At 38.5% G+C, this 144,179-nt stretch overlaps 11 protein-coding genes across 11 annotated transcripts in view; 5 read left to right on the forward strand and 6 right to left on the reverse strand.

Annotated features, from left to right (window-relative positions):
* Nucleotides 1-503, reverse strand: part of LOC134674386 (fatty acid synthase-like) — a 25,424-nt gene extending 24,921 nt beyond the window's left edge. The window contains exon 1 of the mRNA XM_063532456.1: nucleotides 338-503. Within this exon, the coding sequence (XP_063388526.1) occupies nucleotides 338-481 (144 nt within the window). The 5' untranslated portion in view covers nucleotides 482-503. The remainder of the gene's footprint in view (nucleotides 1-337) is intronic.
* A 5,168-nt stretch (nucleotides 504-5,671) lies between these two features.
* Nucleotides 5,672-27,749, reverse strand: LOC134674855 (fatty acid synthase-like). Its single transcript, XM_063533010.1, has 31 exons — nucleotides 27,591-27,749; nucleotides 24,725-24,917; nucleotides 23,842-23,953; nucleotides 22,853-23,056; nucleotides 22,013-22,129; nucleotides 21,214-21,392; nucleotides 20,051-20,193; nucleotides 19,446-19,649; nucleotides 18,905-19,091; nucleotides 18,047-18,209; nucleotides 17,491-17,660; nucleotides 17,258-17,409; nucleotides 16,794-16,980; nucleotides 16,558-16,706; nucleotides 16,262-16,446; nucleotides 15,411-15,530; nucleotides 15,070-15,179; nucleotides 13,951-14,141; nucleotides 13,721-13,869; nucleotides 13,171-13,288; nucleotides 11,740-11,849; nucleotides 11,413-11,563; nucleotides 10,875-11,046; nucleotides 10,686-10,798; nucleotides 10,446-10,610; nucleotides 10,000-10,184; nucleotides 7,251-7,395; nucleotides 6,727-6,903; nucleotides 6,339-6,441; nucleotides 5,772-5,869; nucleotides 5,672-5,734 (listed from the first exon to the last, which is right to left on the reverse strand). Exons 1-31 carry the CDS (start codon nucleotides 27,747-27,749, stop codon nucleotides 5,672-5,674), a joined length of 4,674 nt encoding a protein of 1,557 aa, XP_063389080.1.
* Nucleotides 27,750-30,726: 2,977 nt separating this feature from the next.
* Nucleotides 30,727-31,970, reverse strand: LOC134674376 (uncharacterized). The gene is made up of 3 exons (XM_063532441.1): nucleotides 31,803-31,970; nucleotides 31,613-31,672; nucleotides 30,727-31,289 (listed from the first exon to the last, which is right to left on the reverse strand). The coding sequence occupies exons 1-3, from the start codon at nucleotides 31,836-31,838 to the stop codon at nucleotides 30,780-30,782; spliced, it is 606 nt and encodes a 201-aa protein (XP_063388511.1). The 5' UTR covers nucleotides 31,839-31,970; the 3' UTR covers nucleotides 30,727-30,779.
* Nucleotides 31,971-34,883: 2,913 nt separating this feature from the next.
* LOC134674947 (RNA-binding protein 12-like) lies at nucleotides 34,884-36,792 on the reverse strand. The gene is made up of 2 exons (XM_063533105.1): nucleotides 36,632-36,792; nucleotides 34,884-35,569 (listed from the first exon to the last, which is right to left on the reverse strand). Exons 1-2 carry the CDS (start codon nucleotides 36,722-36,724, stop codon nucleotides 34,919-34,921), a joined length of 744 nt encoding a protein of 247 aa, XP_063389175.1. The 5' UTR covers nucleotides 36,725-36,792; the 3' UTR covers nucleotides 34,884-34,918.
* Nucleotides 36,793-41,042: 4,250 nt separating this feature from the next.
* Nucleotides 41,043-42,893, forward strand: LOC134674363 (uncharacterized). The gene is made up of 4 exons (XM_063532419.1): nucleotides 41,043-41,185; nucleotides 41,585-41,634; nucleotides 41,724-41,742; nucleotides 41,976-42,893. Exons 1-4 carry the CDS (start codon nucleotides 41,093-41,095, stop codon nucleotides 42,831-42,833), a joined length of 1,020 nt encoding a protein of 339 aa, XP_063388489.1. The 5' UTR covers nucleotides 41,043-41,092; the 3' UTR covers nucleotides 42,834-42,893.
* Nucleotides 42,894-43,407: 514 nt separating this feature from the next.
* Nucleotides 43,408-54,219, forward strand: LOC134674856 (uncharacterized). The gene is made up of 10 exons (XM_063533011.1): nucleotides 43,408-43,613; nucleotides 46,129-46,271; nucleotides 46,541-46,676; nucleotides 47,279-47,469; nucleotides 48,035-48,168; nucleotides 48,928-49,089; nucleotides 49,694-49,884; nucleotides 50,772-50,986; nucleotides 53,144-53,356; nucleotides 53,935-54,219. Exons 1-10 carry the CDS (start codon nucleotides 43,532-43,534, stop codon nucleotides 54,217-54,219), a joined length of 1,752 nt encoding a protein of 583 aa, XP_063389081.1. The 5' UTR covers nucleotides 43,408-43,531.
* A 1,094-nt stretch (nucleotides 54,220-55,313) lies between these two features.
* On the forward strand, nucleotides 55,314-57,133 carry LOC134674857 (uncharacterized). Its single transcript, XM_063533012.1, has 3 exons — nucleotides 55,314-55,471; nucleotides 56,229-56,277; nucleotides 56,352-57,133. Exons 1-3 carry the CDS (start codon nucleotides 55,388-55,390, stop codon nucleotides 57,131-57,133), a joined length of 915 nt encoding a protein of 304 aa, XP_063389082.1. The 5' UTR covers nucleotides 55,314-55,387.
* Nucleotides 57,134-59,228: 2,095 nt separating this feature from the next.
* LOC134674357 (uncharacterized) lies at nucleotides 59,229-60,990 on the forward strand. Its single transcript, XM_063532411.1, has 2 exons — nucleotides 59,229-59,347; nucleotides 59,776-60,990. The coding sequence occupies exons 1-2, from the start codon at nucleotides 59,309-59,311 to the stop codon at nucleotides 60,931-60,933; spliced, it is 1,197 nt and encodes a 398-aa protein (XP_063388481.1). The 5' UTR covers nucleotides 59,229-59,308; the 3' UTR covers nucleotides 60,934-60,990.
* Nucleotides 60,991-62,368: 1,378 nt separating this feature from the next.
* On the reverse strand, nucleotides 62,369-118,046 carry LOC134674405 (T-box transcription factor TBX1-like). Its single transcript, XM_063532474.1, has 10 exons — nucleotides 117,824-118,046; nucleotides 80,081-80,190; nucleotides 78,735-78,845; nucleotides 77,929-78,084; nucleotides 76,473-76,567; nucleotides 75,752-75,908; nucleotides 74,633-74,785; nucleotides 74,081-74,148; nucleotides 63,722-63,859; nucleotides 62,369-62,525 (listed from the first exon to the last, which is right to left on the reverse strand). Exons 1-10 carry the CDS (start codon nucleotides 117,870-117,872, stop codon nucleotides 62,468-62,470), a joined length of 1,095 nt encoding a protein of 364 aa, XP_063388544.1. The 5' UTR covers nucleotides 117,873-118,046; the 3' UTR covers nucleotides 62,369-62,467.
* A 9,874-nt stretch (nucleotides 118,047-127,920) lies between these two features.
* On the reverse strand, nucleotides 127,921-129,123 carry LOC134674814 (uncharacterized). Its single transcript, XM_063532965.1, has one exon. It carries the CDS (start codon nucleotides 129,121-129,123, stop codon nucleotides 127,921-127,923), a length of 1,203 nt encoding a protein of 400 aa, XP_063389035.1.
* Nucleotides 129,124-134,193: 5,070 nt separating this feature from the next.
* The window catches only part of LOC134674776 (SH2B adapter protein 1), a 15,798-nt gene continuing 5,812 nt past the window's right edge, over nucleotides 134,194-144,179 (forward strand). The window contains exons 1-4 of the mRNA XM_063532907.1: nucleotides 134,194-134,966; nucleotides 137,551-137,782; nucleotides 139,126-139,313; nucleotides 141,487-141,675. Coding sequence (XP_063388977.1) covers nucleotides 134,274-134,966; nucleotides 137,551-137,782; nucleotides 139,126-139,313; nucleotides 141,487-141,675 — 1,302 coding nt within the window. The 5' untranslated portion in view covers nucleotides 134,194-134,273. The remainder of the gene's footprint in view (nucleotides 134,967-137,550; nucleotides 137,783-139,125; nucleotides 139,314-141,486; nucleotides 141,676-144,179) is intronic.

A 144,179-nucleotide genomic window follows, 5' to 3' on the forward strand; every position in this document is an offset into this window, starting at 1 on the left:
TAAAATATATACTAACTGCCAAACAGACCTCAATTTTGAAAATATGACTACCTAACTACCTATTCTTATATGTATTGGGAATTATTGGATACAACAAAAAATATTCGTTGTAAAATATTTAATGTGTTGGTATATGTATACGTTTGACGTTTGGCAAATTTAGGAAGGCTACATAGAACTAACATAACATAGTAGTAGAACGCGGCGAATCGGATCACAGGGCAAATCAGATCAGACTAAAAGTCGCAATTCGAATTGATAACAATAACATCATTGTATAAGTCTGTTGAATATGTTGGATAATAATGGATATAGTATAAATCATGTATGTATTTACCTTTTTATAAAGTATGTTTGCTAGGTCTTTGATATGATGCGACTGTGGATAGAGGCCAGAGATACCAGATATTACGACCCTGTCCTTGTGCATTGTTGATCCCACAGCGGTTTCTGGCTTACGTTCTTGTGGAGAAGGAACCATATTATCTGTGTATAGATGTTTTAAAAGCACTTTTATATATTACTATAATATATAGCATAACAGCACTTATACTTTAGTATAAGAAAGCTAGCGATACATATAGTCGAGAGACGTAGTCACTGGCGAAAATTTAAAACAGCATTATATTTTCATTTTGAATTGATACCTATTGTAAATTACTCTGAAATACGATAACCCGAACGATATGGCCATCCGTCGCAAGTTTTGTTCTCTTCTAATTTTTTGGTTTTACGCCCCCTCTTAACTGAAGTTAACTGGTTCACGTCCATGGTATCACACATTATTTAGTTTAAAATTAGTTACTTTGTAATTGCAAGTGAAACACATCTTTTTTCGATCTTTTTCTTTCTGTCCTTATCGCACCCCCTTGTGCACGGTCGGCACAAAATGTTTTTCTTCCATTCTCTATCTTTCACACAATCCATCCATCGTTTTTTGGGTCTACCATCCGCTCTCCGTCCATCAACATTCACCCCTAACATTAGCGCATTCTTTTACCTATATAGCAATATTGCCTACAACATAATTTTTTTCGATTTAGGAATCAAATTAATATAATTATGTATAAATAAATATAAATCTTATAAAATTACATACCTCTTTCACTTCGGTATCGTATTCACACAAGATTGAAAGTAAACGATTTACACGTTCCTTCCTCTCTTTTATATTCACGCATTATGTCTGCTGATACTCGTATTATGATAATTTTATGCACTGTTGGTTTGTTGCAATCAGGAAGAATTGTATTTATTGTAGGAATAATATTTTAGCCTGTAATGTAATAGCTCTGTAGTGTAAAAGCTTGAATTGTGAATAGTTTAGTAGTGATTCGTCGAGAAAAGTGAGCTATTGTTAATTTCCCTACAAAAAATCATTGTAATTAATCAAAATACCTAATATTCAAACGCCCGGCATTTCCGTTGCCGCAGTTAGTTCAAAGAAATAAAAATATGCCTGGATATTTATTTATTTATTTATTTAAACTTTATTGCACAGTAAAAGTTGTACAAAAGGTGAACTTAATGCCAGAAGGCATTGTCTACCAGTTAACCCTTATATCATTATTTAATCAATTATCATTTTTGTCTTTTACCGCGTTTTTATTGCTAATTATAAAAGTATTTAAATCAAACCCATCGAATGCGATTTTTTACAAATATGTATAGTATACGTCATTATTTTATTGATTAGGAATCACAACACTTTGTGAAATGCTATATCAAACTGAATTAGCCAACTAAATATAGAAAATTATTATACTTTGATTGTTTACAAAATTTTATTTGTCTTATTACTTCCAATAATTTAATACTGAAGTCAAGTTAAATTCGCTGTATGGAATATGTTTTACAACAACTTTCTTTTTAACCGACTTCCATTTCATAGAAGGAGGAGGTTCTGTATTCGGTTGTGGCTATTTTTAGGGTTCCGTACCCAAAGGGTAAAACGGGACCCTATTACTAAGACTTCGCTGTCCGTCCGTCCGTCCGTCCGTCCGTCCGTCTGTCACCAGGCTGTATCTCACGAACCGTGATAGCTAGACAGTTGAAATTTTCACAGATGATGTATTTCTGTTGCCGCTATAACAACAAATACTAAAAACAGAATAAAATAAAGATTTAAATGGGGCTCCCATACAACAAACGTGATTTTTGACCAAAGTTAAGCAACGTCGGGAGTGGTCAGTACTTGGATGGGTGACCGTTTTTTTTTGTTTTTTTTTTGTTTTTTTTTTTTGCATTATGGTACGGAACCCTTCGTGCGCGAGTCCGACTCGCACTTGCCCGGTTTTTTTTTTCTATGTACGTTCACCGATTACTCCGACATCCGTTGTTCGATTTGAGTAATTCTTTTTTTGTTTGAAAGGAGCTACCTCCGAGTTGGTCCCATTTTAATTTGGTTCTGTTCTGATGATGGGATCCATGAGGAATTGAGGGAACTCCTCAATTTTTAAAGGCAGATGCGTGGTGATTTGGGTGTTTTCTTAAGCAACTCGAGCATTTTCTCCCGAAAACCACCACTTTGATGAAGTAGACCTGATGATGATGATTGTTTTGATGATAATGATGATGATTTTTTAAATGTAGTATGTTCAGCGATTACTCCGGCACCTGTGATCCGATTTGAGTAATTCTTTTTTTGTTTGGAAGGAGTTACCTCCAAGGTGTTTACGTATTATTTTTGGTTCTGGTCTGATGATGGAATCCATGAGGAATTGAGGGAACTCCTCAGTTTTGAAAGGCACGTGTAAAGTGATTTCGGTGTTTTCTAAAATAACTCGAGCATTTGCTTCCGAAAACCGCCAATTTGATGTAGTGCAAGTGTAGCCCTACCACGAGTTTGACATTGACATATTCGCTAAGTTAGCGACGCTAACGTCTTCGTAACTTAATTTTTATGCATCTCGCTCGCACTAATATGCCAGTACGAGCGAGATGCAAAGAAAGTAAGTTACACATACGCTAGCGAATAAATCAATGTCAAACTCTTGGTAAGCTGGTAAGGCTACTGATCGGGGGTTAGGGTTAGGAGTTATTAAGGGGTCAGGGAATGGCGGTTGAAGGGCTGCTGGTTCAGGGTCGAGGGGTTCATGGATCAGGGGTTGATGCGCTGTGAGGTAGAGTGATCGGGGGGTTGAGGGATTGGGTCAGTGGCGGGGCGGAGGATGGATTTAGTGTAGTGACAGGAATTATAATTTCCCAGACGGACTCGAGAAAATTCCTGATTACATATTTATTAAAGTAGGTACACGAATTTAGTGTTAATCATGATGTTGTTTTTCATTCATGCGTCGCTCTCTTAACAATGCGTTAAAACTAAAAATGGAAAAATAAAAAATTTTACAAAAAAAGAAAACCGACTTCAAAAAGGATGAAATAAAATATTATCCTTTTTAAGTCTATGCGTTACCAACTGATATGTTTGAAGTCGGTGCCAACCCAAGTAGTAACAATACCCGCCAAAAATAATCAGCTTTATGACTATAAATCCCATTAGAACTCTACTAATAACTATTATAAATGTGTAAGTAATTCTGTCTGCCTCTTTGTCGCCTTTTCATGGCTAAACAACTGAACCGCTTTAGGTCAAATTTGGCAAGAACGTAAATTCCTTGAATTGTTTTATATTTTGAAATGTATAGTCCTCTGAATAAGGGACGGGAAATAACTCAGTCCCGATCCCACGCTTAGGTGCCGACAAATATGGTACGGACTGTACCAACAATACTGGTATAGTCGACGTCAAATATATGTTTACACTTTTGCACCTTACTCCTTTGTAATAAGACAAAAAGTGTATTTTTAATGTCGACTGTACCTACAGAAAGTACGTTCATTGTCGTCGTGTAAAGCAATCCAACGTACATCCTTATCTAATCGCACCAAAATCATGGTATGCTTCAATAGTTGGCTTGGCACCGACTTCAAACATATCAGTTGGTAACGCATAGACTTAAAAAGGATAATATTTTATTTCATCCTTTTTGAAGTCGGTTTTCTTTTTTTTGTAAAAAGTTTTTTGTTAAGGTGAAGTCTCATGTATCAACACGTGAATTAAGGTAAGGCGGGGTACGACTAACATACTTAGTTTATTTTGCTTGGGGCAAGACACCGGCCGGATACCGGATAATAAAATTGCTTGATTTTGAAGTAAACTAATTGGATTTAAGAAACAATCTTGATCATAATCGTACTTGTTTATTATTTTAAAACAATTTAAACATTCCACTGACTTGCACGCGCGCTCATGCCGAACCTAGAAATGTGTCCGAGCGAACGTTCACTAGGAAACAGGTCAAACCTGCAGAATGCGCACCTGTAAAACCTATGTAGTGTGTAATGTAGGTATAGTCCCGCTGGCCGAATATTCGGCGGCCGGATACCGGATATTGGGCCGATGGTCAGGCCGGATATCATGTATCCGGTATCCGGCCAAACAACTATCCGTTGCATCTCTAATATTTTACACTTTCGCACTTTTTCATATTTGTTAGAACGTGACAGGCATGGTGACATATATTATAGGCGACCATCTTAGCCCTACAGAACTTAATTACTTTACTCTAAGAATTACTTTCTAGTACCTAGGTACTAAAGGTAGCCTAGAAGCTAGGCCACGAACAGACAGATGGACGGGCATCCGTTGTTGAGTAGGTAAAGGAACATAATTTTTTTTTGTCTTTTACCTAATACATACTACATCAATATTTAAAGAGCGCATACAAAGTTGAGTACCTATGGAAAAAGAACTTGCGTTTTATGTAATACATTAACGGTAGTCGGGTTACATTTAGGTCAGCGAATTAATTAGAATGCATTAATAGTTGTTGTTATATTGTCTCAAGGCATTTACTTCTTTTATGCATGAACGCTACTGCACGTGTAGAAATTATTTCTCTTTTGGTTGACCTATTTTTATTGCTAATCGAGTTTTATATTAGAGGGATTTAACTTTAACCCGTTTCACAGATTATATGTACCTACTCGTATAATAAGTTCTTCATTAGCGACTAGTAATTTAGATACCTATTAATATTGTCTTCTAAACTTAAATAGCTCAATTAAAATATTATTACGTACTTGCTAATTTAGTCTAGTTCTGTAGATATTGCAATATGTATAAAGTCATATTAATTATAAATAAAACACGACAAGGATATTATCAAAATTTATTTAACCTGTATCATCAGAAGGTACCTAAAATCCCCAATTATAAAAATCACAATACATTTTATCAATATAATAATTATAACAAAAACAATCATAAACATTATAAATTTCTAAACTGCTTGTGAAACGAACTTCATATTAAGGTGATCGTTTATCGTGTACGATTCGCAATGATTGCGGTTTTCGAACGCTTCCAAAGCGGCGGGGTCTAAATATTTGTTAATGACAGTACTGCACTGCAAATTCTTTGGAGCTAGAGAAAGACTACTTTGTATTTCATGAACAGAAATAGGTTGTGTTGAAAATCTTGCCATTGACTGTTGGTTAAAAGGACATCGCAGATCAGCTCGTAGAATAACAATTTTAGAACGCAACATATGTGGTCTAGCTCTATGATTTCTGGTCAACTCAATACGGTTGTACGCAGCTTTTAAATAGGTTCTTATGAACTGAGAAGTGTATGGAGCTTGACCACGACACGCTTTAACACACAGTTCTACTTTACTCTGCCAGGTTTTAGCCTCTTGTAATTGGTCTGTAAGTTCTGGAATGTGACGACCTGTCATTAGAGATGACAAATGTTCCAAAACGGTTACCTGTAGTTTATGGTCTGACATTCCTTTTAAATTGATTTCCAATGCGGTTTGAATGTCTTCGGGAGTTCCGCCAAGACAGTAGACTGTGCCCGATAAACCTGCAAGAATATTTATGTTATAATTTGTCAGTATTTTCTGTGTCCGACTGTCTGATCGTCTGTATCTCTATACCCTTAATCTTAATTCAGTCAATCCAGTTTTTCCTAGAAGTTTTGCATTTTTTTGCTACTTAGCATAACATGTTTTTCAGGATTGAATTATGCTTTCTTACCTACCACTAAACTGATGTTCAGGATTTGAATGTCTAAAATAAATTTACAAGGACAGCAAATTAACGTTACAATATGATTAGTAATGATTGTTATTATGGAAGTTTAAAAACGATTGAATTTTCGGAAGGTTGGAAGTAATTCAGAATGGCGGAGCCACACATTTATTCAGTATTAAGCCATGCAAAGACCGACTTGCGAAACCTATAGCTCACAGAGCCTATGTAGTTCAATGCTACACTATACACACGGAAAAATTTAATACAATGTTAATTGCGTAATGGTATTAAGTACTTACCATAGCTTTCTAATATAACTGCCATCTCCAATGCTACTAGTACTCCCATTTCATACCCTAATAAGTAGAAAGTTTCCTTGCTTTTCAATCTGTGCACCATTACCTAAAAATATAAAAGATTTTTAACACTCATTATCGGTCCAAAGAGATTAATTAGGAAATACATTTATTACCTACATCGTGAAGAATTATACCACCGTGAACAAAGCTTAAGTAATGAAAAAAAAAGTATCCGGTATGTTTTAGTTTATGCAGGATATTAATACTTTTGCTTGCTTACTGTTGTGTCTAAGAGTAATAATCTTCCATATACATCTGTTCGACCACCCAAATTACTCATAATTTACTAGAAATATTAGTAAATAACTAGGGGTAGACTTTTACTTACATTAACTAGTTTTTGTGCCAATTCTGGAATGTTAGTATACGTATCATCAATACTTGGATTAAGGACTGCCGCTGGCATTTTCAGTCTTTCGCACAATACATTAAACCTGCCATGGTAACCTTCGACACCTGGCACTATGCACAGGTAGGGATTGATAGTATCGATGTCACCTGGGCCCTGGAGAAAATAAAAGAAAAACAGTTCTGAAGTACAAATAATAAATACCTCCTTGCCTGCATAATAAAGCAGCGATGTCAGTTTTTTTAATATTTATTTAATATAATATATGTGGTAAATCGTATGATGTAAGCATAGCTAAAGTAGCCCAACTCAACAAAATAATTAACATGCATAATATCAATTTATCTTAAACAACGGATACCTGATTAAAAATGTTTATAGCATGGAAGTTAAAGGGTTAGGTAACCGACACATATGTCATAATGTCAGAAGCGAGCGTTGTGATATCTTGAATTGTTATTTTCTGTTGTATTCCTGAAATATCCACTCTAAATCTAACTTACCGGCCCTGGGCTCGGCAGAAGAGTGGTCATAAGCACAAATTCTGCTGATGTCACCAGTTCGTCCGCTTCAATTGCGTTGAAATATGCTCCTAGTCCAAGTTCTTCTTTGATGGTATCCGTAAAATGCTCCCGAAGGCTTATTAACCTAGGAATAGTAATCACAATGTAGTAGAGTTCTTTATTATTAGTCTCAAGAGAAATTTAGATTTTCTATTAGAATTCAAATTTTGGTCTTCATTGTAGAAGACCAAAATCTAAATTCTAATAGAAAATCTAAATTAGAATTTAGATTTTGGTCTTCTACAATGAAGACAAATAACTCCCAAATAAATACAGAAAAACTGGATTATTAATTATTTCTTATTTAAAAAGGTTATTTCCTTTGTGACACGCGTGGTTTGTATAAAGTATATCATCAAAACAAATATTACGTACTTTTTAATTGTCATTCCAGGAAGAGATTCCTTCGGTAAAACAATGTTAAATTTCTCTTCAAGTAAATGGCACAGTTCCTGTGCTCGTCCTTGGTCAAGGCCTACTTGCTCTAAAGTTGAGCGCTGATCCGTTGCACTTGTAATCCTGATACCTAAGAACCAAAGCGGGGGACTTATTTTAAGAAGAAGTATTTATTACCAACTGATAATAAATACTACTGATATAGCGTGTGTGAGACTGAGAATTAACTGTCAGGGTCTTATTAGATTGAGCTTGTCATTATCACGTTTGTCACTTGCATTTTTATAGATCAGTTCGCTTTGTAGAGGAAAGCGACTACGCACAGAGAACCCGCCGAGCGGGTTCCCTGCACGAAATGTGTTAAGGGTCCCACAGATTACCAGTTCGCCGGACGATATCAGCCTATCAGTTTTTCGGAACTGTCGCCTTTTGCGATTAACTTACAGGCTGGTATCGTCCGGCGAACTGGTAATCTGTGGGCCCCTTTAATAGATCTAATTATCTAGTTTAAAAAATTAGAAAACGTAAACTTTAAATAAGTTACCTGACCCTATATCTAGGAAAGGTTCGACTGAGTATGGTAACCAGTGTCATAACAGGTCATGGACTTTTTAACAAACATCTTTTTATAACAGGTGTCACAGACAGTCCCCTATGCCGTGGATGCATGGAGGAAGAAGAAACAGCCTCTCACGTGGTGTTGGAATGCAGCGGATTGGCCCCATACAGGGCAAAACATCTCGGATCCCCGAGTGACCTCCCCGAGGTCCTACTCAACATCAAAGGTTTGATAGGATTCCTCGAGGAGCTGGGCTGGCAAGACTAGCCCACCCCCTATCACGCAAAATAGGCGCAAGACGTCGAGTTGCGGAAAATCGCCCGAGCTACAATACAATACAATACAAGTTACCTGACCTGACATTACCTGGTAAAAGAGCTATTTCCTCGAGTAAAGCACGTTGTGGCCCAGTTTGTGCGCAACCAAAAACAACAGGATGTTTACTACATAGGGCTTTTTCAATTATTTCAACGGCAACTTGCAATTTTAGGTTTCGATTAGGTGCGATTTTGTGACTTGTGTGTCCAATTTCGTCAAACTGAAATGCAGAATAAATGATTTGAAACCAGTAATTATTGATCAGTAGGACACTGTTCTGTTCGTACGAAGAAATATTTACCTTATCTATATTTTGTAATTGTAATGAGAGTGATGGCAGGCCATAGAATGTTCGGTCTTCACATATTTCTCGTGCAAAGTGATGCTGTTCACTTATTACTGTAAAATGTCTATAAAAGTGTAACATTAATATAGATAGCTTACGAAAATCCGTCGATGTATTTACTATTTAGTAAGATACTTACCTCATAAAAGGAAATAGTTCTCTTGACACAGTATCTAAAGATTTAATAATAGATTTTTTCGTTGTTGATTGCTCACTGCGTGTTATGAAGAACAGAGATTCAACTGCCCCAATTTCGTTGCTGTCTTGCAAGAATTTAGTCAAATCCTCGTTTTTCCAAATATCATTAAATACGATGTCTACATGTATACCTTGTTCGCGCCATACACTGCGAAAATTGTTGAAATTGTAACTTATTTGTAGTTTTTACTTACTTGTGGTAGTTGTGGTTTTTAGTGTTTTTACTATAACACGACTGTAAATACAATCTGCACCCGCTTAATGAAACTTTCCACTAATTAGCTATAGAAAAAGTTTCGGAAAAATCCTATTATTTTGTAATGTAGTGTATTAAGTCGTAAAATTTAAGGTAAAATCAATCAGTGATGACTTGATGAGGGATAATAATATCTTCACTGTCAACTAGTGCTTACGTTTTTTTAAGATTTATGTAACCCGAGGGTCGCGGCAGATACAAGCGTAGCATTTTAGCTCCACGACTAATTAGTCTGTCCGCTACATGCAAGCCCAGCACGTCTTCGTCGCTTATTAGCAACTGCTGGTGGTCGTGTGAGCAAACAAGTCTGAAAGAGACGGTCGCCTGTTTAGTTGACTTTTTTATAGTATGTATTAAAACTACTCAATTACCCTTACAATACCCTCTTGAGACCCAGAAGAACTAATGTATACGCATACCAAGGGGGTTAAATTGATTGCTTAATCAAGTAGCATGTAGGTATAATAATATGATATTTTTTTTTCCCTTCCAAACCAGCTTTAATCTTGACCATTTGCTTTTTATAATCCATTTTATATATTTTTTACATTATCATTATTTTGCCCAACAGCGTTCCATATATTACAAATTTACAGTTACAAATATACAGTAATACCTAGGTTGCGCTAACGAAGTAACAGGAACATCCTTGTCAGCAATTCGAATCAGCACTCGGCCGCGATGATTGCTTGCCGCCACCAGTCTAAAGGCGCGTGATACTTCTTGAGGCGAACATGTCACGCGAGATAGCGGGCGCACGTATCCTTCCGATATGCCTTTGGCCACCAATAAATGCAGTTTCTTAAAAAAAGGTTACTCCTTAAAATCAAACTCAACCAGACTACAGATGTGGTGCATAATTGATTTCCATCGTATTTTCTCGGAAACATTCGTATTTGTCATGCTACTTTCAGTCAACCTCAATAATTTTTGTACCGAGACTGGCTGAAATAGCAAGACACGTTCGTACGTTTCATGAAAATACGATGGAAAATAATTATGTACTACATCTGTTACAGTTAAATTTATATAAGGCTTGGAAAGATGTGTTGTACCAGGTACCTTCAACTGTCCCATATTACGGCTTTCAAAGATTTCCATAACATCTACCGGCACGTATGACCTTGCTTTGGTCATATTAAACATCCCATAAGTGAAGTTATCTCGTGTGTGTATTTGAACAGTATCAAGAGTTGTCCCGAAAGAACTGCAGCAACTTAGAGATGCCTGTCGAATAATAAATTAAATTAATATAAATAAGGTATGTTTGTATGTTTCACGTTCTATTTTTAAGTTACATACATTTTTGAGTTGCCCTTTTAAATTGTTAATGACAATATGACATCCTCTTCCACCAGTTTCATTTAAAATCATATCAGAGAACGAACCATCTCGAGAATTCCCGATATTACTCGCTGAAAACCATTAACACATGACAATCGTCAAAAAAAGAATTAATCAAAAATTAATATAATTAGACATATATAATACCTTTGAGTTCTGGGAACAGTTGTTTCAAAAGCTTCTTTTTGCTAATATCACTTACGGTCGTGAAGACCTCACAACGTTTAGCTAAAGCTATGGAGATAGCTGCCTGTCCGAGTGCGCCTGCGCCGCCGTGTATCAATACCCGCATCCCTTCACGTATTTCCGTTTTCATAGTCTAATTCATACAAAAAATACGTTATTAGTACACATCGGTAACTCGTGGCATTTAGGTAGCACTTAAAAGATTAGTTTAATTAATTCCTTTTTTTTGTGGTTTCTTTTTCTCGACTCGTATAGGAATTAGTGTTGTTTATTAATATTGAACTTTATTTAATATTATTAACTAATTAAACCAAATAATAATTAACAATAAATCTTTTAAGTGCTACCTAAATGCCACGAGATACCGATGTGTAGTTATTAGAATGCACATGTGTCTTTGTATGCAATAAGTAATGCTATCCTTGCCATGACCATGCATGCTATCCTCATGGATCAGGTCATCCTGACTATAATAAATAAATAACATAAGAATACTCACAAGGCAATAAAAAGCTTGCAGATAAGGCAAGGGAACTGTAGCTGCGTCTTCTAAATCCCAATGATCGGGTACCGGCCATAATAATTCCAGCTGAGCGGTCACTTGATTGCACATAGATCCATCCCGCGCTATCCCAAACACACGTTCTCCCCTGAAATGTTAATCATCATCATCATCATCATATCAGCCAGCGGATGTCCACTGCTGGACTGCAAAGAGTGCCACAATGACCGATCTTGCTTGATTGGTCAAAATGTTAATAAAACGACATATTGATTTATTATGAACATTGATAAAGTTTATTTCTACTTTAAAAAACTCAAATACCTGTTTGTTATTCCACTGAAGTCAAGTCCATATCCATCATTTTCATTACTGAGAGGGATTTCTGCTCGAGCCCTTTTGGCATCATAAGTATTGACAGCTGCATAATACACCTATGTAGAAAGCAAAATAGTTTTATAAATATTTTTATTTAACAAATCATCATATGTATCAGTTTTGCATGTATGTATACCTTGACTGGAACTCCCTCGCTAACTTCAGGAACATCCACCCAATTTAGGAAATCCAGTTTGCCGATTTTTGTACTCCTTAATGCTACTGTGTGATTTGAAGTAACATTTACTGGCAAAGGAATGTAGTATTCTCCGCCCCACTGGCCCTTTAAAAAAATTAAAGGCGATATTGTGTGACTTGCTTGTAGTTATATCAAATCATTTTTGCTTACACTTATATTTAATCAATCAATTCTTTATTCGTTTATCACAGGTATATAAATAGGTGGTAACTTATTAAGTAACTTACGTGGTTTAAAATATTGTAGGTCAAGTCAAAGTTCGGCAAATTATCTAGCTCTGGATCGGATACTACCGTATCTTTATGGTTGACAATCGCAACATTGATATTGCGGTTGCAAAGTTTCTTCTGTTGTTTTATTATTTCTTTCATGCCTAATGGTGGAGGATTAGACGCAAGAACAAAGAGTTTATTTTGAGGTGGTAAGTGTGAGCATGTAGCTTGTAAGAAGTCAATTTCCGAAGAATTGCGGACGGTTAAAGCTGTACTTGAAGTGCTCTGTGATGGTCTCCAAAGAGCTAATTCTATTTTATTTTGTCCTTGGCCTCTCACACACACTGGTCTGTAGACGGCTGCTGGATAGAGATGCTCAGTCTCGACCCCAATGCTCACAATGAAGGTGTTTGCTGGTAGGCAGTGCAACAGGACTTCAAATATCTTGAAATAATAAGAATAAAATCGTTATTTATTTATTTCTAAATTTCTGTTTTAAACTTAAGGTTCATGTTTGACATTTAAAGTGGTGAACGCATTATTAAGATCTTTAGTTCGACTTCGCTGATCGAGTTCTTAGTGATATTGACTTGATGTTTCATGTATCAACAACAACAAAAGTAATGTTTTACTTACTTGTTTATCCGAAAGAAGATCGTTTACTATTAGAACATCGGGTTTTTGACTAAATTGTTTTGCTGATAATATTTCAGTTCTCTGAATTCGCGTTAATTCATGTTTTATTTCCGGAGGACCGATTAGCAAATCTTGAATAGTATCAATTATTGATGGTTTATTCCAAACAATATCCAATATGTTTATAGTCTTATCATGCAAATTTTCCTTGATAATTTGCATGAAAATATATAATGTTGTCATGATCTGGAAAACCATAATAAGTAGGTAAATTTAATACATGTAAGGTGATATTAAAAATTAATATATCTTTGTAAATTGAAATCTTACATCAGCATCTTCTTGCAGAAAGAATGGAAAGAATTGTAATGCTTTAAGGTCAGAAGCCTGCCGCATGATGTATGGTTTATCCATGTACGTAATTTTTTCCATTACGATGCCGTCACACCTGCAAATCCACATATTTGGTTGATAAAGAAATAGTTGTATAAAAGTAGCAGTTCAGTTATTCTATTTCTTATAAAGAAATATTCTTACCGCGTTACTTCTTGCAACTTATAGATTTTCACATCGATGCAATTTGGTTCATCAAAAGATCGAGATTTTTGAAGAGATTTTATGTGTGGGCTTATATTTAAAGTTTTTATACGTGTTGGTTGAGAAATGGCAGAATGTGACCGTCTGAGTGCATTTAATTGGAAAAGGCCATCGATAAGAGTTACCCAGTTATTGTTCCAAATCAGTTCGGCTTGTTCAAATGATAAGTCTGTTTTAACTATGCTTCGGAATTCCCCTCTGAAATAAAAACATGATTCCTTAATGGTCTTTAATATGGAAACGCACAAATATATCTCTTAATAAAATTAATGTAGGTACTTACTTGTAGTCATATCCTTTTTCGTGAAGTAACTTATAAACGTCATGTGATGTTAATGTCAAAGAATCTTTTTCAGTTAATTCTAAATCAATGACTGTATGGGCAAGAGCAACGATATACCCTTCTGCAATCAAACCGTATTCATAAAATACCTGAAAATATAATACTTTGTGTGAAGATCTGACAAATAACAAAATTTGGTACCAATTTGGTTTTACAACAGATAGACGTACCTCAAAGCGTCCAGTGCCTTTCTGCAAAGCCACAGTTAAATGAAGCGCTTCTACATCTGTTACACACGGTTGTACGTGTAAATGTATGCTGCTTAGCTTCACTGAAAGGGAACGTCGTGGCTTGGACAAGGACATTGATAAAGTGTCCCAAACTAACACCAGAGCTGCCGCAAACGGGAATGTTCTTGTTCCTAGAACAGTTTAAGTATAAATGTTTCCCGTTTCCAACAAGGTTCTACAACCACTTTTGGGCTCTGTCTTCTTTAACTTCTTTTATTATCACAAGTCTCAATTTGTAACACAATGATTTTGACCAATAAACGATTTTTTTTATACATATACAGAACGTTCCAAGACTATGGGACATCAAGGGAAAGTACCTTAAATATCGTAGATAGGATATTTTGCTGAAAGAAGATTGATTGATTGATTGATTTTAATTTTGATCCAATATTAATCAATTTAATTTATCAAATGCTCAAAACGATTCCCATTCTGTTGAATACAAAGTCGCACTCTTTTGATTATTTCGCTAAATTTCAGATCAAATGTTAAAATTCATGGTCTTCCTTTTATTTCTGACACTATGTTATTTAGCAAAAAATAATCATGAAGCCTTTGCCATGAAGTATGTTAAAACTACATGGTGATTTTTTTTCTCGTGTAGCGGATTCGATTCCCGGTTCAACCATGTAATTATTTAAAAATCTATGAATGCAGTTTAAATTGTTTTATAAATTAAAATAATGTCTTCTTTCAGCAAAATATCCTATCTACGATATTTAAGCATGATTTAGCATGTAATTATTGTGTTTTGATGATGATTTAGCATGTAATTATTGTAATGTAATGGGTTCATACCTAAATAAATAACATTTTTATTTATTTATTTTTTATTTAAGGTACTTTCCCTTGATGTCCCATAGTCTTGGGACACCCTGTATATCGTTGTCTGAGTAGGTACCCACAACACAAGAGCCTTCTTGAGCTTACCGCGGGCTTGCCGTGGGGCTTAGTCGATTTGTGTCCTATAATATTTATTTATTATTTCATTTTTTTTTCATTTATTATCTCTATACATGTATGCTTATTATTGATTAATGGGTATTGGGTACATACCTTCAATAACATGTCCGGCTAAATAGGTATATTCATCGTCATGAGTCGTGATTATAGGTTTATATACTGATGAATATGCACGATCCACAGGAACAAAAAGACACAATTTCCTTAAAAAATACAATGGCGTAAGTACTTAAGGAATTAATAACTTGTTTATTTAATTACGCATGCGTAGGTTTCACTTTTGGACATTTTTATGGCTAAAAGTTAATCAAGTTAATAAACATGCAAGATTTTAAAAACAAAAATGAACTAGGTATAGGTATTTATAATATTTAGTATAGGTATTTATAATATTTTAATTTGCCTATTTAATAAAACGTAATGTATTTATTTACCAGTGATCAGCATATACCCATTCTATCAAATGAGATAGAGAGGGAGTTTCTGTAGACACCGGAAATTCTACTTGAGGATATAAAGCCGCAATGTTGGCGTTATAACCATTCATATACAAACTGAAAATAATAAGCATTTTTATCATACGAATATTAAGTTATGTTAGGGGTGCTAAGAATCTCCGGCAAAGATCCGGCTACCCGCCCCGACGACGGCTCCGAAACGTGGTCTTTCACTATCGGCCTTATCTCAAAATTCAAAGTCGCTCAACGAGCTATGGAGATGGCTATGCTCGGAGTTTCTCTGCGTGATCGAATCAGAAATGAGGAGATCCCTAGACGAACTAAAGTCACCGACATAGCCCACCGGATTAGCAAGCTGAAGTGGCAATGGGCAGGCCACATTGCGCGCAGAGAAGATGGCCGATGGGGTCGAAAAGTGCTCGAGTGGAGACCACGGACTAGCAAGCGCAGCGTAGGACGTCCACCCACAAGATGGACGGACGACCTTGTTAAGGCCGCCGGAAGACGCTGGATGCGGATCGCTTCCAACCGGTACGAATGGAGGTCCAAGGGGGAGGCCTATGTTCAGCAGTGGACGTCTTATGGCTGAGATGATGATGATGAATATTAAGTTATGTACTTACAGAATCTGTAGTTTTATATTACTTTGTGCATATAATTTTCCATCGTATTTTCTCGGAAACGTTCGTATTTGTCATGCCACTTCAGTCAACGTCAGTACTTTTTGTACCGAGACTGACTGAAATATCAAGACACGTTTGCGTGAAAAAACGATGGAAAATAGTTATGCACTACATCTGTAACAATGTTTAAAAAACAAAACATACTTTCCGATAGCTTCAAGAAGAAACACAATGTTATCTGAGTGTCCTCGTTGCGCCAGAGGTATATGTTTACAGCTGACCGGTAAAGATCTCTTGAGGATTGCTTGTAGAAGTCCATGAGGAGCAATTTCCACCACCACAGCATTGCTTGGTATTAAGCGAGCGGTCTCTTCAAACAACACTGGACTCTGCAAAATATTGCAACATTCAATTATCGTGTTAGCATAATTGTTAACATACCAATCTTAGAAATAAGACGGCAAAATTAAATCTTAGAAATTTAATTTCTCCATTCGCACCAGTAAGTTGTTCGTGTGATATTCTGCTGAAGAATACTTGGCGGCATCCTCATGCCATCTGTTTTGTGGTACCGACGTGGAAACCCAACGTTCACTTCGGAGTTTGGGGGTTTTTATGGTCTCATTCAGGTAATGTAAAAGCCCAGGACCTGAAATTACGAGCATATTAATTTATTACATGCGAAGCATTTAAAGAATACATTGTACTATGAATGATATGAGTAGGTAGTAAGTACCTGCTTTAGCAATGTATCGTGAATGATACGCGATGTTAGAACATGGAACTTCCTTCGCGAAGATTCCTTTGGCTGTCAATTGAGCAACGAATTCGCGCATTACAATGGCGGGTCCTGAGATGGTACTGGATTCGGGTCCATTGTGGCACGCCACTTCGATCTCGGGTGGTAACATATTAGTTAAAATCTAAAAGACAACAAGTGTTAGGGAAATATACATAAATATCGTTTAATATAAGTCTTTAGTAAAGATATCACTATTACAGGTCTGGGGAAATTTAGTACAAAATCACTTTCTACTCAATCAGCTTAGCCTAAGCTAGAAAGTGATTTTGTACTTAAGCTGCTTAGGAATGGCCTGATTTGCAGTAAGTGTGACCGCTTATTTACTTAGTAATTAAGATATTTAGACGCCTTAGAACTCATTAATGAATTTCACTAGTAGTAGTATCCGTTCAGTTTACCTTTTCATAACCAAGACCAACAGCAGCCATAGAGCCCGCGATAAAAGGCGTTTCCAGAGACACACGTCCTCTACTATACGCGGCTAAAATCATCTCTTCAGCTGTTAGACAACCGTCGGCGTAGGCACACCCTAATTCTCCGACACTGTGCCCTAGAAATACATATTTACGATTATAAACATTCGTTCTCTAATGTTGCGTTTATTTAATAAAGCCACAGCATAGTTACTTACCTATTATTTTATCAGGAACAATACCAATCGAAGTTAAAACATCAGTAAGGCCTATTTGAACGGCAGCAATCCCAACGAAGGAATGCAGGATGTTATCATAGATGTCTTCTTCTGGAGACGTCAGTATACGGATGAGATCAACGCCTTTAGGTTCGAGAACTTTTCGGCAGCTGAAAATAACATATACAACAAACTATACACTTTTGGAATTTATAGGAAATGCTTTGTTGATGATAATATATCTCCAGTAACGGAGAAAATGAGGAGTGCTAGGTTATCGTGGTATGGGCATGTGATGAGGAGGGATGAATGTCATATAGGCAAAAGAATGTTAGGGATGAATGTTGATGGACGGAGAGCGTATGGTAGACCCAAAAAACGATCGATGGATTGTGTGAAACCATATGAGAAAGAAAGGAGTGAGTGCTGAGGACACGAAAGACAGAGGAGAATGGAAGAGAAAAACATGTTGTGCCGACCCCACATGACGTGGGATAAGGGCAGGGGAAAGAAGAAGCTTTGTTGATGATAATAATAGTAACTATGAGTTGCTGACCGTTCGATAGCAGCTGCGAAGACCGGTATGCGCATAAGCTGCGCGCCCATGCCGACCCACTGAGAGCCCATACCGCTGTAGACGAACCACAGAGGCCGCTGCGCGTCGTCATAGTAGTCTGCTTTTTCACGGAGCGCTATTGTCTCCTTTTCTGCATTTGTTGCTGTAATTAATTAGGTTTTCGATTTATGTTCCACCACAACGTGGAAGGCGGCGGCGCGTTTTCACGAATCTGGTCGAAATGCACGAAGGCTGATATTGGACTGTCGGCGCGCGGGTCAGTTGGCGGTCAAAGGGTCAAGCAGATTTTGGCGTACTAATTACGCCTTTTTAACTTTCAGTATATATTGCAAGTTTCTATAATGAGCTACTTAAAAATCACCCAGTGAATGAAAACGTTTATTGTTTGAAAATATACCTCTTTGTCTATTTTTGAGGTACTTACAAATTGTTTCGTTGTAATGAATGCTGGAAATTTAAAAATTATACGTCGAGCGTTATACATACATATAATAATTTTAACCCGAGAGCGTTAAGGGGCCTACTGATTAACAGTCCGCCGGACGGTATCGGCCTGTCAGTTGTTCGTAACTGTCAAAATTTTGTTCTAAATGACAGGCCGTTACCGTCCGGCGGACTGTTAATCAGTGGGCCCCTTTAATTTTAACGACTTTCAATGTGCAATCAGTCGACAGCAAAGTTAGCTAAACAACGCTTCGAGTATTTATACTATTCGAGTATTTAGATTATAATCTTACAATGAAGCCCACTCCTCGTGCGACAGTTTGTAATTTAGGTTTAGAGTTTATTTATATAAATTGACATAATTTAGGGTAAAGGAGAAAATAAAATACTTACAAAATATTCCGAATCCTCGTGCCAAGTGTCCATTGATACGGTATTTGTGAATATTGTGAAACAAAGCAATTTCCTCAGCATCAATTTTATGTGATTTGAAATTATCAATTAACTTTTGTACAGCAGATTCTATGCGACCCGACATAGTAACCAAGTATGGTATCTCCGATTGATAACGCGATAGATCCTGGAGTAGTAAAATACAAAAGGAAGTTTACTTATAAAAATAATGTTAATGATGAAAAATTCCAAGACCTGATTTGTCTTTAGTAACTTTCAAAAAGGAAAAAATAACGGTGCCACTGGTACCGTATAAAAATACCATTATACAGTCCTCTCGAGCTACTACGCCCGAAATGGGCTACTTCGATGGAAAATAACGACTATAACTAATTGCATGTTTAAAAAAATAATTGTTACTAAACTTTAGTTGAATTCAAAATTGGTAATACCATCGCCCACACTCGTAACTATTCTTCGGTGGACCTTGTGCCTTTTGTAAGCTCCACCGTTGTACAGTTAGGACTGTTGCTGTTTATACCTTGGGTCTGTAATGTCCTGCAAGCAGGACATGTCCATTGACCCCTGTGACTGACAGACCGTTGACGGCGGCGTAGGTCCGGCGGAACCGCTGATGTTCAGCCGGTATGCGTATGCGACCGTCTTTTATCGCCTCTATGTCTTGTCGCGGAGACTCACAATGCAAGTTTGCAGCTAACTCGCCTCTTTGATATGCCAGTAGTATCTGCAAATAAAACTTTTATTGCGAACCGTCGTCTAAAAACCGGCTTATTACTGATAATCAAACAGGGTCATAATGACATGGGTTTTGGGTGCGGGAACGTTCTAAACTAGCCAAAAAACAGGTATAAACAAAAACTGCATTAATTTTAACATTTCTAAGCACGGTTAGAGCTTACTAACTATTTTTAATTCATAGTTTAGTAACTATTTTACAATAATCATAGTTATAAATCCACGAAATCATTCCCGCACCCAAAACGACCGATGTAGGTATGCTGATAATTTATTATTATGCTACGAACAATTAAAATGATGCCCGAATAATATAAAAAGTCTTCATCATTGAATCTAGATTTTTATAAGCCATACCGTTAGTATGCATATATCAGATTGTGTTCTTACTTTTAATATAGCTGACGATCCAGACGCGGCTTCTGTATAACCAATATTCGACATGACACTGCCCAACAGCAAGGGGTTTGAGCGATCCTTACAAAATACTTCTTCTATTGCCTGTAATTCCGATTTGTCAGCTTCCGGCACGGCTGAAAGAAGTTACTCGTACAAATAATCATGTTCAAAGGATGTAGGATGTAAAGCTTAACAAAGTTAGCTTAGGCGTGGTTTCGATAGCTGCATGCAGTGGCGGGCGAATGACATAGACATAGAAAAACTTTATTTAACATCACATTAATGGTACATTAGAACATAAAATCTTAAAAACTTTTAAAACAAATTAAATTTATGTTAACATAAACAAAACAGCGCGATGTTAAAAAGGGGCTCGACTCAGCATGATGTTGCAGTAAAATTAACTGCAACGCTGGTTTTCAGTCGGACCCTAATACAATAATAAAGAACCTAAAGTAAATAAGGAAAATAAAATATGTGACGGAACGGAGCTCGGAGTGCAAGTTATAAAAATATATGTGTACCTACTGTGTATTCTATGCGTGTATTTTAGTTTGTGTACAGTATCATATTAAAAAAAGGAACGTTTTGTGTATATAATGAGGTCCTCGCTTTTTATTACCTTGGGAATACCTTGGGCCTCGTAGATGTGGTTTCGCCCACGACAAGATTAGTGCACGCTACGCCACTGGATGGAATCACCGAAGGGGCCCTATGGAAGACCAGTGCTGATTGCCAAGCTGGCATTATGCTCACCTGGGTCCATTTCGTGATGCACACTTAATTTTTATTTACCGAGGTGAGTTGTGACAGAGGAGAGTTGTGACATTGTCGATTTTTTGGAATCTATTAACTAGGTACTATACCCTAGGTGGTAGGCCTATGTTCAGCAGTGGACGTCTTATGGCTGAGATGATGAACTAGGTACTAGGTCGCATTAGCGCGCGTTTGTTAGTTCAAGTTACGAGCTAACAAACGCACACTGTTGCGATCTAGTTTCTAGTTAATAAATTCCAAAAAATCGACGATGTCACAACTCTCCTCTGTCATGACTCACCTCGGTCTCCCCTACCTCTGCCTTTTGCTGTCGGTACATGTTTCTGAATGTTACGAATAAATGTTTCTTATTTATTCTTAAGCTATAAAAGGTTTACCTGCGCCGAATCCTTCCACATATTCTACTAAAGATGGGGGAATCCCAGCTTCGGTGTAAAAATCTCGAAGAAACTTTGCAAGGCATTTGGGATCTCTTTCGAAGCCGTATTTATTCATATATTCCTTGTTCTCCACTACACCATATTGAGTTTTTGCATAACAAAGCGAAGCGTAAACTCTAGAATGAAAAATATATATAGGTATAGGTAGTAGGACCTCATGGAAATCCTTACAAAATTGTTTGTATGTTGTTTATATCTCTCATCTACAGGGTGATTCAGGAGACATGAGCAGGACTAACACTGCGTATTTCTTAAATTATAAGCAACTGTTTCGTATCAGTATTAGTGAGGTTAACGTTAATTTTCTAGGCGTGTTGAAAAAAAAAGTAATTAATTTATTTACGACATGCATGGTCACCCTACAATTAGAATACTAAACTACCGATATTCTGTGTCAAACACTGTGAAAACTCGTATCTCACTCAAGTATGACAGTTTATTTTCTTCGTAATCATAATGCTGTCATTACGGTTAAAGAGGTTTTACGTTTATTAATTAGGTCTTGTGGGGTGACCATGATTGTACAGAATTGAATTTGCCCTCGCCAAAAAGATAAAAAATAGGAAAAAGTGTGGTTGTTTCACCTAAATACGACGGTGATCGATCAATTATCAGTTACTGAGTGTGCAGGATTAGTCCTGCTCACGTCTCATGAATCACCCTGTATATAGCTTTATTTTCGTTTGGAATATCTATTAATCAAGTTGTGTATTATAATAATGTTATATCCGCTAACCTTTTGCTGTCTTTATACTTCTGTAAAATGAAAACATTTATAGCTTCAGAGCATGACTGTCCATCCGCATTGTCGCCATAACATTTCATTTTCCCGTCTTTGTTGTAGGGTACCATTCTGTAATGTATTTACAGTACTTATCACCTTTATTATTTATTTTTTAAACATTATTATCAGAAATCATCCAAAATTATCAGAACAAGATCATTACATTAAAAACTCGGATTAATACCCATAATGATACCCAAGGAGAGTAAATAAAAATTACACGCTTTACCCAACAGCGCGACGCAAAGGAGGGTAATGTGTTTATCAATGTATATTTATTTGTGACAATCTATAAACCAAACGCCTTTAATGATTTTGCGACACGTTTTAAGGGGATTTGGAAAATAGAAATTATTTTTTTTAACTTAGGATCTACGAGTATAACGATCTAGAGTTAACTAACCACTATTTCTAACTTAAATAATTTTATTCGCTGTCGGAATTTATTTATACTTAATTTATAAAATTTTGAATTCTTGATTGATTATTTACTGTTTGGAATGTCTTCAAAAATCTTTTATTATGAGATAATTAATCAAAATGATATATTAAATATCTTAAGAACGGGTCACTCACGTATTTTAAGGCGACGCTCGACATGTTTCACTCGCAGTCTGCGCCGGTCCGTCACCGTAAACGCAAGATCCTGATAATGATAACACTCCTCGGTACGGAGTGAAACATGTCGAGCGTTTTTCGACTTAAAATACGTGAGTGACCCGTTCTTAAGATATTTAATATGTCTGTGTCTCACGGAAGTTTTGTTATTAAAATCAAAATGATTCAACTAACCTTTGATAGTGGATTAAAGCGTGAGGATGCAACAATACTTTGCTGGCCCCGACGACAGCCGCGTCACACACGCCCGTAGCTATGTCATTGTAGGCCTTCTCGAACACCGACAGTGAACTGCAGCAAGATGCGTCCACTACTATCGACGGCCCTTTCCCATTCAGCCAGTATGATACACGGTTGGCTATCATTGCACGATTGCATCTGTTAAGGCAAAAAGACACGACACTTTCTTTAAAACTATATTTGAAGGCAAAATCGAAGCTAGGAGAGGAAGAGGAAAACCACGAGCAAGCTATACACAACAACTAAAAGCAAAAGCAAATGTCGTGTCTTACAGGGACCTAAAGAACCTGGCCGAGGAACGCGAAAACTGGCGCATACTCCACCGACAAGAGCCATGCTCTTAAATTATGATGATGATCTGTTAAGGAACATCAGTTATTATTATTGAATTATTTGAAGCAAACCCTATGTTTTAGGTAAACAAGTATCGGCCTTAGACTACAAGAGGAACTTAGGTTTTTAGGGTTTCGTACACATAGGGTAAAAACGGGACCCTATTACTAAGACTCCACTGTCCGTCTGTCTGTCACCAGGTTGTATCTCATGAACCGTGATAGCAAGGCAATTGAAATTTTCACAGATGATGTCTTTTTGTTGCCTCTATATCAACAAATACTAAAAACAGAATAAAATAAATATTTAGGTGGGGCCCATACAGTAAACGTGATTTATTGCAGCTTTTTGCGTAAATGGTATACGGAACCCTTCGTGCGCGAGTCCGACTCGCACTTGGCCGGTTTTTATTGATCTATAATGAGATCAATATTTTTTAGATTAAGAATAAAAATACGGAAGTAAGTACGTACGTCCATCAATTCGAGTCTCGAAAATGCTAGGGAGACTTATACAGGAGTGTAGGCATTACAAGCTGAAATAAGCTGAGCAAGCTGAGTATCAACACTATCAACTGGGTAAATACTTACCCTAAAATTCCTAAGCCAATTTCACCGTATGCGCAGCCTTTCTCTGATTCGGTAGCGCCGACACCGATATACACTCCCACGCGTTGTGAACTCAATTCTGCTGGACTTATTCCTGAAGTAAATTAAATAATAGTTATTTGTTTTCAAAGGGGGCAAAGTTGTTGTTTAACCGCTCGTGCTAATATTGATACGCGAGCAAGCGAAAGATACCAAAATTGAGCCACGAGCGTAGCGAGTGGTTCGAAAAATGGAATCTTGAGCGTTGCAAGGGTTTCAAAGCACGAGGGTTAAACAAAATTTGCCCCCGAGTGAAACACAAAATTTTTCACCACACCAACCCGAAGCAAATATTAAATGTAAAATATCAAACAAAACCAAACCAAATCAAATCCAAATGAATGTTATTAAATATTTATCACCCAAAATTATCATTTAAAAGTCAATTCTACCAGCAAACATAAGAAGACATCTCAATATTTGCATTTGATTACTTTGCCTCACATGTGAATAAAATGCAACTTTGCTATCAGTTTTTGAAGTGCAAAGTAAGCCTTTCCGAGCTGGTGTGGTGAAAACATTATTTGTTATTAGGGAACTAAGGGCCCATGGAGAAACAACATAGAACCAGTGCCGTCTTTACCATAAGGTCACATGGGGCCCGTGCCCAGGGCCCCCATCCTCAGGGGGCCCCGAAGGACAGACAGTAACAGTATATTTGATTATTACCAATAATAAATAATTCTAATTCGCTTTCTTTACTATCGAAAAGGGACTTCCATGGGCGACGAAGACCGCTACCCATCAGGCGGCGCGTCTGCTCGTTTGCTGACTATCACATAAAAAAATGCAGAATTCCATTTTTCTGGGCACACAGCCTACTCACCAGCATCAAAAATGGCCTGGTAGGTGTTCTCGAGCACTTTCCTCGCCATGGCGTCAAGCGTGTTGCCCAAGCGGTAGTGCACCATGAAGAACTGCGCATCGAACCGGTCCAGGCCCGGGATGCGGCCGTAATATTCGTGCAACTCGGGGTGATCGAAATGCCATCGAGGTTCGTACTTTTTCACCAGGTTCTCCTATATAATCAAAATTAAAATTACACTGATAGTACAGAAACCGTCTAAAGTCAGAATTAGTTAACTAAGAAAATCAGTTGAAACATTGCCTGCTCAATTTTAATGTGTTTAAAGGGGTCAAACAGAAAACTGTGTTACGTCTTTCCTGTAGACATACACAAGAGTTAAGGGCTATCCCAAGTAGCACAGATAGCTCTATAACTACTCACTTTTAGTTCTATTTAACGCTCTGTGCGTATTAAGACTCTTATAAGAGCACACTCGTGGTCCTACAGCTGTATAATAGATCTCAGTGATATTTATATAGCTTAGGGCTGATTAAACGCTGCATTACGGCTCTGAAAACTACCATTAATACGCAAAGAGTGATATAAAGGTATATTTGCTACGACTTTATACAGCTTTAAGGGTTATCAAATGCTTTAACCGTTATAAGGTCTGTTTAGTGGATAAAATTACGCCATGTGCTGTATAAGGAGGTAATTGTGGACTTTTATTACGTTGACTTATTAAGGGAGCACAAGTGAACTATTATGAAGCTAATAGACGTATAATGGAACACATGTGGCACATAATACAGCTTGTCGCATAACATGTTTACCGCTAAGCAGCTTTTATTACGCTGACCTTTAAGGGAGCACGAGTGAACTAATATGAAACCAATAGACGTATAAATGGAACACATGTGGCGCATAATACAGCTTATAGCTGAACATATTTACTGCTAAGCAGCTTTTATTATTCTGACTTTTTAAGGAAGCACGAATGAACTATTATGAAGCCAATAGACGTATAATGGAACACATGGGGCGCATAATACAGCTTATCGCTGAACATGTTTACCGCTAAGCAGCTTTTATTACGCTGACCTTTAAGGGAGCACGAGTGAACTAATATGAAACCAATAGACGTATAAATGGAACACATGTGGCGCATAATACAGCTTATAGCTGAACATGTTTACCGCTAAGCAGCTTTTATTTCACTGACTTATTATAAGGGAGAACGAGTGAACTATTATGAAACCAATAGAAGTATAATCGAACACATGTGGCGCATAATACGGCTTAGCGCTGAACATGTTTACCGCTAAGCAGCCTATTATACTACCATTGAGACTGTCTGCATAGCGGCTGTTTAAACGTTCACAAGATGCCTTATAACTGTTTAGAGGTTCACTAGTGTATCGAAATAACGACTTGGACTTTATAGTGGTTCACTTAAGTATCTTTATCAGATATATAACAGTCTTATGCTGCATATTAGAATTTTAATGGTTCACGTTGTTTTTTAACATTGATCGCCATTTTATTGTAGATAACCTACAAAATTGAAATTACTTTTCCAACTTTTAAGGGTAACAAAAAGGTTTTGTGCATGAGTTCTTAACCTAAATCATTAGTTTAGTACTTCCTATAACGTATTATTAACTTTTTATCTCATAATTCTGCCCAAACCACTGAAATAGTTTTTACACATAGCTTATTTATATCATTAAATTAAATAAATACTGATTATTTTCGTGGCGCACTGAAATTTTCTTAGATAATGTATATATATAATGTCAATAAACTTGCATTCCCAAACATCTTTCTCGCGTAAATATATAAAAGATCATGTACTAACATTCAACTAAACACTTTAACAAAATGACTTATGGCGTCGTTGCGCTTAACGTTTTTACTTCAATATAAATATGTTCACCTCTGCGTTCATCGTCAGTGTCACTATACTAAATAATAGCTGCTTTTTAAGGCAGAGGTGTAAAAGTATGTTATTAATTATCTTTTATTCAGCCCAACGTCAATCTTTCCCGGTATTAGGGTGCACATGTGACATATTAGCTGAATAAAGGGTAACTGGTGGTCTCTTACCCAGTCAATATACACCTCTTATAACTCCTGTTGCCACTTATAATTCCGTTAAATTGCTGCTACAGCGCTCTTAAGTAGCTATGTGAACTTAAGGCTGAATAATTTGTGCCCATTTAAGAGTAATAAAAGCTGAAAAGACGCTTATACAGCTCTTATGCAGCTTTTTATTCCAGCTTCAAGCGTATTCTTACTTCATTATGCGGCTGCTATACAGCAAATCTGTGCTACATAAAGGTTAATTTTCTTATTTAACCCTTATCCACGTGAAAAGGTCCTCCTTTTATTTAGAGAACTGTGATAAAATCATTACTTACATTACATGCCCACAAGCTGTTAACTATTGCACACAGGAGAGAAAAATGTACAGTTAACGCGAACACACTAGTTTTCTCTAAATTAACCTTTATAGCCCTTAACTCTTGTGTATGTCCAAAGGAAAGACGTAACACAGTTTTCTGTTTGACCCAAAAGTACTTTTACAGTACATATGGTGCTACGTATATATTACATACCGCGGGATTAAGGACAATACGTGCCGACGCCAAAAAGTTAAAGGGCCATTGTACTGTAAAACGTACAATACGTGTAGGTACACGTGGGGAAAGGTAATTCGCAACTCGTGTCGATTTAAAACACTCCTTTCGGTCGTGTTTCAATTTATCGCCACCCCTTGTGAATTTCCTAGTTTTCGCACTTGTATCGTAATGTTCTATAAGTTATTTGGCGGTGAATGGATCTATGATATTTTTTGACCACTGACCGATACCCTGGAGTCAACACGGGATGGAGGCTATTATACCTTATTGTACAGTTTCTCTGCAAATTCCTGGACATTGAGGCAGCCGGGCAGCAGGCCCGACATGCCGGTGATGACCACGGCATCTGGTGCCGGCGGAGCGTCGCCCGGGCCCGGCGCTGCCACCAGCTCGATTGTGGGTTCTTGCGGAACGGGCGCCATTGTCTGTCAGTTGAGTCTATTAGGGCCAATTTGCACTGTTAAGCTTATGATAAATTTAATAGTAGACAAGAGTTGAGAAGAAAATTTTGTTAAAAATTACTAGAGTGTTTTTAGAAAGTCTTTGTTAATTATGTAATGACGTTCTCATAAGTTCTGGCACATAATCATTGAGTTTTTTTATTTGAACGTGGATTTTAAATTTATTTGCATTAAAAATAAAAAAAATAAACTCGAAAGTTATGATATTTGTATTTATATTATTTATTTATTTAAACTATTGCACAAAGTATATACAAAAATGTACAAATGGGGGACTTAATGCCAAATGGCATTCTCTACCAGTCAACCATAGGGCCAAACAGACATCTACAATTGGTGCAGAGAGAGAAATATACTTATTCAGTGAATTAAAAAAAACGCAAACTATACTACTATATGTACTTAAAAGAAATAAATACTAATATACAAAGGGTTATGTATAGATTGCATGATATGATGATACTTAAATAAGCTAGGAACATATTAAACTGTACATTATATGTACTAAACTAACACTGTTCAGACTTTCAGACTTATGTACACGTAGATATGAGCGCCGATAGGCATTTTGCCGGCGGCGGCACGCCGGTCAAAATCGGTCGGCGGCGGCGGCGAATCGGCGGCGTGGCCTTGAAACACTTTTGACCTATACAAAAGCAATTCAAACCAAAATTTTACCGAAAAAACATGTTTTTAGGGTTCCGTACCCAAAGGGTAAAACGGGACCCAATAGGGTAATAACAGGGTAATAACAATAGGGTAGGGTAGGGTAGTAAGTTAGTAATAACTAAGACTCTGCTGTCCGTCCGTCCGTCTGTCACCAGGCTGTATCTCACGAACCGTGATAGCTAGACAGTTGAAATTTTCACAGATGATGTATTTCTGTTGCCGCTATAACAACAAATACTAAAAACAGAATAAAATAGGGATTTAAGTGGGGCTCATACCCCATACAACAAACGTGATTTTGGACCGAAGTTAAGCAACGTCGGGCGGGATCAGTACTTGGATGGGTGACCGTTTTTTTTTGCCTTTTTTTGCATAATGGTACGGAACCCTTCGGGCGCGAGTCCGACTCGCACTTGCCCGGTTTTTTTTTGCCATAATCACGCTACAAACTAAGTTCATTTTTAAATTTCAAGGATAATTCGAATACTTGCATGAAAAAAGTTTCATATCGCATAATAAACTGTAGATAAGCAGCAAAGCCAAGGCATCAGAGATGGTCTTAATCTCGGTGAGGCCTTTTATCCAGTCTTTTGTGCTAAGTCAAAAATAGCTGATAGACTATATCAGGGAAACGTCTTGTCGACAGTCGAAAAAGGAGCCGGAGCGAGGAAAATCGAGCTCAGTCATTGTCATAACCAATATCGACTCAATAAAACCGATGTCAAAAAACGATGCCCAAAGTCGAGCTCCACCTAACACTGAAGACCCGATTCCGATTCCGACGCCTCCTCATGCGAGGCCATAGGCCGAGGTGCAGGCAAGCAGACAGCTTAGAATAGAACGCAAAGTGTGAGCTAGGCTGAACTCTGCAAAGATGGGGTCGGCGGCCTTGAGCGAAAATTTACCAGACAGAAAAGTTTTCATTTACCATCGATATTTTTGAGTTATATGAACCTAAAATACCTTTTGAATGCCTATAAACTATTCAGAGTGGCGCAGTTAAAGATCTAAACTGGACAAAATATATATTATCTGATTCTGAAAGTAGTAGTATCTAACAAGGTCACGCCGATGCCACGCCGATAGCGCAGCGTCGGCGGCGGTGGCGCGAAAATTTTGTCGGCGGCGGCGGCGCGCCGGCGCGGCGCTCATATCTAATGTACAGTCAGCTGCAGAAGAAAAGGTAGTACCTGCATAGAAGTTTTTGTATATAAAGGTGCTAAGAGAATTGTATTGCTGACTGTAGGTAAGGTATCAACTTGAAAAAATCTATAGAAACGAAATCCACAAATTCCTTTGAAGTTGCATTAAATCATCATCATCATCGTTTCAGCCTATGTACGTCCCACTGCTGAGCACAGGCCTCCTCTCATGCGCGAGAGGAGTTAGCCCAATGCGGATTTGGGGACTTCACATACACCTATGAATTTCTTTGCAGATGTATGCAGGTTTCCTCACGATGTTTTCCTTCACCGAAAAGCTAGTGGTAAATATCAAATGATATTTCGTACATAAGTTCCGAAAAACTCATTGGTACGAGCCAGGATTTGAACCCGCGTCCCCCGGATTGAAAGTCAGATGTCATTATCCACTCGGCTACCACTGCTTCTTAAATAATTAATAAAAACATTGTTGTTGCATTAAATAATTAATAAAAACTTACCGAACCGAGGTGATCGTTTCCAGGAAATGCTGTGAATGAACTCTAAAGCGCAACAACGCTCCATATTGTTTTTTATATCGAAATTTATAATGAGATCCGTGTATGGTTCAGAGTGCAAATAATGAATTTTCGGTGAATTGTATGTTAATAAGTAATTAACGGTAATTGTGAAAGTTATTTATTAATTTATCTTAACTAGCTTTTCACCCGACTGATAACACTGATGTGGAGCAGTTTCTTCATTGAGTAAAAATTTTGAAACTTTTTTTTACAATTTATTCAAATGTCGGTGTTTACCTTTTAATAGTGACTGTTTTTCTAGTTTTGCATTAAAATCACTGAAATATAAAAAAACACTAAAAAATAACATACCTACCTACCTACTCACATATTAGTAGGTTATAGGTTTTCTATAGCCATAAAACAATAACAAAAAATTAAATCAACAAATAAATAAAAATCTGCCTAATTAGAATTTACCTTTGAAGGGTGTTCATAAATAAAATAGATAATTATTAACTATCTTCCTCTGTACTACGAGAGGAACCTGATACTTACAGAAAGTTTTGGGATAGATAAACAAGGTAAATAAAACAAACAACGAAATTATAGCGTATAAAAATAGAAAAGTTTTAATAAATTAATTTTATAAAATGGAACTATTCTGCAAACGTTTTCGATAGCTTCTCTATTACGATCTTAGTCCTTTCCGTCAAATACTGGTCGACTTGCCCAAGGATTTTCACGAAATGCAACATTTTCTGGACACCTTTCTTAAACTGCTCCATCTTTTCTGCGCTCGTTGGTTCTTCGTAAGAATCCCTGTATGTTTTGAAGATCATCGGTGATCCTAACACTGGTGGTTTTATCGGCTTATGTGCTAAGTCTAGTCGTGGAACTTTTATCGCCGGGATTCTTAGTTTTGGTTTGTTGATTCTGGACAAACCTAGCTTTGGTATGTAGCCCTTAGGCGGGGCTATGGCTATGGGCGATTGTGTATCACCATATCCTTCTTGGTCCATGTCATCTTGATCTGCCACGACGAATCTGCCGTCTTGTACTGCCTTTGGGATGGCATTGTGGATGAGGTCGCAGAATGAGTTGACGTCAAAAGTTCCCTTGTTCTGAGCTGATTTAGTTCTTGAGATAGAACGGAGGATCGATGAATCCTGGAATTATTAAAAAAACTTATGACTCTTTTTGTATTTTTTGGGAAGGACGCTTAGATATTTCTGAGGAGAAAAACACCTAGTATAGTAAAGTAAGCGATAACATCTCATAAAGTAAGTTTTCTTTTTATCGTCACTAAATAGTGACTAATTTGTACTGAAGTTTAAATAACCGTCAGTACAAATTACTGTCATCAAAACAGGATATAAATTAATAACGATATGTCGGTAAGTCTTTTTCCTAGGTACGATTACCAGTCGGAAACCCGTTCAGTATTTATTTGTTTTAGTTTGAAATAATAACATGTATGTATTTTACTTACGCTTTCATGTGATCCACAATTAATGGTAACCCGCAGAGGCGACGGCGCTCCACCTATCACCTGAAACACCCAACAACACGTATTACAAATACTGCAACTAAACATTATTTATCACAAAAGGCAAAATGTCGACGAAGCAGTTCGCTATTTTCTACCTACAGCTCGATAAATAAACAAAACATATATTAACCTCGAATAAAGCAATAACAACCGCTATTCGATACATTTCCAAACCTACACTCGGTTCATGTTAGTCTGACGGATGGCACGTTTTCACATCTCGACGCATCGTCAGCAAATCGGAGGCTGTTCTTACGCGACCCACTTCTTGTACTCGCACAAGGTCAATTACACAACTGACGGAATCATTACAAATCATTACATTTATATCTCCTGTGTCTTATCGACTTTACGTGTCTCCTTTCCAAGTGGTCCTCGTTAAATGTGTAGTAGATTTGTCGACGATGCAGTGGATAACGCGGAGTTGTTATGCCGGTAGTCTTTTGTTTTATTTGATTGCCAAGTTTTACTTTGAGAATGAACTTAGGAAGGCATCCCCTTGTGAAGCTGGTGGTGTTCGTCGCGCTCGTTGCGACTGTGACAGAGGTTGGTACCTGCCGTTATTTAATTCATTTTGATTAGGTACATGAAATTTGTAAGCCATTTGGAACAGTAGAATACACGTCATGAAATGGGGGACTACTCATATGGTACGTATAGTAATTAACGAATATTAAAAAGGGTCTATCCCTGAAATCTCACATTTCGGCAGGTTAAAGCTTGAAAGTTATACGATGACTATTAATACAATTTATATATACTTTACATGATACCTATTTTAATCGTGACATATTTCAATTGTATTTTTAATTTAATGAACATAATTAAATGATTATTGTAATTTTAATTCTACACACATTTTTTATTATTCTCAATAATGTGATGATAATATGTATTTTATTTTCTGATGTTGACATGTAATATTTTAAGAATATTATGAATAAATGAGTATGAGTATCTATTTATACTGCTCGAGTATAAATATATATAAATTGTATTATAAATAGATATAGACCTAAAAAGTAAAATATTATAAATTATAAATAGTAAAAAATTTACATTATTTATACCTATTACACATTTGCATGATACATTTGATTTATAGCTACTTACGTATACTAATTTATGTATTATGATTAAATACTAAATCGAAATATTTATCCAAATTCTATTCTCTCTGAAAATATATTATGGAATCGCATCATAGACGGCCTCCTAGCCTAATAGTCGGTAGTAACCCTGCATATAGGCAGGAGGTCTCGGGTTCGAATCCCGGTCAGGATATTTATTTGTGTGTTTATCACGAATATTTGTTCCTTAGTTACGGATGTATTCTATGCATCGAAGTATATACCTACATAATTATGTTTTTATCTATTTAAGTATGTATATCGTCGCCAAGTGCCCAAAGTTCAAGATTTGCTTCGTTTTGTTAGGGCTAGATTGTTCTGTGCAAGATTTTTTTTGAGAATAGCCTATTCATAATCATATAATGCCTTTTTTCAGGGCAGTCGTCTAGTACGAGCTTCGCTGCTTAAGCCAGAGACCTGGGATTGCTTTACCAGCAGGGCCGAAGATCGGCCCTTCGCCTATCCGCTCATCGCGCAACTGGTGAAGATCAAAGACATGGCAGTGCGCGGGTTTAAGAGTATCATGGACTTCGCTAAGGACTACAAACTCGAGTGAAAGACTTGCTAACTGCAAACACCAGAACCCCTAGTGTACATTTAATTCGATAGCGTGACGTGACTTACGCGTTTGCGTTAAGACTTATCTTGTATGGGATTTTAAACAGCGCGCCAAGCGGGACGTTATGGAAGCTCAAAATGCTGATTTTAAGTGAAAACTGAGATGAGTAAAGTCAACATACTAGGGCAGTGTCTTTTGAGCACCGGTGTTTAGTCAGCGCTATGGAAAATAGCGTCGCTGCACAGTTGCGCCAACGTTGCGTCGAACAGCAGCTATAGAGTTAGCTAGACGCCGAAGCCCGGGAGACGCTAGTGTGTAGGGAATGCTCCCGGTACTGAGATTGTATGGTGAGAACCGGGAATTCCCGGTTCCGGTATTGTATTTGTGTAGAAAAGTATAAGTGTGGGGTGTTCCTTAAGGTGTTTTCAGGGACCGGTAGTGGTGTCAAACCACTGGTAAAGAATGATTTTTTATGGGAATATTTTCGACCTCTGCATATTGTAGTGATATTCAGAATTAGGGGAAACTGATATCATTTTGAAATCTTTTGTGGATCAAGCATGTCTCGTGAAAATGTAAACGAGTATAATACGAGTGTAACGAGTATGTGTTTTGCAATGGATTTTTACTACAACTATTAAGTTGTAGTGTAGTACTAAGACGAATGCTAGCTTCGAACTAAGATTAATTAGTTCGAAGCTAGCATTCGTCTTAGCGTTATACATAGTATGAAAGGCAAACATTGATTTGTAATAGGGCGTGGGTATAAGTAATTGTGTTGATATTAATTTATACTTTTTATACCCTTGGCAACAACGATGTATACGTAATGATGCACGCTTTATTCAAATGTACTTTTTAGGTATAGGTAAACGACTGAAATGCTGTACTAACAAAATAAATAAAACAATGATATATTATCGTAGTTACCTAATAACGAAAGAGTCGTGTGTATTGAATATAAAAAGTACTTAGTACCTACATTATTCTTTTGAAAACATAATATATGTTTCGTTTAATTAAGGTACATTAAATTTGCTGTTAATTGGACACGTTATGCGCCGATATTATAATAAAGTTATTATGTTAGTTTTAGGTTAACATTGATCCTTTTGTTATTTAATTTTAAATATTATTATAAAATTAAATTAAAAGAAAAAGGCGAAACAATTTATTGCACCATCCATCCTTATATTTATTCTTATAATGGTTTATGAAACATTATACGATATTCGTTATCACGAGTAAAACATTAAATAGGAATTAAATAGGTATTCTAAATTAAGTATACAATTATTACTGGTCATCCTGAAACTTGGTCTATAATCTTAATTTTTTTATGCTATAGGCCACTTCCATATAATCCATAATTTTACTACATATAATTGTAGGCTTGGTCCACAAATCCGCAATAGTCGCTTTTCATCTCATATCGCTGTTCCCATATCCCAAGTAAACACATTACAACAAACTAAAAGGCCGCCGCAGAATAGTCTTACGTCGGAACATCCCTGCAAAAATAATTATATTAATCTAACCTCGTTCAAAACTACCTACTTAAATAAGTAATAGTTTCTTAAATCTATAGTATTCAGGAGTTGTCAAGGAACCTTTAATTTTTAGATCTAGAAGGTCTTTAGAAATTTTTCTTCTTATTCCTTTATCTGTTAGCGGAAGTTTCACTGTACCTAATGTTTTCTCCAGTGGAGATTTCCCGAGAATCGGTAATTTAAGCGGGTGAAATGGTGACAATGTTGGCAACTTCGGAGCTCTGAGCAATGGAGGTGGCAGGAATGGTAATAAAGTAGGAATAGGCAGAATAGGTGGTATAACAGGAAGGAGTGGGGAACGGGGAATCACGGGTGGTATCAAATGAGGTAGCAAAAGTGGTGGAAAACCAGGCAGTCGAGGAAGCGAGGGTATTAATGGAGATCTTTTCAATTTAGAGGTCTTTAAAAGTTTAGGCGGAGGTTTTGCTGGTAACTTTGGAAAGGGTTTTGGAGGTAAAGATGCTAAACAAGGAAGTTTTGGTGATTTTGGCACAGGATTTGGCAAGGTTGCTATACCAGGAAGTTTTGATAATCCGGGATTAACATTAATGATGACTGGCGAGTGATGTGATACTTTTCGAACTACCAAGGGCCCAGGTCCAGACCTCTTTAAGTCACCAGCGATAAGACCAAGATTGATGCCATCTGATGTTTGAATCTGAAAAAATAATTAGAGAAAGTATAAGAGATGGAACCAAGCACTTTTAAGTACTGGCCCCGATGCAGTGGAGTTTATCCACTGAAAAACAAATATTTCATTTATTACCTATTATATTTTTTATAAGTAAACAAATTAAACAACTCAGTACTGGGACTCATAGTAGTAACGTTTAATCTCGTTTATATCGATCGTACTATAGATGGTCAAGCAAATCTTGTCAGTAGAAAAAGGCGCGAAATTCAAATTTTCTATGAGACGATATCCCTTCGCGCCTACATTTTTCAAATTTGCCGCCTTTTTCTACTGACAAGATCTGCTTGACCAAGTAATTATATATTATAAAATCACATGAGACTTTAAATTAAAAAAAAAAAAAAACTTAAAAAAAAATGCAGAAGTGACGCATCATTCAAATCATATTGTTAGCGTCACTTCTGCATGCAAGGGCCCATAAAAATTGCCAATACATAGGCAGAGCAGTGTTACTGCACCTAGTAATAGTTATGTCTACAACTCTACATGTGTTAAATTCCTACCCGAAATCATTTGAAAAAGAAATTTTTTTTTTCAATTCGTATAATTGGTTTTTTTTGTAACATTTAAATGTTGTTATTGTAGGATATTTCCATTTAAATTTAACTACAGTAGTATGAAACTTAAACATTATTGATTTTTTATGTAAAACGTTATTTTTGTACAAAGGGAAGTTGAACCTCAGAAAATACTCTAACTAAACGAGAACATAATTTATTATGCAACGGGACTAGTAGTAATGTGGTCGAGGTACATCTTTTCAAATATTATGAAGATAATAATAATGTGACGTCCCACGGGTAAAGGTACCTTATGGCGGTTGGCGCTTACGCTATTATTAACGCCGCTCCAATATTATTGTTGCGGCGCTAGGCGACGTAAGCGCCAACCGCCATAAGGAACCTTTTGCCGTGGAACGTCACTAGAGCTTTGCAATATAAAACTTCCGCGTTTTGAACACATGTTACCCGTCTATAAATGTGAGTTAATATAGAGCTTGTTATAATTAAACAAACTAATACTTACGAACATAAATAATGTGCTCAGTAGTATTAATAATTTACAAATCCTTCTTGCGTGAAGTCTGGTAACCTCCATTTCTGTATATGACAAAAACATACCGGACTCGATTGCTTTATAAATTATAATTTTCTTTTCAAAAGATTACGTTTGTTTATTATCAGATCTGTTTTCGATAAAACACGTTACACAACAACAAAGCAGTATATTGTGCAAACGTATTCATTGGCATATTGTATTTTCGGCGTCATCCCATTGTTAAGAAAGTACTTTATATTATTAAATTCCGATTTTTATTGACCATGAATTCTGTTTTTATTTTACATATTTGACTGCCCAACTTCGATCGAAAAAGTGACGAACCCGCCGCCCAAAAACCGCTCCGATACAATAGAACTTACGCCGGTATTCGAACAATGAAATAGGTCAAACAGTATAGATATTGAAACGATATGGATTAGATATGTCAGTGTCAAACAAGTGTCAAAAGTGACGTATTTGTTTGAAGAAACGTCAATTTTGACACTTGTTTGACACTGACATATCTAATCCATATCTTTTCTAGGTCTATTAACTGACGTATCTTTAAGTTGGAATCGGGCCGTTACGCTCTCATTTTAAAACGACATGAAATGCATGAATATTAACGCAACATAAATCTTTGTGTGATACTGATACCAGTTTTCGTTGCTAAAAATTTTTAAGTATACAAATAACAAAAGAGCGAGTAGAAAGTTTGTACTATGTAGAAATAGAAATAGAAATAGAAAATATTTATTTGGCGTAAAATAACATACATTTGGTAGGTACAACATAAAGATTATAAAAGAAACATACACCAAACAGGATACCGCTCAGCATATGCAGTGTCTGTAAGATACTGCCCTGGTTTTCAGGGCACCCAAAATTAAAAACTAAAACTTAAAACTAATAAACAGGAACAGAACACGTGTAAGAAAGAAAGAGAGCGAGAGAGAGAGAGAGAGAGAGATCACAAATATTTCTTATGTAAAACTTCTACTGCCTCTAATTTCTTGGTATGTATTACAATTTTGGCGGCGGCTATGGTTCGTTTTTTTTAGCATTAGAAAGAACTTGAAAGAAGGTAAGCGATCTTAACATATCTTTTAATTAAAAACGCTTTTTAAATATCAATAACTATTACTTATGAAAGCAGAAGAATATAAATGATCGTATTAGATTCATAATTTTGTTACATATTTGCCGTAGCTTATTTTTAAAATGTGTTTTTCAATTAAAATACACATCAAGATTGTTTAAGGTTTACTCGGGTAATTCCGAATGTCGAAAACTGACGGATAATTCCGAAAAGAGACTTTTATTATGTTATGATGGAATTAAGGGTGATTTTCATCTGAATTTCGGAATTATCCGACATTCGGTATTACCCGAATACACCTTACCTTATTTCTAACGTTAAAAAAACGGACTATAGGTTCATGCCATGTGATTCTGAGCCCCCATTCGCACGACAGCTTTTTCAACGCGCGTTAAAAAAGCGCTTGTATCTGTCCACACTCTCTAAATTCGATTTAACGATTTAAGGCTTAAAGTCGAAAATCCAACAACGCTTGATAAAAAGCGCCACCGCTGTCGTGTGAATAAATACACATGTATCCATTTGTGTCATTCAAACGCTTTCTTAACGCGCGTTGAAAAAGCTGCCGTGCGAATGGGGCCTTAGGGCCATTTGCACCATCGCACCATCCCACTAACCCGGGGCTAACCATCCCATCGTCATAATATGGGCGTACTAAACTAATAGGCAGGTCAAGACAGAATAGCCGAAAGAAGCATAATTCAGGAAGAATAGACGTATTCTAATATCATCTCTATATTTCGAAACTATTTATCAACAAACCTCTGTAACTCGAAGAAAATAATAAGGCCGTACTTTATACGTTATATTTACCTCCCTAATACGAATTTTTCATTCATTTTACCTCTGTAACTCGAAACTTCTTTAAGACGAATAAAAAGCTATAAGAACCTCTCTAAGTCGGTAACACGAACTTTTTGACGTTTCCCTTCAGATCGAGATTCCACTGTACAGTCAGCAGCAGATATACCTGAGCGGGCAAGGTGTCCAAGAAAACATATACACTTCAATCGTCACAAAAATAAGGACATCTAAGATGTCATTTTCACGTAGGCTTTCAGTTCGTCACAAATACCTTAACTTCTGAGTTTTTCTTTAATACATACACCCTTATTTAATCACAATGACAATAACGGTTAAAAAGTCAGTGGTAACTAAGCAATCAAATTCAAGCTGCTGTCATTAATACCTACACGCACTGCCAATCACGTACGTCAGCAGCCAGGGTGCCACCAGTTGCTAAGCAGTTGTTATTTCAATGGTAACTAAGCATCAACATTTTATCTGTTTAACTTTAAAATAAATACTGTAGCACTACGAATTGACACCTCCTTTCTTAAAGAAGTATTTTATCGTTAAGTGTCAAACTTATTCAATAAATAAGTAGGTTCTACTAGAATGATCGGTTTTTTTATTTTAACTGTCATATGCGGCTGTTCTTCCAAACCGTTGATCATATTATATACCTATGTTAATATATTTATTTAGCCCACTTATTGTACTAAAATAGACTATACAGGGTGGCCCATTTAGATCGGCCAGTATGGGAAAATCTGATACTATAAGATATACACCGATCTCTTCTTAGGAATCATGTCATCGATTTTAGTAACACGAAAAACTGCATTCATACATTAAAAAAAATGTGTACTCAGCTCGGGAATCGAACCCCGAACGTTTTGAAAAATAAAACTAAGACTATTTCTATTTAGATATCGATTGTGTAGGTCTTAAGCAATAAATGTTACTATGAAACATGATGTCTGAAATTAATAAAATGCATTGTTTTCATATCCTTTAATTTAATTTAGTCAGTTTTCGAAGAGACCAGCATTTTTAGGGTTCCGTACCCAAAGGGTAAAACGGGACCCTATTACTAAGACTCTGTTGTCCGTCCGTCTGTCCATCCATCCGTCCGTCCGTTCGTCTGTCACCAGGCTGTATCTCAGGAACCGTGATAGCTAGACAGTTGAAATTCTCACAAATTATGTACTTCTGTTGCCGCTATAATAAGTAACAAGAAATACTAAAAACAGAATAAAATTAAGATTTAAGTGGGGCTCCCATACAACAAACGTGATTTTTGAGTAGTAAATATCAAATGGCATTCCGCACAGGAGTAATCTAAGTAACGCCCACTGCGGGTTCAAACCTACAACGTCCTGATAGAAAGTCGTACATACCTACGCTACATGTGACATTATCTTCAAAAATTATATAAACTAATGCGAAATTAACATAAAACCAGAAGACACAAATTAATAATAGAAATGAAACCCAAAAAAAAAACAAAAAGCTGTATAATCTCTAGGTGCGTACGACTGAGATTTGAACCCGCGGTCTCTGCTTTGAAAAGCAAACGCCTGTTACTGAGACCACGACGTGCCTTGACAATTGGCTCTAAATTCGGCTTCAGTTAGCTTTTGCTATGTGTCATTCGTCTTGACGATTCTGTTAAAAGAAATAGTTTGCAGTAAGTTGACCGAGAGGCTCCTGTCAAATGGTTGAAGGGCAAAACGTGAGATAGATGTATGTGATGACAAGACTGTACTGCTTTCGATGATTGTCAAAACGCAAACCTGAAATTAGCATGGCTATCTTTTATTCAATATTCGACCATACTTGTATGCTTTAAAGTCTATTTTTCCATATTGTTCAGATATATTTGACACGTTGACCGCTTAGATACCATTGGTTTTTTGACAGCTAAGGTATCAATGACTTGTTGTAAGTGTAGAAATTAATGAATAGCGACTGTTAACATATTTGTGACACGTTGAGCGCTCACAAGTAAATACTACCATGACAGTCAACAACTTTTTGACAGTTTAAACGTTTACCTCTCTTTGAGCACCTGGAGTGTATAGCGACTTCTGCTGCTGACTGTACTTAAGACGACTCGTTCTGTTCGTACCCTTCGTTCGGATTATACTTTATTTTTCCTCCGAAATTCACAAACAGTACGTAGTATCATTCAGCGAAAATGTACAAAAAACCTAAATGTGGAATGATACCGAGTGCAATATAGATATGGGTATTTGTTGTATGCATCCGAGACAAGAAGTCTACAACTCATGTGTTATTCAACAATCGAGTACTTACACAATAACACCTAGCATATTACTTCATCAGATTTTATAACTTGTTCATTTATATCAGCACGTTCGATCTTATCATAGGAGAAATTGAGCAACTGTTCCCAGGACCGAAGGCCTATCGATACAGCCGCTATCACATCGCTACTATCGCGTTAACATACGAAACCACCTTAACGTATCTTTATATACGATTCTGAGGTAAGCATTTATTCATAAATATTTTCGGTTTGTGTTGGAGAAGTACCAAAAATGGGGGGGCACATTTTTTGGTCCTCCCTAGGGATACTGCTTCTGGCCACGAGCCATATAGAGGCTTGCTGTAGTGAGAAGGGCTTGTGTCTGGTAAATAGTGAATAAACATGTAGTTTAAAATTTTTTACATTAACGCGAAATTGTAGTTTTTATAATTGAATTTTACACGTTTTAACCAAAAGCAAATGCCACGAAAAAAAACACTCTGAATCTAGACTACTTTGCTAGGGCAGATTCTAAAAAAAAGTTGGCTCGACCAAAAAAAAAACACGGAAAAATGTCTAACTTTCATTTATTTTCATCGCAAGTATCGCGCGGCGCGCCATATTTTTTGTTCCTTTCTAATTTTCTGGCATTACTCCCTTCTTAAGAAACATAAAAAATCGTTGCTACAAAAAAAAAACTTTTATTCATGATATGTTTGTGAATTGTTATTATAAATATCAATATCAATTATAGTGACCTATAAATTTAACTTTTTTATTTCAGCTTGAAACACTAAAAGATTTGAAGGAATGTAAGAAGCTCGCTTTGGCGTCGTAAGTATTCCTATGTGAATAAATAAATTTGTAAAATAAAGTAAAACTAATGATTTCATAAACTTCATTAAAATATATTTTGTTTACAGGTTATTGAAGCCGAAGAAGCTTCTTTTAGGTATGTACCATATTGTTTTGTTAAAAATTGCGTTACGTTATTAAATAATGCATCTTAGGTAGTGTTTTGTTACTTATTTAATAGGTTCTGTGATTAGTTTCTCTTCAGTCTATGTTTTCCTAAATATTTATTTACAAGATACACTTGCTCAATCAAAATTAGACGTAATTGCGTATTTGCGTGTATTTTCATATAGCATTCGACAAAACCTAATTATAATCACATTTCAGATGACTGTCTTGATGCGCCGCCGACCATCCTGTTGATGCCGGCGAACGCGCCGCCACCACCAGCCTCCCCGCTTCTCTATGCATCGGCCCCACCGCCGTGTTTACCTCCACCTCTTCTATTACCTCCGCCGCCTCCGCCGTCAATTGTTTTACCCGCGCCGCCCCCTTGTGCGGCTCTGCCGGCGTTACCACAACCGCCTTTATACCTGCCGGCGCCGGCTCCTCCACCTCTTCTACTGCCTCCCCCGCCTCCGCCGCTCGTTCTACCCGCGCCCCCATGTGCGCCTCCGCCATTAGTTCTCCCGGCGCCGTCTCTTCCACCTCTATTGCTGCCACCGCCGCCGCCGCCGTGCTTACTCCCACCGCCGGTAGCGCCGCCGCCTCAAGTTGTCTATGCGGCACCTCCGCCCCCGCCACCGCAGCCGTTGTTGCTGCAGGCACCGCCGCCACCGCCTCCACAACTCCTAATGGCTCCACCGCCGCCGCCGCCACAGCTCTTGCTGCAAGCTCCTCCTCCGCCTCCGCCGCAGATAGTGTACCAGAAGCCTGCTGCGCCACCAGCTCCTTTACTACTGCAGGCGCCGCCTCCTCAGTATGCGCCGGCTCCATTGGCGCTGCCGCCTCCGGCCTGTCCGCCGCCAATGTTTCTCCCTGCTCCCGCGCCGCCGCCGATGTACTTGACAGCTCCTCCGCCGCCGCCGGCGTACTATCCTGCGCCGGCGCCGCCTTGCAGCTGCGCTGCGCCGCCGCAGCCCATCCCGGTGAAGAGCTTCATCGTGCCTCCGCCGATTCCATGCTCTCTCGAGCCCAAGCCGCTGCCGCCGTGCAAGTGCAAATGCAAATACTTTTAATACTTTTATATAGTTTTAATCATATTTATTACAATAAACACAATTTTCATAAATTTACAATGGCGTACACTTGATTTTAGGTTAGAGCTTGTGAATTACCTACGTCTAAGTACTCGTTAAGGGGACTTAGCTACGCCCCCACTATCATATTATCAAGTATGCACGCGATGCAATGCCTTTGTTTAGTTATGTACTCCTATAAACACAATTGCGATTCAATAATAGTTATTGTTTAACAAGGGCGCAAAGTAGTTATTATAATATCAAATAATAATAGTTAGACCCGAGCTAGCGAGTTTCTAAAATTTGTATATAATGCAAACTTGCGCGCTGACAAAAAAAAACAAAGAGAGCCTTTCCGAGCGGGTCTGGTGCAAGATATATTTGGTATATATTTGGCTTTCAATGATTTTAAGTATATTATTTTTCTGTACAGTCTGCTATTTATTTGCGGACTATAAAATACACTAAACTAAAGCAAACTTTAATTTGATTAGATTTCAATTATAATATTTAGTTAATAAATAATGTAAATGACAATATTGAATAATGATCGACCTACATAATATAAACTCTTGTGTTTCTAACAGTACAAGATGGCATCAAAAATTCATACTGCCATTTCGACTGCTTTAGGCAAATTTATTAGATATTAGGACACAAATGTAAGCGATACTTTTCATGGGCATACCGTCATCATGATAATACCAGCGATTGCTGCGTTTTTCAAGTATAAAATAGTTAGCAGTATTATAATTTTAACATGTGGAAATGAATTTGGTTTGTATATAAGGTAGTATAAAGAAATAGCAAAATGTCGATCCAATCATGACGGATTTTGTTCCTATTTTTTACCATAGAGGAATAAATAATTTGTAAGTAATTTAGCCTCTTCTCGGCTAGATGGCGTGACTACACCGTTTCATATTTAACAATTCTAACACATAGATATCAGTGAATGAACATGGGTCAAAATGATATAAAATAATAAAATGATTTGTCTATATATATATTCATTTTTTTTGATCTATCTATATATATAAATGCAAGTGTCCTGACTGTCTGACTGACTGATTCATCAACGCAGAGCCGAAACTACAAAAGGCAGAAAGTTGAAATTTGCACACCAGATTGCATTTATAAAGTGTACAAGAGATAAGAAGCGATTTTGAGAAATTCAACCCCTAAGGGGGTTAAAAAGGGGATGAAAGTTTGTATGGGGTTAAAGTTTTCTTTTAAGATAGGAATTTGAAACTTCGTAAAAAGATATGTTATTAAAATACAAGAAAACTAATTTCAGTGTTTTTGAAAATTCATCCCCTAAGGTGGTGAAAAAGGGGTTGAAAGTTTGTATATAAATCAAAAATTTTTTCGAGTGGTGGACTTGAATCTTTGTATTTAGGGATATTATTAGAAGACAGGAAAAGTAATTTCAGCGTTTTGTAAAATTCATCCCCTAACAGGGTTAAAAAGGGGTTGAAAATTTTAATCCATTACAAATGCTTTGAAACTTCTTAGAAAGGCATAATAGCCGATTACAAAAAAAAGTGATTGCAACGTTTTTGGAAATTCAACCCCTAAGGGGGTTAAAAAGGGGATGAAAGTTCGTCTTCGGGTGCAAATTTTATTTTAAGCTAGGAACTTGAAACTTTGTAAAAATGTATCAAATTTAAATACAAGAAAACTTATTTCAGCGTTTTAGAAAATTCATCCCCTAAGGTGGTGAAAAAGGGGTTGAAAATTTGTATGGATATCAAAATTTTTTTCGAGCGCGGGACTTGAATCTTTGTATTTGGGGATATTATTAGAAGACAATAAAAGTAATTTCAGCGTTTTGTAAAATTCATCTCCTAACAGGGTTAAAAAGGGGATGAAAGTTTGTATGGGGTTGAAGTTTTCTTTTGAGCTAGGAATTTGAAACTTCGTAAAAAGATATGTTATTAAAATACAAGAAAACTAATTTCAGTGTTTTTGAAAATTCATCCCCTAAGGTGGTGAAAAAGGGGTTGAAAGTTTGTATATAAATCAAAAATTTTTTCGAGTGGTGGACTTGAATCTTTGTATTTAGGGATATTATTAGAAGACAGGAAAAGTAATTTCAGCGTTTTGTAAAATTCATCCCCTAACAGGGTTAAAATGGGTTTCAAATTTTTAATCCATTACTAACGCTTTGAAAATTCTTAGAAAGGCATAATAGCCGATTACAAAACAAAGTAATTGCAACGTTCTTGGAATTTCAACCCCTAAGGGGGTTAAAAAGGGGATGAAAGTTCGTCTTCAGGTGCAAATTTTATTTGAAACTAGGAACTTGAAACTATTTAAAAAGGTATTAAATTAAAATACAAGAAAACTAATTTCAGCGTTTTTGAAAATTCATCCCCTATGGTGGTGAAAACGGGGTTGAAAGTTTGTATGGATATCATACATTTTTTCGAGCGCGGGATTTGAATCTTTGTATTTGGGGATATTATTAGAAGACAATAAAAGTGATTTCAGCGATTTGTAAAATTCATCCCCTAACAGGGTTAAAATGGGGTTCAAAGTTTGAATCCATTACAAATGCTTTGAAACTTCTTAGAAAGACATAATAGCCGATTACAAAAAAAAGTAAGTATTTGTAACGTTTTAGGAAATTCAACCCCTAAGGGGGTTAAAAAGGGGATGAAAGTTCATCTTGGGGTGTAAATTTAATTTTAAGCTAGGAACTTGAACGTTTTGCAAAGAAAGGTAATAAGTTTAAAAACATGAAAACTAATTCAAGCATTTTTGAAAATCATCCCCCAAGGTGATGAGAAAGGGGTTGAAAGTTTGTATGGAGATCAGATATTTTGTGAGTGCGGAACTTGAATCTTAGTATAAGGGCATAGGTAGGTACCTATTATGAGAATACAAGAAAACTAATTTCAGCAACCAACATCAAAATCCACTTGACTTAAAACTTCATACAACTTGCTAAAAAAGAAAAGTACTTAATTTCAACATTGCTTGGATATGAAAATTATAGGTACTAAAGATGCAAAATGTTGAAGATAAGATTCCACGCGGACGAAGTCGCGGGCAACAGCTAGTAATTTTATACGTGTTTATTTTGAGTTATAGTCGTGTGTCGATAGATGGCAGTAAATTTACAGTGACTACAACATTTACTATGACAGAACCCCTCTATACTATCTATTCTTTTTGCCTAAACTAAGTAAACATTAACCTGCATCTTAATTAGTTTACGCAGTCGCTAGCGAATGTGTCAGTGTCAAAACTGTCAAACTCGTGTTAAGGATACGTATTCCAATCGCAGAGCAAATTCGTCTGGTGCGGCAGCTGTCACTTGAAGGCATGCGGGCCACGGCGTCCTGCGACCCTGGTATTCTGAATAAGGAGCTTAAGAGTCTGCAAGGGGTCTTGTATTTCATTCGACCTAATGACACCTTACTGGATGAGGTGGGTGGTCGTTGATGCAGTTAATTGACTATTTATAGTCTTTTTAGGGTTCCGTATTCAACATATAGTTTCGCCACAACCCTTATAGTTTCACCGTGTCCGTCTATACGTCCGTCTGTCTGTCCGAGGCTTTGCTCCGTGATCGCTAGTGCTAAAAAACTGCAATTTGGCATGGATATAATATAAATCAATAAATCGACAAAGTCGTACAATAAAACAAAAAAAAACTACTTAATACCTACTGATTTCTTTTCGAATTTCTCAAACAGACAAGCAGGAAGCACTTCGCGATGTGGTATAAATGGCTCATTGTAGGAGATGAGGCCCCGTCGCGCTTAAACCACAGGATACGATATGATGCCGACATCGCCCTCCTAGATCCTCAGCAATTTGGAGCTATCGATGGTAAGATACCCCACACTTAGCGTCTACCGAGCGTCGGCGTCTAGGTACTCAACTCTATATGGCTGCTGCTCGACGCAGCGTTGGCGCAACTGATGCGCAGCGACGCCATTTTCCATAGCGTTGACTACATGCCGACGCTCAAAAGACGCTAACTAGTATGGGGTTACCCTTAGATACCCACCGATTACAATACTGAAGACGCAAACTTTTTCGGAGATGGTTTGTGAATAGTCGATGTTATTTAAATATATTACGTTACAACAATCTAAAGCATAATGTATTTATAAACTAGACTAAAGTATTTTTTTATATTTCCATGAAAAATTATTGAAGACAGATGCATTGAAAGGTAAACCAAAAATTACTCTGGATTAATTCTTTCTGGGACTGTTACCGCACTAGCATAATTTTTGCCTAGGCTAGGCAAATGAGCGGAAGTCTCGCATACAAATACGAAGGCTTCAGCATATTTGATAGTCGAGATATATTATGTCCACTGTACGAAGCCTCCCGGTGTACGAATCCTCCCCGCCTTCCTCTATTATAGTAGCCATAATGATAGCCAAAAAACATGCTTAATACCTATCTTTCATTTTTATCAGCGACCGACAACGCTTCAGTGGCATACCACGAGTCAATATTCTTTGAAGACGTTCATGTACATCTCCGAGATGGAGCGTCTCGGCACCCTTGGGCTGTGTGGACCCCGGCTGGCTTCCAGCCACTGTTTGAGCTTGAACGTATTCGGCGACGTCACGACTTGAAGCGGTACCCTATGAGGATAGCTACGCCGGTGCTTATTTTTTTTTACTAAAATTCTGTGGCCTTAGTGATAAGGGTACAAGCCTCGGGCAGGGCAGGTGTAAAAGGATGTAAGTTCCGAGTAACATTTTATGCCCTTTTACATCTTAGCTGCGCAAGACCTACCCCTTTTAACTAGTAATTTAGTTTTAAACTTTTATACAAAATTCAAACTAAGGCAAAGATTTACCTAATAGACCAAAATATGAGACGATATTTCAATTGCATGCGTTATTGAATATAATTTATTGTCACACTTGTGTCGCTTAACTTCAAACTCGGGTAAATCTATTCGACCCTCAGCCTGAGCTCTCAGCAAATATCTACCCTATTATATTTTCTTAATACTTACCAAAATCGCATAATCTGACAGATTTTTACCTGAATTTGACGTTAAGCGACTCACTTTAGCTTTGGTTTTCTAACCGGCTTGGAACTGTGGAACGCGGTTTAATGGTGCAGTGACATGCATAATTTAAGATAAATGAAATAGATGAATAATTGGATATGCATTTGCATTTAAAACTTTAACATATGTATTGTAATATGACATCCAGATTGGTTACTACGACGACTCGTATAATGGCACGTTTGCTGATTATGTCGTGGACAACTCGAAGCCAGGGCGCGATTCTGCCATCCGCTGCGGATACGGGGCCTCCTCGCTCATCTTTGAATGGCTTCACGCTGAGTAATACACATATTAGTACCAATACACCGTACCCGAGGAGGCATTTTGCGGGCACGTCAGTTATAAGTAAAGTTTGCAAATAAATCAATAAATTTTCGATTTGTCAGAATAATGTTAGTCATATCGGAATTATGATTAAATACCAGGTTAAAAATTTAAACGTTACTAACTGACGTGCCCGCAAAATGCCCCCTTGAGTGCGGTATATGCATACTTATGACATACATTGATTATTCTAACGAAGTTATAACTTCATCAATAGCCATGCATTGTCGGCTAACTCTTCTGTATTACCTGTATCCTTGGAATGGAGTTAAGAGGTTTGCAACTTAGGGCCTGTTGCATGCACCAAGGCACCAACCACATTTAACGGACTGATTAACGTCAATCAGCAGTGTAGTATGAAACTTCCCATAATAAAATTTCCAAAATCGCGCAAACTGACAAATGGATTTACCCGAGTTTGAATTTAAGCGACCCAATTGTAGACGCAACCGCAACGCAGGCGAGACAAATATTACTAGACAAAGACATATACGTCGGCCTAAATCGCAAACCTCGTAACTCCATTTCAAGGAAATTTGTAATTGCTACCTTGGACAACAATACTTATAGTTGCCTAGGCCGACGACACATTCTGCCACCAAAATGCTACGATTAAGTACGTGTAAGTGGTAAGTGGCGATTAGTTATCAAACAGTGGCATTATAATTAGATACGCATAGGAAAATATTGATTTAAAATATTATTATTTTCCAGAGAAGTTTTAGAACCAATGGAGCAGTGGAGCACAGATGCTGGCAACACAAGTATGTTCACGCGGCTTTCTCAAGGGACAGCGGAGATCAGCGGCTCGATCCTGAGGATGCAGGTCGTACGGCTGTCGAAACTTGACTACGTCATACCTTTGTGGCCTTTTAAGTAAGTACCTAATAGCACCAGTTTTCAAAAAATTGAGATATTGAAAACATACGTGCCTTAAATATGTCTAAAATTACTGGCATAATTTTGTTTGGTTTGAATTTGCCATAAAAAAAGAATCAATAAATACGATAATAACTTGAATCTGAATATATAACCGGTATTGAATCTTGACAACCATAATTACCCGAAAGGGATAGTGCCATACATTATAAAGGGACAGCTTGATTCGTCCCTGAACCGCCGGCAAACTTCGGTTTTGTAGGAAGCTTCCTTTCTGTAAGTACGGTAGTAGTACCTACCTAGTAAAAAAAAAAATAACTAGTAAAAAAAAAAACAACTACCAAAAAAAAGTACCTACTTATTCTCGGCCACGTGAGCAGACGTATACGTAGTGATGATCAAGTCGTCAAGGTCGCTTTAAAAAATCCGGAACTTAAAAGGTGGTCAAACGTAGAAAAAGACCTCAAACAATCCCATATGTCAAAAGAGACAACCCAAAACAGAGTAGCTTGGCGCAGAAGAGTGAGGAGGCCCGACCCTAAATAAAGGGAACAGGGAAGGAAGAAGTAGGTAGTAATACTTATTCTGTGACCTTACGCAGGGTGGGGTTCACATACATAGCGGAGCGAGAGAGCAGCAGCAACATGTTTGTGATCCCGTTCACGGGCACGACGTGGGCCGCGTGTGCGCTGGTCACGCTAGTGCTTGCGCTGGCGCAGCGCGTGACGGCCAAGGCGGAGGTGGAGAAGGAGGGCGCCTTTGTTGCTGTCATGGCCACGTGGCTACAGCAAGGTAATGGCTTCTCTACACGATGGGCCAACGACGGCCACTCCAAGGGACGCATTTATGCGTTAGAAGGAGCAAGTGATATTGCTATCTCATTCTACCGCTTTGCTGCGTCCCTTGGAGTGGCCGGCGTTGGCGCACCGTGTAGAGGAGCCATAACGTAAACAACCGTGAAACTCGATATTATAGTGTTTTGCGCAACAGGTATATTGGGTATTGGGTGGTATTGGGTTCTTAAAATTCAAGGGCCGAAGTTACAAAGCGAATCGAAGTTGAATTTTGTAAAGACAGGCCCGAGAATTTTAAGACCTAATTATGTACACAATATTTTTTCTAAGACAGCGGCAAACACCTTATAAGTAGTTATTTATGATAGAAGTGCGAAAAATAGGAAATCCGCAAAGAGTGGCGAATTTTAAAACACGACCGAAGGGATTTTTCTATTATTGTAACATTCCCCATTCGTATCAATGCCAGGCGTGTCTCACTCCGGGATTTCGTCGCTTTGCGTAGCTAAAAGTACATCCGTTCGGCCCCAATTTTGGGGTTTGCCATAAGCCGCGCGTGGCGCTGTCGCCACCTAGCGGTCATATCTGTGCTGATCGTAACAGACGCGGTTTGTTAGAGAGTGAGTCTTTTGTACTTAGTACTATTATTTATTCTTTATCAATGCAAATAAATATTCTGATTTCCGAGTATACGTGCTATACTTCCCTCTTAATCTTATCACCTACAAGGCAAACCAGGGCGCTATCATGGCCTCCGCCAACAATATCCTACCTTATGCTACCTTAGCGTCATCTCCTTGCTTGTTCTATTGCCCCTCTCCGTAGAATACGGGCGAACATAACATTAGTCATGGCTCGCAAGATAATTAAAACAAATGCATACAGATGCCAGTGCTGTCCCGGAGGGTGCATCCGGTCGCTTAACCTTCTTGGTGCTCTCCGTGTGTTCGATGCTGGTGTACGCGTACTATTCGTCAGCCATCGTGTCTGCCCTCATGAGCGCCGGGAGCAGCGGCCCGACGACGCTCCGGGCGCTTGGCGACTCGGGGTACCGCCTCGCGTCTGAAGACTACGACTGGATACGGACTCAAATGTTTGATGTTAGTGTTAAGATTGTATAAATACTACAAACAACAATTTATAGAGTTGCGTAGTCAAAATGTAAATAAACGGGCCAAGTGCGAGTCCGACTCGCGCACGAAGGGTTCCGTGCCATTACGCAAAAAACGGTTAAAAAAACACGTTTTTACTGTTTGTAGATATAGCAGCAACAGAAATACATCATATGTGAAAATTTCAACTGTCTAGCTATCACGGGTCATGAGATACAGCATACAGCCCGGTGACAGACAGGCAGTGTGCTCGATGATGGTGTACGCGTACTACTCGTCAGCCATCGTGTCTGCCCTCATGAGCGCCGGGAGCAGCGGCCCGACGACGCTCCGGGCGCTTGGCGACTCAGGGTACCGCCTCGCGTCTGAAGACTACGACTGGATACGCACTCATATGTTTGATGTTAGTGTTAGTTACAAACACCAATTTATAGAGTTGTGTAGTCAAAATGTAAGAAAACTGGCCAAGTACGAGTCGGACTCGCGCACGAAGGGTTCCGTACCATTATCAAAAAATCACGTTTGTTGTATGGGAGCCCCACATAAATATATAGGTATTTTATTCTGTTTTTAGTGTTTGTAGATATATAGCAGCAACAGAAATACATCATATGTGAAAATTCCAACTGTCTAGCTATCACGGGTCATGTGATACAGCCCGGTGACAGACAGGCAGTGTGTTCGATGCTGGTGTACGCGTACTACTCGTCAGCCATCGTGTCTGCCCTCATGAGCGCCGGGAGCAGCGGCCCGACGACGCTCCGGGCGCTTGGCGACTCGGGGTACCGCCTCGCGTCTGAAGACTACGACTGGATACGGACTCATATGTTTGATGTTAGTGTTAAGATTGTATAAATACTACAAACAACAATTTATAGAGTTGCGTAGTCAAAATGTAAATAAACTGGCCAAGTGCGAGTCCGACTCGCGCACGAAGGGTTCCGTGCCATTACGCAAAAAACGGTTAAAAAAACACGTTTTTACTGTTTGTAGATATAGCAGCAACAGAAATACATCATATGTGAAAATTTCAACTGTCTAGCTATCACGGGTCATGAGATACAGCATACAGCCCGGTGACAGACAGGCAGTGTGCTCGATGATGGTGTACGCGTACTACTCGTCAGCCATCGTGTCTGCCCTCATGAGCGCCGGGAGCAGCGGCCCGACGACGCTCCGGGCGCTTGGCGACTCAGGGTACCGCCTCGCGTCTGAAGACTACGACTGGATACGCACTCATATGTTTGATGTTAGTGTTAGTTACAAACACCAATTTATAGAGTTGTGTAGTCAAAATGTAAGAAAACTGGCCAAGTACGAGTCGGACTCGCGCACGAAGGGTTCCGTACCATTATCAAAAAATCACGTTTGTTGTATGGGAGCCCCACATAAATATATAGGTATTTTATTCTGTTTTTAGTGTTTGTAGATATATAGCAGCAACAGAAATACATCATATGTGAAAATTCAACTGTCTAGCTATCACGGGTCATGAGATACAGCCCGGTGACAGACAGGCAGTGTGTTCGATGCTGGTGTACGCGTACTACTCGTCAGCCATCGTGTCTGCCCTCATGAGCGCCGGGAGCAGCGGCCCGACGACGCTCCGGGCGCTTGGCGACTCGGGGTACCGCCTCGCGTCTGAAGACTAGGACTGGATACGCACTCATATGTTTGATGTTAGTGTTAGTTACAAACACCAATTTATAGAGTTGCGTAGTCAAAATGTAAGAAAACTGGCCAAGTACGAGTCGGACTCGCGCACGAAGGGTTCCGTACCATTATCAAAAAATCAAGTTTGTTGTATGGGAGCCCCACATAAATATATAGGTATTTTGTTCTGTTTTTAGTATTTATAGATATAGCACCAACATAATTACATTAATTATCTGTGAAAAATTCAACTGTCTAGCTATCACGGGTCATGAGAGACAGCCCGGTGACAGACAGACAGACAGACGGACAGTGGAGTCTTAGCAATAGGGGACAAAAGTTTAATAACTTTGATTGCGAGGGAGACCCGTCAGATACATTTGCCTTACTAATCTGTCAGAAAAATCTGTCCGTATATCCTTAGCTCTACATCAAATTAATCTGATCGTAGTAGTGGACTCGTTAATTTACATTGAATACATCATTAAACAGGTTTATATTCCAACTTGGCCTGAGATGGAGTACCTGAAGCGTAAAAAGCTGCAGAACATGGCGAACTTCTACATGGACTGGCAATCAGGCATGCAGCTGGTCAAATCCGGTACCACGGCGTACCACGCCGAGTACAACCACGTGTACTCGCTCATGAGTGTCCTCAGCGACGACCAGGTCTGCAAGCTGCAGTATGTGGACACTGTGCCGCCGGTGAGCAACCGTTGTCATCTCCGTCCTAATGACTTAGTGTCCGGGTCAAGTCTGGTACCACGCCAAGTACAACCACGTGTACTCGCTCATGAGTGTCCTCAGCGACGACCAGGTCTGCAAGCTGGAGTATGTGGACACTGTGTGCCGCCGGTGAGCAACCGTGGTCATCTCCGTTCTATAATGACTTAGTAGCTAGTGTCCGCCAGGTCAAGTCCGGTACCACGGCGTACCACGCCGAGTACAACCACGTGTACTCGCTCATGAGTGTCCTCAGCGACGACCAGGTCTGCAAGCTGCAGTACGTAGACACTGTACCGCCGGTGAGCAACGGTTGTCATCTCAGTCTTAATGACTTAGTGTCCGGGTAGCTCATGAGTGTCTTCAGCGGCAGCACACCTTATTTTTGTGTCTGAGAGGCGTGTAAATATATTTTTGGAACATTGGCTTGTAAAGATGTTTGTGAACTCGACTGTACCATTTACTTTTTTTTCTAAAAACCATCAACTAGGTTATTTCTACTCAGAATCACGACTCACGAGGTCACTTTTTTCTGAAAGCACTTTTAATTTATCTTGCAGGTAATGACATGGCTGATAACGACAAGCCGTGGACAGTGGACAAACATACTCCGCATTGGAGGTGACTGGCTTCTGGAGACAGGACTGGCCAAACGAATGCTGTCCCGTTGGCAACTCAAACCCCCTCCTTGTCGGGCGGCCCTGCTCGCCGAGCAAGTCAGTTCCGGCGACGTGGCACCCCTGCTCATACTAACAGTTGTTGGCTTTTTGGCCTCCGTTGCTGTATTGTTTAGAAAGATAAGTCTACTGATGAAACTCAAGAGGAAGAAACTATTAATTCAGTAATATAACTATGTAGATAACACTTTGGCACCCTTGGTCACACACACTTTTTTTGACTTTGTAGCGTCTGTTGCTATATAGTTTCTTGAAACAGCCGAAACTAATTTAAACATAATGCTAGTAACTATAAAAATGTAGAGGAACCAAATTATTGATCCAGTAATATAACTATGACATTTTAAAGTTAGCTGGAGTATACCTGTGCCTTTTAACACTTTGGTATTTACGGTAACTTGATTATATACCTATAAACATGCAGCTATTCTTGTAATTTAGTATGCAATAAAACTCTTAAAAAACAGTTGTTTTTTTTACAAATCAGATCCTATATATTTGCCTCTAATTACTAATTAGAGCGTACACTCTACCCACATTTACAGGACAAATCCACCACATTTACCATTTCTACAATTTCCGCAAACCATATTGACACGAAATAAAGGCGGCAAAAAAACCGGACAACCCCCGTCGAGGGTTCCGTACTTTTTTGCATATGTTGTTATAGCGGCAACAGAAATACATATCATCTGTGAAAATTTCAACTGTCTAGCTATCACGGTTAATTGAGATACCTAGATAGACAAACGGACAGACTGACAGTGGAGTCTTAGTATCTAATAGGGTCCCGTTTTTACCCTTTGGGTACGCCCTAAAAAAGTCAAACTCAACTTTCCGCGTCTTCAATATTAAAATTTCGAACCATTCTGATGATGGAAATGGCTGCTCTGACTAGGTATTAAGTATAGATACCATTTACCAGTCTTTAATACTTAATTCTCATGCGAATTTCTGCTGTATCCACTCACATGCTTGATATTTTTCAGTAAACCTCTATTATTATTATAAAATAAGGGTGACAGCTGGTAGCTATACAGTTACCAAAAGCATGTGAGTGGGTATTTCACCGATACGTATGAATGGAAAAACGAACTTACACTTATCAAACTTTACATAACCATACGTGCGACAGGCTCCCTCACCAAATCTTAATTATTATCAAATCTTGTCTTATCACTGTATCAGTTCATACGCCTTACTTCCTATCTCAGTGGCTGAGATCACGTCTCCGCCTTTATTAGTCAATTACCTCTATTTATAATCAAAGAACACCGATCGACGGAAACAATGTGACAGATGAACTTGAGAGAGTTAACATAATAATTAAATAAATATGATTCTGTTCCTGGTAGGGCTAAGTACGTTTAGCATAGGAGTAAGCCATGCGTCGAGTTGTCATAGCTTACAGCAATCACAGGTAAGTTTTTTACTTAATCATAATTAATAGCATCGAACTGTTTATATAAAAAATAAATCCCAGATTCAATTTCAATAATGTTAATGGACCAGTCAACTTTATTCTTTCTTTATTGTATTGCAGTCATGTTCATAATTACGTTAGGTGTTACAATTTGAAGATAGTAGGTACATGACACCCTGTAAGGGCATTCAATATATCTTAAGTCTAGGTATTAAGTAAGTATTTAGTACATGCATGCATCTTACACCAATAGCAATAACATCTATATTCATAATTTTAATATTTTATATTTTATCGACGTTTATGCAGTATTAAATGTCAAGTTCATTTATAAAGCTAGTAAAATAATAAGATTATGATGATTATTAATATTAAATGTCCAGGTTAATTTATAAATAGATTCAAATAGTAAACAATATGTAAACAATATAGTAGCTTAGTATGTTGTCGCGCGACGCCGTATGGTTAGGGCGACTTCAAGTATTGGGACGCGTAACAACGCAAGCCATGCTAAGCGGTCAGACTAAGAAGACTCAGAAAGACTAAGAAGACTTTTAGTTGGTCTGCTCGGGTATATACTTAATTGAGATGACGGTCCATAGTTACGTGGTTCAATTCCAATTCTTATGGATACTTCAGTTGTCCTGTGTGAGTTTAAGCTTTGAATCTAAAGTTTTATAGAATAGTTCCATTTACAAAATGAATATGTAGAATTGTTATCAATCGCCTTTTTAATAATTGACTTGTGTTTCAGCTGGCATCGCTCAATGAGCGAATGAATCAGATGATCAACGCGCTGTACCGTAAGTAACAATTAAATACCTAATTCAGCAAACGTTTGGAACGCTTAGTAATTTAAAACTGTTTTGCATTACAGCATTCTCCAAGGCCAAGTCGTCTGGGGCAGCGTATCAAAGTTCAACACCCGCGCCGCCCAGTGAATACTCAACAGTATCTCCTTACGACCCGTCTTGCTACCAGTACCCACCTTCAGGGTACCAAGCGCCCTCACAAGGGTACCAAGCGCCCTCGCAGGGGTACCAAGCGCCGTCGCCACAGGTCATCTACATGTCACAGCCGCAGTCTTCGTCGACAGTAGCCATATCTCCGCCTTCACCTGGAAACCCACCTACAGTTACGATATCCACTACTCGGTCATGCTACCCCTCATATGAACAGGAGTACGCGTATGAAGCACCTAAATATCCGTCGCAGTATTATGAGTACTCGTATCCTCAGTACGCGCCGCCGCCGCCATACTCAGCCCCGCAGTACACACAGCCAGAATGTAGCTGCCAGCAGGAGTACCCCCCACAGCAACCTTGTCCCCATAGACCTGCGCCGACGCCTCCGCAACCAGAATATCAAAACTGTCCCCCAGCGCCTCCGTGCTCGCCGCCGCCGCCATATCAGCCCCCTAACTACCCGCCGCCACCTTCATCCCCATACGCGCCGTCGACGCCGGCATCTTACCCGCCAGCGCCACAATCATACACGCCGCAGTCTTACCCACCCCCACCACAGTCTTACCCACCGCCACCACAGTCTTACCCACCACCGCCGTACACCTACGGACCGCCCGCATACCCACAAAATAACATACAGTACCCACCCGCTCCAGCAAACCCTCGAGACCTGATGCAGATGCCACAGTTTTAAGTGACTTAGTTTAAATAATTTATTTCATGTTTTATACTAAAACTCTAATAAATGCTGAGACTTAATATTAACCTACTATATCATTTAAAACCCACTTGTATAATTCCATTGTTTACATTAGGCCTAAATTCTAGCCTCGATACAAAATTATGTCTGCACGTAAACGGTACATTCAATATATTGATAGACTTGCAAAACAGATTGGAATGCAAAATACACGATTACTAGTCTACTTACGTACGACTTTTTCACATGAAATTCTATCCTAATCTCTAAGGGGTTGCACTATCCCACTAACCCGGGTTACCCGGTTAAACCTGGGGTTACCATGGTTACCAGTACAATTTGATACTAGTTTAACGATTTAACCGCTTAACCCCGGGTTACTGGGATAGTGCAAGAGACGCTTTTACGGTCGGCCATGACATTGCGCGACTGGCTTCGGCTGAGGCGAAAACCGTAGGTAGGAACGAAAGGCCCGATCGCTGTGTCTTGCTACAACCTTGTCGCCTTAGCCGAAGCCAGTCGCGCAATGTTGTGGCCCTAAACCCTAACCCTAAAGAAAATCCATGGTCGTATCAGGTCTATTATTTTATTTTAATGACAATTTTTTGTTGGGATTTCCTCTCAAGACTAATAAGAAAATGTCGTTTAATACGCGAGCGAAAGTTTTCCTTTCATTGCATTATTTTATTTTCCTTTGTTTTATTTCTCGTGAATTACCTACATAACGATAAGTATACCGCAGTTGCATAAAACCGAACTATATGCGAAATTACTGATTTCCTCGTATCCGAAATTAAAAATAGTAAGCAAATAACAAAATAATGTCAATAAAATGCTCATTTGCATACGCACATAGACTAAAATAAAATAAAAAAAGCGGCCATGTGCGAGTCGGATTCGTCCATGAAGGGTTCCGTACAGCAAGTAACATAATAAAATTTACGATTTATGACGTGGTAAAAAAAACGGTTTACTAGATCTCGTTCAAACCAAGTTTCCGTGGAAGTTTGCATGGTAATGTTCATCATATATTTTTTGTTTTATCATTCTCTTATTTTAGAAGTTACAGGGGGGGAGGGGCACACATTTTACCACTTTGGAAGTGTCTCTGGCGCAAACTATAAATAGTTTAGAAAAAAATTATATTAGAAACCTCAATATCATTTTTAAAGACCTATCCATAGATACCCCACACGTATAGGTTTGATGGAAAAAAAAAATAGTTTCAGTTCTAATTATGGGGAACCCCCAAAATTAATTGTTTTTTTTCTATTTTTGCGTGAAAATCTTAATACGGTTCACAGAATATATCTACTCACCAAGTTTCAACAGTATAGTTCTTATAGTTTCGGAAAAAAGTGGCTGTACGGACGGACAGACAGACAGACAGACAGACAGACAGACATGACGAATCCATAAGGGTTCCGTTTTATGCCATTTGGCTACGGAACTCTAAAAAGGGTACAGTAATAATAATTATGCTACTCTTCGAAGGTCGCATAAATATATAACACGCTATTATGGCTCTACAAATAAGTTCGTGTCAGATATTTTTGCGGCCCTATTGCGGTACCTATTACAGTAACTATGATATTAAGAATCTGCACTAGAACAAAGGATAATTCTCGCTAGACCGGGCCGGGGCCGGGCCGGAGTTTCCAGCGCTTCTTTTTCTATAGAAAGCACCTGATCACCGATCAGCCGTCATAGAAATTACATGTCGGACGCCTCGGCCCGGGCACGGCCCGGTTTATAGTCTGCATCTTTAGGTATTAAAGTAAAAGTAAACAATTTGTAAATTTTCGGGTAGTTCATAACATGTATTGGTTAATGAACCAAATACCTACAACACCGCCTGGATCAGGCTTAAGGAGCCATTTGAGGGTAGACTGTGTTTACTTTTATTTAAATATCTAAAAATACGGAGTATAGCGTAGCGTAGAAATATACTGGATTAAGGATGACTCACATCCTTAATCCAGTATATTTCGCAAACAGTTGTTGTTAATGTAATGAATTGTAACAATTACAAAATGTGATACAACCTATATGCAATGTCTAATCAGACATTGTAATACTGGCCCTGTAACAGCGACACTTAGTTTCCTAATTTGATGATAAACAATGCTTATATATTGGGTTTGAATTAGGGCCTAATAACACTCCAATATGACGCCGTGCTGTTTATTTCTAGTCTTGCTGATACAGGTAAGGAATAAAAACGTGTCCGTTTGTATACAATATTTCATAAAAAGTGGTGTACATTGCTCTTAAGTGTAGTTATAATCGTGAACTTTACCACACCACACACAGCACTCTTAGAGGTCTTTCATTGTCTCTTGTCTGCTACTCTATTGCTCAATTTGCTCACAGGATACTCTATTACTTGCATGTACAGTTAGCTTCTAAAGTGCAGAATGGAATTCATTCACCTAAGCTGCCCTCACGACATCTTTGGCCCTAGTTTGGTCTAGATAGTAGTATCCGGTAGATACTAAGTACCTATAATGATTGCACAATACCACATAATTTGTCCCAGTACATAGTGCACAAACCCGTCATTACCTAAATTAAATTCGGAATACTTAATGTATTTAAATTCCAGCACCTACAATGCAATGTCAATTCCTTTTCAGGGTTCATTCACATTCGCGAACTGCGAAGAACCTGACAGCGACTCCCGTGAAATTCTCAACCAGAAACCGGAATTTGAAGATAATGTTGTTAAAGACTTCAACGACGCAAACAAAGACTGGCTCGACATGTTCCTACAATCGACCCCATCAGGACTCTACCCATCCAGCTCTGCTGCTATAATGGCACATGCCACCATCTCTGACAAGTCTCCAGAAGAACAACTTGAAGTTATGAAAGAAATGATTCACCAAATAACAGAAGCTATAGAACATGAAATGACAAATATTCTTTCAGATGCTATAGCTCATTGTGAAAAGGACGAAGGACATACCAAAAAGAAGCGATCAATCGAAACCCCGATGGACAGCAGCCAACTGGTTATGAGGCTTTTAAAGCACATTAAGTCAAATAACGAATATCAGAACATTGCAATTGAAAAGATGATGACGGCTCAAGAGATTGCTGATAAATATGGCGTCAAATATAACCCTGACGAAGATGTTCTAGCCGATCTTGCGGCTTTCTCTTCCAAACAGTCTGAAGAACTGGCGTCAATTTTGGGCGATGGAAACGCTAAAGAAGAAATCGAATTTGTGCCGTTAGAAAACGAGGAAAAGAAAGAAAACGTGCCTGATAACAACACGTATTACGTATACGCAACACACGTTCCTGAAGAAGAGATTCATTCGCAATTTAACTCTTACCCTCCTCACGAGTACATGCCTGAGAGAGTTCAATTCATGCCCCAACCTCAGGCACCTCAGCAGCACTACAAACATCCTCACCACAGCCATCACAACTTTCCCGAAACCCAAATACCGGCACCTCCCCACCATGCGCCCGTCCCTCAAAGACCTTACCATGAACCAGCTTACCCTCGAGAATACCATCCCTGTGGCCCTATGGAGCCTGTTACTACTACAACGACTATAGTGCTTCCGTACGAAGAACCAATAGCACCCGAACCCGAATTAGTAGGCCAGGTTTTCGAAGAAACTGTTTCCAATAAAGTTTTCATTGAAGCGGGCGAAGAAACTGGTTCGACGGATGTAAATCACGTGATGACATACACTGTTTCAGAAAAATCGCACTTCAAAACGCCCGAGATTGAAAAGTTGCCACAACAGATGCAGTATTACTTCTTTCTGATGAATTAATTTAATTGTAGAGCTACGCTGTATGCTAAAGTTATTATTTAAATGTGTGTGGCGACCGATGTGTTTCTTTGTCTTTGGTTCTGAATTAAAAAAAAAAGTTTTTGCGTAGATGGAAAAATAACACACAAACTTAACTTATCTCACATATTTAATAAATACATTACAATCTTAAATAATAAGTACATCGATAAAATAACTCTGAACCTTTGGGTACATATTTTTGGTTCATTTTGACTGGTTTGCACTCGTCATTCTCAATTTGGAAACAATAAAAATACATTATTAATATTAAACACGTAGTAGTATTTGGTAACTTAAATTATCTATCAAGAAACGCCTATTATTAATATAATAAAATTACGACACTATACTTACACAACTTACACAAGTTTGACTATCACAAAGAAAAAGGCACTGATTACTATAAATCTACGTGTATGTATGTTGTACAAGATTGTATATCTTTGGCGAGTGTTTACTAATAGGTACGGTTAGGTCAAGGAATTTAATTTGAGTACCATTTCGTACTTTGTCACAGTAACAATAGCAGGCGTGGCTCACTCCGCGATTTCACAGCTACAAGAACATCCTTTCCACACCAATTTTGGTGGCTAGCATAATCCGCGCGTGGCGCTGTCGCCACCTAGCGGCCATATCTGTCCTGATCGTAACAGACGCGTTTTGTTAGAGGGTGAGTCTTCTTTACCTAGTACTATTATTTATTCTGTGACAATAGTATGATGTGCCTAGCGACTTTCATATTGATTGTCACTGTGACAAGGTGCGAAATGGTATTGAAATTAAATTCTTTGACTGTACATTTTATGTAATTATTCTTATTTATCTAAATACTTCGTTTATTTTTCAGTTGCGAACTAATGATTTTGGTAACCCGTTAAGTCTATGAAACAATTCCTTAAAATTATCATTGCCATTTATGTAAAAATTAACTCAATGACTGTAAACTTCGAACACGAAAATATTAAACATATGTGTTTTTTATTTATTTAATTTATTGGGAAGCCCACTGCAATACGTACTACTTATGGCTTTCATTGTCTTACCTAATGTATCTAGCATGTCTTGTGCAAATTTGTTAACAAGTAAAATACGGTTTGATTTATTTCGAAAAAGTTTACCATGTGGGCCGTTATGGTTATGATGTAGGTATTAACAAGCTATTGGGCATTGTAGTCATTTTTGTCGTTCTGATAAAGGTTATTGTAAGCCTTAAGGGGCCTACTGCTTAACAGTCCGCCGGACGGTATCGGCTTGTCAGTTAGAACAAAATTTTGACAGTTCCGAACAACTGACAGGCCGATACCGTCCAGCGGACTGGTAATCAGTAAGTACCTTTAGGTACTAATTTAAAATTCAAAATGAATTTAAGTCCAACTTTAAATCTGCGTAGAGTTGCGAGCTTCAGGCGCCAAACTAAACCAGTTTTTAAAAACGGTTATTTAGATGAGAATCCATGTTTTTGTCTTGCATGTAAGGAGCGTACTGCGACGCGTCGAATGTAGACGCTACGCGGTTACCTATGCGCGTAGTACGCGCTGTAAGCGCCGTTGTGTGCCGTGTGGGGCTGGTACCTGGAAATATGACAATTTATTTATTTATTTATTTAAACTTTATTACACAAGCACAGGAAAAATATACAAATGGCGGACTTAATGCCTAAAGTACTTAATTTACTTATTTATACTTAATTTAAGTTTTTTTTTTCGATGTGGCGCGCGCACAGCTCTTGTGAGCAAGGACCCCGCTAAGGGCCCTTACGCACTTGCGGCTGGCCGCTTAGGCGGTTCTATTGAGCGGCCAGCCTCCTGACGCGGTTGATTTAGCAGCCGCGATGAAACCGCGATGCAACCGCGTAAGCGGCTTAAGGATACGGGCGAGCCTTGCTCATATGCATATCTGTCGCCAGTTTTCCTTTAGTCGCCTTATACGACAGACAATTTAAGTTAAAAATATTGGTGTATAAAACAAAACTGTTTTTATTACACAACGATGGGCCTAACTACGTGACCACCGCTATGTACATGAGGCGGGGACAAATGGAAATGATTTATATAAAATACCTGTTCCCATCTGTGCCCGGCGGGGACAAATGGGATTTGAAAGAACAATGAGGTTTCCGATTTAGAAACTCTGACTGATAATATACTGTTACTGACCGCACGGGGTGCGCGTGGGCATAGAGCGGGCCGCACGCGCTGGGCTCGGCGGCGTACGGCTGCGCTAACTGCGGGCAGGGCTCGGGGCTGCCTCTCGCCGACGCGGGGTGCCGCGGGGTTGGCTTTGCTCAGACTGAGATACTGTTACTGACCGCACGGGGTGCGCGTGGGCATAGAGCGGGCCGCACGCGCTGGGCTCGGCGGCGTACGGCTGCGCTAACTGCGGGCAGGGCTCCAGGGCTGCCTCTCGCCGACGCGGGGTGCCGCGAGGCTGGCTTTGCTGAGACTGAGATACTGTTACTGACCGCACGGGGTGCGCGTGGGCATAGAGCGGGCCGCACGCGCTGGGCTCGGCGGCGTACGGCTGCGCTAACTGCGGGCAGGGCTCCAGGGCTGCCTCTCGCCGACGCGGGGTGCCGCGAGGCTGGCTTTGCTGAGACTGAGATACTGTTACTGACCGCACGGGGTGCGCGTGGGCATAGAGCGGGCCGCACGCGCTGGGCTCGGCGGCGTACGGCTGCGCTAACTGCGGGCAGGGCTCCAGGGCTGCCTCTCGCCGACGCGGGGTGCCGCGGGGTTGGCTTTGCTCAGACTGACATACTGTTACTGACCGCACGGGGTGCGCGTGGGCATAGAGCGGGCCGCACGCGCTGGGCTCGGCGGCGTACGGCTGCGCTAACTGCGGGCAGGGCTCAGGGGCTGCCTCTCGCCGACGCGGGGTGCCGCGGGGCTGACTTTGCTCAGGAGGACTGCAAAAATAATAAAACATGAAAAAAACTACTCGTTACCGAGTGAAACACAAAATGTTTTCACCACACCAACGCGAGGAAAATGTTGACTGTAAAACATAACAAATCAAATTCAAATAAATGCTACCTATCAAATATTTCACTCACTTTCACCAACCAAAATAAGGAAATCTCAAAACGCATCTAATTACTGTGCCTCTCCTGTGGATAAAATGCAACTTTCTCCTCAGTTTTTAATCAATAAAGAAAGCATTTACGAGCTGGTGTGATGAAAAATAACAATACGTCCGATGACTGGTGACCGCCCAGTAGGCGGATCCTATTACAGTATCCCGTTAATCTTTATTTTGACACCGAACGACAAATGGCATTCATACGTTACTTAACTCCCTAGAACCCCAAAGGTGACATTATTAATCGATCCTACCAGGAAACGAGCAAAAAATATTATATGACTAAAGTTTTAAAGTTTTTGTGATGTTTGCGCACATGGCGATTCGCGTTTTTTCTTTCGGATAAAATTAATGACTTGATTGTTTACTTTAGTGAGAATTGTTTACACAAATTTAGATTTTGCTAGAATAGATATTGTTTTTAAATACTTAGTTTAATACTAATTAGAGGCGGGAGATGAGGACGTGTGAAATAAACTGTCTGGATAGCATGTTTATTCATATTTCATAGTTCTGTCATCATAATTAATAAGTTATGCATGGTAACTCTTATGGTATGGGTTCGATATCGGGGGTATAAGTTGACAAACAAATTATATTAGCGTTGTTTTAATGTTGTTAATTGAAATATATGTTCCTGGTTAGTAAAATAAAATCTCGGACCTACGCTACGGTCGAATTGTGGACTTCCTGTTTAACGCTACGTCTTACGTAGGCGAACAACGCGCGAACGCGGCGCGGCGCGGCGCGGCGAAAGCGGCCGCCGCCGCGCCGCGCCGCGCCGCGCCGCCTGACATTCGCGTGCAAATCGCGCCGCACCGCGTTCGCAACGAGATCGCTTACGTAGGACACTTCTATGGGCATCAAAGGATTGATTTCGCCGCGCCGCGCCGCGCCGCGTTCGCGCGTTGTTCGCCTACGTAAGACGTAGCGTTAGTGGCTGCCTGGCTGCAAATTGCGCGACTTTGTGGTTTCATCATATAAAGAAACTCTGTCTTCTCCTTAGCGTTTGTTCCGGCTTATATTTACGGCTCATGGGAGCCTGGAGTCCACCTGGCAACTAATCCTGAGAATTGGCGTAGGTGCTAGTTTTTACGATTGCGACTGCCCTGTCCTTCCAACCCAAATGGGAAACTAGGATTTATTGGGATTAGTCCTGCTTCCTCACGATGTTTTCCTTTAACGAAAAGCGACTATCAAATGATACGAGTAAGTATATCGTTCATATGTTCCGAAAAACTCATTGGCACGAGCCCGACAGATTGAAAAACCGGGCAAGTGCGAGTCGGACTCGCGCACGAAGGGTTCCGTACCATAATGCAAAAAAAAAAACAAAAAAAAAGCAAAAAAATACGGTCACCCATCCAAGTACAGACCACTCCCGACGTTGCTTAACTTTGGTCAAAAATCACGTTTGTTGTATGGGAGCCCCATTTAAATCTTTATTTTATTCTGTTTTTAGTATTTGTTGTTATAGCGGCAACAGAAATACATCATCTGTGAAAATTTCAACTGTCTAGCTATCACGGTTCGTGAGATACAGCCTGGTGACAGACGGACGGACGGACGGACGGACGGACGGACAGCGAAGTCTTAGTAATAGGGTCCCGTTTTACCCTTTGGGTACGGAACCCTAAAAACGCACGCTCTTAACGCTAGGCTCTAGGCATCTATTTGAAGTTTTTTCGGTGACCCTGGAGTCTTTATGAGTCTATCTTTACGACCTTCTTGTAACTCATGAGGCCCTGGTACTGGCTCCGTGCTAAATTCAATTTTTAAACAGTTTTCTGACTTATGAAGCAATTGTTTCTACTATAAAACCTAAAATAAATAATTCATTTGAGCTATGGTTTTGTTTCGTCCTCTTGACGGCGGCGAGCTGTGATTGGTCAATTTCATTATAGTTGACTAAACCGTTTCGAAATGATAATTATAGTTGCGTTGAGTTGAGAGCCCATACATTAAAAGTACCCAATTGCAGTTTGGTATACAAGATCTTAATAATTCAAGAATTACAGTCGACGAGTAGAAAAAACCAGGCAAGTGCGAGTCGGACTCGCGCACGAAGGGTTCTGTACTATAAAGCAAAAAAAAAAACAATAAAAAGCAAAAAAAAAAAACGGTCATCCATCCTAGTACTGACCACTCCCGACGTTGCTTAACTTTGGTCAAAAATCACGTTTGTTGTATGGGAGCCCCATTTAAATCTTTATTTTATTCTGTTTTTAGTATTTGTTGTTATAGCGACAACAGAAATACATCATCTGTGAAAATTTCAACTGTCTAGCTATCACGGTTCGTGAGATACAGCCTGGTGACAGACGGACGGACGGACGGACGGACGGACGGACAGCGAAGTCTTAGTAATAGGGTCCCGTTTTACCCTTTGGGTACGGAACCCTAAAAACAATGTTTCAACGACTACGAGTATGAAACTACTAGTGGAACTTATGATTGGTCATTGATCAAACTACTAGTGGAACTTATGATCATGAAAACGGAACGATCGCTCAGTGATTTACGAGCGGGGTCGGCCAATGCAACGCGGCAGTAAATCGCTTCGTAAACAGAGCTGCAACGTGCGCGGGCGTCGCTGCCGAGTGATCCCCGGTTTGTTAGGTATAAACAGTGACGTAATTAGCCTACAGAATGGATACAGAATTACATACATATTTTTCTCTAACAAAATTGTTTAAGAGTATAGTGGACGACGGCTTTCTCGTACAAACGTAGTTCCCATTTTCCTCTCTGGGTATTGACATTAAGCTAAATATTTAATTATACTAATTTATTAGCCCAACCTATGCCCACTTCGTTTGACTTTTTTCGATTTTAATAGTTAGGAATGAAAAGAGAATTCCATATATTTATTTTTAAAAGCGGCCAAGTGCGAGTCGGACTCGTCCATGAAGGGTTCCGTAGCAGCAAGTAACATAATAAAACTGCAGTTTACGATTTATGACGTATTACAATTTTAGAAAAAAATGATATTAGAAACCTCAATATAATTTTTGAAGACCTATCCATAGATACACGTAAGGGTTTGATGAAAAAAAAATTTGAGTTTCTGTTCTAAGTATAGGAAACCCCCAAAACTTATTGTTTTTTTTTTTCATTCTATTTTTGTGTGAAAATCTTAATGCGGTTCACAGAATACATCTACTTACCAAGTTTCAACATTATAGTTCTTATAGTTTCGGAAAAAAGTGGCTGTGACATACGGACGGACAGACAAACAGACAGACATGACGAATCCATAAGGGTTCCGTTTTTTGCCATTTGTCTACGCAACCCTAAAAAGCTCCCAACGATATTGTAATGTACTTCTAAAATCGAAAAAATCTCAACAAATTGGCATAGCATTGGCATGGAATTGGCAAATATATATATTAAATTGTGTAAAATTATTGTCTAAAATGTTAATGACCAGGGAGGAAAATGGGGACTTCGTTTTAATGTAGAAGCGGCCGTAGTCCACTATCCTCTTAATGCATACTTACTGCCCGATGCCCATACCTAAATACATAGCCACGCCACACCGCACCGACCGTTTACCTAACCGCAGTTTATGTGCACATAAATCGTGCGCGCGCGCCGCATTGGACGGGGAACAGACACAAACAACTCGCCGCCAAAATACAGCGGTATCCAGACGGGACTGATCAAGTCGGTCGATTTGATCAGAAATGAAATTAGCGTCAATCTCCAATTATAGATTTATGGTGATATTAGAGCCCTCTAAATTAATTTTTTTTTTGTTTTATTGAGAAACAAACAGTCTTAAAATAAACATATGAGCAACTTAGCTAGTAGCTACAAATTAATTTAGGTATAGACCTATAGTTTTCTAATTTACAAAGATAATTTACAAATGTATAAAATTAGTGTAAACAGTACCCAATTACATAAAAATAGAAATGAATGTAAAAGAGAAACAACTCAAATTACAAGTATCCGATTGCTTGCAACATTTCACACTTATTTTACTTCAACAAAGAATATACAGTTTTCTTAAACAGACCTAATGAACTGCCAAACAAGTCTGCGTCCATACATTTTTCATTGTACTGTACTGCCTACATGCGCGCCCAATATATGAATGCTGTGCGTGTTTCGTTCTGCTGTTAGGAATGTTAAAACAATGCTCCAGAACGAAAATAATAGCGTCACAAATTGGTATTCTTGCGTCCGCATCTCATTTTATCGGTAATATCGGTCATTATCGACGGTTGAATTCGGCGAGCCAAATTGGCGCTTGCGTCCGCACCTCCTGATTCGATCGGGCAATTTAATCAGATTGGCGAAAAATTAACTAGTCCGGATACGCCTTACATTTGCGTCTTATGTACAGTCGCCATTAGATATATGGGAGCGGCCAAGGTGCTCTCAAATATCTGAACACACCTCTTAGGCGCTAGAGTGCGTTTTCAGTTTCAGGTATTTTTGAGCACCTCGGTTGACTGCACCAATACCTACAAAATATTTATTTTCTAAATATTTATTTAATAATATACATATGTATTTAATTTTTTACTAATATCATATGTACTGCGAAACTGCAGGGAAAAATTTTAGGTATTTTTCATACAACTAAAGGAAACCTTTGTTAAATTGTATCACTTTCTAGCAAACGCGAATCTTAAAATGACAAATAAAATAGGGACATTGTTTATCAAGGGGATCTTAGATTTGATAAGCGTTTATAAATAACGGCATTAATTTTTTTTAATTGATGTATCTTTTGTGCTTATAGGTTTTCTCATCGCGTAGGCTAGAAAAAAACTGTTCAAAAACAAAAATAGATAATATATAATTATTTATTGTGTTAACTATTGGTTGTTATCAAAATAAATAACATATAGTGGCGACATCTATATTGGTGATACACTTTACTGTGTCTATAGTATCTATATATTGTATCTGTGGTTTAAAAAAAATAAAGTCAGTCTGTTCTAAATCTCTTCAACGGTCGTTTCATTTAATAGGTTATGGTCCAGCTTATGGCCTTTAGACTACTAAATCGCGAAAATATAAGTAATTTCAGTGTAAAAGTAATTGCAGTGTTATATTTCGCAGTAGGATTAGTTAGTTAGTCGGGCAGTTTTGAACTCTGTGTATGAAAACGGACAGTGACTGTGCAAAAACGGCGGCGAACTATATAGTTAACGTGCCAAAACTTAAAGGAAGAGAGAACTATGACGAATGGGTATTTGCGGCAGAAAATTTCTTAGTCTTGTGTCTTAGTATTGTGGAAGGAATGATCAAGTGCATCAAGCCAGAATTAGATGCGAATGGTGCAGAAGTAGCTGTTCCAAGATGATGCCAAGACAAAGGCAAAGTTGGTTCTTACCATTGATTCGTCATTGTATGTACATATTAAGACCGTGACTACTTCAAAGGCACTGTGGGAAAAGCTCAAATCGCTTTTTGATGATTCCGGTTTTACGCGAAGAATCAGCCTTTTAAGAACTTTAATTTCCATTCGATTAGATAATTGCAGTTCCATGACATCCTATGTTACTCAAATCATCGAGACGGGACAAAGATTATGTGGAACAGGATTTGCAATAAATGACGAGTGGATTGGCTCGTTGCTCCTAGCTGGATTACCAGAGAAGTTCTCACCCATGATTATGGCTATAGAACATTCGGGCATTCAAGTGACAGCGGACGCCATTAAAAGCAAACTTCTCGATATGGAAACCGGAACTTGTGTTGATGGCAGTGAAGGAGATAGTGCATTTGCCGCGTCTAAAAACTGGCAACACAAAAATCGACAAATGGCTGCCGGGAACAAAGATGGCGTGAAGGGCGCTAAGTCAACAACAACAACAAAAGCAAATGTGAAATGCTATCGATGTCACGAAGTGGGTCATTATCGTACGCAGTGCACTAATAATTCTAAATTGAATAAAAACGTAGATCGTAAACAGACTAACGCATTCTCAGCTGTGTTTTTAAGTGGAAGTTTTAGTAAAAACGATTACTATGTTGACTCTGGCGCGAGTGTTCATCTAACACCAAACCGAGATTGGATCACACGTAACTTTCGTGAAACTAGCGAAGATATCGTTGTTGCTAACCGAGAAATCGTTTCGGTAACGTGTGCTGGTGATATTCAGATTGTAACCTCAGTGAAGGATTGTGAATACGAGATAAACATCGAAGGTGTACTTTGTGTACCGAATTTGACAACTAACCTTCTCTCTGTGAGTAAATTGATAGAAAAGGGAAACAAAGTGGAGTTTACCGAGACCGGTTGTCTTATTTTCAACAGAATTGGCGACTTGGTAGCTACAGCAGCGTTGACAAATGGTGTTTATAAGTTGAATACAGTTTCTAGACGACTAGTCGCTGCGGTGACTACGTCGGGTGAGGTTTGGCACCGTAGAATGGGTCACGTTCATAGTGATAGCTTAATGAAGACAAAGAATGCAGTAGAAGGCATGGATTTGAATGAAAAAGTTGATATCACCAAATCGTCTTGCAAGACATGCTGTGAGGGCAAGCAGTGCCGGCTGCCTTTCAAGCATGTAGGCACTAGAAGCAGTGATTTGTTGGATCGAGTACATACTGACCTATGTGGTCCCATGGAGGCAGTTTCACTAGGAGGCTCAGTATATTTTCAGTTATTTGTAGATGATTTTAGCCGGATGACGTTTATATACTTCTTAAAGCACAAGAATGAAGCTTTGAAGTGCTTTAAAGAATTTAAAGCTATGGCAGAAAATCAAACAAATAGAAAGGTGAAGATTGTTCGTAGTGACAATGGAAAAGAGTTTTGTAACTCCAGTTTTGACGCTTACTTGAAGGAAATGGGTATCATACATCAGAAAAGTAATCCATACACACCTGAACAAAACTCGTTATGTGAGCGTCAGAATAGGTCCGTGGTTAAAAAAGCAAGATGTATGCTTTATGATGCTAAGCTCGATAAGAAGTTTTGGGCCGAAGCCTGTCATACAGCGGTTTATCTTCACAATCGCACTGTGTCTTCGGTGTTGAATGGTAAGACACCATATGAACTATGGACTGGGATGAAACCAGATCTAAGTAACATAAGAATATTTGGTTCTCCGGTGATGGTTCATATAGAGAAACAGAAGCGGACTAAGTGGGACAAGAAGTCACGTGAGTGTATACTACTCGGGTATCCTGATAATGTAAAGGGATACAGAATATATGATCCAGAAACAAAGAAAATCTCTACAAGCAGAGATATTATAGTGATGGAAAAGCCCTCAGAATCATATAGTATTATGGAGGTTGAAGATAAAAATGAAGAAGAATTAAAGGACCAGGAACTGCAAGATTCAGTGGGGGAAGAACACACAGAATCGACACTGACAGATGTGTCTGCATCGGATACATCCAGCGAGTATGTTCCCAGTGAGTATGAAGACACAATTGATACTAGTAAAGTCACTGAGGACACTTTTAATGTGATATCGAGACCAGCAAGACAGCGTCGTGCACCTGAACGATATGGATTTGACGGTGTGTTTTTTACCCAGAATAATATTATGGACAGTACAATGGAACTGACATTAGAAGAAGCCCTGAAAGGGCCTGAGAGAGACCAATGGCTACAGGCAGTCAGGGAAGAACTTAAGTGCTTCGAAGAAAATAGTGCGTGGGAAGTGGTTGATGTTCCTAAAAGTGGTACCATAGTGCAGTGCAAGTGGGTGCTAAAGAAAAAAATTGGACCAGACAATGAAGTGCGCTATCGTGCTAGACTGGTGGCAAAAGGGTTCACACAACAGCCCGGTGTGGACTATGTGGAAACTTTTTCGCCTGTTGTGAGACATAGTACCCTAAGGTTACTTTTTGCTTTGTCTGTAAAGCTTAAATTAGATATAACTCACCTGGATGTGACTACCGCATTCTTGAATGGGGAGCTTCATGAAAATATTTACATGCAAAAACCTCAGGGTTTTCACTGTGAAGACAGTAGTAAAGTGCTTAAATTAAAAAAGGCAATATATGGCCTGAAACAAGCATCAAGAATGTGGTATCAAAAGGTGGATGAGTGTCTTACTAAAAATGGATATGTAAAGTCAAAATATGAAACATGTTTGTATATAAAAAATAAAACTACAATAGTCGCTCTATATGTGGACGACTTCTTTGTATTCTCAAGCGATGAAAAAGAAACTTGTAATTTAAAAGCAATATTAGGATCTCAATTTAAAATTAAGGACTTGGGTCAAGTAAGACAGTGTCTAGGAATGTCAGTTTGCTATGATAAAGAGAAAAATGTACTAACTTTAAGTCAGAGTGAATATATACAGCAACTGTTATTGAAATTCAATTTAAGTGATTGTCACACTGTAGATACTCCAATGGAAAGTGGATTAAAATTAACTAAATGTGAAAAAAGTAATAAAAGTTTGCCTTATCAGCAATTAATAGGCTGCTTAATGTATTTAGCTATACTTACCCGTCCTGATATAGCATACTCAGTGGTATATCTTAGCCAGTTCAATAATTGTTATGATAAAGAACATTGGAATCATTGTAAACGTATACTTAGGTATCTTAAGAAAACTAAAGATTATTGTATAACATATAGAGCCACTGGTAATAAAGAAATTGTGGGATATGTTGATGCTGACTGGGGTAGCGATGCAGTAGACAGAAAATCATATACGGGGTACTGCTTTACTTTGTCAGAGGGTGTCATTTCTTGGGGTAGTAAAAAACAAAAAAATGTAAGTCTTTCTTCTACGTACAGAAGCTGAATATGTTGGAATATCAGAGAGTTGTAAAGAGGCAATTTACTTAAGAAACTTGTATCAAGAGATCACAGGAGATGTGTATTGTATTGATATTTTTAATGATAACCAAAGTGCCCACAAACTTTTACACAACCCTGTTTTCCATAATAGGAAAAAGCACATAGATATTAAATATCATTTTTGCCGGGAATGTGTTAATAATAACATAGTTAAGGTTAACTATAAATATGGTTGCTGATTTGTTAACTAAGGCATTAAACTCTGTTAAGCATTATATTTTTTTGAAATTGATGGGCATGCAACAGCAGTGTATAGTAGTGCAGTGGTATTAAAAGTTGCATTGTATGTAATGTACTTTATTTTGATTAAGTGGGGGTATTGGTTGTTATCAAAATAAATAACATATAGTGGCGACATCTATATTGGTGATACACTTTACTGTGTCTATAGTATCTATATATTGTATCTGTGGTTTAAAAAAAATAAAGTCAGTCTGTTCTAAATCTCTTCAACGGTCGTTTCATTTAATATTAACAAAAATAGTTTTGTGTTATACCTATTCATTTTTACAAAATAACAAATAACACATAAACCTTTTCACACATTAAAATTTTATTTCATTCTCATCAATGGTTTCCAGTTGTGACATCCGCAATCACAAATTCTAAATTAACTTTGTCTTTCAAAACTACATAATTTTATTTAGTGCGTCCTCTAATGAGTTTTTATTTTGGCGGGAACGGGAAACGCCGCTGTCCGCCATTACTGTCACTCGTAACTCTTTACTCTATGGCCGAGTCGTAAAAGTAAATTGTCACCGGCTGTTGAAAACCACCTCCGTGCCTCATGTACTCGTAATAAAACATCTCATTCGCGTCTATGGGCCCGATTCGGATTTTGAAATAGACATCTATTAGACATCTTTTAGACATCACCAAGATACAATAACGATATGTTTAAGATCTAACCTGTCAAATTTGACATTTGCGCGATTCTGGAGATAGTCTTGAACGATTTCCACAAGATATGCTTAGAGATCCAATTCACATCTAATAGATATCATATCTTACTAAAACGTAAAAGTGACATTGGTTGCCCGAATTGCGCTGCAAAAGAGAACTAGTTGATATCTAAACTATAACGTATCTGGAATGGATCTAGTACGTGTTGTCTCTTGTGAATATCTTGAAGTTCGAATACGGCAGTCAGGCTTGATTCATGGCCAGTGTTGTGACATGGGGGACGTTCTGAAAAATGTGGTTTCGTTTATTTGATCGTTAAAGTGATTTGAGTGTTGTGATTGCACTTACCAGTCGTCGGGGTCGCAGTCCCGGAATCCTTTGGCGAACGGATTGCTGGCTATTTTCAGTTGTGTTATCTAAAATGAAAATAATTGTTGCAAATTAATAAAGTACCGAAGTGAAATAGAGTGTTTTACACGTGTCATACATAAATAAAGCCGAGACAACTTGTACTTAATACGTAGTTGAATAACAAAACGTCATAACAGTTTTTTTTCTCCGGAAGTAATTTTTAGGGGAGGTAACTTGATAGGTATTATTGTTTGTGGGTTTGAGGTAACAAGTCGAGAGCTGCGCGAAAATGCGTTATGCGTAAAATATAAAATATTTACATATTTATATTTATTTATAAACATAAATATAAAATAACCTGGATTATTTTGAAGCAATTGGCCCCGTGGCGGGAAACGGAGGACATACCACGAAAAACGAAAATTTCCTTATCACACTATCGCTCTTGCAAATTTGAGCGACAGAGAGGAAGATAAAGAAATTTAGTTTTTCTTGTAGGCCCCCAAGGTCTTTTCCCAGCAGGACACAAGAGAGGCCATAAAAACTTACCCGATGGTTCTGGTAGGCCGTGACGGCGGTGAATCCCGTCTCAGGGAACACAAATGTCCGGTACGGGACGGTACCGGGCGTGCCCTGCCCCTCACCCGGTAGGTACACCACGTGGAGGCGCGGCTGGTACCGGTGCATGGAGTTCAGGATTATCTGTTCGAATAAATTTAGTTTAAAATAAATAATATAGCCAAACCTCTTTAAGAGGTCAATTGAATTGTATTGATATTTATGTAGAAAGTGTATTTTATTGTATTTTCTGATGTACCTACCTATTTTCAGAAAATTTACCAGCGTATAGATAGATCACTAATCACAGTATTGACGAATTCGTTAACTGCTACAAGTCACTGACCCATCTACACAATAAAATTGTTTCTTAATTGTAATTTAATTGTGATAATACCAAATGTACCTAATAATAATTTATAGTACCTACTTATAGAATAAGAAAATGACATGTAAATTTTTTATATTTTTATCAATAAATGATCTATCTATCTATCTATCTACAGAGTCACCTACATAATGTTCCAGTAGTATCGGACGAAAAAAAATTAAGATAACAAAAACATTTATTTCAGACAGAGTCCATACAATTTTGTTAGTAAATCTTAAAAAAACGAATGTTAGCCCTTTACCCGCCATAAAATTTTACATCGAGCGTGTGCGTGTCGCCGGCAGTACAAAGTTACATGAAGTTTTGTCTTATTTCTCAGACCGCGGCGAAATGAGCCCGATTTTGTATGCGAAAAGTTTCAACAAGTACAAATTTCTCGATACACCGAGGCCACTTCAGAAAGCCTGCGTAGACACCAGGATAAGCCTCCGTTTCTGGACGAAGGCAGACTAGACCACTACCTGGCATAATAGGTACAGTCATTTGCAGAGATAGCTGACCCCCTCTGCATAGAAATTTGTTTGTAGGGGAGGGGGGGTCAGCTATCTCTGCAGTTGACTGTACATTGTCACGCACCTGCCCTGATATTTCAATGTGGAAACCTGAGCCATAACTGATGCGTGTCTTTTGAAAAGGGCTTATTTTTGTTAGGTATGTTGTTCATATAGAAATTCCTAAGCCCTTTTGAAAAGACTTTCCTCAACTGTAACAGAACTTACATGCCCGTTGTCGTCGAGCTGGTTGTTAGTGAGCTTCAGTTTGTCGAAAGACACGAGTTGTCGCATCCAGTGCGCGCCGGGCGCGGGCGAGTCCGGGTGCACGTGGATGCGCGGCGGCGACACCGGGTCCGCTTTACCCGCCACTACCCAGCTTGAGCTGCACAAATATCATATTATGTACCGGGAAACTGGGGTTTGAATCGGGGGAATTGATCTTCGATTTTTTGACTATAAGGAAATGGTTTCTGAACGCTTTCATCATGTATTTCTGTAAAGGTAAAAATCAACTGCCTAATATTACTTAAAAACCGATGATCAATGTTTTCCCGCGATTCAAAGTAACATCAGTTACGGTAGATTTAGATTTATTTATTTCATAAAAATAACATTAGGTACATTATACATTAGGTACTAAATTACATCTTAAATTACTTACTTACATTATCTGTTATAGTCAACTAAAACGGGATTCGTTTACGTAAGTATTAAATACTCGTAAACTACATAATTATGGCCGATGTTTTGATGCGACAAATTTTTACTGATAATAAAAGTCTAGTAATTTTAACCAAGCTTTCTCCCGAATATACTTAAATATAATATCTATTTGTTTTAATGCGCGATTATATCCGACATTTAGGTAAAAATAAAGATGGTGAAAATTTAGATTTTCTTGTTTTTAAAATAATATAGGTGTATTCTAAATGAATAAAGTACAAACCTGTGAAACGCATATCGGTATCTCTTGTCGTCAAGCGGCACGAAGTCAACAAGCAGAAGGTAGTCCGCGTTAGGCAGGAGCCCGGAAAGCCTCGCCTGTACAAATATGAAAGTTCAGATACACCTATTAGATATACAAAAAAATCCGTCTCTAAAGGGGTCCACATATTACCAGTTCGCCGGACGATGACGCCTGTAAGTTAAACGCAAAAGGTGACAGTTCCGAACATTGACAGGCTTATATCGCGAACTGGTAATCTGTGGGCATCTTATTAATTAATTAAAACTTACAAGACAAACAAGATCTGTAGTACAGATTAGAGATTCTGGAATGTGTTCCAAAAGTGCATATACCTATCTGCTTTTAGAGCGGGCGCTTTGTTTAACAATAAGTACATTATGTGGTCGCTATGAGATCACCACCTGGCTAAGGGTTAATACAGCGAGCTGCAAGTCATTCATAATACCTACCAGCGTGTACGTGCCTACCTGCAGGAAACTTGCGGCAGCCGGCCTTGGTGACGTTGATATCAGTGCCGAGCTCAAGGAAGCTGCGATTTAGCTGCGCCAGAAGAGCTGACACCTCAAGGGTCGCCAAACATCGCGCTACTGCAAGATGGAGCGCTACTTTCGCCACGGATGACAGAAAAGTGCAGGATATTATGACGTTAAAGTACCTACTCTGCAAAACAGGGAACATGCGACGGCCGGCCTTGGTGACTATCATCTCGGTGCCGAACTCGTGGAAGCTGCACCAAGTGCGCTACAGTGCAGACAGCTCAAGTGTCGCCATATCGCGCTACTCCTAGATGGAGCGCTACTCTGGCGCTCACGGATTAACAAAATGACGGAAAAGTGACGGATATTACGACGGTAAAGTACCTGCAATGCGGGGAACATGCGACGGCCGGCCTTGGTGACTATCATCTCGGTGCCAAGCTCGTGGAAGCTACGCCAGAGTGCAGACAACTTAAGTGTCGCCAAACAACGCGCTACTGCAAGATGGAGCGCTACTCTGGCGCTCACGGACTAACGAAATGACGGAAAAGTGCAGGATATTAGGGCGGTAAAGTACCTGCAATGCAGGGAACATGCGACGGCCGGCCTTGGTGACTATCATCTCGGTGCCGAGCTCATGGAAGCTACGCCAGAATGCAGACAGCTCAAGGGTCGCCATATCGCGCTACTGCAAGATTGAGCGCTACTCTGGCGCTCACGGACTAACAAAATGACGGAAAAGTGCAGGATATTATGGCGGTAAAGTACCTACAATGCAGGGAACATGCAACGGCCGGCCTTGGTGACTATCATCTCGGTGCCGAGCTCGTGAAAGCTACGCCAGAGAGCAGACAGCTCAAGTGTCGCCATATCGCGCTACAGCAAGATGGAGCGCTACTCTGGCGCTCACGGATTAACAAAATGACGGAAAAGTGCAGGATAATACGACGGTAAAGTACCTGCAATGCGGGGAACATGCGACGGCCGGCCTTGGTGACTATCATCTCGGTGCCGAGCTCGTGGAAGCTACGCCAGAGTGCAGACAGCTCAAGTGTCGCCGAACATCGCGCTACTGCCGGGTGGAGCGCTGCGCTTGCGCCGCCGGCGCCCACGAACTAATAAATGAAAATTTTTGAGGGTTGAAACAAACAACAAATAAATGCTTAAAATTTTATATAATGGTAATTCTACAGCTAAACTTGGAATTATTTTAAGATCATATAAGTTTGATAAAAATGTTGAAAATCCACAAATAGTTGCTATCTGTTGGGCCTCGCCCAAAAGAATTATGGTTTACAAGAATAATTGATACTTTTAACCTTTTCGACGCCGTGTCAAGCACAAAAGCTGTCACTCGGACGCCACGTCACCCAAGTGTCACTGTCAAAATTTAACTGAAATTGAACTTTATGCATATGCACGTAGTTCTATGCTGCTCTGTGGTCTGAGACCGATTAATCGGTCTTTGTCGTTGAACATGCAGTGCGGATATATCGGTCATTGGCGTCCAAAGGGTTAAAGGTTTCATCATCATCATCATCTCAGCCATAAGACGTCCACTGCTGAACATAGGCCTCCCCCTTATGGGGGGTGAATACCATAATCGCCACGCTTGGCAGGCGGGTTGGCGATCGCAGTCGAGTACAACGAATTTGAGGTACGCTGCTGCCCGTCCACCGGTGGTCTTGGACGTAGTTTAAGGACATACCCGGGTCCCGGGTACCCGGGCGGGTTAAAGGTTTATTTAAAGTAAAATCGCACTCACTAGGCGTGGTGGCGGCTGAGGCGGGGGCGGCGCCGGCGCCCCGTGGTCCCGGCAGGTGCTCTCGCTTAGCGCCTGCAGCGGCGAATATGTGCTGCGCGGACATACTGAGTTCTGGGACAAACATTAAAACTAAGAAGTATTTGAACAAATTAAATAATTTCAGAATTTAATTTGTTTTTATGAAGTAGAAACACTACTATATAAACATTATAACATTCATAACTGTGAGACCATAGGGACCATATTTTCACGGGCTCGGATCGGATTCAGATCGGACGTAGTGCGAAACCGCTCTAAGTAAATCATAATACAAGAAAATGTGACGTTAACAACTAAAATGTACGACTGTATGGAAATGGCACCTTATTAACATCTGACAATATAGAATACTAGCTTCTATCCGCGACTTCGCCTGTGTGGGATGATCATGATTGGTAAAAACTAATTCTATGTCCTTCCTCGGGCTTCAAATTGTCTCCATACCTACCAAATTTCATCAAAATCAGTTTAGCGGTTTAAGCGTGAAGAAGTAACAGACAGACATATAGAGTTACTTTCGCATTAATAATATGAAGTAGGGATAAGTAAAGGACAAGAGACACGACAGAAGAATAGAGGCTACATAATTACATATGCAATATTCGATATATAGTTATCTACAGCAGAGTACATACAATGAATCCAGTTGATCGACCCAATAGGTACAGTCAACCGTAAAAATATGGCTGTAGCCAACTTATTCAAAAATATGTCCCATAGTTCTTAATTCGCTGACATGCTACATTAATGGGACATATTTTTGAGATGATTTGTGCATCCATATTTTTACAGTTGACTGTACCATGCAAGTTCTTAATCCGTCTAAATGGGGCTTTAAGCCGACCACTGACTAACAACAGGCCGCCGGACGATATCGGCCTGTCAGTTAAAACAAAAATTTGACAGTTCCGAACAACTGACCGGCCGATATCGTCGGGCGGACTGTTAGTCAGTGGTCGGCTTTAGTAACTTATAATCGGCACTTGGTCCTTCGACCCGAATAATTAATTTAAAGAACAAAATATAACCTACGGTGAACGAGCTGTACTGAGCGCATTCTTAGATTTATGAAATCATTGAATGTTAAAGCTTTGTTTAAGAATAAGAATAAGAATAAGAATAAGAGATGTTTATTAGCACAAATAATAATAACTAATAACACAAAACTAAAATTCAATTACATAAATATTTTGTGCCAAAAGGTCCTCACTCAGCTTATTGTCACGTTGTGTATCCTTAGAATTATTTATACAATCTTGGGACACGTTGTATAATAGTTAGGAAAGACAGGCATTTTACGGACTCACCTCTCTTACAGAATTGTGCAGGGGCGGCAAAGTCGGCTCGAGTTCTCTTGCTCGGTCTAGAGGCGGCAAGTTGAACGCCCCGCGGGGACACTGCCCATTTGGAATTATACCTAACGACAAAGAAAATAAATGTTATATATTATGTTAATTATGTACCGTAGAAGTTTAAAACTTTGCCCAATCAACATAACTTTGCCCACCGCGCCACAGTTTGACTTGACTGTATAGGTACTAGTCTGTCAGTAAAGTGAAGAAATCTTAAAGTTTTGTGGCCGTAATTGAAATATACTTATAAATACTTACTGTACGGTCCGCCAAAATTGTGCATATTGTACAATGTCTGAATTAGTCGATTTAGATTATATTTCAAGCAGATCGAATAACTGCACGGTGTTCTTCGGAGTAGGGGAGACCTAGGTGAGTTGTGACAGAGGAGAGTTGACACATTGTCGATTTTTTGGAATCTAATAACTGTTAGTGAGCTCGCAACAATGTACGTTTGTTAGCTCGCAACTTGAACTAACAAACGCGCGCTATTGCGACCTACTTTTTAGTTAATAGATTCCAAAAAACGACAATGTTACAACTCTCCTCAGTCTCCCCTACCCAAGTACATACCTGTAGGTACTTAAAATTAGTCAGCAGAACGGGTTAAAAGAAACATAAAGTAACAAACACTAGGTCCTCAATGAAACTATAGGTACCTATTTTATTATAGTCAACATAACACTTTCATCACACTCTAAGTATGTCTGTATCTTCAGGTAAGTATTTAAATAAAAGTAAACAGTTTGCAAAATTATCGGATAGTTATATTTATAACATGTATTGGTTAACCAACCAAATACAAAACCGCCTGGATCAGTCACTGAACGACTTGACTTTAACCTAGGTACATTAATGATCATATAATGTTTTGTTTTTGGTAGATTTTGTTTACTTTTATTTAATACCTAAAGGTACCTACAAAGTATGCTAATAGTGCTTCTAAGGCAATAAATACGCTGATACATATTGCAACTGTTCGTTTGCTATTAACATTGACGTAATTTTGTCATGACCTAAATAAATACATATTTTAATCGAATATGAAATCAGGAGTGAGAAATGGTAAGTAATGTTAATAATTATGGCATTGTTAATTTTACTCACATGTATTTTTATGCCGTGTAGTACATATAAGTTATAGCTAGCTTTTTTTGCATCGACTTGGCAGTGATAACGCAAAATCCCACAGGAGTGTCATAGGTATATAGGGTAAAGGCACCAGTGCTCAGCCATGCACCAGTAGTCAGCCTTTCTTGCCTATTTTTGGCTGTAAATAATAAAGTTTTTCTAATTTTCATGTGAAAACTAGGTAATATTATAGATTGATAAGCTATTCAGTGAAAAATACCTTAATTTTTAAACGAATACTCTACTATGATCCACAAAAAAATTTCAAAGTGGTGGTGTCTTCTGACATGAAAGGTTAAGAGATATGCGCCATTTTTTTTGGAATGTCACATGGTATTTTGATAAGCGATAGCAGCCGAATTGTGATTTATTTTTAAAAGAATATGGACTGCTTCTCCTAATTAATACCTAAACTATCTGAAAAACGTAAAAGATTAATATTAATCCATGTGGAAGTAACATTTTTATGACGGCTTACTATTGGAAACTACTTTTTTGTACAAAATCCAATAGTCAGCCTCCCCTGGCTGACTACTGGGTTAGAAGCAGTAATTTTAAAAAGGTCGTAAACCCAGAAGTCAGCCGGGGGAGGCTGACCATAGGATTTAGGATTTGTTATTATTTTAAAATGAAGTGTAAGTCGTTAAATCAAGCCCCTTGAAAAAATTACGTTATTATGAATTTATTTGCTTGAAATACATTAAACACCCAGTAGTCAGCCTGTGGCTGACCACTGGGCAATAAGCTAACTGTATTCGAACCCACTAATCAGCCATTAGAATGGGATGGCTAGGCACTGGGTACCTAAAAGGCTGTGTATTGGTATACAGGGGGCTGATTACTGGCAAAAATGCCCTTTTATTATATTTAATTAAATATTTCCAAAAGTTGAATTCAATTAAGTTTTATTCTTTACAAAAATTAAACTTTATTAAATTATTGAACAGAAAGAACATTGATAATACCTATTGGTCCATAAGTGCGCAAATTATGCGATCTTGAACATAGAAATTTCGTTATAAGGCTGACTACTGGTGCTTTTACCCTACTTGACGTAACGCTACTGGGCATGAAAACATGATGAAAACTTAGCCTCCTCATTAAACAATACTTTTTAGTTATTACGACTACGAATCGATACGAAATAGGTATACCTACATAGTAACTGCTATTTGCATACATTAATGTAAAATCTGTTTATTTTGCATACAAAACTGACACCAACCTCATTTTCACACCGTCGACAATTTAAAACCCGCAAAACACTTGCACCATAAACAAAAAAACATTTCGAAAAAAGTTTATTACGCTCGTAACTTCATCAAAAACCGTAAAACGTCCTGCCGTGCCGACCGCGGACATCTCACTCAACTAATTGCCGTAATGGTCGGATGGCGGGAAACTCGAAATTCAAAATGGCGGCTATAATTTCAACGGAAGATGTCAAGCGAGCATTATAAATTAAGACGGGCGATGAAAACTATACGCGTAGAGGCGACAATGATCGTGTTTTATTTTAAGGTTTGGTTTAATTTTGTTTTACGGACTGTTTTACTTTCGAACTGAATGTTAGTAGTCGCTAACATTGTAGCATTAAATTGTGAGCAATTGACGTTTTCTCCGGCTTAACTTAAGACGAAATAACTAAATGGTCCTTCGAACCGGGTTTTACTTCAAAATAGGTATGTAGCATGTCTACTTATCACGATTATTGTCATTTAGGTGCTTATTGTAAGCGTCATGCGCATCGCTACTTATAAATATTTATTTACCATATTATAAGCAGACATCGCACATTTTTCAGCATTTTTGGTGCAGTGGAGTGGTGTTAACGGAATTGGTATAAATAATTTCAACCTTAATGATTAATTAGCGTTAAATACGTTAATATTAACCTTAATTTACCATTTAAGTTGAAATTATCTGCACCAAAAATGCTGGAAAATGTACGATCATTGATTATAAGGACCTATACCTATGCCCATTTAAACATACCTAGTTATAGTGCGTCGTTTAGCATTAGAAAGAACTTGCAATAAGGTAAGCGATCTTGACAAGTCGTCTTATTTGAAAAACGCTTTTTAAAAATCAGTAACTATTACTTATGAAAGCAGAAAAATATAAATGATCGTATTAGATTCATAATTGTTACATATTTGCCGTAACTTATTTTTAAAATGTGTTTTTCAATTAAAATACACATCAGGATTGTTTACCTTATTTCTAATGCTAAAAAAAACGAACTATACCTATGTACCTACTTACATAGGTTCTAGTTTTACTTGTAATTCAAAATGCAAAGTTGCAATCGAATTTTACGTATCTGAATGTATTTGACTAATTTAGCTGACCTGAATCTACATTCAAAACAATCAACAGAATTAATTAAGTAAGCAATGGATAAACGAAATAGTATTAATCAGCAAATACCACTTGCATTTAAACATATTAGATATACAGTATGTGTCTGACCATGGGGCTTTAATTCCAGAGCTTGATTTTACTCACTAAACTGGACCCCTATTCGACAAGCGACGTTTGACGTATCGTGTTGATATCCCGTTGATGTGGGAAAAATCATAAGTTCTCGAATACGTACAATGTCAAAATTTGACATTAACAATCCACAGTTAGGGTGACAAGCAAACTAAACCGAACCATCCTTAGTTTAGAGTGGAGTTTTAGTTGTACCAAATGATATTACCCACCGTTGATGGAATCAACACTCAGTATGCGATAAAATCAACTGTTGATTTGACGTGGATGCGAAATCTGACAGTTGTACGTGTCGAATTTGGCCCCTGAGTTACTTTTACCTTTTACTATGGGACCAACCCTAAATTCGGGGAAAAATTTTTGGTTTTTCCATAGAAAACGTCGACATCTGATCAGCCAAAATGTATGAAAAAGTAAAAAAAAAATTCGGGATTTCGGGGTTGGTGCCATAATAAAAGTAGCTCAGTTTAGTGAGTAGAATCGAGCCCTGAATTTAAAGCCCCATGGTCAGTAACACCCTGTATAGCTCACAGATTGTAACAAATACTATTTAACATAGGGAAATTTTAATTCATATTTAGGACATTTTCGTCACATAGTTATTTACTGTGGGTATAAATATCAGCCACTTATCATAAGAACGTAACCAAGAAATCATATTTTATTTGCAATATCGCGGCGCTACCATGTAGTCGGAAATAATAAATTTTTAACATTCACGGGGAGTAAGGCATAATTGTCACATTATGAGTTATTTCTGGCTCAAATCCCTAATGTGTCACATTCGCGAGTAAATCAGGAGATTGTATTTTTGTTTCAAAATGTTACAACGGCGATTTGTGACGATAAGGTGAGGTATGCCCGGGGAAAATTTTCAGATTCTGTCAAATTACCCCATTTCACACACAAGCACGCGTCACGCACACTACCTCACTTTACCGGGACAGGTCAGTGACCCATCCTGTTTTTTTTAAGATGCAAATGAGAGTATTTTGAGTTTCGTCTTAACCACTAGCCTCCTTTGAGGAAGAGAAACTCTAAAAAAGTTCCATTGAAAGAAGGAAGACAAAACAATATATTTTATCTTGTTCTCCTTGTCTGTTCATGTCACATGTGATGTACTTAAATGTAAATTAACTAAATAATCGAATTCATTAGATACTCGAACTAAATAAACCGAATAAATACAGAAGTCGTCAAATGAAAAACGTTATTTAGGTACTACTCTAATCAATAGGGCTTTCGATAAGGCACAAATCAATTCAATGACAATTTCATTAAAATCATATGTGTATTCCGATGATGTTATTATTATATAACTTACCTTAGCTTAGCTTCAGTTTGTATATATTTAGTTATACTACCTAGCTACTAAGAAAAAATTGCATGCTTCTTCAAGTGAAATGTAGGGGAGAGCGGGGACAAAAGTAACTGCGGGTGGAAAGTAACTATTGCTCTGTAGGTTTATCTAACGCTACGTCTTACGTAGGCGAACAACGCGCGAACGCGGCGCGGCGCGGCGCGGCGAAAGCGGCCGCCGCCGCGCCGCGCCGCCTGACATTCGCGTGCAAATCGCGCCGCACCGCGTTCGCAACGAGATCGCTTACGTAGGACACTTCTATGGGCATCAAAGGATTGATTTCGCCGCGCCGCGCCGCGCCGCGTTCGCGCGTTGTTCGCCTACGTAAGACGTAGCGTAATAGACAAAATACCACTCCGCTGCTATTAAGTGATAGACAGTGGTGCCCCCTTCACTCAGTCAGCGCATTCAGTCGAAACGGTCGCCACGTGCTATTAGGTTGTGTGAGAGGACGCAACGTGATTTTTCGAATCTAAAGTACGTTTTTTGACTTTTAGTTATTTGATGTTTATGTTGTATTAAAATTCATACATTTTCTGAATATTTGCATATCCCCTAGAGTGGCATTGTCTGGCTCCCAGTCTCTATGGTGGCGGGGAGCCGGGAGACGGACAGTCATAACAAGCCGTTGAATGGCGGCGCCTCAGATTTAACGGTGGCTTGAGGTTGAGTGGCGCGGCCAATTTAGAAAAATATACGTCTAGTGGCGTGGCCTCCATGGGTGGTCATCGCGAATTTGGCGTGTGTTAGAAATATGACCATATCTTTAAAAATATGTATGAATGATAATAATTATGTATCATTGAATTCAGCATAAAATGGCTTATTTGATTGTATACCAATGAATTTCATTATATTTATGTGAATTATGCTGGACTTGATCAAATCTCATAATACCAATTTTTTTTTCTTTCATGTATAAAAATACGTATAATTAGGAAATAAAACAATTGATTGTAGAAAAAGCAGCCTTTATGACAAAACATTACATTTAACACGATTCACACAGTTTATTTCACTTTTTATCACTGCGTATTCCATTTGTATACCTTTGTAAGGACAATGTTTTTAGCAAATAAATTTCTGGTTTCTCAATGTTCGCGGCTCGAGAGTCGGGTTCCGTAACTCAAAAAGAAAAAACGGAACCCTTATAGGATCACTCGTGCGTCTGTCTATCCGTTTGTCACAGCCAATTTGCTCCAAAACTACTGGACCAATTAAGTTGAAATTTGGTATACATATGGAAGTCTGCTACCCAAAGACGGACATGTAATATAAACAAATGAATTTTAAGTATAGGCGGCTATTTTAAGGGGAATATGAGTAAATTAGAAAACCAAGTTTTGCAAACCATATCGTGTTACATTATAAAAGGGCTTATTTTGAGGATCTATATATTTTTTTTATAATTTTATATGAAACAGTTTAAAAGTTATTTAAGAAAATAGGCAAAAAATGACCGTCCCCCCCTCCCTCTTATCTCCGATAAAATTGGGTCTAAAATTTTGAAAAAAAATGCACAACCTTCTACCTCTAGATGACAGGAAAACCTATTAGAAATCTAGAGTCCAGCGTGAGTCGGACTTAAGAAAAAAAACGCGGTTGGGCTGTTTTAGGGACACAGCCGCAATTGTTTACGTGAAACTGAAACGTGGTGCGGACAGCTAGTGCGAAGGTCGATGGCCAAGCTCTGCGTTGGGCCGAAGGCCTGAAGCATCCGAGAGAGCCCATACAACCATTTCCAGTCGCCGTTACGACGCGGTGTAGACACATCTTGTGTCGACACCGTCTGTTTCGGTCACAATTCCAGTCGCAGAGTCGTCGCCGTGTCGACACAGTTACCAGAAATGGGGAAGGGTCGACACATGACACAAAGTGACATAAAGTGTGGTCGCCGTGTGCACACATTGTTTCGAGTTTGCGACTACTTTATGCCAATATCATTCGTTCATTCGTTCATTTTGTTCCTGTCAAATGGAAACTGTCAGATGGAAAAATTGTTAAATAAAAATAAGTGACATTAATACGCCATCTCTAAAACGGATTACAAGACGTAATTATATATTGTTTGCATTTATATTACAATAGGACTAAAATTATAATGGGGAATTAAACTGCTCGAGTGATTTGATAAACTAAGTGTAATATAATCAACGCGCCACCACATTGTTTTAGTTTAGCCGGAAATGAAATTGTTTACTTCTCAGTGCCTGTGTTCATAACCATATTATTTGATGCATTTTTAGTACTTCGATGCGTATACTATACTTAAATAACAGAAATGACGCTTTACATACTACGAAACTTGTTAATTACGATGTATAAATATGGTTTAAGGCTGAGAAATATTGCAGTCACAAAGTAGTCGCAAATGTTTCGACTTTGTGTCGACTCTGTATAGACACATGACACGCGCTGTCAAAAGTAATAACAAAGTTACTGGATTTGCAAAATGGCTCCTTGTGTTCATTTGTTTTCAGATATTCTCAAAGTGTAAAAATGCCGTGGTCAGAGATGGGACTTAATAGATTAACTGTTTATTCGACTAATTAATGGAATAAAAAAAGTTCATCCTCAAATTTTAATCGCAATTAGTTTAGTCGACCTATAGATAGAAATTGAATTAATCTGAATATTAATCGAATAAATCTCGGTTGGAAGTTGACAGGGGGCCATTTTTGTACGTAAAAATAATAGAATAATAGAAATGTCTTGCATGCAGATGGTAGCCAAACACTTTGTCATAAAAGTCGAGATGGGTGTCGTTTTATACGTTTTAGGGGGCCCCAATTTTGAAAATGATCACCATTTTGGAATCCAAAATGGCGGCCATGCACTATGTCATAAGAGTATAAGAGTCGTCATGGATGTCGTTTTATAGGTTTTGGGGAGCGCAGATTTAGAAAATGATGACCATTTTGAAATCCAAAATGGCGGCCATGCACTATGTCATAAAAGTTGTCATGCGTGTCGTTTTATAGGTTTTAGGGGGCCCTGATTTCGAAAATGATGACCATTTTGGAATCCAAAATGGCGGCCATGCAATATGTCATAAAAGTCGTCATGGCTGTCGTTTTATAGGTTTTAGGGAGCGCAGATTTCGAAAATAATAACTATTTTGGAATCCAATATGGCGGCCATGCACTATGTTAAAAGTCGACATGGATGTCGTTGTATTGATCATGGTCATCATTTTCGAAATCTGCTCTTCCTAACACCTATAAATCAACATCTATGACGGCTTATATGAAAAAGTGCACGGCAGACATCTTGGAATCCAAAATGGTCATCATTTTCGAATTCTGCACTCCCTAAAACCTATAAAACGATATCCATGACGACTTTTATGACAAAGTGCACGGCACACATCTTGGATTCCAAACTGGTCATCATTTTCGAAATCGGCACTTCCTAAAACCTATAAGATTATATTCATGACGACTTTTATGACAAAATACGTAGCCGCCATCTTGGATTATAAAATGATCATCGTTTTCGAATTCTGCACTCCCTAAAACCTATAAATCGACATCCGTGACGACGCAAGTTATCTTTATTTTCAGATCTAACAAATTGCTACAGAATACAAAGGACAAAAAAAGAAGCGAGGAGGTAATGAAACAAGCAAAAATACAGATGATTCCTCGACGCAATTGGATGCTTCTTAAATTGTGTCCAGATTTTTTTGTCATAAAAGTTTTTATTTTTCACATATTACTCTCACAAGTTCCGTGATATTTCGACCTTGTAATTTTTTAAGTAAATGTTTTTGTTTATCTATGAGAATCTCACTAGAATAATATAATCAAGGTATGTTTATATTTGATGATTGAAATAGTAACGCGAAAAAATAATATATATTTGTGTCTTATATTCCTGCCGAAGACTTTTATTTTTCCTTTTCCTTATACACAAGTTTGGCCAAGTAATAAGAATTTAGGGCTCTCAATTTTATTTTGACTTCTACAACAGTAAAGCTACGAGGCCATGTTTGGTATCGTTTTCGTATAAATTCGCAGTACCAAATTTAGTTATGGTATCACATTGACACCATTCCAAAGTAAAAACATATAAACTTATTAAAATACTTTCTTTTAAACTCCTCTTCACGCTTAAACTGCTGAACAGTTTTAATTTAAATTAAGTACACATATATTTTGAGTCCCGAGACAGGACATAATAAGTTATCTCAAAAATCATCCTTTAAAGGTGTGAAATGAGGTGTAGGGGGGAATTCAGAATTGACTTCTTGAAGTTAATACTGTTTAAGTTTAGGTTTGAAGTCATGTTTTTTTTATCATTTTTAACTAAATCAAAGATGTAGACCATCCCAAATTTCATATAAATCGGTTCAGCGGTTATTGATTTCCCGTACAAATTTCCACGCCACTTTTCACACCTTCAAAAGATGATTTTGGTTATAAGATCTATCCTATGTCCTGTTCCGGGACGCAAACTATTTCTATACCAAATTTCAACGAAATCGGTTCAGCGGTTAAGCGTCAAAAGGAGTTTTAAAAAAACCGGTCAAGTGCGAGTCGGACCCGCGTGTTAACCGAACCCGTACATTAAGTCCGACTCGCGCTTGACTGCACATTTCTAATAGGTTTTCTTGTCATCTATAGGTAAAGAACTATTTTGTGTATTCAGACGGACAGACATACAGACGCACGAGTGATCCTATAAGTTTTTTGCTTTTGAGGTACGGAACCCTAAAGAGATTTTTTTTAATTTTGTGGAATGGTCTCAATGTGATACCTTAAATGGATTCAGCAACCCAGATTTATACAAAAACGATACCATACACGGCCTAGCACCTTCACTGATGTAGATATATGAAGATAAAATTGAGAGCCCTAAATAAACTTTCAAGAGCGGATATCTCAAAAACTATTCAACATATCGAAAAAATTGACTGAATAAACTTGTGACAAAACTTAAACTTGTGGAAATTAACTTTCATTTTGTATAAATGGCCATGTCGCTAAGATGCATAGTTTCCGAGATATAATCGAAAAACCGGAAAATGGGACCTTCAAACAAAGCCCCCTCTCTTCCTCCCGCTCAAGGGCTACGGCCGGGGACTTTTGATATGTTCACCTCCTAACTTGCCCAAACCAAGTTACAGAGTCAAAAATTGTGTTCCGAGCATTTCCCTCTACAACTTTTTGGAGCATTCGTTGGCTGACCTAAGTAGCTTATTGCATTTCTTTAAAAACTTTTCTGTAAAAGGTTGACGGGTGTTAGGTGTTTATATGGTTTTGGTCAATTATTATCATTTGCATCGCCCATGATGACTTACTAGAATTACTTACGAGCACACGAGACACTAATAGTAGTTTGACAAACCTTGGTTTTCAAGAGGTATTTTATATTGACATTTGCTGTCACAAATTTGCTGTCAGATTTAGTCGCAAACCGCACGCAAAGTGCACACAAATGTGTCGACACCTTGTTACGGAAAAGTGTACACACGGCGACGACACCTTGTTTCGAAACAATTCTAGACACATTGTGTGGACTCTGTTACGACACATCTGACATTTAGTTACCACTTTGATGATTCTGCGACTGGAATGGTTATATGGGAGGTGCACCTCCACGCAAGATCGAAGCATGAGCTTTAGGAGGTTAGTGCTCAAACAGAACAAATAATTGGTTTAAGTACGAGTAGCTAAGTGAGAAGGCTGAACTGCCGTATATCGCGACCATCGAATTTCGCAAATTGCGGGGATTTTTCTTTTACACCAATGAAACCGTAGGTAATTAGAGTGACAGAGAGAAATGCCAGCAATTTGCGAACTTCGATTGCCGCGGTTATAGCCCTGTTATCTTGAATTAACAGAGATACGCCTAACAATGAAAAAAAATGTAGGCACTATGCTTAACATAATACTTGAACAAAAAAAAAATGGGTAACTAACTATCCTAAGATAGCCAGCCGTGTGTGGACGAATTGAATAAATAGTTGAATGTACTTAAGAACTTCGCTTTGCTCGCTCGTTCAAAAATGTGTGCAGTACTGAACCCTTGGGACGCGAGTTCGACTCACACTTGACCGGTTTTTATTTTGATTTGATATGTCATATTATATTAAATTACAGCCCACTGTGTCTTGTTACTTTTGACCCACAACGTGTTACTTTCTGCACGCCAACGGGGTCATTAGTAACAAAAGACGATTTTTTTAAAACAAAATACACAATTATAATGTTAGTCAAGACGTTAATGTACAGAACATGCACTGACGTTATATACGAGTATGACTACATTAAACTCATCAAAATAATAATGGTTAACCAGAAACTAAGGTCAAAGTACATAGTGTTACGTTTCTCCCCGCTCTACCCTACGCATCCAAAATTACTGTCCACCTATGTTCATCACTATATTTTTTGCAAATAAATATATCGTTATCTTTATCAATAAATAAAGTCCTGGCAGGGTGGAAATTTCATTTTGGCGGATTCTTTCTCTCTGCATCTGACTGTACCTACAGCTATTACGGCATTTTTTTGGTAAACTTACGGTTATATGTTCAGACTCTGAATCTCTATAGTTAATATTTAAGATATATGGACATATCGGTATCGGCATATTTAACATATATGGTCCTTGAACTACGTCCAAAGAGAGGTATGGGAATGGGAACTGAGAATGACATCTCGCTTTGTGTGGTAGGGCACAGCACAGCGGATGTCATTCCAGATCTAGAGCAGAGCTCAACCTTACAGAAATCTGCAGCCAAATAACACTAGCACTAGACCCTACTCATAGTGTCCTTCCTGCCGGTGAGTATGGTTGCCAGTTATCAACGAGGGGTGCGGAGTGTTAGACTCGGCAACGCGCATGGAGTTGCAGGCATCCAAAGGCTACGAAGATTGCTTATCATCAGACGGGCCGTATGCTTGTTTGTCATCGACAAGGTATAAAATTAAATATGCACAGAATATCATTGAACGAAAAACTTTGTTTTATTTTATAGTAAATTAGTATAACACTCGATACATAGGCAATCACAAACCAGGCACCGCAGTGGTTTTGGGCTGTAAGCCTCGTAGGCCAGTATGTATAATGTATATCTCGGCCTCACAAGCCGCAAAAACTCGCTGAGGCTAGACCATAGCCGTTTATTTATTCTTGATTTCATGAAGGTTTGCAGAACAGCACGTAACCGCATTATACATCTATCTTAGACGGACCTCACAGCAACAAAATAGGTGTACCACTGCACGATTTTCAAGTAGTACACGAAATATTTACATAATGTTCCGTATTAATAGGTAATATTTGAAGATCAAAAGTTCTCTAACATAAATACAAGATCACAACATTGTCATCACAGTTCATTGACGTTGACGTACAAAAGTACGTCAAATAGGTATGCAATATTAATACCAGCATAATGAAAATTAATTCCAATCAATAAGTATGAGTCTTCAAACTTTTTTCATTCTAAGCCGGGTTTCAAGGAGCAAATTACTTAAATTATATTGGAATCGTATTGTTTTAAGATAGTTTATTGCGTTTTTCAACCATTATGCCCCAACAAATCAAATCTAAGATGAGACTCGAGCTCCATGTGATGATAATTATTTACCCTGTTTTTTTAAATACTATTTGTCTACTGGTATACTTTTTCGTATATGTATATGACTTAATGTCGAAATAAATGCGAAAACCAACTGTCATTTTAATTAAATTCGCGATACGTGTGCTTTGATCCGAGCCCAGCGGGCATCTGATCAAAGAAGTTGCGTGCACGGAACCGCTGATATCATATTTTCGAACTTATTTAGTGAATGTGAAATTAAAAAAAAAAGTAATCCTGGTAGTCATTCAAGCATACAATTGCGCGTACATAGAAGCAGTTTTCATATTTCTATCTTTTGTGCACAAATTGTTACGAATCTTTAAAGTCCGTTTTAGACCTATGTTCGTGATCGTTTTCTATCGAGCAAAAGTCAAAAACTTAGGATTCTAATCACTCCACTCACTAGAAAAAGCCCTCAAGTTTGCTAATTGAATGTATGGCAGCCGTATTGTGATCCAAAAAAGAGCTACGGCTTTTAAAAAACTCCGTTTTCTGAACTCACTGCACCTTAAATATGAAATGAATGGAATGGTGAACGAAATATGACGGAATTAAATAGTTCTGACAGAATCTGAGTGGAAGATTTCTATAGTCATCATAGGGAAAACGACTTCACCGCGCTTAGAGTCTGTGTGGAAAGAGAAGAGTCGTGGAATATAAGGGAACCAATACATTCTATGACTCTTCTCTTTCCGCTCAGACTCTAGTAATAGCAAGTAGTACTCGAATTAATTCTCGCGTATTAAATTCTACATTCAAACTTCCCAATGTCACCATGTTATCATGTTTTTTTTCTGATCGAGGGAAGCGAATGTCTTTGAATTCAGCTTGGCCAAAAATTCTTTCGTGTGTCTGTCCGGATGTTGTCGTCTACAGGTCGCAGGGGTACCTACGCATTTTTCAACCGATTCTCGTGAAATATTGTGAGCAGGTTTTTTTGTAGAAATTTTATTCGACGATTCTGTTGTAAGAAGTTTTTCAAAATGACGCAGGTACGGGGGTCCGCGAGGTCTACAGCTCACAGAATCACTTATTGTATGTAACAATTGCCAGAACCAAGTAAACGCAATTTGTAATGTACTAATATGGGACACCATGACATTGCGCGATGTGGAAAGAATGTCAGGGGTGTCAAACGCACGGGCGCACTAATTGGGCTAATTTATCCAGGAGCATGCGCGGGCGCATCGGGTTGCGGTGATTTGTAGGCCGGGGGGTTAGCCAGATTATTGATAGTTTTTTTTAAGTATAGAAAGTTTGGAGGCAAAGTGTCGTTGCTGGGTGTTCTTTGGATCGGTAGGAAATATATCTGGTCGAAACGCTATGAACTATGAATATAATGATTGTGGTTCTAAGCCACCGAATATCACCAGAAGTGTGCGACAAAAAAAATAGAACTGTGCTAACCCAATTAAATAAAGGTAAGAAAACATAAGCTATCCTAATTTGACCATAATTTTAAGATAAAAAGCAAATCTTATATTACTTGAATTAACAGAAATGACAACAGGTATCCCAATTATGTTGAAAGTGAATTATGACCGTTACAAATATGGCTAAACGCCGCTCAAGTCGGATATCATCCCTCGGCTTGATTTACGCGGGTCGTCACTTCCCGCCCCGACTCATAACTTTATCCGTTGCGACTGGTATGGAAGGATATTAGTTTATTGAAACATTTTAAATATTTTCTAAGATACATATAATAACAAAAATAGTAGGGATTTGTTTAAGGGTATATTCGGTAACGGCGAATTTAAACGACCTAGAAAACAGGATGTAACAAAAATAGTGGGAATCCGCTTAACAAAAAACATCATTTCAGTAACCGATTAAATAGCAATAAGTTAAAACGGTTGATCCTGAACTTGAGCCAGAAAATAGGGGATATTGATATTATGCAAAACTCTGCGTAGGGACACTATCTACACTCTGGCGGCAGAACATTGCAGTAATACCCCCTATTTGGGGCCAAATTCGACATGTACAACTGTCAGATTTCGCATCCACGTCAAATCAACAGTTGATTTTATTGCATACTGAGTGTTGATTCCATCAAAGGTGGATAATATCATTTGGTACAACCAAAACTCAACTCTAAACTAAGGGTGGTTCGGTTTGGTTTGCTTATCACCCTAACTGTGGATTGTTAATGTCAAATTTTGACATTGTACGTATTCGAGAACTTATGATTTTTCCCACATCAACGGGAGATCAACACGATACGTCAAACGTCGCTTGTCGAATAGGGGTCCTGATCTATGTCACAGTGACGCTACGTCTTACGTAGGCGAACAACGCGCGAACGCGGCGCGGCGCGGCGCGGCGAAATCAATCCTTTGATGCCCATAGAAGTGTTCTACGTAAGCGATCTCGTTGCGATTCGACAATGACTTATGTTTCAAGATGACATGTACTGGGACCGCGTCGAGCACCAGTACGTTTACCTTATTTGTTGTTATAGCGGCAACAGAATTAGGTACATCATCTGTGAAAATTTTAACTGTCTAGCCATCACGGTTCATGAGATGAGATACAGCCTGGTGACAAACAGACGGACGGACGGACAGCGGAGTCTTAGCAATTGGGTCCCGTTTTTATCCTTTGGGTACGGAACCCTAAAAATGGTGGGATGTAATTGCTACGCTTCAGCTCACACTTTTATAAACATCCTAGCCGCGGGGTAACTTGCGAACGCGGTGCGGCGCGATTTGCACGCGAATGTCAGGCGGCGCGGCGCGGCGCGGCGCGGCGGCGGCCGCTTTCGCCGCGCCGCGCCGCGCCGCGTTCGCGCGTTGTTCGCCTACGTAAGACGTAGCGTGACTCGTGTCGCGTCGCGAATCACAGCTAACCTGGGGCCAAATTCGACATGTAAGTACAACTGTCATTTCGCATCCACGTCAAATCAAGAGTTGATTTTATTACATGTTGATTCTATCAAGTGTTGATTCGATCAATTGTGAATAATTTTGGTATTAACCAAAACTTATTACATGAAAAAATAATTGAACAAAAATCAACTTTGTTTTATTACTACTACCTATATGGTTTATAATGGCCCTGAACGTGGTTTGGTTCGGTTTGGTTTGGTTGTCATCTAACTGTGGATTGCTAACGTAACTTTTTGACATTGTACGTATTCGAGAACTTATGATTTTTCCCACATCAACGGGTGATGTCTCTGTAAAGTCTCTGGAGAGAAAACTTGCACCAACTCTACCAAGAGCTGGAAAAATATATAAGAGTCGGTCTCCACACCTCACGACCGGTTTAATGAAGAGCTCCAAAAGACAATATTTTCGGCGCGCGCGCATACGATTTATTTGTTTGACATTCAGTGGAATTTACTCGTATAAATAAATATAATATATTGAAACAAATTTCCCTGCGCTCAGTTTTCACTCACATTTATTATTCCGCCCTTTAATTTAATAGCTTAAAATAGTTCGTGTTCTTGTATAACAGGTGATAGAGAATCATGTTTCTGGAGGAATTTATGATTTTGTTATTCGTTGCTACTTTCGTTGTTGCGTTTGTTAACGGCCTCCTAGCTTAGTCTGTAGTGACCCTGACGAAGTAGGAGGTCCCGGGTTCGAATCCTGGTAAAGGCATTTATTTGTTTGTTCATCACAAATATTTCCTGAGTTATGGATGTTTTCTATGTATTGAGTATTTATATATGTGTATATTATATATATCGTCGTCTAGCACCCACAACACAAGCCTTATTGAGCTTACTGTGGGATTAGGCCGATCTGTGTAAAATTGTCCTATAATATTTATTTATTTTAAAGGGGCCCACTGATTAACAGTCCGCCGGACGGTATCGGCCTGTCAGTTAGAACAAAATTTTGACAGTTCCGTACAACTGACAGGCCGATACCATCCGGCGGACTGTTAATCAGTGGGCCCCTTAATGGTACCTACATATCTAGTCTACGTCAAAACACAAAAAGAGGGATTGGAACGGAACGAAACTAGAGTACGGGATTTGATTTTCAGAAGTGACACTTTGCGAGTGGTTCTTTCTAGTACAGTCATCAGCAATAGTATCTTTCACAACTAGGGCCGCAAAAATATATGACGCGCTCTTATTGCGCTCCAAATAAGAACCTGTCACATATTTTTGCGGCCCTAGTTGTGTAAGATACTATTGCTGATGACTGTACTATAGTCGCACCAATAAAAGTCTGCAGCGGATTTGATAGCCCACGCAGTGTAAGTGTTATGTATACGTCATAATTTCATAGAAGTTTGACGTTCAAAATGACACTTGCACTGCGTGGGGTATCAAAATCGCTGCAGACTTTTTATACGGTCTGATTATAGCAACAAATTATACCCCTAAACCTTCCTCAAGAATCAGTCCATTGATAGGTGAAAACCGCATGAAAGTCCGTTCAGTAGTTTTTGACTTTAACGCGAACATACAAACACACAAATAGACGCGGTGTTTTATAAGGTGTAGTGATGTGCGGTAGGTAATCATTTGCTATACCAAATACATATTGAATATCTACCCAACGTACTGATATTAACTTTGCAGCAATGATACGACTATAATTTTGAGTTGCTTTGTAGCCGTCTATAAATTTGACATAAGTTTACATAATCGTTATAGTAACACCGTAACATTATTCCATATGACGCAATTTGCCCAAGAGACATGTGAACGTTTACGCTATTCTATAATTTATCTGTCTAACTATAAGCCGCATGATCCCTTGTAAAATCCAATGGACTTGTGTCATACTGACTTTAAAGTGCACACGTATCATCACAGCATCTGCAGTAATGCACTCTGTGTTGTGATTGCTGATTGAGCACTGCCAAGTTGGCAACCCGAGCTATTCTAGTACGCCCACTATATCCTTGGCCAAACTGAGTCTTGCGTTACAGTTTGTATCTGTGACTTGGCCGGTGTTTGACACGGGGAAAATTATGAATGTAATAACTCAATCGTGATTGAGTTATTACATTCGTAGGTACCACATTAATAAAAGTAAAGCGATAGCTGGACTTTACAATGGGCCACGTGGATCACCTGGCCATGGAATGGAATGGTTTCCAGAATGGAAACGCTCACGCCTTTCCTACTATAATCAATGAGCTCTATAACAAACGAAAGTAAAATAGTTAGGTATTTGTTTTACAAGGCGGCAAAGTTGTTGTTTAACCGCTCGTTCTAATATTGATACCCGAGCAAGCGAAAGTTTCCAAAATTGAACCACATGCGTAGCGAGTGCTTCGAAAAATGGAATCTTGAGCGTTGCGAGGGTTTCAAAGCACGAGGGTTAAACAAAATTTGCCCCCGAGTGAAACACAAAAATTTTCACCACCCGACGCAAATATTAACTGTAAGATATCAAAGAAAAACAAACCAAATTAAATCCAAATGAATGTTATTAAATATTTATAATTCAAAATCATAATTTAAAAGTCAATTTAACCAGCAAACATCAGAAAACAACTCACAATTTGCATTTGATTACTTTGCCTCACATGTGAATAGAATACAACTTTGCTATCGATTTTTGAACAATCAAGAGAGCCTTTACCAGTTGGTGTGGTGAAAATAAATATTTTGACTACGTTTACGTTAAGGTAACCCTTTAAACCAGTATATTAACATCCATCGGTATTGGTACGGTCGCGGACCGTCGGTTTCGCTAATGATGATTTGTGTTTCGGGGCTCGTTAGGCGCTACCGAGCTGTGCGCCCACGCACCATTTGGACCACACAAAACTTACTAATTACTGTGTAGTGTTACTAGTATTTATTTATATCTGCGTACGGGTATGCTTAGTACAATAGCCAATTTTAACTCAAATGAGTAATTTTACCACGCCGCTTTTAATTAGTTTATATTATTGTTTGTTTTTATTTTTTATTTTATCACTAACATAGATTTTTAAGGCTCGCTGTGCTAACACTAACAATAATGTGGATTTATATATTCGAAATTAAAATATTGAATTGAATTAAATTGAATTAGAAGTGATAAATTATGAAAATAGACTGATAAATGCAAGTAAGTGTTGAATTCATATTGTACTGATTAAAAAAAAACCATTTTCACAAACTTTACATAATCTCAAAAAAAACCTTAATAGTAGTTTTCAGAATGACGAATTAGCCGTTTTTAATATTTCCATTTTCCATGTACATATTTGATAGGTAGAGATGCTCTGGGGGCCGATTTTAGAATTTCGACCACTCGATTTCGTGTGTTTCGTTCAATCATCTCTCCAGTACCCGGCATTTAAATTCTACTAATAGAATTGAAAACGAGTGGTCGATACCACTCGATTCCCATCGTAATTTCTATCGCTCGTATTTCAAAAATTTGCATTTCGCTGTTTTCCACCGATTTTCGAGTGACGAAATCGAACGGTCGAAATTCAAAAATCGGCCCCTTGTACCCCCAGTGTAAATTTCATTCAATAGCGTGACGTGACGTTTAGTGTCATTTTGTATGTTATTTTGAGTTTCCAAAACGTCCCGCTTGGCGCGCTGTTCAAAATCCCATACAAAAATAGACATAACGCAAACGCGAACGCTCGTCACGCGATCGAATGAAATTTACACGGTTCTGTACCTACTTGTATCCGATATTATAATTATTGAATGGCCTGCTAGAAGAAAATGGCTGTATAGGGGCCTGATTAACAGTCCGCCGGACGGAATCGCCTGTCAGTTAGAACAAAATTTTGACAGTTCCGAACAACTGAGTGGCCGATACCGTCCGGTGGACTGTTAATCAGTGGGCCCCTTTCTTAAAGCCAATTCAAAGCAAGAACTAGTAATGGAATAAAGTTTATTTGCTCTACTATAAAGTAACGCTAACGCACTGATGTGTTCTAGGAACCGCAGACAGGGTGTCGCGGTCTTGCATTGTTGTGACTGCTGATTGACTTATGCTTGCTTGTCCCGCTATTCTCGGCGTGATACAGACTGCGATTTATTGACGGTTCTAGCTGTAGGTAACTCTAGTTACTATTGATTATGTCTACATGCAGCAGCTTAGATAAGGGATTGTCGTTCTACATTCATATTTACCTAATGTTAAAATTTTAATAATACCTCATAACAGTCATAACCCCTAATGTTCATTTCATTCGATAGTGTGACGTGACGTCCGCATTTGGGTTAATTCTCATATTGTATGGGCGATGATCAGCGCGAAACTCAAAATCCCATACAAAATTAGACTATATATTTTCAAACATATAGAAAAGCTTGAATCGACGATTTAAAAATTCTCTTAATCTGCGCTGATCACCCATCGGGGCCCCGCCACGTGACTGCTTTTGCGCAAATCCGCGGCGCCACTTAACTACTTTTCGCGTTCTCGCTGGCGCCACTTAAAGGGATTGTGTTGCTATATCTATAAAATGTATCTAGCATGTTTATTTTATTCTAACCAAAGTGTAAACCGTGCAATGGATTGCACGTCCAGTTAACCAAGGCACTAAAAATCCACTTGAAAGTCTCGAAACCCTCTAACATTCCTGTGTCACGACATGATTCACTGCACTTAGCCTGTTTACAAATAGACAATTCAACGGGGATGGTCCTTTGATCAGTTGATCACGTGTCGGGATTGCTCGCGAGTGCGGCTAACAAGCGATAGACGGCCAGGGGTCACACTAAATATACAGTCCGTTTTTTAGCATTAGAAAGAACTTCGCAGAAGTAAGAGTGTGGTTCCAAATCCGGCACTTTTAGCGGTAATAATTTGAAGTAAATTCTATGTATTGACCATGCTACATTGGATAATTCAACAATATTAACAATTAAAGAGCCTGATAAAAACAGCACGCTTGCTTCTGTGGAGTTCTTTCTAATGCTAAAAAAACGAACTACAGTGAAAGAGGGATTATTACATTATCATTACTGCAGTGTGCACTGAAGGACAAAGGCCTATTTGTTCTCTCGAGAATTATGGATTTTGAAAAAACGCTATAACACCCTGGGGAGGTATAGCTTTTGTTAAAATTATGTCACTAAACTAAATCATACGAACCAAATAGGCTGCTAGATATACAGGCTGCCCAAAAAATAAGTGCATTCCCGTTGCTAGGGAGGTTTTGGGATTATACTGAGCAACTTTTACTATGGGACCAACCCCCACATCGCGAACAAAAAATTTGGCTGTTTTGGCATTTTGACTGGTCCATTTTCTATGAAAGGGTAAGTTTCTTTTTGCAATTTCGGGGTTGGTCCCATAGTAACTCTGTAAATGAGTTTTACTATAGGTACTTGTACTTAATGTGTTTGTTATATAAGTAGAAAGTATTTTGGTTCACGCAAAATTTCTTAAGATTGTTAACCAAATGTTGAATGATCATGGATACCATCCATTTACGCTCAACATTGATAGGCTGTGCGGAAAGAGAAGGGTCGTGGGATAGGGAACCAATACATTATATGACTCTTCTCTTTCCACACAGACCATCCAAATCCATCCGTGGATCCATCTTGCACACCTATGTACCTAATTATAACACTGACAATGTATGTTTAATACAAATAAAATGAATATGAATATATATATGAATATGACTCTGTAGGTGGTGGTACTGGTGTTCGACGCGGTCCCAGTACATGTCATCTTGAAACTTAAGTCATTGTCTATAGAGGTGAACAGCAGGGTGGCATCTATTGGGCATTAGCATGTCGAGCACTAGTACCACCACCTTAGGTATGCAGCTCAAATAGAAGACAGTATAATCAACGTGAGGAGCAATTAGAGTGTTCTAAAATAGCGGGTGAATTGTAACAAAAGGAGCGGGTGTCGCTTCCTCGCCTATAAATCCGCATTGATTGAGCGCTATAAATCCACGAGGCGCCCGCGCCGGTACCGCACCGTTACTTGCAGGGCTGCCTAACGGCACAGAATAATAGTACTAGGTACAGAAGACTCACTCTCTAACAAAACGCGTCTGTCACGATCAGCACAGATATGGCCGCTAGGTGGCGACAGCTCCACGCGCGGCTTATGGCAAACACCAAAATTGGGGTCGAACGGATGTACTTTTAGCTACCTGTAGCAAAGCGACGAAATCGCGGAGTGAGCCACGCCTGCTAACGGCCCAATTCCATCTTTAAGATACGCCAGTTAATAGATGTAGAAAAGATATGGATTAGATACTATATGTCAGTGTCAAATGTGTCATTTCTTCAAACAAAAATATCTTTTAGTAATACCACTGTATATATCTTGTTTGTAAATAAATGTAATCATTTGGGTGGGGTAATCCCTACATTAATTGACGTATCTTAAAGTTCAAAAAGGCAGTAGAGCTTTTTCCAGTTCAGTTTCTTGCAACTTACGGCTTTCTGCAGGATCCCGTTTTAGTAATATACAAAGTACGCCCCGCGGCCCAACATTGTGGATGTAGGATCCGACTCTCTCTCTTAAGGGGCCCACTGATTAACAGTCCGCCCGACGGTATCGGCCTGTCAGTTAGAACAAAATTTTGACAGTTCCGAACAACTGACAGGCCGATACCGTCCTCCGGCGGACTGTTAATCAATGGGCCCTTTTAGTCGTTTTCTTCATTGCTGAAGGTAGGATCCGACATCGGATATCAAATCGGACAATGTGAAAACGATCTAGGGGTAAGAGTACCTACACAAACTGGTTGTAGGTATACTACCTACAGTTGATGGACTTATTAACTTGAAGTAATAAGGCTATGGAAAGAAAACTAAAAGGGGCCCACAGATTACCAGTTCGCCGGACGATATCCTGTCAGTTAAACGCAAAAGGTGACAGTTCCGAACAACTGTCACCTGTATGTTGTGTACAATAAAGTGACTACTACTACTACTACTACTGACAGGCTGATTTCGTCCGGCGAACTAGTAATCTGTGGGCACCTTCAAAGATGTTTAAGAATATAATTTACTCGTAATGCCCAACTAAGGGAGCTTGTTGAAGAATTTTATGTGTATATAGGGAATGGTTCTAGTTAAATTGCTATCATCCTTCAGGAAATTACTGGAAACTGGCAACCCTCAATCACTGAAACTGGCAACCCTCCATCAGTGAAACTGGCAACCCTCAATCAGTGAAACTGGCAACCCTCAATCAGTGAAACTGGCAACCCTCAATCAGTGAAACTGGCAACCCTCAACAAGCTTCTGGACGACTCATTAGTACTCTGTACTTAATGTATCGTTTAAAGCGATTTTGTCACATTTCGGTTACATTAGGCAGCAACCGTTCGTTATCAGTTTATTACTCGAAATATGCTCAATAGCTTTCTTTTTTGAAGTCAAATACTTAAATATTTGCGTAGACAGGATATGTAGTAAAAAATTATATAATAACACCTTCCAAAGAATTTCTGAAAAAAAAAACTGACAGTCTGCAGTCTGATGTACTTTAATGTTTAAGCTCTAACGCGATACAATATCATACAATACACAAAAAGGTTACAAGTCTCCTTAAAGTGTTTTAAGTCCCCTGTCAGCCCTGCGGTAGGGCGCCACGTGTGTGCACTACACGTTTGATTTACTGCACTACAAATCGCAGCCGAGCCCTCAACTCACAACAAATGCATTATTATAACTTATGACAGATCGAAAAAGACACGGCTATTTACAGATTAATTAATTTGTTGAGTTTTGCTTCTTTATTTGCTTGGTTTGACAATAAAATTAATAAATGTAAATAAATATATATTACTTCGTTAGAAAAAACCGGTCAAGTGCGAGTCGGACTCGCGTTCCAACGGTTCCGTATAGGTATTACCCAATTTTAACAATGTATTTTTTATGTGGAACGTGAATGACATTTACTATTTGACTTTAAAAAACTAAGTAATTAAGTCCGACTCAAGCTTGACTGCACATTTCTAATAGGTTTTCCTGTCATCTATAGGTAAAGAACTATTTCTTGTATTTTTTTTTCAACGTTTTAGACCCAGTAGTTTCGGAGATAATGTACAGTCCATTACTATAAGTGTTCCGTTTTTTCCTTTTGAGGTACGGAACCCTAAAAGATAACAATAGCCTTTTTAGTAAAAATCCTTTAGTATTTTGAAAGTAAGATAAGGTACTTTATTATAAACTTAGGCTCTTTGGCGGGAGATCAGAAGAATTTAAACTGTTTTCATACATTACTTTCTACATTAATCCAAAGCCACAAAGCATCATAAAGTTTTATTCGCGGTCGTTTTTATGCACCGTTGGCTTTTCAACGGCTCGTAACTATCACAGCGAATTTATTGCTCACACAAAACTCACACTGTCTTATCGAGAAACAAGAAAAGGTCACATGTCCATCGCAAATTGACAGCTATTAGCAACCTTATAGCAATGTGATAAAAGCTAGTTTACAATGGTTTAATGATTGTAGCCGTCTGCGCATCTGTTTGCGATGAGTCCTTATGAGAACGAATTCTGTTTACGTAAACGGTTAAAGGGAAGAATTAAGCTGTCCGGTTTTATTTAGGTTAGGTTTTTAAACCAGAGGGCCTACCGCGAACCACGTTCGATGTGTTGCCTCGCTCTCACACTTAAGTACAAATTTACAAGTGGCCTCAGGGACTAACCAGGACAACACATTGTACCTAGGAACTAAAAATCAGAAGTTGGTAGGTAAGTTAAAATCGAATAGTAAAAGTCTAAAATTCTCCTCATGCAGGTTGATTTGGTTGAAATAGCCAACAACTAAAATATGTACCTACATTCCTACTAAGTTGTTTGGAAAATAAACAACACTTTTTGTCATTGTTAGTTCATTAGTAGTTCAGTAGAAAGAAAATAATTAGGTATCATTTTAAAAAAAATAGGCCCTATATTTTATTTCCCAGTAGAGTCAAATATTTTATAACAAAAACGACTATAGAACCAAAATGTCCATAAGATGTGTATTTTTATAAGCACATCTAAGCTAATAAAAATGTAGTCAAGTTCCTAATGCTCAAAAATTTTAAACTTCATCACATATAATATCTATTTAAAATAATTTCCCGGTGCGCGAACGCATCCACTTCTCTAAATCATCGCTCGTACTTCAAAGCTCTAATCCGCTTATTACAAACGTTTCAAAATTAAAATAAGATCAACAAACAAGAGACGGCCACCAACGGTTTATTTAGCTTCGCCCGCTACTCATATAGACGTTTATCTCAATCCCATATTGAATTTTATTTCAGCCACGCATTGATACGCTTTAAAAACAAACAATTTTGAAATTAGAACAGTTTTGGACTTATGAAAACAATGAAAGCTGAACGCGATTTTACATGGATTAGATGTCAAAATATTTATGTTGATTTGACCGCTCTTTTAGAAATACTTTTTCGGATTTTGTAACATCTGAATATTTTTATTCGAATACGTTTGTTTACGAAAAATACTTTTGAAGGACCTAAACTTTTCAAGCGGCGATTCTAATCTGTCGTGTTTAGGGGCTTCACACACCTATGAGCTGATACAATTACTATAGTTTAGCAAGCCATTTCTGGCAATAGAAAAAGGCAGCAAACTAAAAAATAGGCGCGAAGGGTTGTCCTCCCAACGTGGGTTCACAAAGTGGGTTTACCAGAGTATAATTATGTATGACTGTAAACTACTATTGTTGATTGAGTTTTTTTGTTACTAGTACATCACACAGGCACATCACACATACACAGCCGCATTTTTTTTTTAGGAATTAAAGCAAGATTCTCTACGAATATTTAAAAAATTCAGATATTGTCTATGACAACTGACTTTTTCTGCGTCATGTAAGTACCTTATTAGTTATTGGTACCTCCTTTTAACTAAAAAGCACCCTCCATGAACATTTGTCATGTAAAATGTTGCCAAGACGAAATCTTAAGGCTCACACTGTCAAAAACCCAGCAAAATCCAACGCCCGCCCACAACACGGTCTTTCAACCGTCTAAAACTAAAAGGTCACATGTCACTACGAGTTTTATAATGACATACGACATGTTGCTACTACGATAGCTGCTGTTTGTTCAACGAAGCTTGTAATATGTACATACCTACACGCTTCTTGTATCATATTTTCTTTAACACTTAAAATAGATGCTTAGGCGTGAGAATTTGTAATGGAACGCTGTAAGTAATTGGTTACTTATTTTAAGTAGGTAAGGTAAGTGATACTTTATCTATTAGTCATTAAAATCTTATAAATATTTGATCTGAATTAAGTATTACAATGATTAGCATTTTCTTGGTTATAACATAACGTTTCTAAATCTTAACGTAATTGTGTAAGTTTAATAAACTGTATAGTTTCTCTAATACCTCTAAACGAGCAATTCTTGTTTATTTATTTATATACTTATATATATATATATATATATATATATATATATACCTTGTTCGGGGATCTCGGAAAGGGCTCTAAAGATTTCGATGAAATTTGCTATATGGGGGTTTTCGGGGGCGATAAATCGATCTAGCTAGGACTTATCTCTGAAAAACGCGCATTTTTGAGGTTTTATTATCGTTTCCGAGCAAAGCTCGGCCTCCCAGATATTTCATAATTATACTAAATTGACTCCTATGGCAGACACATCGCATTTCGCACATTTTCGCATACATGCTACTATCATCGGACTAAGCATCATGTCTTTAATACCCGTCCTAAGTATTAGGTATATAACTAGACTACAGAATTATTGAAACACTATAGTAAAAATGTCATTGATCAAATTGAAACTACTAATCGCTAACATTGCCAAGCTGTAACATCCCTCTAATGTTCCCATCGTGTAACTGCATTCCCAACGGCCGTGTTCCAAATTCAAACATGAGATTCCAAACGAATCGTTCCCGTCAAATGGTGTTATTAAAATCGAAATCAGGGTGCAAGCGAGTCGACTTTCAGCCAAACCAATATCACTCACACTCTCAAGTTGTTAAGGATTTTAAAGTTGCAGCTAGGCTGGTTTTTTTAGCGCTCGACTCAGCAAGTTTAGGGAATGCACAGCAAGCAGATATGTCCGACAGCGTACCTCCACTCGATGACGGACTGATCGCTCTAATCGACTCCGCTCGAACCAGAGAGAAATCTTTTTTTTTTTCAATTCTATTTTTGAACGTTTCAAGATTGCAACTTTTTGCGTTCTTAAAAAGTTTTGTCGTAATGAATAATGGTACAAAATGTGACGATAAGATAAGGCCACGTGTAAAAGTGATGAAGTCTGCATTACGTCGTTTTTTGTATGCATTTTGAATGGGTTCCGGGTAGAAGAGTGGATACACTCGTTTAAGCCAGTTGGCATAGGTAGACAACTTAAAAAAATTCGAGACCACAATTTTAAATATAAATAACTATATAATAACTATTCTTCCCAAGTATCTTGTTGAAAATAAAATATTTTTTTTTATGAAAAATTACTTCAATTTTGGTTAATGACTTCTAAAACAGCTCTTTCCGTAAGGTCGGATGTGGGTGGCCCTACAATGAGTCAGCTAAATTTGAGAACGCCGCCCAATAACGTTTCCGAAATAGTTTACAAATATGCCGCCCATGAATTATACTGAAATAGTTTACGAAAAGTTGAATTTTATTACTTTTCTAACTTATATTTAAGTTCTGTGGCAGAATGTACAGAAATCTTCAAATTTTCGTATGTCTCATCGAATATAGTTCTTAAGACTTTTAGGTCTTTAAATTTAAAGAAAACAGAAGATCTTTGGGGCCTGTCTGTCAAAGTATTAGATTCCATCATTGAGTCAATTACACCATACTTAGCTGAGATTTTCAACAGATGCATTGATGCTGGAATTTTTCCAGATATTATGAAACATAGCAAAATTATCCCTCTGTTTAAATCAGGAACGAGAACAGATCCCACGAACTTTAGACCGATTTCAATACTACCGGCATTAAGCAAAGTGTTCGAGAAACTTATTCTGAATCAACTATTGTCACATTTCAACAGAAACAAACTGCTTGATAGCAATCAATTTGGTTTCACCAAAGGTCGATCAACTACTGACGCCGGTGCGGTACTTCTAAAACACATCTTTGATGCTTGGGAAAAAGCTCAAGATGCTGTTGGAATTTTCTGTGATCTGTCAAAGGCATTTGATTGCGTTGATCACGAAAATTTAAAGAGAAAATTAAGCCGCTATGGGATAAAAGCTAGTGCCCTTGACCTGGTCTCATCGTACCTTTCGGATAGAACTCAGCGAGTAGTTATTAATGGAACTCAATCGGCGGGGTCCCCGGTAGCCCTCGGAGTGCATCAAGGTTCAATTCTTGGTCCCTTCCTGTTTTTGGTATACATTAATGACTTACCAAAAGTTGTGCAAGATAGACATGATATAGTGTTATTTGCAGATGACACTTCCCTTATATTTAAAGTGGACAGAAAGGAAAATAGCTTCGAGAGCATTAATGACGCGCTATCTACCATTGTAAACTGGTTTACGGCAAACAATTTGCTTTTGAACGCCAAGAAAACCAAATGCATCAAGTTTACGCTACCTAACGTCAAGCAGGTAAATAACGGCAAGATTAAAATAAAAGGTGATACGCTGGAATTTGAGGACCGAACTGTTTTCCTGGGAGTCACTTTAGACTCCAAACTGCAATGGCATGCACATATAGGCACTCTAGCCGGAAAACTTAGTTCAGCAGCCTATGCAGTGAGGAGAATCAAACAGCTGACAAACGTAGAGACGGCCAGGCTGGTATACTATAGTTACTTCCATAGTGTTATGTCTTATGGAATTCTGTTGTGGGGAAAAGCGGCAGATATTCAGACAATATTTGTGCTGCAAAAACGAGCTGTACGTTCCATCTATGGACTGGGCGCTCGAGTATCCCTAAGAGAGAAATTCAAAGAAGTTAACATTCTTACCGTTGCATCTCAATACATACTAGAGAATATTATGTATGTTCGGAAAAACATCCACGAATTCAAGGTTAACAGTGATATCCATAACTATAACACTAGAAACAAACATAAACTTGCCGTGCCCGCCCACCGCCTCCGTAAGGTTAGTACGTCTTTCGTCGGGAACTGTACACGTTTTTATAACAAAGTCCCCACTGATGTAGTGAATTTACCACTTCACAAATTTAAGTCGCACATTAAGCACTCCTTGTTATGTAAGGCGTACTACACTGTAAATGATTTTATAAACGATAGAGATGCTTTTAAGCCGGTAGCTTGATTGGTTTCATTAGTATAATAAGAATTAAATAAATATTGTTTTTTTTTTACACTGAATTAAATATGCTAGTGTCCAGTAGAATTGACACATGAGACAATGATGTTCTCGCTTGATTATATTGTTTAATTTAATTTTAGTTTTGGACACTTGGAGACCTTATACATCTCTAAGTACATATTTATTTATTTGATTTTTATTTTTGATTGTACATACTTACCTATATTTTTAATGTTTCTGACACTTAGAGACCTTTACATCTCTAAGTCAACTTAGGCTAGTAATTATGTGAAGCTATATTACTGTCTTTTTATGTAACATATGAGCACAAAATGCCGTGTCTTACAGCTACATGTTATTACTATTTTAATATTAATATAGGCCGGTAGCTTGAACATGTCATGCTCGCTTAAAAGTCTTTGCTTACGGTGGCGTTGTTGATCGGGTCGCCACTTTCCCGAATGAAGGTTGAGGGAGGCGATGGCTGAGATACGCGTCATACTCGTGAACGGGTGCTGTTTGTGGAGACTGGTCTGTTAAGCTAACACGAGCTATTATACTTAGTAACTTTTATTAATTAATTACAGTGAGACGCCTCATTCTGTTCTCGTATGTTTCTTTTCTTTTAATGAATGTATTAATTATACAGGATATTGACTCTTGGAGACCCTATACATCTCTAAGGATAACTTGATAAACTATATAATCTTATAGTTCTGACACCTAGAGACATTTACACCTCTAAATATTATAGATTTTTTGTGTGTGTTTTTTTATCTGTATTTTGTATGTAATTCGACATTAAGAGACCATATACATCTCTTAGTAATTGTAATACGTTAGATTGAATTGTTAGTTTTAATTTATAAAATTGTTGATGTTATTATTTTTGCTTTTATGTCAATTCAATGTTGACGTGTAAAAGTGCCCTTGTGGCCTATTTGCTGAATAAATGTTGATATTTGATATTTGATATTTGATCTCTTAACGTGTAAAACGAAATAATAATAAAATATAATTGGCGGTGTTTGGAGATTTGTGACGTGAAATTTTCAGATGTTCAATAAAATGTAATGATTATAGCCCACTTCGTTAGAAGAAAATGGCGCGAAATTCAAATTTTCTATGGAAGGACAATCTATCGCGAATTCATTTTAAAAAATTGCCGCCTTTTTTTACTGACGGAAATAGCTTGCCAAACTAAAATAAATAAGTACAATACGATTGACATTATTAGTCTATTTAATCCGGTCCCTGAATATATCTATATTCAGAATCTTCCGGTGCTTAATCTCAGCCCGCTTAAATTACCTGCAAGATTAGTAATGATTCAACCTTCAGGAAAAGAGCATACTCCCATATTAAAAGCCGGCAACGCACTTACAATTACAACCCCTCGACCTCGAATCAGGATAATTGCTACCAGCGAATTCGTCTGCTCGTGTATCTCTTTAAAAATATGGTTGTCTGCAAAGTCGGTTTACGGGCGATAATTTTGCGTGATAACGTCATAGGAAAACATTGATGAAAAATTGCCTATTTTGGCCGTAACGTTACCATGAAGATTTGTCCACAACGTTATCATGGAGATCCGTCCACAACGTGATACTTTTTCGTGCATGCTACCGATGTTCATCGATTTATAAGACGTTATCACGTCAAAATAAGTTTTTGGCAAACTTTCATTTTTGGTACAAGCTTTATCGCTGACTGTACTTTTCTTACGACAGACAACTAATACTCATCGAGACAATTCTAAAAACCCCTAACACAATTAGGTTGCCTTGTTTCATCACAGAGTTCCTATGGCCACCCCCTGTCTCCATCATCAGACCAGTTCGACAGTACCATATTATTGTATTGTCATCAGAACTACATACAGCTGCCGATTTTCATGCCGCTTCGATCCTTGGAAGATGGTTAAATTAGTTAACTTAGATTCCATTACATAGTTACATACAGGTCGACCTAATAAAAGCTTGTTAAAAAACAAACTAGGCACAATTGCTAAACTGACATGTAAGCTCCGGTTGACGGCCGCCTAATGAGTTAGTATAAAGTAATTAGACACTGTCAGTTACCCTGGCATCTTTACAAATTGCACGATTCCCTCGCAGTCAAGTGACGCTTAAAATGATACTTTAGCTTCATGCAAAATGTTTAAGGCGACGGCGCTATTGAGATGCCACTCGACTTTTTTTTACGTTTAACTGTATATTGAGCTGAAATGTTGCTGCCAATAATAATTATTGTAGGGTATTATTGGCTATTTATAATAAAAAAGCTTTTTCTAAAAAAAATATATACCGGGTGTGGCCTCTAATATGAGCAAAAAATTTAACTGTAGGCTGTACTCCTCATACTGATCAACATATGTTCAGCGACTTTTGAAAATAACTTGTAGTTTGATTTTTAATACACTTTAAAGGTTATTCAAAGACGCAATGTATTGCGAATTTTGTTATGTTTAAGGCTTGACAAGCAACGTCAATCACAATGATATGGCGTGGCGATGGCGTCCATTGAAGATAATATTTATTTTGTATGAAAAATAGGGAGTCTAAATACTTCATAATTTTTAAAAGTTGTTGAACAAAAGTGTCACCAGTTGAGGAGTGCAATCTATGTTTTAATTATTTGATCATGATACAGGCCACACCCGGTATTTAAATACTTACCTACATACTTAAATAGAAACTTTAAGGATCGCTGTTCCGCTATAGGGGTTATTAGGTCTATTAATTTTCGGGACTTTTTCTGCTTAAGAGGGAAGGAGGAAGGTTCATATTTGTCCCTCTTAACGGCAAGATAGCAGAAAATGTACAGTGCAACTTGATTTACCGCGATATTTAGGTAACTGGTACTTATATAGACGAGGATAGATAGATTATGGTAGACGAGGAAGGTCGCTCATGAGGTGGACAGACCGAATAAAGGCAGCAATGGACGGCCCCTTGCACGAATGCACTAAACGCGCAGCCATCAGGGAGGAGTGGAGGCGAGCCGTCAAACGTGTCACAAAGGGAGACTTCCAATGATGACCACGACCGCTCTGTCAAGAGTGTCCCGATCAAGAAGAAGAAGAAGACTTATATCGCGGCAAATCAACAGAGATTTGTATTTGAGTTTCTGTTTAACGGGCCTTTATTGAACTAAAAAGAGAGACGCCTATGTATGTCTTAACGAAATTTTGTTTTGTAATTTAACAGCTCAACTCAACTCGAGTGTCAACTCGTGGTAGGTACGGCTACCACTTTATGTCGGACCACGTAACTGTCACTAACTGCCATATATATTTTTAAACCTTTTTAGGGTTCCGTACCCAAAGGGTAAAACGGGACCCTATTACTAAGACTTCGCTGTCCGTCCGTCCGTCTGTCACCAGGCTGTATCTCACGAACCGTGATAGCTAGACAGTTGAAATTTTCACAGATGATGTATTTCTGTTGCCGCTATAACAAGAAATACTAAAAACAGAATAAAATAAAGATTTAAATGGGGCTCCCATACAACAAACGTGATTTTTGCCCAAAGTTAAGCAACGTCGGGAGTGGTCAGTACTTGGATGGGTGACTGTTTTTTTTTTGTTTTTTTTTTTTGCATTATGGTACGGAACCCTTCGTGCGCGAGTCCGACTCGCACTTGCCCGGTTTTTTTTTCACGTTTAGTAGGCAAATCCTACTGCGTAGAAGCTCGAGTGCCCGAAACAGCTCCAAAGGTCGACATTTTCAATAATTATGTAACAATAAAGTTGACAGCAAGCTGTCGAATATTGGCTCTTAAAATGTCGATTATTGGGGTTGTTTAGTCTATATATATCTTTGCGTTTATAGTGCAAATGATGATACGACGTGACGCGTGTATAGTTACTTAGTGTACAAAAACCATAAGGCAATAAATAAATTCAGCACTTATTTGTTTGTTTGTAGGCAAGTTTTATGAGCAGTTATTTTTTTATTGGCAGTTGTTAAATCATACTTTTTCCGAGTGCTCAATAATATCTTCTCATAAAATATTTTACGCATACGCTTGACAGATAGTGACAAAATGTGTGTAGACGCAGATGTTCCGCTATAGGAGTTATTAGATCTATTAATTTTCGGGACTTTTTCTGCTAAGAGGGAAAGAGAAAGGTTCATATTTATACCTCTTTACAGGAAGTGTACGGCGCAAGGATGCGGTGGACGTACTTAATAACCCCTTAATCTGATGATATGTTCCACGTTGTGTGATATTGTAGTCATAATGTGTTCTTTTATAATTTAGACGTAATAGTCCATGGCCCCGACGGAAGACCAGCGCTAGCCTTTAGGCTAGCACCTGCTGAGTCGGGACCATTTCGTGACCGTGGTAGTATTACCTGTTGTTTTATCTATTAAGTTTTGTCACGAATAAAAACATTCTATTCTATTCTATTCTATTCTACCTGTAGCAAAGCGACGAAATCGCGGAGTGAGCCACGCCTGGTTTAGGTACCTATTTGTTCCTACATCATGGTCTATTTATTCCCAATTATTTGTTTATTCCTAGTTACCTAAATAGAATCAAAAAATAAGTTTCAGGCTAATGCTGTGGTATCGTTGTTTGATGGGGTGTTGATGAGAGCGACGCTAATTTTTAGGGTTCTGTACCCAAAGGGTAAAACGGGACCCTATTACTAAGACTCCGCTGTCCGTCCGTCCGTGTGTCACCAGGCGGTATCTCACGAACCGTGATAGCTAGAAAGTTAAAATTTTCACAGATGATATTTCTGTTGCCGCTATAACAACAAATACTAAAAAGTACGGAACCCTCGGTGAGCGAGTCCGACTCGCACTTGTCCGTGTTTTTGAGTAAAGGATGACTCACGTTAGACCGGACCGGGGCCGGGCCGGAGCTTCCTGTGCTTCGTTTTCTATGGAAAGCACCACGTGACCACGGATTAGCCGTCATAGAAAATGACATGTCGGACGCTTCGGCCCGGGCTCGGCCCGGTCTAGTGTGAGTTTCTGCATTAGTAAACTAAATATTTCTAATAAAACTAAAACTTCGATAAATTGGATTACAAGCACGATGAAAATGCGTATTAGGCATATTACTTTTAAGCCTCTCGAAGACAACACGCTTAAATTAACTGTAAGTATAGTTTGTGCGGAAAAAGAAGAGTCGTGGAATATATAGGCACAGAATAAATAATAGTACTAGGTACAGAAGACTCACTTTCTAACAAAACGCGTCTGTTACGATCAGCACAGATATGGCCGCTAGGTGGCGACAGCGCCACGCGCGGCTTATGGCAAACCCCAAAATTGGGGCCGGACGGATGTACTTTTAGCTACCTGTAGCAAAGCAACAAAATCGCGGAGTGAGCCACGCCTGGTATAGGGCCCAATACATTCCGCGATTCTTCTCTTTCCGCAGGCACAGACTATATAAACTATTCCCTCTCAAAAACAACATAAAAATTAAAATTCTCCAGTCAACTGAAGTGAAAAAAACGCGGGGTCACATGTCAATGGGGATTGATGACCGTCGGGGTGGGCGTTTTTTCGGGTAATTAGCCACCCGAAAAAACGCCACTTAAGATTACAACAGAATGTTTAAAAACAATTTCGTGTTCAATATTTGAGTTGTTTGTAATGAAATGATATTCAATGTCAAGTTCAATAACTAATTAAAAGCGGGCCAGGTGTTCAAAATGATCTTGACGCGACTTTGTTGTTAAGAGAATAAGAGCGTGTCAAGGTAATTTTGAACACCTCGCCCGCTTAGCAACTTCTGCTGCTGCTATCGTTTTAAAACCTTTTTTTTAATCATTTTTTACAAATGTGTGCGTTTGTGGATCAAAGCGAAAGGATCATAATTTATATACCTAATTCGGTTTTTTAGTTTAACGGTTTTAGGCGTTTTAATTGTTTAATGCCATTTTGTAAAAAAATAGCTTACAAATTATTTGCCAGCGTTTCTTTATTGCGCCAAGCTATAGGTAATAAAGAAAATTATCAACATTTCAGCGCGAGCTGAGCCGAGCTGTTGTACAGTCGCCATTAGATATATGGGAGCGGCCAAGGTGGTCATAAATATCTGAGCACGCCTCTATTATCAAGACGATAGAGTGTGTGTTCAGATATTGTGAACACCTTGGCCACTCGGATATATCTGATGGCGACTGTAGGTAGCTGGTCGCCGAAAGCGACCATGTTAATATGATGATAGGAGTCGAAAGCGCATCATGTATGCGCTTTCATATGCAAGAGCGGAGGAGCCGAACAACTCAGAACCCCGTCCGCTGTGAAAAAGGTATATCGACATTTTAGGGAGGTTGACTTGGGGCCTGATTCATTTTGAAATAGATATCTATTAGATATCTTTTAGACATCACCAAGATACGATAACGATATGTTTAAGATCTAACCTGTCAAATTTGACATTTGTGCGATTCTGGAGATACTCTTGAACGATTTCCACAAGATATGACTTAGAGATCCAATTCACATCTCTTACATATCTTACTCTATCTAACGTAAAAGTGACATTGGTTGCCTGAATTGCGCTGCAAAAGAGAACTAGTTGATATCTAAACTATAAAGTATCTGGAATGGAGCTAGTACGTGTCGTCTCTTGTGAATATCTTGAAGATCGAATACGGCAGTCTATTTTCAAGGCGCCAAGGTGCGTGTTCAGATATTTATGAGCACGTCGGCCGCGCTGATATATCTGACGGCGACTGTACAAGAGTAGGTCGAGTATCTTGGGACTGTGGGACTAAAGCGCACGACGTCAGCCGTCCGTCGTCGCCGCAGCGCCGCGCTGACGGATAGATTGTTATGAATGAACCGCGCGGGAACGCTTAGCCGTGACTCTTTTTTATGGAAACACACACATATGAAGTTCACAAGTCATGGTCTGAATCATGTATAATGGTTCTAGAATATTCTAGATATAGCCGGTCAAACAACTTAGTAGAAAAAGGCGCGAAATTCAAATATTCTATGGGACGATAACCCTTGGCGCCTATATACTCGTACCTACAGTATGTAACTGAACGAAAAGCAATTACTCAAACCTGTTAATAGGTCATACTAAGCAACTAATTGACTCCCCCATAGGAAATTTCAACATCAGACTAGAAAAATGTATGAAACATCAAAATTTTCGCGTTTTCGGGGTTGGTCCCATAGTAAAAGTTGCTCAGTATGACCTAAACATTAACGGGTGTGACATTACGGGTGTGGGTGTAACATTAGTGTATATACATATTTTAAATTGGCCGCTTTTTAGGGTTTCGTACCAAAAAGGTACAAAAGGAACCCTTATGGTGTGACTCTGTCCGTCCGTCAGTCTGTCTGTCACATCGCTAAATATCTCGAGAACTTTAAGCTATCGAATTGAAATTAGGAATAGTCATGAACAACGCTAACCCAGACACATTGAAAGTGTTATTTCTACGGACGGAGATGGCTTGACAGACTTTATATACCTATTTTTCTATGGTCGCAGAATAAATAATAATACTAGAACAGAAGACTCACTCTCTAATAAAACGCGTCTGTTACGATCAGGACAGATATGGTCGCTAGGTTAGACAGCGCCACGCTCGGCTTATGGCTTTAGCCACCAAAATTGGTGTGGAACGGATGTACTTGTAGCTGCCTGTAGCAAAGCGACGAAATCGCGGAGTGAGCCACGCTTGCTATGGTCAAAGGCCTTATGGTCCCTAAATGGCCTAAGGGTGCGGGATCTCTAAGTATCTAGAGGTTAGGTTTGTGGGTTAAGAGGCTTAAAAACCTGCACCCAGAACTTTATCAAATTTTTATGATTGAAATGGAATTATTTTAACGGATAAATCGCGTTTAATGAATTTAAAATACATCGCAACTTTTCCTATTAAACACTCGCGAACGCTGACAAAGCGTTCGAAAGTGGCATCGTGGCTATCCAACGGAAGGGCCGATTTCGATGCGGTTTCTTTACATGACAGTGAATTTTCTTACGGTGGTTCTTAGCTATGTTTCATAGAAATCGATCCAGCAATTTGAAGAGTATCAGCTCTTTTCCAAAATGATATAAGGCAGTTATTGCACGAAATGGATTTTGTTTGCATATATGTGTAACGTAGGGTTTTTTAAATTTTTAATCTAATTAAGTAGTTATATTTTATCTTATTTAAGTACTAACTAAATTCAAACATTGAATATGTTAGTATCAGAATCCGATAAAATATTATTGGTACACATAGTACCTACATACCATAAGCATACAGTTCTAATGTCGTTTACGGGTCACAAAAGCTAAGGTCGCAAGTGGGAAAGTGGTCTACGGCGTAGAGGTCCAGCCGTAGCCGTAGCGATTTAGTTCGTAGCAAACAAAACTGATTCTTTAATTTAATCTATTGTCCTGTAACTTCCATTTAAATTTAAGTACAAATAATTAAAGTGAAATCTAGATATGTGTAATGTATTTAAGTTTCGCGTATTCTAGGTACTTATATCTAATATCTTCGAGTTGCGGGCAATCTATGTAATTTACCAAAACTTGTTGTATCGACGGAGAAATGCTTTTACTTAGATAATGCACCTAACCACAGCGCATACTTTAACTATAGTTACTAAGGTATTTTAATTTTACTTAAAACAATTAGACCTGGAGAAATGCTGACCTCTTTTATAAGTTTCTCGGGCAACTTAAAAATTTACCAACTATGTAGGTATCACTGTCAAAATAATTTCGTTTCAATGGATCACGTTTGGTATTCAAGCCAGGAGCTAAATTGCCTTCAAAGTTTATGTAATTCATAGTATAGACAACCATTTAAGGAAGTGAAGTTTTTAGAACTTAAATAAGATTAAAAGCCGTGCCTTTACACAGCTACCTAAAACTAACTGCAAAGCCGAAGCACTATCACTTTCAACTTAGGAACCGAATACGTCACTTAGGTAATAAGAGCAAGGCTAAAAGCACTACACTAGCTAGTTCACTGACCGTCGATCTGCCGCTGCTGCCACTCAACGCGCCACTCCTGTCCCTCCATCACAACATTCGACCGATTATTTTTTCAACGCGACACAATAAATCAGTTTTCTGCGCGTTAATCTGAGCGCGCACGCAGGCGGCGGTGCGCGCGAGTTGAACGCTTCTGTCGTCGGCGCGCGCGCCGCCCCGGCACGCCCATCGCACCCTTATGCGTAAAAAAGACCCATCCACATCTCCCCTATCCTTGAAAAATTATCCGTATCCTGTAGCTATTAAGGCTTATTTTTGAAATGCGTGAAAGGGAAAGATGGTTCAGTTTGATAAATTTAGGTAGCGCCGCCTACAATCTCTTATTTATCGTTATGGACACGGCTATGTACTGCGCGCGTTACCTGAATTTGTGTTGTTGCAATTTGTTATAATGCGAGGAATCAATTCTGGATTTATTAGGTGTGAAGAACTTAGATGTAACGTCTTTATTCAGAGGTTAGGAACTTAGCTAAAAAAGCTTAAGCTTAGTTAAATGTATAATAAATAAATAAAATAAATAAATAACTTACTTACTTAGCTGTAACTTGTTTTTTTTTTCTGACATGAAAATAAAATGTCTGTTGACAAATACAATTATCATAACAAAGATAAAGTCAAAATCTCTGAATAAAAAAGTTACCTACCTCTACCTACTAAACATAATTAATCGCAATTTTGTACTATCCTTAATTGTTAATTGAAAGTCCCCCAAAAAATACCATTTTTTTTTACTTAGTCATGTTTTTAACAAACACATTCATTTTATTTTCCTCGTAGAGTGTTTAACTCGGGTGAAAGGCATAATTTCAGCCTCGGACTATTGACCTAACTATCTCGGCAAAAACTGAGTGCCTTTCATCTCTTGGTTAACTATATACTTTACTTAGTTATTTCAAATTGTTTACATCAGGAAGCCCGCACAACGATAGTCAATTTCCACGTTTTATTAATAACAAGCTTTGTGCCCGCGACTTTGTCTGTGTCGGAATGATGTCAATGACGATAATTTAAATTTAATTTCGACGATAAAAACTTATTGTGCACTTATACTCTGTATCTTTAGGCATTAAAATAAAAATAAACAAAATCTACGTAGAAGAAAACATTAGGTACACGATCAAATAATTAAGGTTAAAGTCAAAGGTCGTTCAGTGACTGATCCAGGCGGTTTTGTATTTGGTCGGTTAACGTACCCAAAAATTTACAAATTGTTTACTTTTATTTAAATACACAATTCATTTTTCTATTTTATATATTTTTAGAGGATCATCCTATAGGTAAGGTAGGTGCATGTATTTTTACACGCCTCGCGAACGGAGTGGCTCCATCAGCACCTAACATGTAAACTGCAGGCGAGCGGCGTAAACAAAGAGAATATAGTGGTCCAGGCCGCAGCGCAGGTATTTAAAGGGTTCTGCAGTGAAACAGTAATTTATAGCATAGAGAAATAATTACGAGAAATATATGTAGGTAAGCTTAACCTTTTGGACGCCAAAACGCACCGCAAGCCAAAGACGGATTAATCGGTCACAGACTTCTACGTGTATATGCATAAGTTCAATTTCAGTTTTGACACTTCGGTGACGTGGCGTCCAAGTGACTGCTTTTTTGTTCGACACGGCGTCGAAAAGATTAAAGCCAAAAATGGTTGGCTCTGGCCCTTAGCTCCATTTGCACCATTCCTATGGTGCAAGTATGCCTTAAAGTGCTCACTTCCATGACCCCTTTGTTTCCCATAAAGTTTTAAGTCATAATCATAATGTATTGTTTGTCATATGATCACTAGTCCTAAAACTAAAACCGTTAACCTTTCAGGATTTTCGTAAGGTTATCCGCGGGTTATCCTATAGATAGGTTAAGTTAGATTTGTTTTATGGCAATCCTGAAAAGTAACGCGTTTAAGAACCAAATAAATTATGACTAACGAAAATGCGGGCGAACAATACATTATGACTTAAAACTTTTTGGGAAACAATAGAGACCCCCTTAGAGTGCTCACTCCGTACATATGTAGAAAAACTCATTTTTAATAATAAGTTATAAGGACGTTTTGCGAAAACTTAAGGATGACTCACGTTAGACTTGGCCGTGTCCGGGCCGGAGCTTCCGGTGCTTACTTTTCTATGACAGGTGATCACGTGATATTTTCCATAGAAAACGATGGCTCGGAAGCAGCAGTTATTTTTAAACATAGTTATATATGTAATAATTTAATGTAATGTAACAATCCTTAATTCAGACAGTAAATTTCATTTTTTTTTCGATAGTTCTTGCCTAGGTATTTTATCCCTGTCTGTGTGCCACTTAGTTATTGGCAAAAGGCAATAAGTTTTTAAACATAATTACTATTTAATAAATCGGATAGAAATATAAAACCGGGCAAGTGCGAGTCGGACTCGCCATTATCGCGATAATATGCTCTTCCTAGACGCTGGCGCCGGCGGGCGGCGCGCGCATGCCGCACTCGTCCTGCCCTGTAGTCATCTGGTGGTTGCTGTTAGGCACAGGCGGTGTTGGTAGTGGCGGCGGGCCTGGTGCTGGGCTAGCTGGCTGGCTGGTTGGCTGGCTGGCTTACTGGCTTACTGACTGGCTGGGCGGCTGGGCGGCGTCTAAGCCGGGGCTGCCTCGAGCAGCCCGACGGGCAGGGTCGCCATGAAGTGTTCGGGCTAATCCTCGAGCAGCCCGCCTGGCAGGGTCGCCATGAAGTGTTCGGCGTTCAGGGGTTATAATGATAACACAAGCGTCGAGTAAATACTGAATATATTGGTAGAAAGCGCTCGCCTTATATACTAAGGTTTTAACAGGTTTAATCGAGTGGAAGTTATGGCAATGGTCATTAAACATTGTATAATAAATTACAGTAAGTCAAGGTTTATGGCATCGTTAACACGTTCTATAAAGTAGTAAAATACATATATGGGAGATAGGCATCAAGTATCAGCTGTATCAGCTGATAGCAGCTGTGTATGATCTGACTACACTACAGCTTTGTTTTAGATACCTATATGAAGATATATATGTTAAGTTAATTGTTTTATCTTGGTACGGAACCCTACCATAAAGCAAAAAAAAAACCGGAAAAAAATGCAAAAAGAAAACGGTCACCCATCCAAGAACTGACCACGCCCGACGTTGCTTAACTTTGGTCAAAAATCACGTTTGCTGTATGGGAGCCCCACTTACATCTTTATTTTATTCTGTTTTTAGTATTTGTTGTTATAGCGGCAACAGAAATACATCATGTGTGAAAATTTCAACTGTCTAGCTATCACGGTTCGTGAGATACAGCCTGGGGACAGACAGACGGACAGACGGACGGACGGACGGACGGACGGACAGCGAAGTCTTAGTAATAGGGTCCCGTTTTACCCTTTGGGTACGGAACCCTAAAAAGTGGTAGGTGAGTAGACCGTGACGTCACTATACCTACTCGTTTTATATAAATTCCACTTGTTTTAATGACGGGTGTTTTTAATAACATATATTAACCTAAAATTGTAAAATAAGATGATATTAATTACTACATAATGTGGGTTTACAGGTAGGTAGGTACCTATTCAATATTCTTTAACTATGTACTTACTCGTATTTCAAATTTCGAAAATTATCGTGCATAATTACTGTAGTAATAATAAGGCCTAGGTAATACCTAAATTTCTTTTGAATTACCTATCTACTTATCATGCCTCCAGGCTCCAACTCTAATCAATAAGATTACTGTTTAATAAAGTGAAACACGGTACCTACATGAAAACCTTTTGGTTACTTTTAAAGGATTACCTTCCCCTGCACAAGTAGGTACCTACTCCTGAAATTATAACAATTATAATTCCCAAAAACAATACGCAGAGGATTTAAAACTATGCATTTTTAAGGGCGTCGCTCTCCCGATCCTCTTATTCGTTCGCGCTATACTAAACTTAGATGCGAGCGAGCGAGACGGGGCAGTATGGGCGGAGTCTCGGCGCAGACGCATCGTCCCACACGCGAGTTTCGAAGAAAATCTTTTGTAAAACGAAACAAAACAAATCACTAGCTAATAGATGCTTAATGAATCACTCGAAGGCAAAATATCTCATCACGAACAAAAAAAGAACGGTTGGTAACCTTTTTGCTATAGAGATCCGTGGGCATAGGTAGGTACTTACTTTATACCTAAACAGCCATTTAAATGATCTCAAGAAACTCACATTTTGTTTTTTACACACCTACATTTTGACATATTTGTAGTTATTTTTGTAAAAGTTTTAGAGGTTGGCAGGTATTTACGTACCTAAAAAAGGGGGCCCTACGTACTGTATTTTGTATTTAAGTACTTAAATAGTTTACCTAATAGTTTTTATGTTGCTGGATTCGTCAGTCTACGCGCGTCCAAAGTTAAAACAGCTGTTTTTGTTTTGAGTACATAGGGGGTCATCCATTAATTACATCACACGTTTAGGGGAATGTGACATATTGTGACATGGGGGAGGGGGGAGACACAAACTTTGTGACGTCACTAACTTCATCAGTAACCGAAAATTTATTTAAATTATTTTATTCGCTGCACATTTAAATAACAAGTTTTTAAAACGATAATCGTTTTTATTCGTTTAATTTTCTTTCCTAAGCAGTTTTGGGTTATACAATTACTAATATTAATGTATAAAAATATTTTGATAAAATATTAATAATACTTATAAGTACCTATAGGTACTTACTTAATTCGATTTGGCGATTTCGTAGAAAAAATGTGACGTCACACTAGGGGGGAGGGGTTTGCCAAATGTGACCAAGTGTGACAAGGAGGGGGGAAGGGTCAAAAAACCTAGAAATTCGTGTGACGTAATTAATGGATGACCCCTAGTTTGCAAACTAGATCTCATTAGGATAAGTCTGGTTAGTTAGAATGATATTTCGTTCATTCATAAGTTCCAAAAACTCGTTGTTACGAGACTGAACCTTAGGTTTCGAACTTTTGTAGCTACATTCTAAGACACCAGATATTTCTCTAAGTAAATATTTCATACTTGCTCAAAGACGCACGTGAAACTTTCTCATACCAAAATACTTATAATTTAAAAACCGCTCCTTCTTCGCTTTATTTACGTATGCGCAGGCGACGACAGCGCTAACGACGCCATCTTCCGGCGCATCTGTCCGTCCGCGCCCTCGCCGGATGCAGGCCGACAGAGTTGCCAGCTATATGGCATTTCCACGGACATGCAGGGACCGTTTTTAAAAAGAAGGGGGCGTCTTTAAAAACTGATGAGGCTCAGTTCAAAACAGAGTCAGGACGAAATATTTTTTTTTATATCACATGACATTGTCAACATTATCGAATATCATACTTTTAAATCATTTATTTAGAGTTAGATATCATTGGTCACCCTCCTTTTTGGACCATGTTTGGTTAGACTGGACCACTCGAAGCGCAGGTACATAAAAATCACGATTCACGATAAAAAAATATAAATATTCGTGTGACTCATTGACTATTTAACCTTTCAACCGCCGTAGACAATCCAACACATAAGACAATCGTACGTACTAACACTTATCAGGTACCCTATCTGTAGTTATTGCTCATAGCGCTGTGGGCACGACTAGATACGAAGCCTTTAGGTGTTCTTGGCGTTCAGAGTCAATCAGTCAATGAACCTTAACGTAACGTTACTCTACAAAAAAGGCTTTCTTTTAGCTGTAAGTAATTTTAAATTTGGGTTTCATATGCAAGATGCTAGAAACTCTCCACCGACATTGAAGTGATAAAATGTGGAAATTTCACTGTTAAAGTCATATTTTCATTGGGAATTGCCACACTCTATCTCTGAAAATTCTCTCTAGAATTGATCCTGGTCCTATCAGGCGTGGCTCACTCAGGCTACAAGTACATCCGTTCCACACCAATTTTCGTGGCTAGCCATAAGCCGCGCGTGGCGCTGTCGCCACCTAGCGGCCATATCTGTCCTGATCGTAACAGACGCGTTTTATTAGAGAGTGAGTCTTCTGTACCTAGTACTATTATTTATTCTGTGATCCTACTCTAGTTTGCAGGAATGGTTTTAAAACCATGGTCACCCTCAGTGCACTACGCTTTCTCTGTAAACAACGCTACTGTTTACGGCCCGTCGTAAACTAAACCATCTAGCTTGTGAAACGGTTATCTAAATTCGTGGTTCAAGTGCCTGCTTCCGAGAAGACGGTCCCAATAACAATGTATAAGTGCTGTCACTATCGGAGTAGGAGTCGGAGTGCGGTGTAGGGACGGGAGTTGGAGACAAGTGATAACAACGAAAGTCATAGATGAACTCTCTTTATTTGGAGTACGTTAGCCTTATATACTAGAGATTACACACATATAAACATTAGTACTTACGTGCTATACTTATACCTCTACACCTCCCATTCACAAGAAAAAAAAAAACTTTCATATTAGGGAAGGTTTTTTTTTTTTTACTATTATACTGATTTATACAATTTCGTTCTGTTTTTGTGAACGATATCTATTTTTCCATCTTTTTCTATTTCTACATTAGGCGTTAAATCTCTTACAACTACATAGGGTCCCGAATACAATGGATCCATCTTAAGTCGATTTTCATTTTTAATTAATATTAAATCATTTTTCTTATATGTTACAGGATTAATATTTTTGTCATATTTTGACTTACGTACTATTTTACTCTTAATTAAATTTTCCTTGGCCTCTTTTTGAGAAAGTTGTAGTCTGTATCGTAACTCACACGGATAACTATTATGATTGTACAGAGGGTCAACTTTAGTTAATAAATTGCTTGGCAAAGTGCACTTTTTACCAAACACTAGTTCGTACGGGGTGTATTTAGTTTCGGAATGGACTGAAGTATTATATGAAAATGACCAATAAGGGAGCCAATCACTCCATGATTCTGGGTGACAATCGGTTTGGATGCGCAAAAAGGTAGCCAAATGTTTGTGGGAATTTTCTAGCGAGCCAATACTTTCGTGGTGGTAAGCTGTAGATTGTATTTTATTGATTTTGAGTAAGTTACAAACCTCCGTCATAACGTTAGAGATGAATTCTGTACCTCGGTCAGTTGCAATCTCTAAGGGAATACCATACCTAAGGATAAAATTATTTACTAATGCTTTAGCTACTTCCGTTGTCGTTTTAGTAGTCAGTGGATACGTCTCTACATATTTCGATAACTCGCACTGTAGAGTTACAATATATGAATAATTATAACTATCCTTATCTAGGGGCCCTACTCAATCTAAATATATCTTATCAAATGCTGAATCTGCAGTGGTCGTTATGACCATTGGTTCCTTGGTGTAACACGTGTATTTTTGTTTTTTACATGTGTTACATTGCTCTACATAGTGTTTTACGTCGCGTTCTAAACCCGACCAAAAGTAATATTTTTTAATATTATTTATCATTCTCCTTGTACCTGCGTGGCCACTCGTAGGTAATAAGTGAAAATCGTTAAGTATAACTTGTTTGTCATCATTGTCAGTTATTTTTATAACATCTCTTAATATGCATAATGACGGACCGGTCCAATCCTTTGTTTTATTTATTTCTTGCGCTAGTTTATTAACAAAAACATAATTATTTTTACTTTTTATTATATATATTCGCTCGACATGACATGTCTTGCAGAATACCTCAAGTTCTCTCACAAAGTCGGCTCGCGATATTTGTGATTGAGCGTGTGAGTTTATATAAATTGCCATTTTGGCAGGCATGTAGCACAATGTCTTACTTTTATACTTGACTTCATTTTTTAAACCTTGTTTTACAAGTTCTTGGCTAGTACTGAACAATAATTCTACCGAATTCGACGGTTTTTTACTTAATTCTATCACTTTTGGATGATCAGGCCAATCGCTTCTAGAATCAGTTACAGCCGACGAATTGCTAGAGTTCTGTTTCATGATTTGTTTATACTTTGACCTAGTCATTACATTAATAACAGTTACATGCATCTCTTTCAATTCATCTGACGTCATTTTTACACGGGACAACGCGTCTGCAGCCGCATTGTTTTTCCCTTTTACATACTCGATAGTGAAGTCATACTCTTCTAACGCCAGTCTAAATTTTAATAGTCTACTCGATGGGTCTCTTAAGTTAAACAAATATATCAAGGGTCTGTGGTCAGTTTGAATTGTAAATTTTCTGCCATATAAATATGGCCGCCAGTATTTTATGGACCACACAATCGCCAAAAGCTCCTTTTGTATGGTAGGATAGTTTAGTTCGGCCTTATTGAGACCCCTACTTGTGTATGCTACCGGTCTTCCATCGCTGTTTGCCAAAATCGCGCCAAGAGAGTAACCACTAGCATCTGTTTGCAAAATAAAATTGTTATTCTCTGATAAATCGGGATATGAAAGAACTGGAGGCGTGAGAAGAGATTCCTTTAAACTTTCAAATGACTTTTGACACTGCGCGTTCCAATTAAACTCTACGTTTTTCTTACAAAGTTGGTTTAGTGGATAAGCTTTTTCGGCAAAATTTTGAATAAATTTCCTATAATAGTTCGCGAACGCAACGAAACGTTTCACTTCATCCACGTTTTTTGGTATCGGATATTCGTTCATAACTTTTAATTTGTCTGGGTCAGGTAGTATACCTTTTTCTGATACTACATGGCCAAGATATAGAATTTCCTTTTTAAGGAAATCGCATTTTTCAGGGTTTAGCTTAAGGCTTACTTTACGGAGTCTTGAAAACACGTCCATGAGATTTTTATTATGGTCTACTAAGTTTCTACCAAACACAATTAAGTCGTCTAAATAGACAAAACATTTTTCATAATTTAACCCTGACATAGCCACAGTTATCATCCGGGAAAAGGCTCCAGGCGAGACCTTCAATCCTTGGGGCATCCTGGTTAGCCTATACTGGCCAGAACAAAAGGCTGTATACTTTCTACTTTCCTCGTCTAAATACTTGATAGTAGCCTGAGAATAGGTCAAGGTGAGAGAAGTAAATGGATCCAGACAACGAATCTAGGATTTCGGTAATATTTGGCAAAGGAAATTTATCATCTTGAATTTGGTTGTTAAGTTGCCTATAGTCTATAACTAACCTCCATTTTTTCTTTTCTCCTCCTAAACTTTTTTTTGGTACCAGTAACACTGGGCTTGACCACTCGCTTTGAGTAGGTTCAATAATTCCATCGTCTAATAACTTTTTTATTTGTTTATTTAATTCTTGTTTTTGAGAATGTGGTATTCTATAGGGTTTTTTGAAAACTGGAGATGTATTTGGCTTTAAATGTATTTTTTGCTTGTATATATTAGTGGTAGTTAACTTATCATTCGGCAGATGGAAAACATCGGAAAATTTTGCACACATACATTCTATGGAGGTTTTTTCATCCGGATTCAAATGATTCAAATTTAGTAGAGAAAATAATTCCTTTACCCTATTCGCATCCCCTCGCATGGGGCTAAACGTACATAAGTCATAATTCTGTAACCTTTCTACTTGTGGTGTTATATTTTTCAAATCAACTTGTTGTTCCGTCGTATTTAAAATCTTAATTGGTATTGTTCCATTGACTGGTTTAACAATTGTATTAGCGATAAACACTCCACTACAAAGTTCTTCCGTGCACACAACACATTCATCAGTCATTTCTGTTTTTATGTAATGAATAGATTCCGACCTGGCCGGAATAATGTAAGACAGATCTGTATCAGAAATATTAAGTAAGGGTAAGTATATTTTATACCCTCCATTTGTATTTAATGCCAATGAACTCGTGTCGTAATCTATGACTCCTCTATACCTAAATAAAAAGTCATTGCCTATGATGCCATTAGCCAAACACGGCAGTGAGTCGAAAACGTAGATCTTATGACGATATGATTCACCGTTCGCAACTAGGTCTAAATAGACGTACCCTAATACGTCGACGCTACCTCCTATGCCATTTACAGTGGACTTCTCTTTATGGTATGGGATATTTAACAGGTTGAGATATTTTAATTTTATTGCGCAAATTGCCGCTCCACTGTCAATAAGAAAGTGGCTATCGCAATCTTGAACTTTAAATATAGCTACCAAAGTGCTATCGCATGTTAATATTGACAGTATTTTAGTCACGAAAAAACGTATTCACGTCATTTTCGTCGTTTGAGTTTACCGGGGGAACTGTATCAGTTTGAGTCATCATTTTCATGCTCGGACGGTTCCACTGACTACTATTCCTGTTGGAATAATTACCTGACTGTCGCCCTCGCATGCCCCTGGAGTTGCCTCGGTTGCTGCTACGATAGGTGGCAGCCCCGCCGCCGCGGTGACCGTAACTGTACTGTGCGCCGCGGCCGCCTCGGGGGTAGAATTGTTGACTTGGTCCTCGACTACTATTATAAAACTCCCACTGTCCGGGGTACGGCCCCTTAGATGGTTGTCCACGTGTTAAAAATTGTGGCGACATACCTAGAATTTCACCTGAAGTCGAGCCGGCGGTGACGTCATCCTCCTCTTGAGCTGCCTGTATCGCATCCTTTAGCGACTCAAAATTCCTTGCTGCAATAACAGTACTTAATCGGCGGTTTCGTAAACCGTCGGCGAACTTTTTGATCGCCAATTTTTCGTTCAAGGGCTTAAGAACCTTGAAACTGTCAGAATTACCATCGGCCTGTGAAATAGTCAAATCTACAAATAACTCTGCAATTTCGGACCCAAAATCTTTTACACTTCGATTATTCTGCTTAATAGTGTGCAGCTTGCTCTGAATAGCAGTCGCAGATTTTTTTGGTAGTAAAACTTTCCTCATGTCCTGAATCAATTCGATTGATGTATCATAATCGGATTTTAATTTTAACTTGGCCGACTGCGATAGCCTGCTTTTCAAAACGAACTGTATAAGTTTATTTTGGTCGTCACTCTTTAAAATAGTGCTGTAATACTCAATGCCGTCGATGAGCTGTTTTGTATTAGTTTCTTCATCGGTCATTACATGCAACAAGTTCAAGGCCGTTTTTAATTCGAATGACTCCCCCATTGTGTCACTTGTGTCTTTACTTCCCTGACAATAATTCAAAATTTCCTTATGAAGTGTATTAAAAGTCGTGCACAATTTATTAAATAAAGTTACCTCCTCATTTGGCAATAACCCTTTTTTTAAGAGTTCTGACACTTCGTTATTTAATTTTTTATATTTATCCACAATAAGATTAGCCTCCTCTAACTTTATAGTAAGTATTTCACCTTGTCTACGGTCAGGGCCAATTTTACACAGGTAAGTGCGTATAGTTTTAAGTTCATTGCATAATACAGAAAGGCTTTCCGCCATTTAGTAAAATATAATTAATAATATTACGAGTAGTGAATTTAGCCATAGGCAACAATTCAATTTAAATGTAATTCGTTAATATTACGAGTAGGTAAGTTTTACCGTAAGAACTAAATTTCCTTATACGCACATCATAATGTTTAAACCGTTCACTTGCACTTTTATTACGCACTACCCAACACTCACGTGACGCGCGCTCCTCAGACGACGCTGGTAGGCCCCACGCTCCTCATGCTCAAAGCAATTGCCTGAGCTCGTCTCTCGATCTTCTTGTTGAATGCCTTATTGATGTACCTGATGACCAGGAACCCAAAGGCCAGACACACAGCAATCAGGAGCAGGAACAGATACCAATTTGTGGTGCCAACATGCTCGACGACGTTGTTGTGACTTTGCTCAATCACGTTCTCGTATCCGACTTGAGTCAAGATGTCTTGACTCGGCGCAGATGGTGTGGCCGTCGACCTGGTGTTTCCCATTTTCACAATTTCCACTCAAAAGTTCGTACTAACCATCTGTCCCATTTATGCGAACAAAGGTGCAACGTTCGTTGACTCACGCTCGGTCCATAAAAGGTTTTCACGCACTACGAAGTGTCAATGACACGGCCCAAAAGAAATTATTGCAAAAACACAAACATACAAAAATATGTCCATTGCTTCATGTCAGAAGCTTATTTAGAATTTGTCCCGCATATTTTATTTAATTGTCCGAACTATTCCGCGGTATTTAACACTAAAACACGCGCTCACCGCGGCTACTGGCAGGATCGCCATGTAGGGACGGGAGTTGGAGACAAGTGATAACAACGAAAGTCATAGATGAACTCTCTTTATTTGGAGTACGTTAGCCTTATATACTAGAGATTACACACATATAAACATTAGTACTTACGTGCTATACTTATACCTCTACAGTAGGTAATTGGCGGGGCGTCCGCAGAACATCGATTGTTTGCCTAATTTTTACACGGAAGGATATCCACAAAAGCTCTGGCACCAAAACCAAAATTTCGTTATCAGTGTCTCTTTCGCTCGAATAGAGCAGTGCGATGCGCAGTTGTTAATTTCAAGTCAAGGAATGTCAATAAACTTTTTATAACCAAGCGTTGGTAGAGTAGTGATAGGACGTACGACTCTCAATTCGACGTTCAAAACATAATAATTTCAAAAGATTTAGGGGAGAAGGGGAGTTCCAACCTTCCAACCCGCTTTTGGCCAGCCTGGGGACTACCTATGCTTAACCTTTTCGACGCCATGTCAAACACAAAAGTTGTCACTCAGACGCCACGTCACCGAAGTGTCAAAACTGAAATTGAACTTTATGCATAAGTATGCACGTAGGTCTAGGTTGCTCTGTGGTCTGTGACCGATTAATCCGTCTTTGGCGTTGGACCTGCGGTGCGTATATATCGGTCATTGGCGTCCAAAAGGTTAATCCTCCTCGTGCATTAGAAGAGGCCTATGCCCAGCAGCGGGACATACACTGAATTATATTATGTCTGCATCTAAATGGTCAACGGTATTTTTATCAGCAAATATATCGCGTTATAAACCTTTCGTCGGGATTCAGGTGAACGGCCGGCGCTCGTGTCGTTCACAAGATGGCCGCCATATTTCCGTCATCGGCCCGTCTGATGCGCGCCAGAATAAGATTATTGGAAATTTGACACACACGCGCAAGGAGGTAGATTTGACTTGTTATATTGATGAGTCTTGACATGTCACGATCTTATTAGTTCTGGCAAGTTATGGTCTAAATCCTTGATACTGGCAGGCGTGGCTCACTCCGCGATTTCGTCGCTTTGCTACAGATAGCTAAAAGGACATCCGTTCGACCCCAATTTTGGGGTTTGCCATAAGCCGCGCGTAGCGTTGTCGCCACCTAGCGGCCATATCTATGCTGATCGTGGCAGACACGTTTTATTAAAGAGTGAGTCTTCTGTACCTAGTACCTACTATTATTTATTCTGTGGTTCTGGCAAGTTATGGTCTAAATCCTTGATACTGGTGAAATGAGCCCACTTGACTGAAGCCATAGAGTCGGACCAAAAAAGTCTGCACCGGTTTTGATAGCCCACGCAGTGCAATTGTCATTTATACGTCATAATACCGTAGAAGTTTGAAATAACACTTTCACTGCGTGGGCTATCAAATCCGCTGCAGACTATTCTTGGTCTGACTCTACCTAATTTTAAAATAATGAATGAACACGACACAATGACAGTTTCGGCGCGTTAAAAAATATTCACAGGGAAGCCGGATAGCGGAAGCAGTTATAAAGTTGACCCAAAAATTTTTTATTAAGCTATGAGCTTCATCACATATGTTCCTTGAGTAATTCTAAGCATTTCAAGCCTGGGAGGCAAGAAGAAATGTGTGTCTACTCGGATTTGTAATGGATTCAAACTTTCAACCCCTTTTTAACCCTGTTAGGGGATGAATTTTACAAAACGCTGAAATTACTTTTCCTGTCTTTTAATAATATCCCCAAATACAAAGATTAAATTCCCGCGTCCGTGAATTTTTTTTTGATATCCATACAAACTTTCAACTCCTTTTTCACCACCTTAGGGGATGAATTTTCAAAAACGCTGAAATTAGTTTTCTTGTATTTTAATAATATATCGTTTTACGAAGTTTCAAATTCCTAGCTTAAAATAAAACTTGAACCCCATACAAACTTTCATCCCCTTTTTAACCCCCTTAGGGGTTGAATTTCTCAAAATCGCTTCTTATCTCTTGTACACTTTATAAATGTAATCTAGTGTGCAAATTTCAACTTTCTATCTTTTGTAGTTTCGGCTCCGCGTAGCAAAAATCTCCAACCAAATTTTTCACCTTTTTACGTTTTTCTTGTAAAATTACTATGAAACTGAAAAAAACAAATATCAGCAATGAATTCTACGTCTTTGGTTTATACAAAAATGATACCAAACTTGCCCTAGTACCCACCAGGATCAGAATAGATTTTTTTTAAAGATGACGGGTGGCGGCCGTCTTTGTACCCCACCCTCCCCCCCACTTCAGGCTAGAAATGCTTAGAATTACTCAAATATCGGATGTGATGAAGCTCATAGCTTAATAAAAATTTTTTGGGTCATGTATGGCAGCGTTACATAACTGATTCCAGTAGAGTTAATTTGGCTACTCTTTTTTTATGAGCCTTTAATAAAAGTACTTAGAGGTAGACGAAGAAAAGTCTGCAGCGATTTTGATAACCCACGCAGTGCAAGAAGTATAAGTACGTCATAATTTCATAGAAGTTTCACATTTAAAATAACACTTGCACTGAGTGGGCTACCAAAATCGATGCAGACTTTTCTTGGTCTGACTCTACTCGGCTAGGTACCTAAACATTTGAACAGCCAGTTGAAATCTAGTTCCAGCGCACCGCCACGCAACTGTCTGGTAATAAATTAAAAATGTTAAAACCCCAAAACATTTCTCCAAACATAATATATTATATAGGTAGTTTCATCTCCTTTTTCTCGATAGATAAGACTTTCGATTAAATAAAACCGCACTCAAATCAGTTCATTTGGGAGTGTTGCTGTTTGTACCATCCCTCCTCCTCATGGCTCCACTACACGATGGGCCAACGCCGGCCACTCCAAGGGACGCATTTATGCGTTAGAGGGAGCAAGTAATATTGCTATCTCATTCTACCGCATGGCTGCATCCTACTCCATACTAGTGGCCGGCGCTGGCCCATCGTGTAGAGGAGCCATCAGTCGTTCACTCTTGACAGAGTGGTCGTGGTTGTATGATGAGACGTATCTATCGTGTACCATACGATAAACAAATAGCAAATCACAAAGGAAGGCTATAATGTCACGAACTAATATTAAAACAAGTCGAATCCAACCTGCGCTTTATGATCGACGCAGCTAGACGGGTTTTATGTGAAAAGATCAACCGATGACGCATATAAGTGGGCCTTGTGCCTATTTGCGTACGGTACAAATAGAATACACTATTTTTCCAAGACGAGGGTAGTGTTGAAAAGTGGTTTTACGTAGTAGTCGCATATATCCGTTGGCGCGGGCAATCATATTGCACAGAAATAACAACAAGTTCAATGCATTTGCCGACTATCCTCCTGACGACCAAAGTCATAGGTATAACTACCCTAGTGCAAACTGCAAAATAGTAAATTCCTTTTGATAAATAATCACGCTAAGATAATTTATTTATTAGTAATTTTAATCCTACGATTTAAAAAATTACTTTTTCACCACACCAGCTCGGAAAGGCTTACTTTGCACTTCAAAAACTGATAGCAAAGTTGCATTTTATTCACATGTGAGGCAAAGTAATCAAATGTAAATTTTGAGTTGTTTTCTTATGTTTGCTGGTAGAATTGACATCTAAATGATGATTTTGGATGATAAATATTCAATAACACTCATTTGGGTTTGATTTTGTTTGATATTTTACATTTAACATTTGCTTCAGGTTGGTGTGGTGAAAAATTTGTGTTTCACTCGGGAGCAAATTTTGTTTAACCCTCGTGCTTTGAAACCTTCGCAACGCGTAAGATTCCATTTTTGGAACCACTCGCTACGCTCGTGGTTCAATTTTGGAATCTTTCGCTTGCTCGGGTATCAATATTTAGCACGAGCGGTTAAACAACAACTTTGCCCCCTTGTATAACAAATAACTATTATTTACTATTTTTACATAACTACAAGACGCGCTAGTAAAAAGTGGCAAGACTTTCATTGGCCACCTAGGGGCGTTTCATGACATTACATTACGCTACTCGGACCTTGTCACTAGATGGCATTATATTTCAACATGTGTTGCACGTGTTGCACTCTACTACTCTTTTCAAAAATATTTATATAATAATGTTGTAAAATGTTTCACTAAAAAATATGTACAAATTTCATTAGCAATAAAATTTATTTTTATATTTTAGTTTTTGTCTTTCATCCTTTATTTATTTAATTTTTCGTCTGGCAACAAAACTTGTTTTCGCGAGAAAACTTGTGAGGAAGCATTCGGAATGAGTATTTTGATTGCGAAATTGTCATTTAAATAGATAAGAAACCGTGATTCAGTGAATTGCTTCAGTTGTGTTATTGTATACAGATTAATAAAAGGGAAAACAAAATCCAAGTGGAGCTGTTAAAGAGACTGCTAGCCATGGCGGGCCCGTCCGACGGGGAACCCGACGGATGGGTCGAGTTCTGTGAGCGTCAGGCCAAAGCTGCCGCTCCGGAATTCGCCAAGGCAGCGTATTGGAAATACGTCCAGAGTAGTGCCACAGACCCCACCTCCCGACCCAGCGTATCCCACAAAGATCTTCTAAAGAAATTTGTTGACAGTTTTTCCGACCAGTTCGAGATAGAAATTGGTAAACTAAAAGCGCAACACAAGGTCCCGAACGGGACGCACACAGGTCACGACGAAAGCGATTATTCGGAGGACACCGACTCGCCCAAGACACAGCACAAGCCATTCTTCAGAAGATTATCATTTAAAGGACTGAGAAGAGGGAAGGGTCTGTTCCACAAACAGCATTCGGACGAGGTTGAATTATCGTCTAATTTGAACAAACAGAGTAAGACTAAGCTAGCCAAAATAGTTGTAGAATGTAGGAAAGAAGGTTTGGTTAATTATTTAACACCTGAAAGCCTGGAGCAGCCTTCAGGTCCTCAAAAATGGGAAAAGTGCAGACTGGCTCTAGTGAAAACTGTAGGGGGTTATATGTTGGAATTCTACTCTCCACCGAAAGCTCAGAAGCCCAGGAGTGGGGTGTTCTGTTTTCTCATATCGGAAGCGAGAGAAACTACAGCTTTAGAAATGCCGGACCATGAAAATACTTTTGTATTGAAGGTAAAGAATTTGACATGTCTGAGGCCCACTCGCATCATTCCACTAACCCGGGGTTAAGCGGTTAAACTGTTAACCTAGTGTCAAATTGTATGGCTAACCATGGAAACTCCTGGCAGGGGTGCGAAACTCCTGAGATCGGTCAAACTCGGCTCCGCTCGGCTCAGCATTGCTCCGAGCAATTATTAGGGTTGGCACCACTTGACTTCCTTTGGCGTGCACGACCACAGATAAGATAATCACTTGAATTTTGACAACCCTAAATAGCCGAAAGGGATAGTGCCATATATTAGGAAGGGATAGCATGATTCGACCCTGAACCGCTGTCAAACTTCGGTTTTGTAGGAAGTTTCCTTTCTGTACGGTAGTACTATTATTTATTCTGTGCTCCTGGTTTAACCGGTTAACCGCGGGTTAGTGGAATGGTGCAAGTGGGCCTGACTTTATTATTTGTTCTTTAAAAATTCTTGCATGATGCAATCTTTTACTAAGTACTTGTAATGATTCAAAGCTAATTTGTGACATTTTCAACCAAAAGATACCACACTGTTGGTTGTCGATAAGGTTGATTTCAAATTGAAGCTATATGGAAATAGCTCCTTCTAGCACATTTATGCAACCAATTGTTCATGAAACAGTAATTTATATTGAAAGCCTAGTGAAAATGTTCTGGGTGAAAATAAAAATTAATCTTCACTTTATGCCAGATTTGGAATAAGGTACTCCATCTAGGTATAGTGTAATATTTTTTAGGGTTCCGTACCCGAAGGGTAAAATGGGACCCTATTACTAAGACTTCGCTGTCCGTCCGTCCGTCCGTCTGTCTGTCACCAGGCTGTATCTCATGAACCGTGATAGCTAGACAGTTGAAATTTTCACAGATGATGTATTTCTGTTGCCGCTATAACAACAAATACTAAAAACAGAATAAAATAAAGATTTAAGTGGGGCTCCCATACAGCAAACGTGATTTTTGACCAAAGTTAAGCAACGTCGGGCGGGGTCAGTACTTGGATGGGTGACTGTTTTCTTTTTGCATTTTTTTCCGTTTTTTCTTGCTTTATGGTACGGAACCCTTCGTGCGCGAGTCCGACTCGCACTTGCCCGGTTTTTCATAATTGCAGACATCTGAATTAACAATCTCTTCAATGAAATATTAAATTTCATACTGAATAGAAGTATTACAGTTTAAATAACTGTAATTCATACAACCTTGTCACAAAATACTAATATTGGCAAAAGTGATAACAGCTTAAATATTTTGCAAACAGATGACTAATTCCTCTTTATTACATAATTGCTATAACAAGTGTTACATACTTATAGTATGCAAAATTGCAAACCAAATGAGTAGGCAAAATTTAATTATTGTTGAAAGTAATATAATATCCATTCTATTAAATATTTTTTAACCCTTTATAGGGCACAGTTAGATATTATACAGCATAGATTTTCTAATGCAAAATTTTAAGGGCTTACAGGAGGTGACTTGAATCATGTTTATTTTTTCAATAGTTACCGGGTTAAAGTATACAGTGTGGAAAGATATGTCGGGCCCTGAAGGAAAACTACCTTAAATCCTTAAGTTCAGGCTCATTTTACTTAAAGGTGACATTTCTTTATTTTTAAAAGTAACGAAACTGCATTCAAAGATTTTTAATAATTTACTTGTCTCGACCGGATATCGAACCGAGTCAAACGTCCAAAAAATATACACTCGCTATTTTTTCTACTAGTCGATACAGTTAATGTTAATGATAACATTTCTCCAAGAAACATTAGGTCTTACACTCGTCTGTCGTACAAAATATCCATAAAATCGAATATTTAGTACTCAAGAATATTTTTAGACAAGTGAAATTTAAGAAAAAAGGAAAAATCTTTGAATGCAGTTTTGTTTCTTTTTAAAAATAAAGAAATGTCACCTTTAAGTAAAATGAGCCAACTTAAGGAATTTAGGTAAGTAGTTTCCCTCCAGGGCCCGACTTATCTTTCCACACTGTATAAGAGATTAAAAAAAAATGTATCATTTAAGTAAAACAGTTAACCATAACCATGTGTAATCAATTCTGTGACTACATACAGCAACTGTGTGCCACGTCATAACACATGCTCTGATGTGAATATGGACGACGTTCCAGTATATGAGCGTCATGACAGCGCTATGTGCATATAGAGTGATGTCCTGTATATTAATCTAAGTGGTATATTCATCGGATCTGGAAGCACCCTTACAGAATGCATTAAAGTTTTACATATAGTTCGTTTTTTTAGCATTAGAAAGAACTTGAAAGAAGGTAAGCAGATGGCAAGTCTCTTAATTGAAAAACGCTTTTTAAAAATCAACAACTATTACTTATGAAAGCAGAAGAATATAAATGATCGTATTATATTCAAAATTGTTACAGTATATTTGCCATAACGTATTTTTAAAATGTGTTTTCCAATTAAAAGACACATCAAGATTGTTTACCTAATTTCTAATGCTAAAAAAAACGAAGTTTAGAAGGTAGCATATTATTGTACCTCTATGAAGTTTTACAAGTTCTGCTCAGCCAGAAATAACCTAAGTATAATTTCTTCACAGGCCGACAACAACATGGAGTATGTAATAGAAGCTGCAGACGTCGACGACATGAAGTCCTGGCTAGCCACAATTAAGTACTGCATGCGATCGGCACCGACAACGCAACCACCACCTGACGCGCTACCCGGCCTACCTGAGCCGGCGCCACCTGACCTGCCACCGAGAAGAGATCTACCTGCCAGCACTAGTAATGCTGACTTAACTACTGATACTCCTGAAGAGGCTGAATTAGGTAAAACTATGAAATATTTGTGTAACTAACTACCTGACACTACCCGGCCTACCTGAGCCGGCGCCACCTGACCTGCCACCGAGAAGAGATCTACCTGCCAGCACTAGTAATGCTGACTTAACTACTGATACTCCTGAAGAGGCTGAATTAGGTAAAACTATGAAATATTTGTGTAACTAACTACCTGACACTACCCGGCCTACCTGAGCCGGCGCCACCTGACCTGCCACCGAGAAGAGATCTACCTGCCAGCACTAGTAATGCTGACTTAACTACTGATACTCCTGAAGAGGCTGAATTAGGTAAAACTATGAAATATTTGTGTAACTAACTACCTGACACTACCCGGCCTACCTGAGCCGGCGCCACCTGACCTGCCACCGAGAAGAGATCTACCTGCCAGCACTAGTAATGCTGACTTAACTACTGATACTCCTGAAGAGGCTGAATTAGGTAAAACTATGAAATATTTGTGTAACTAACTACCTGTCACTACCCGGCCTACCTGAGCCAGCGCCACCTGATCTGCCGCCGAGAAGAGATCTACCTGCCAGCACTAGTAATGCTGACTTAACTACTGATACTCCTGAAGAGGCTGAATTAGGTAACATTATGAAATATTTCATTTGTATGTCTTTCCCATCTCGGAACAATGCTCTTAAGGGCCTTTGGGAGGCGTGAGCAGGGCCGAAGCCAACACGAGGCCCTTTTGACAATTTAATGAAATGAGGGGTACACCGAGCGGATACTGCCCTTGCCCGTGTCATGGGACGCATACAGAGGCAGCACCCGCCAGGGTGTAAGGGCTATTGAGAGTTGATGGAATGAACCAGGTTATTGGGTGAAAAGGACGGACTAAGTACTAAGCTTTAGGATAATAAACCGGACGCCAGCCTAACAAAACGGTATGCAATTTTATTTTCGGCAGACGGTGACTCGCTCTTACAAGATGGGCCCCTTTTTGTAAAGCGACATCTAGGATGGCTCAAGGGCAATAATATTATGTTGTATCATTATTATTGTTCTTAATAATTAACGAAAACTTTGCATTACTTTGATGCACTTCCCGTATAGACATTGGGTTCTAATAAGAAAAGTGATAGTTTGATTCTATAAACAAATGTGACGTTATCTATGAAAAGGGACCTTATTGTCGATGGCGCTTACGCCATTATTAACGAAGCTCCGATATGAGTACATTGCCGCGCGACCCAGTGCGGCGTAAGCGCCATCGACAATAAGGTCCCTTTTCATAGATAATGCCCCAAATGTTTGAAAAAAATTTTTTTTTCTAAATCTTATACTTATCAATATGCTTATCATGTTAATATCTTGTTTGGCAGGTTCAATAGCAGAAGAGGCGTGCACGGCGCGCGTGTCCCTGGCGGAGTGGCCGTGGTTCCACGGCACGCTGGCGCGCGCGGCGGCGGCGGCCTGCGTGCTGGCCGGGGGCTCCAACGCGCACGGCTGCTACCTGGTGCGCCAGTCCGAGACCAGGCAGGGGGAATATGTGCTTACGTTTAATTTCCAGGTATGTTATGATTTTTTTTAGGTAAAGGTTCTTTTGGCATTAAGGACTTGAGCGCCAATAACGTCTATTGCGTTTAAGGCCATTGTGCGTTCACTGTGATAACGACTCAATATATCAATATGTGATATTTTTCACTAACCCTAAGTATGTATATTTGTATAACGCAAGGTTACAAGGTTACAGCTCACAAAGCCACTACACAGTGTTTCGTCTAGAACAAGCTAGGTGGACAAAAGTCGTTATCAAATTATCTCTAATGAGTCATTAGATATGATAAACAACATGTTGAAACCCCCAAACCCATTAATAGATTATGTCTAACTTTCTAATTTTATGAGCCATAGGGTGCAGAAGTCAGCTAATGAGGTAAGTGCAATTGCACAATTTAATCAGTTGCAATTTTGTGATGCGTTCAACGACATCTCTTACAAGTAAAACGTTATTTTATGAAAAGGTTTGGTAATAGATCTTATAACTGAAGGTAAGCACTTTATATTTTTCATAAAAACATGTTCATATCAGTTGTAATAATGCTCGTATAGAGCAATAAATATGCACTTAAAAACGTGATGATTTTTTCTTCATTTTATAACTTTGATAGACTAGCAAATACTTGACACCGCTTGACACCGGTCTAGATTTTTGATATTATTTACTTGCATAATTCTATTTTATGATGGTGTATATTTCATTTTGCAGAAATTTGCATAACATTTTTTTTTCATTTTTTTTGCAGAACACGTTTTCTCTATTTTAAGGAAGGGGTTTTTGAAGAATGGACAAATAAGGGGAAAAACGACGAAAATTTCCACCTTTATCAGTTTATATTGGTAAAATATGAGTTACGAGATTTCAAAGAAGAGTCTGAGAGACGGTTAAAAAATATTTTAACCAGTTATTCATCAAAACTGAATACCAAGTGGAATAGTGCGTCAAGATTTAAAGAAGCAATTTGTGGAAAAGTTTAAAAGTGGTATGGATGGCCAAAATATAGAATTACGAGTGTACATAACTAGACCAAGTGCATCAACGTCGTCTGAAAATGTTAATCCTGCAGGAAGACCCAAATTAAACTTCAAAAGTTCCCCTTTTGAAACGGAAAAAACGCTGAGTTAAAGATCTGGTACAATTATGTACCTATATTTTAACTGCTGCCGAAATCCCGATTGATTCGTGATCGACAGAAAATAGAACACGGCAAAAATGTTAAAAAATATTAGAGAAAGTCCACTTAAGCCAACGTAGTCTTGTTCTTACGACAGCAGTAGGTACTTCAATGAATTCTAGGCAGCTAAGTGTTAATGAGGCATTAGCATATTATATTGAGTCAAAATCGACAAATACAAACTTACAAGCAGACTAAAATGTGGTCAATGAAGGGTGATTATCATAAATATTCATTATATCATTATTTGCCCAATGCAAAAGGTACAAGCGTATTATATCCTTCAGAAGAACTTTAAAAAACTTACGCAAAACAAGGAAAACAATTATTATTCTGATATAATACATGAGTAAGAACAGATTATAAGTTATTAATAATTAACAGATTAATTATTAATAATAAGTTAAGTTTTAATTAATTTTCTATATTACATTTTTATTTTTTTTGTATATTTTAAAGTAAATACTATGAAAATAATGTATCTAATGAACTGTAAAATTTTGTTTATTATTGTGTTAATAATTTATTTGCAAAAAAATATATAATTAATTTAAATATATATTTTATTTTAATTTTTTTACTTTTTTTCATGGTATTTTAAAATTTTTAGTAAATTATATTTAATTAAGCAATACTAACCATAATACTACCCAAAAACACAAAAAAATAATTTTGTCCACCTAGCTTGTTCTAGACGAAACACTGTGCACTAGTTTATAAGCATTGATGTAGTATAATTGGCTGGATTTACAATCAACAAAAAAAATGGCACCCACAAAAGCTTTGCCCGAACACATTTCTTTGGCATTGGGCCGTCCATATTATACGTTAATGTTTATAAGTACCTATAGTTTCCTTTTTTATGTTCATTCAATCACCAAATGTATGTATCTCCCTTTGGCCCTATGGTTCACTGGTAGACAAGGATATTTGGCATTAAATCCTCCATTTGTACATTGTTGTACACATTTTGTGCAATACATTTCAAATAAATATACTTTGTGCCAGGGCCGCGCCAAACACCTGCGCATGACGCTCAGCGAGACCGGCCAGTGCCGGGTCCAGCACCTCTGGTTCCCCAACGTCCACGACATGCTGGAACACTTCAGGGCGCACCCCATCCCGCTGGAGTCCGGCGGGGCGGCCGACGTGACCCTCACGGAGTACGTCGTCAGCGCCGTCGGCGACAACCGACAAGTGAGCATTACTAGTATATAGGGCCGTCGTATTGGCACAGACTAAATAATAGTATATACTGTATGTACCGGGTACAGTAGACTCACTCTCTAAGGCTGGTTTTAGTGTCACGCGGACCGTCCGTGCGGATCGCTCCGCACCGCCAAATTGTATGAGAGGTATCGTCTTGGGTAGTCCCATTCGTTGTTCGTCAAGCTCATTCTACATTAAAAGCCACCGACGATTGTGACGAGTGTAGAATGAGTGACGAAAGCAGAACAGGGCTAATTTAAGAACTTGACGAAAAACGAATGGGACGACCCGAGACGATACCGTATGAGACAGCTGTCCGCTTTACTCTACAACGCTTCCTGAACTTAATACATATTGATCCGCACGGACGGTCTGCGTGACACTAAAACCAGCGTAAGAAAACGCGTCTGTTACGATCAGGACAGATATGGCCGCTAGGTGACAGCTCCACGCGCGGCTTATGGCTAGCCACCAAAATTGGTGTGGAATGGATGTACTTGTAGCTACCTGTAGCAAAGCGACGAAATCGCGGAGTGAGCCACGCCTGGTGTTGGTTCCTACCACAGACAAGACATCCTCCAGAACTGAGCATAGTAGCGCTACCCCCTCTGCCACAAATATACGGTAGTTTTACTCCATTTTCGAGTCAAAATGTCTTTGTTTGACGCCCGTGTCTTTGAACGGACCAATCACGGCACGGGACTCGCTCACCTCGACCCCCGCACCCCAGTATTTTTGGCAGCATCGGTTTCATGAAATAATTGCTCTAAACTCCGTCTAGAGGATTCCTAGTCTATGGTTACTACAGATGTAATGCATAATTATTTCCCATCGTATTTTCACGGAAACGAACGTGTCTGTTTCAGTCAGTCTCGGTACAAAAAGTACTGAGGTTGACTGAAGTAGCATGACACGAACGTTGACGAGAAAATACGATGGAAAATAATTATGAACTACATTTGTAAAGGGCCGAGATTTTGGCGCGGTCGCCATGTAAGGTTTAAAGTCATAGCATGTTCTGTTGTTAAAGTTCGTTTTTTTAGCATTAGAAAGAACTTACAAGAAGGTAAGCGATCTTGACATGTCTTTAAATTGAAAAACGCTTTTTAAAAATCAATAACTATTACTTATGAAAGCAGACGAATATAAATGATCGTATTAGATTCATTATTGTTATATATTTGCCGTAACTTATTTTTAAAATGAGTTTTTCAATTAAAAGACACGTCAAGATTGTTTACCTAATTTCTAATGCTAAAAAAAAAACGAAGTATAGGATAAAACTACTCTTTTAATTTGAGTAGGATTATTCAGTTTAAGTTGATGATTGTACGATTGTTCCAAAACCTGGTATCGTCTTGGGTCGTCCCATTCGTTTTTCGTCAAGTTCTTAAATTAGTCCTATTTTGCTTTCGTCACCCATGCTACATTCGTCACAATCGTCGGTGGCTTTCAATGTAGAATGAGTGACGAAAGCTGAATAGGACTAATTTAAGAACTTGACGAAAACCGAATGGGACGACCCAAGACGATACCCAAAACCTATAAATGCCAGTCGTCGTTATTTTAAGTTAGTCAAGGTCTCCTAAGACCATTTTCGCATAGCAACACGGGATCAGGTAGCTGCCTTCATTGCTCCATTTAAAAAATCCAACCTGTAAATTTTTGGTAACTTTAAATTTTTGTACCGCCATACAATGTACATATATGGAATTATAGTTGCATAATAGAATTAGGGTTACGGACATTATTTTTTTCTAATAGAATCGGAAGAGCTCGTGATTCTAAGTATAAATGTGACGTCCTTATGGCGGTTGGGGCTTACGCTATTATTAACGCCGCTCCAATATTATTGCGGTGCTATGCGACGTAAGCGCCAGCCGCCATATGGTACCTTTTGTCGTGGAACGTCACAAATAATATCATTGCTATAGATCGTTTTTTTTTGCATTAGAAAGAACTTGCAAGAAGGTAAGCGATCTTGACATGTCTTTTAATTGAAAAACGCTTTATAAAAATCAGTAACTATTACTTTTGAAAGCAGAAGAATATAAATGATCGTATTACATTCATAATTGTTACATATTTGCCGAAACTTATTTTTAAAATTTGTTATTCAATTAAAAGACACATCAAGATTGTTTACCTAATTTCTAATGCTAAAAAAGACGAACAATAGTATACAGTCATACAGTGCGGTGAAAAATGGTTTGGCGGATTTGGCCATATCTGTCAATTTAGTTTTTTTTAGGAACACATAAAATTAAACAGAGAAATTTTGTGTTTAAGAATAAGGGAATTACCGAAAGTCACATTTAAGGGATACACCTTGCTCAAATAAAAAAAAACACAAATAAAATGTGTGTGTGTGTGTTTTAAGTATATAAATAATAGCAATATCCGAGTCATGAGAGTTTCTTCGAGAAGCTATTAGTTACTACAGACTGAATAACTAATTTGAATAGGTTTGATTCAATAGTCATTATGCATTT

Source organism: Cydia fagiglandana, chromosome 20, assembly GCF_963556715.1.
Source record: "Cydia fagiglandana chromosome 20, ilCydFagi1.1, whole genome shotgun sequence".
Lineage (NCBI taxonomy): Eukaryota > Metazoa > Arthropoda > Insecta > Lepidoptera > Tortricidae > Cydia > Cydia fagiglandana.

Coding starts and splice junctions, on each gene's coding strand:
- LOC134674363 (XM_063532419.1), top strand. CDS start 41,093: ATGGGGGGGCACATTTTTTGGTCCTCCCTAGGGATACTGCTTCTGGCC. Junction 41,186..41,584: donor GTGAGAAGGGCTTGTGTCTG/GTAAATAGTGAA, acceptor TTTTTATTTCAG/CTTGAAACACTAAAAGATTT.
- LOC134674814 (XM_063532965.1), bottom strand. CDS start 129,123: ATGGCGGAAAGCCTTTCTGTATTATGCAATGAACTTAAAACTATACGC.
- LOC134674357 (XM_063532411.1), top strand. CDS start 59,309: ATGACGCCGTGCTGTTTATTTCTAGTCTTGCTGATACAG. Junction 59,348..59,775: donor TTCTAGTCTTGCTGATACAG/GTAAGGAATAAA, acceptor ATTCCTTTTCAG/GGTTCATTCACATTCGCGAA.
- LOC134674376 (XM_063532441.1), bottom strand. CDS start 31,838: ATGTATCGAATAGCGGTTGTTATTGCTTTATTCGAG. Junction 31,673..31,802: donor TTGTTATTGCTTTATTCGAG/GTTAATATATGT, acceptor TGGGTGTTTCAG/GTGATAGGTGGAGCGCCGTC. Junction 31,290..31,612: donor ATTGTGGATCACATGAAAGC/GTAAGTAAAATA, acceptor TAATAATTCCAG/GATTCATCGATCCTCCGTTC.
- LOC134674947 (XM_063533105.1), bottom strand. CDS start 36,724: ATGTTTTTGTCATATACAGAAATGGAGGTTACCAGACTTCACGCAAGA. Junction 35,570..36,631: donor TGAGCACATTATTTATGTTC/GTAAGTATTAGT, acceptor TTATTTTTTCAG/ATTCAAACATCAGATGGCAT.
- LOC134674856 (XM_063533011.1), top strand. CDS start 43,532: ATGATAATACCAGCGATTGCTGCGTTTTTCAAGTATAAAATAGTTAGC. Junction 48,169..48,927: donor TTTGAATGGCTTCACGCTGA/GTAATACACATA, acceptor ATTATTTTCCAG/AGAAGTTTTAGAACCAATGG. Junction 49,090..49,693: donor ATACCTTTGTGGCCTTTTAA/GTAAGTACCTAA, acceptor GACCTTACGCAG/GGTGGGGTTCACATACATAG.
- LOC134674405 (XM_063532474.1), bottom strand. CDS start 117,872: ATGGAGGGACAGGAGTGGCGCGTTGAGTGGCAGCAGCGGCAGATCGAC. Junction 80,191..117,823: donor GCAGCAGCGGCAGATCGACG/GTCAGTGAACTA, acceptor CTTTGTCGTTAG/GTATAATTCCAAATGGGCAG. Junction 78,846..80,080: donor TGCACAATTCTGTAAGAGAG/GTGAGTCCGTAA, acceptor TGTTTGTCCCAG/AACTCAGTATGTCCGCGCAG.
- LOC134674855 (XM_063533010.1), bottom strand. CDS start 27,749: ATGGCGCCCGTTCCGCAAGAACCCACAATCGAGCTGGTGGCAGCGCCG. Junction 22,130..22,852: donor GCTTTAATCCACTATCAAAG/GTTAGTTGAATC, acceptor AATACATTACAG/AATGGTACCCTACAACAAAG. Junction 18,210..18,904: donor ACGAGGATTCGGAATATTTT/GTAAGTATTTTA, acceptor AATTAATTACAG/CAACAAATGCAGAAAAGGAG.
- LOC134674857 (XM_063533012.1), top strand. CDS start 55,388: ATGATTCTGTTCCTGGTAGGGCTAAGTACGTTTAGCATAGGAGTAAGC. Junction 55,472..56,228: donor ATAGCTTACAGCAATCACAG/GTAAGTTTTTTA, acceptor CTTGTGTTTCAG/CTGGCATCGCTCAATGAGCG. Junction 56,278..56,351: donor GATGATCAACGCGCTGTACC/GTAAGTAACAAT, acceptor TTTGCATTACAG/CATTCTCCAAGGCCAAGTCG.